Consider the following 144,179-nt stretch of genomic DNA (forward strand, 5'->3'; position numbering starts at 1 on the left):
GCCTCAAAAATGCCTTCAAACTTGTGGACACTGGCATTTTGTCCCCATAAAGGCAGTTGGTCCCCACAAGTATAGTGAAATTCCAATTTCTGGTCCCCACAAAGATAGATAAACACGGTACACACATATAAACACACAGGCTGGTGTAGAGCTATTTGGTCAAGTCTGTTGATATCCTGTTAAAGGATGATTCACTTCATATCCATTCCAAGACAGGTGAACAGAGTGGCAGAGTGGTTACAGACTAAAAGGCAAGCTGGGAAAGGATGAGACAGGAAAAGTAGCTAAACTCTGAGAAAAAGAGATTTATATATAGGATGAGGTAATAGAGAGGGTTTTGGTTTGCAGCAGCAGTGGGTGGGTTTGTGTTTGTGCTCCCGGTTAGCTCTCAGCTGGCTGATATGAAAGAGCCTTGGCAGAACAGTCAGCCAGCAGCCAGCACACCTGAGGAGTAAACATGACAGATGCTGATAGACCCTGACGCAGACTGATAAGCTCTCTCCCACAATCCCCCAGTGCTGTCCACAGTGGTGCAGAAACCTTATCGTGTATTGCGCCACGCCAAGCCTTTCCCCTCCTCATCACCACCATCGTAAGTCTGCGTGCGGCCACCCTCGATAGGCAGGCGTCGCTGCACGATCCCTCCCTGTGTACGACAGAGGTTGCACGAAGCTCAACCTGGCGGGGCTCGAAATAATACTCGACTGCAATTATTCATTTCATCTTGGCAGCCGTCGTAATTTATGAACATCCCAAGGCTTGATTGAGTACCACGTTAACTCTAAGTGTAATGATGTAGAGCAAGCTATCAAAGAAAGGGAAGATGAATGATGAGATGCCAACGTTACACTGGTAACATGCAAATTTTCAAAGGGATGCACCAAAAAAATAACTAAAAAATGTTTAACAACCAAAATAACATCAGCAGTCTAAATAATTATTTCAACATTGTATCTGCGTCAGATTTTTTATTTCCTCTTTTTGTGCCAGAGGAACATGCGACACAACAACATACACCCACTACTTATATTATCTGTTGATATATCATTGAAATGACTGGTATATGGGTGCATCCCTTAAGATGGGATAAAGCTGTTGTTCAATTCATCTCAATTCAATTTTGTTCATACAGCGCCAAATCACAGCAGCAGTGGCCTTAAGGCATTATGTAGGCTATGATAAAATAATGAAACCAGATTCTGTTTTCACTTAAGTAGCAAAAGCCACAGTTATTTGTGAATAATCACTGATGATAAACATACTTAAAAGGCTGGAATCTTTTGGCCATGCCTACACAAAATGATTTACCTCATGTCTGCTATCCAAATTGACATTATTAATAATATTTGACAGAGATAACCTGTGTAAATACATAATTTTTTAATTGATTATTTCACTTATTAAAGGAAAAAAGCTATCCAAACTACCTGGCCCAAAGCAAAAAGGTAACTGCCTCCTATAGCTAATCGATTGTGCTATCCTTGGTAGGAAGATCTGCACTCAAGTGTTTGTAATAACTGGCAAAGAGTCTTTCACATCTCTCTGAAGGAATTATAGCCCACTGTTCTTTTCAGAATTGTTTTCGTTCAGCCACACTGGGGAGTTTAAGGTCATGCAAAAGAAGCTCAATATAATTCATGTTCAGGCTTTGACTCGGCCTCTCTAAAACCTTCATTTTCTTTTCTTTTTTCTTTGTTTTAAACATTCATTGGTGTGTTTTGAATCATTGTTCTGCAGCATACCCCAAATGTGCTTTAGCTTCAGGGCACAAACTGACTGGCCAGACATTCTCCTTCAGGATTTTCTGTTAGAGAGCAGAATTCATGGTCCCATCGTTTATAGCAAGTCGTCCATGTCATGAAGCAGCAAAGCAGTCCAAGACCATCACTCTACCACCACCATGTTTGACTGTTGGTATGATGATCTTTTTATCAAATGCTCTTAGTTTTATGCCAGATGTAACAAGACTCAAACCTTCCAGAAATATTACCTGTTGTCTCATCCACAGAATATTTTTTATAGAATTTTACAGTCAGAACTGTAAGTTTCTATCCAACTTTAGATTCATGAAGGACTCGGAGTTGAGTCATTGCTCATCCAAACGAGTTGAGAATAACAGCTAAGTTGAGGTGATTCGGGCACCTGATTAGGATGCCTCCTGGGCACCTCCTAGGTGAGATATTTCTGGCATCTCTCAGTGGGAGGAGTCCCTGAGGCTGGTACAGGACAGACAGATGATCGTGTTCCTCTGCTCGCTTGGGAAGAGCTCCCAGAAGAATTAGAGGGGAGGGGGGGTATCAGACTGCAGACCGCATGACTGAGACCTGGATAAGCAGCAGAAAATGAATGGATGGATGGATGGCACTGAAAAGGCAAATGCAAATGTGTAATTATTATTTGCATTATTAACTGAAACATTGGTGACACTAGCTGTTTTTAACTGCTACTTACATAATGCTTAAGTAAGGCCACTGCATTAATCCAGTGAACCTCTTGACTCCTGGTACCGCTCACCGATGTTCATTCAGATACTTCTGATTTCTACTGACCTGTCTTCATTGATTTCTCTACCTGTTTGTAAACACACCTAATCAGCTGCAACCTGCATCTGACTGATCACCATCATTTTCAATTACTCAAACCAGAGTTCAGGCCTGCAGTACTCTCTGGCCTCTGAATATGTGGACTCTGCATCATGTTAACTAGCATCGGATCCTCTGGTGGGTGGACAGGCTGGAATCAATAAATCCTGAGAGATCCCTGCACAGCAGTAGCAGAGAGCCAAGAGTGGGCAGGTCATGCTGCTGCAGGCAAACAGACAGCGCATCCACAGGGAGGGACATATCTTAGCGCCAAACAACAATGCACTATGCTATCCTTTTCTGTGTGACTCCTTAATCCTACACTTGTCATTGCTATGGGCAAGAAAATATTTTGCTGTAACCAAGCCAGTTAACCTCTTGAGACTGCTGAAGTTACAGAGAATATGTGTACCACAGAGTGTTATGGTGTGGAATGATAATTCGAATTTACCTGGTTTATTATCTAAAGCATTTTCCTTTACAAGAATATGTCATTTCTACTGAATCCGCTCTGTTGGACAGACTGTTGCAGAGGCATCCTTTCAGTGCAAGTATCCCTAGCTTTAAATAAACATAATTAGTACCAAGTTCTGACAGGTCAAAATGGTAGTGTGATATTTCAAATTTGGTATCGATCGGATGCCAAGTAAATACAGGGCCAGTATTGCCAATACCAATATTGATACCAATACTTTTACCCCACCAAGGCACCTTATGTACTGGAGAGCAGTGTGTCATGACTTATGAAATTAATCATCACCAATTTGCAAATTCTAAACACATTTTGATGACCACTACATCATTTTGACTCCCCAAAATCATTAGCTTTTGCAACAAGCCTTTCAGTTTTTCATGGATTTTGAAACTCTTTTTTTTGTAGACCTAGAAAGTAAAGACTTTTGGTTCATTGCATGTTAAATGTGCTGTAGGCTATAAATGAAATAGATGTAGCAATCAACACAAAAATGCTCTGACATTTTTCACTGTGTATTTTTTATGTAAATTTTTCATTGCCAAAGTAACATTATAGATAGAAACAAATAATCAATCATCAACAGTATTGATCTTATGCCAAAAGAAGCGCTGGTATCGGTATTTGGATTGATCCACTCATTTCTACAGAATGGCCATTTGATGGCAGAGACAGTACAGGTTGGGCAACATCACCAAAACAAATGCTTGTTGATGTGCATTTCAAATGTAGCTTTGAGTGGCTACTGAGTCATTAAAATAATGCTTAACCACACAAAACAACAGTGATCAGCCTGATGAAAGGCTTCATCCTGCTGCATGTATGCATGAGGAAAAGCAGCAGTTTGTTGTGGTTCTCGAATGCAAATGCAGGTGGGAGCCTGTGGAAGTTATATGACTCAAACACCGCATTAGGCCTGTTTGTCGTGAAAAAAGAAAAAGAAAAAAAATCCGCTCTGCACCATCCTGCATTTCACTCAAAAGGAAAATGGCCCTCTCTGCAATGATGGTATAAGGACTGTGTGTCATATTTAATGCCAGTCATTTTCTGGCATGTTGGTCGGTCTGGGGGGATCTTGTGCGTAATAGCCAGAGGGATAATGGTTATGGTAGGAGTGGGGTTAATAAAAAAATAAGTACGAATGGCTGGAAGTGGAGTGAGCGGGGAAAGTCTGCTCTCTGTGCCTCCGTCTGAACTGCTGGGTTTTATGGCGCTTTCTCTGATTCTCCCTGGGCTGCATCATTTTTACATTCATCTTGAAAAATGGAGTTGCATCTGTCACATTGTCGCTCTGTGAATTCGGCCTCCATTTGAATTACCACTTTCAAATATTGAAAAAAAAAAGTCTTGCCTGCCCATTACTCCAAACCCAGCCGGTGGAGGTGTTGTCACGGAAACCAGCAGCCACTTTTAACAATCAAACATGTGTGACAGTTCATTTTCTCTCCTGGATTAGAAGTACTAGCGTTGACGTGTGAGCAGAGAGACAGCGAGCCTGAGCCGTAGCACAGTGTGACAATTGGGTGGCAAAGAAACAGACACTTCCCAACTAGAGGCGCAGCAGAAAGAATTAGCAGCTACTAATAAGATCAGTGGCTGGCAGCTGTTCGTCATCTTGAACATCTGCTTATCATATCAAACAAGTTGGGGAATTCACAGTAACTCTGTAGGAACAATTCAGCAGCGACCCGTGACCAGTGCTTACTTGCTGCTACTGGAAAAGAGCAGAGGGATCAATATCAATGTGAGTACTGAGATTGGATCCATACTAGCGCAATAGTTTGTTTCTATCATCTAAGTTTAGTATGTAGCCCACTGTTAAATAATTAGTATTAGGTTATATTATATTTTATATTATGTATCGACCTAAAAACTAGGGGTGCAACGATACTCGTATCGATATTGAACCGTTCGATACAGTGCTTTCGGTTCGGTACGCATATGTATCGAACAATACAAAATTTTTAATTTATTTTATCAACTTTCCTTCTGACGATGCTGTCTGTGTTGAGCGCTCAGTGAATCTGCGTTCGACTACTCCGCCTAGGCTGCACTGTCGAGCGCAGATCCACTGAGCGCTCAACACAGACAGCATCATCAGAAGGAAGAGCGCCGGGCAAGCTAGCGAGACAGAAGATAAGCTCTCCTTGCAACATTGCAAATTGAACCTCCCCCACCCTCATTCAGATCTTGCGTTTGGAATTATTTTGGTTTTCATGTGAGGTATGACCCTGAAGGTAAGCGCGTCATGGACTAAAGTAAAACAGTATGTTGGATGTGCCACGCAATGCTCAATTACATGGGTGGGAACTAGTGTGTTAGCGCAGTTAGCTCGTTAACGTGTTGGCCGTCTAGCCCCACACACGGGTAGCTCGTTAACGGAGATTTGCCGTGTTGTGGCGTTAACGTCATTTCAACGAGATTAACGCTGACAGCACTAGTGGGAACACAACGAATATGACTGCGCGTTTACGCCGACATCATCCTAGTGCAAAGACAAGTGGAAGCAGACAAAAACAACAAGCATGCATGCTACAAACTTTACTCGAGTCATTTAGACAGCCGTTAGCACATGATTCTCCTTATGGGGACCTGATATGTTTAATATTGTGGCGAGCTCAGACAAGGTGGAGACGGAGGTGTCGTTTGGTCTTGCTTCCCGTGAGCTAGCCAGGGAGCACAGCCGTTTATTGACATTTGCAGAAGAACACTGCCGCTCAGCGCGGCAACCGCACAGCAACAACAACAACAACAACACACAGGGCGCCCTCTGACCCCGGAAGGACACACCGTCGCAGCGAGAGGGCGTCACCCGTCACTATGGCAACATAAACAAAACATAACTGTACAAACAGAACCCCGAACAGCCCTGACCCGCTACATAGCCCCCACCTAAGGGGTCAGTCGTCCCCGACGACCCCATTACCCCACACAAAGTCCTGCAAATGTCCAGGTGTCTTCTTCTGGCCCACCGGCCGGTCACGACCGGCGGGGGAAAAGTCACTCGGGTCAGAACATGGGGTGCCACCATCATCCCACTTCTGACACCAATGTGGCGAGCTTAGACAAGGAGGAGACGGAGGTGTCGTCTGGTCTTGCTTCCCATGAGCTAGCCAGGGAACACAGCCGTTTATTAACATCTGCAGAAGAACACTGCCGCTAGCTAACTGCTCAGCGCGGCAACAGCACAGCAACAACAACACACAGGGCGCCCTCTGACCCCGGAAGGACACACCGTCGCAGCGAGAGGGTGTCACCCGTCACTATGGCAACATAAACAAAACATAACTGTACAAACAGAACCCCGAACAGCCCTGACCCGCTACATAGCCCCCACCTAAGGGGTCAGTCGTCCCCGACGACCCCATTACCCCACACAAAGTCCTGCAAATGTCCAGGTGCCTTCTTTTGGCGCACCGGCCGGTCACGACCCGCGGGGGAAAAGTCACTCGGGTCAGAACATGGGGTGCCACCATCATCCCACTTCTGACACCAATGTGGCGAGCTTAGACAAGGAGGAGACGGAGGTGTCGTTTGGTCTTGCTTCCCGTGAGCTAGCCAGGGAACACAGCCGTTTATTAACATCTGCAGAAGAACACTGCCGCTAGCTAACTGCTCAGCGCGGCAACAGCACAGCAACAACAACACACAGGGCGCCCTCTGACCCCGGAAGGACACACCGTCGCAGCGAGAGGGTGTCACCCGTCACTATGGCAACATAAACAAAACATAACTGTACAAACAGAACCCCGAACAGCCCTGACCCGCTACATAGCCCCCACCTAAGGGGTCAGTCGTCCCCGACGACCCCATTACCCCACACAAAGTCTTGCAAATGTCCAGGTGCCTTCTTTTGGCGCACCGGCCGGTCACGACCCGCGGGGGAAAAGTCACTCGGGTCAGAACATGGGGTGCCACCATCATCCCACTTCTGACACCAATGTGGCGAGCTTAGACAAGGAGGAGACGGAGGTATCGTTTGGTCTTGCTTCCCGTGAGCTAGCCAGGGAGCACAGCCGTTTATTGACATCTGCAGAAGAACACTGCCGCTAGCTAACTGCTCAGCGCGGCAACAGCACAGCAACAACAACAACACACAGGGCGCCCTCTGACCCCGGAAGGACACACCGTCGCAGCGAGAGGGCGTCACCCGTCACTATGGCAACATAAACAAAACATAACTGTACAAACAGAACCCCGAACAGCCCTGACCCGCTACAATATGCTGCTGAGAATATAGCCCAGAAGAAGCGTATAGTATAGCTTTTATTTTGGAAAGAGCCATTTCTCTGTAATAAACTCTCTTTTCCAAAGATGAGTGATTCCTCAATCAGATTTATTTTTATAATTACTTTTGTTTCAGCAACATTCAATTTAAAAACTGTACTTTTGAGTTAAAATATATATTTATAATTTTAATAAATGACAAATTAAAAAGGCATGAACATTTTTTGTATCGAAAAAATATCGAACCGTGACACCAAAGTATCGAACCAAACTGAACCATGAATTTTCTGTATCCTTGCACCCCTACTAAAAACCTAATATTATATGTGGTTTATATTAGGTTAAAAGTATCAGTATCTGTGTTGGTATCAGCAATACAGGTTATATAAGTATCACACAGAACTATTGCAAAAATGGACGTCGCATATGAACTTGCCCCTTTGTTTTTCTTTGTTTTTATTCTTCTCTACCTGCATGGACTGCTCCTTTAATATGCACTGCAGTGTAATTTTATATGCAAATCTTCTAAACTATTCAATTCCACGCAGTCTCTGCTGGCGATTTATAAATGTGAGGAATGAAAAATGTTAGCATTGGTCATGTTCATGCCGGGCACTGACAATTCAAAGGTTAACATCCAAACCGGTGTAAAAAAGAGATTGACAGACACGCTTATGAGTGGGTATTTCCATACTGCATAAAGGCTTGTGGTCATATCTCCTCATTTATAGGCAAAAGCTGTGAATATATTCACACCACTATGTGGGTGAATATATATGGTGCATGTGCATGGCTGTAATAGGGGGATTATAGCAGTAAAATAAAGTATTTGGAGCCACTGACCTGCGTGAGAAATATTTCAATTCTGACAGAACATCACGTCCTTCTAGCCTGAGGAGATATGACAGATGAGTCTCCTCTGTGACACCATTTCTCTGCAGACTTTCAAATGCCAATATGTGATCTTTTCCATTTATGAGTAATATTTTTTTTCCACTGCCCCTGAGCACTCCGGTCTATTGAGCTACCAATGGCAGGCCAGTCAAACACCGAAACAGCCGCTGACCTCCATCGCCGTATTATGTTTCCTGAGAGCAGAGTTTGATATCGTTTAACCTGCTTTAACACAGAGCTGTGACTAATACTTCCATCGCTATTTTGCATGCATTTTCAAATCAGGCCTGAAATGATGAGGTTAGTGACAAAGTGGCGCAGTCTCCTTCACCTTTTACTTATTCCCCAAATTACATTTGTTGAGATTTACAGCCTCTCTGCTACTGCAGGTACTAACAGCACATACGTAAAGACAGTACATGATGTTGGACACAGAGAAAAGATCTGGGCTGTCTGCTTGAACATTTCATGTGTTTACTCTTTGATTTGTCTTTTTTTGTTTGTTTGGTGAGTGCTACTCTCCCGCTGTGCCTGCCCTACTCTGGCTTCTCTTTTCTGCTCAAGCCATACTCTCCACTTCAAATGGCATGCTGTATTCAATTAGGTATAACCCAAGCTGACAGCCTGATCAAGGCTGCTTCTAAACATTCTGCATCGCTCTCTCTCTGGTTTTGATAGTTTGTTTTTTTTCCTCTGCTGTGACTGGAGAGATCTTCCCAAGAGAGATGCACAGCACCTCCTGTCACCTCACCTTTCACTGCTCTGTGCCTGCTCTGACTGGCACTTCCAGTCTCAGCTGCGGGGCAGCACTGCCCCCACAGGCATATTTAAGATGTGCAGCATCTTTTCCCTGAACTGTGGGAAGCAGACCGTGTTTTGCACATTATGTTATATCTTATTGGTTTTTAGCACAGTTTTAGAAGATTTACTCTAGAATGTAATGGTTTAGCTAACAGGATTTGGGACATTACAACAAACCCATTCACATTTGAGCCGTAGATTGTATACAACAGGTGACATCACTTACTGGCTTCAATTATAGCTGTTGTGGATTTGTTATATTAGGAGCCAGAAGTGACCATACTTGGATGGGTGTGGAGTGCTCAAGTCATCAGCTAACAGTAGCAAGCCTGGTTAACGAGGTACCACCAAAAGACCTTAGAAACACATTGCACCAGTTAGCAGGTTTATGTTTCTGTGCAAAGTGACATAGAAATAAAATAAGTGAATCTCACTTACCAAAACTGAAGAACAGACCTACTGGATAGAAAACTTGACATTTCAAGTTTTTATCAAAATGTTCCTAAGTGCTTTTTTGATAGAGCAAGGGATTTTCAGTATAACATTTCTAAACATACTAGTTTTCTTTAGAAAGCACAAATAATTTTTTTTGCACACAATAACATAATAATTTCAGTAAAACAGCCAATATTAACAGGGTGTCCGTGTGTTTATCAGTCATTATAAATACTGATACCAATAGCTAATATCGACCTACTGACAAATCAGTAGGGCTCTAACAACCATATCTGTTTGAAATTTGGCCAATCAGAGTCATCTTTTTTCATGCAGTACTGTATAGATTTCATAGATGCTAATTTTTTACATCCCTCTTTAGGTCACAGATGTTAAACTTGCATGGAAAGAAATCTGAATTGACCCTGTTTTCACTGAAACATGCTGATGTGTCTGAGGGATGATATTCATGCATACTAGCTTCAAGTGAAATTCTAGTTGAATGGTCAGCACTGTGACACACTGCCAAAACACCAGTGCAAGTGGACAGAATGGGACTTCCACACTGAAATCTAAATTTAGCAGTCATCCTGAAAGAGCTTGAGAGCTGCACGAGAGGATGACCATTCAGATAAAATCACATTGTTTTTTTATATTTATTGGTGGAAACCTAACAGTAAATTTTAAAGAATTAAAAGGAAAAAAAGGAAAAGGTTCCACATCCATATCTTCAAAAAGACAGATCCTCTTATGACCTTCACTGTGGACCGACTCTCCACAGATGTTTGATGAATCCCATGGCATGCATGTATAGTGTAATTCATTAAATGCAGCATTGTGCCAGCCAATACAGTACAGACTGAATACCAATAAACCTTTTCCAGACCGTCTTTTGTATTTGTCATATTTGGTAAGCAACACATTTTTCATGTCTGGCTCTGTATTTCAGCTCTGAAATTACAGAGTAAGTAAAAAAGTTAGTGCTGATCATACACCTACCTTTGCAGAGAGGTGACATATTTCTTGACCCTGGTTATTAATATTCAGCCAGCCTATTTTTATGTTGTTTCACATTTTCTGTAACTGGCATTACAACAACAGGCTGTTGTCCCATGACTGAATTTTGGTCTTGTTTATTATGCTCGAGATTCTACAGTGTCTTTTAACTGGACAACCCCCTTCATGTTTTCATTAGTGATTATAATTGATTACAACTGGTAGTTTCTCTTTGCTAGTCTTAAAGGATTTGTTTGATTGCTCTCATTGGACTGACCGATACTTAGAACAAAGCAAAAGGCCAAGGAACTCAGTGAATATATAAAAAATGAGAATCATAGATTTATATGATTCTCATTTTTTATATTGGAGACATTTTTAAATAACTGCATATTTCAGGATCATTACTTCAAATAACTGTAGGTAAGTGCAAGTTATTCAGATGTGTCACCACTTTGCCAATATCTGGAGAAGACCCAAACTGTCACTTAGAGGAAATTGGTTAGGATGTTCAGGAACAACCCAGGAACCATCAAACCTCCAGCCTTAGACTATTGAAAATTTGTGGACTGTGTTTAAAAGCCAAGTCTCTGCCAAGAAACTAACCAATTTAAATGAACTCTACCGATTCTGCCAAGTAGAGTGGTCCAGCTGGAATTATGCCAGAAGCTTGTTGACAGCTACCAAAAGTGTTGACATGCAACTTGCTAGGGGACATTTAACCAAATGTTCATAGGGTGTATGTATATATATCTGAGCCTGTTTGGTTAGAGCAAATCGGGTGCACCCAATTCCTCCTTCTCCAACTCTCCAACTCCTTCTTCCCCACTGTTATCAGACTCCTGAACAGCTGACCTACCTCAACTGCAATTTGCACACTAAGTTCATTTCGCACATTAAGCTCCTTTGTACATCCTTTTACATTGACAACTGCATACCTCATTTGTCTTCATTTACTTATTTTTGTGCTTATTTATTTATCTTTCATTATTTTTATCCTTATTTTTACCATATTTATCTTAATATCTTGTCTTATTTTTATCCTTATTTATCTTTGTTCCTTCAACCCTACCTAACTTGGCATTTGTGTATGGACAGCAAAGGAAGAATTTCATTGCACAGAGAAATGCTATTTCTTCTGTACACATGACAATAAACACTTTGAATCTTGAATCTTTGAGTCTTGAATTCCTTTTTAATAAAGTCATTAAAGATGTATGCTGTATAATCATTTCACCTCGAAAAAGAAATAGTTCTAAAAAAAAATTAAAAGCTCAAGATTAGGATTCATACCCATGAGTGTATATGAACTTCTGATCAGAAGTGTGCATCATTCAGCTTGGAAATATCAGTTTCCTGAAGATTTTGGATTTTCATTGTCTTTATAGAAACGCTCATGTAATTGGATTGTTTGGCTAGTTTGAGCTGCGCTCCATCGGCAAACGCAGCATTCGGTGCTCCCACTCTGACATGTCAGTGCATCTCTGCCTGCTGTTTGAACCCCTCCGCTATATCATGTTTGAAGTGAGCAGTGAGCTCAGAGGATTGTCACAAAACTTTAACAAATCAGTCGTTTCAAACACGAATTGTCTTATTTTCTCAACGTATTTCATTACAGGCCAACTTGCTCTTCTTCTCTCCTCTCAACAGCACGTTTGAGTTGTCATTGGGAAAGCGCAGGTGTTACAAATAACATTAACCATCGTTCCTTTCTATAACAGTGAGCTGTGCTGTGCACGGGCATGGCTGCAGTGTTCACTGACTTCTAATTAGGAATTTGTGTTGTCCAGTTCATAGAAATACTGAAAGCCGAAAGTGAAAAAAAATATATATATATATTATTTTAAGCACCATCTTCTTTCATGAGGTGTCGTGTGGATCTTGCCCACCTCCGGAGTCGCAATGAAAACAAAGTGAATGTCTATCAGCCTCCTCTGGCCTAGCAAAAACACCATAATTGATCTCTTTCACAGCGGCGCTCATGACGGCTTTGTTCATTTAAATGTCCCACTAAGCAACAGCTCTGAGCCAGACTGCAGCAGGATTCTGGCAATACAGCATCTAAATGGATGACGGCCATTAATAATTACACCTGCGCATTTCCTGTGGTGACTTGTCAGCCATGGGCTTAGCATGCGATTTCCATTTAGCCTTGGAGACTTTCACAGCCAGCTGATGTTACTTTTGGTTTTATTTAATATCTGCCCGACGTTATAGGCTGCACATATCTCTGTAAGTCTAATATTGGCCACACAGCTGACTTTAGGTAAACAAAGTCTGCATTGCTGAGGCAATTCCCTTGAAATTTATGGAGAAATTAATGTTTGCTGAAGTCATCTAAGCCTAAATTGGGGCTTTGCAGCACGCTTATTCCATGGAGGCTGGAGAATTAGCTTCTGTTTGACTGGAGCGATTGAGTCAGCCAGGTGCTCCGTACTGGACTGTAATAAAGCTCAGTGAAGTGCGCAGCTCACGTCTCAAGGGAGTACACTGAAACAGAAAAATATCTGAGATAATAATGTAGTCAGGTGATGTTTGTGGGTAAATATATTGCTGTTTTATAGCAACTGTGGAAAATAATAACAAATATGTTTTATCTTCAGTCCTCCAGCTTACTATAACATAAAGAAAAGGAGAATATCAGGAACAAAACATCCTGTAATTATCAGCTATTATTCTTAGGGCGTCTTACACAATAGCCTGTTAATCATTGCATAATTTCACAGGTTCTGCTTTTACTATTGCTTCTTTCTTCAATTAATCTATTTTTTTCTTTATGTCTCTGGCTGCTGCTCTTTTCTTCATATTTTTCATTTGCCATCCCTCAGTCAACATCTTTCCCAATCTGTGGAAACTGGGAGAGGGGGAGCATGAATGAGTTGCATGTTTGCCCACAGCCGTTTGGAGTAACCTTGCAGAGAGAAGTGCCTCTTGGTCTAACAATCAAAAGCAGGTAAACCCAGAGGAATGTTTCCATGTCAACAGTGTGCTGTAACGTTTTCAATTCACCTATTTTTCGCTATAATCTAGGAGATGGATGGCAGACCTCTGCAATGTATCTGGCAGTCAGTCACAGTAGCTCAGAGACTTTGGGTCCCAAGCCATCACACCAACAGCTCCCTTCTGGTTTGTTCAAACTAGTGTTCCATTCAGGTTTGCTTTCGGCGTTAAGATCTGGCTGTGACCACAAAGTGCACACAATAACATATTTATGTGTGTGTACAAGCATGGCACACATGAGCGATCACAGAGTCTTTTATAGCCACAAACAGTCGATTTTACCAGCACGTACATCACTTAGGGATAATAATATTAACTGCTACTCCCAGTAAACTGTCGACCAGCCCCTCCATGTACAGATGCAATTATCTCATCAGGTCACTAAAATAAAAGAGACTTCACAAATTTATTTGCAACATTGTTTCTAATAAAACCCATAACTCTTAACTTCATTCAGTTTAGTTGTATTAACAATATATCAAAAGAAAACGTATCCTTACCCCCTAAGTAAACAGTTAACTGACCTTATTGTCATATTTTAGTTATATTGGTTTTATAGTTGATAACTTTGCTGAGTAGATTTTTAAAATAATTTCTAAAGGGGAACCCCTAGAAAGAAGAAAAGAAGTCAGTGATTATGAGCTACTAAAGATCCAGTTAAATATGTTATCCATCCATCCATTCAGTTTCAGTGGATTCAGTTTTTCCATTTTATTTAAATCTATGTGAAAGATGATCATAGCTTTTGTGATGTTGCCAACACCACTGATTTGAGAAGTCTAAGTTTGAGCATTGGCAATAAATGAATTGGATTTATATAGCGCTTTTCAAGGCACCCAAAGCGCTTTACAATTCCATTATTCATTCACTCTCGCATTCACACACTGGTAGAGGCAAGCTACGGTTGTAGCCACAGCTGCCCTGGGGCAGACTGACAGAAGCGAGACTGCCATATCGCGCCATCGGCCCCTCTGGCCAAATGTGTGAAACAGAGGGACACTGCATCCTCATACAGTAGCAAGGTGCAAGTCCCAAGGTAGGTATGTACCCTGCTTTACCATTTATTTTGTCCAAAACGGGAGCATAATTTGCAGAGCATAACCATTGTGCTTATTCAGGATTCTCTCCCTGCCAGCTACAGGAAATAAATGCAGCTTTAAGGCACATCTGCATGGGCTTCCCTTTTCAGACCAGGGAACCAGGTCCATTTCTTAAACACTGTCTTTGTTAAATATGCCTCTGTGGTTCTCCTCCCTTTACAAAATGCAAGACTAAAGTTGAAGCAGTAGCCCAAAAGGAAAAGTGAACTACTGTATGTGCTAAACCATTACTGTTTGATAATAAATGCGTAAATTTAGATATCTACCCAGTTACTGCTACTCACTGTGTCACCAAAACTGCATATGTCTCTGGGGAAACTCCAGCTCTTCACACATTTGGACAAAGAGTTGACCAACAATAGGTTTCCACTCAGTTGGTTTGTTACAAATTTTAACAACAAAGGACTGATAGTCAAAGTTAAAATGTGGATCGTCATGTCAAAACAGCATTTCTGGTAACAATATTTCAGATTTGATAAGATTTAAGGTTTACTTCCTGAATCATTAACTTTTATAACTAAAATAAAAATGTGAAAAATAAGTAAAAACTATAATTATTTAAGGACATGGAGGCAATTTCTTAACAACTCTATTTTCACTTAAGTCAACTGCCCAAATTCTTTTGTACCTCAGAAAATGATTGTCTGATTCACAAGCCACTGTGTACTGAGGACAAAGGACTTAAACAGAGCTATTTCCCAAACACATGTGAACCTAACTATATGTAGGCTACATATATAAAAATAGCACAGTGTAAGGCAGAAAGTGGAGCTGGAGCAAACTGTGTGACCACACAAAGCCAGTGAACGGTAACAACGATGGGAGACTTTTTGAAAAAGATTCAGGTTGGATGAAACTGATTTTTCACTGAGTCAGTTGTCGTGGAAGTTGTGTACTGAGGAGACAGCACAGCGAGAACATTGATGCGGTGCAAAGAAGAAAAAAAGGCAGTTGAACTGAACATCAAAGACAACACCTTCCACCCGCCAACATGGTGCAGTGATGCAACAAGGAGCGCTTGTGTGTTCAGCTCCAAACTGGCCTGCCCGTTCCTGCACACAGGCTCCTTTTATGCATAACTTATTGGCCTACTTTTAAAATACCTACAGATCTGAGGTAGACATCAATACACCCCATAAAATACGCCTTAGCCTTGCAGAATGTTTTGCACACGCTGTGCTTCCATTTCTAAAGTTCAGTCAGACAGTTATGGCCACATTTGTTTAAAGTAGCTATATCGCATATATTTACTGCATTTGGCAGGAAGTACCTTTTATTTATTTCCTTCATTTAAAAAGTTTCACTTGTTCATTTTGTGTATGTACTGGACTTCCGAAGACTCTTTATAATGAGGGGTGCTGCTCTACTTTTAAACATCTCTACCACTATTCATTCATCCTTTTATTTCTAAGCAGTTTGTTTTGTTGCTAGAATTATAGGTTTGAGTGTTTGTGTCAATTTCATTTTTTTGTCATTTTGTTTCTTTTTTACAATTTCCCCAATGGGAGCATTAAAGTTTCATCTTATGCCTGCTGAACAAAAACAGATTTATTATTTGTGATACGCTAGCACTTCCCAACCATATTTTAGTTATTGCCTTGGATTAAACAGATTAAAATCTGAACCTCGAGCATAAAGGAGTAGATTGACTATGCTTTTTAAAAAATCTAAGTAGCTGCACAACTACAATGTATTTTTAGACTTTTCAATCTGCCACAAACATCTTTTAACTGCCCACTTTAGACCCCATGAAGCTTCTCTAGTACCTGATGGCAAAAGGTATATAATTATGATGAATGAAAGATTTTTTTTTTTTTGAGGGGGGGGGGGGCAGCAGCATAAATAGCATTACCAGCAGTCAGTGGCATCATCAACGGCACTGAGCATGATGTGCTGCTGCCATCTAGTGCCTAACACTTCACACTATTTTTTTTAAAGGTGAGAACAATAATGACAAATATTTTATAGTAAATCCTGGCAAAAAAAAAAAAAAAAAAACAAGAAACAGAAAAACAACTCAATATCAGATTGCACAGAATCCCATCTACCTGGGAACAGCCTTAAACAAATAGCTTCACTTTGGTAGCTTCAGTCACGAGGCGCTAAGCAATTAGGCACACTACAGGGGACTTATCAAATTTCATTAACTTTGAGCAAGACTATTATCTCAGCATGTTAGCAGTCCTTGGATGAGAGCTGGGGGTATGTTGTTTTACGTGAAGGCACGCTGAATTAAAAATTAATCAGCTGCACTTTACGCCGCTGCCATGATGCACAACTGTGAGGATTAATTGCACTACTTGACTTCTTGCAAAATAGCTCAGCGGATGTCCCATTAAAGGTTATTAACAAAGAAATGTGACCACTCAACCACAAAGCAACCTTAAAATTGAGTTTCCACCTGAAATATTTCACTTCCATGCTCCTGGTTTGTTTTCAAACGACAGGCACAGCCGACCTGTCTAAAAGCTTCCCCACCCCATTATCAAATTATCAAGGCTATTCCATTCCTATTGTGTTTTCTTCCCATCAGTCTTTCCCCACGCACCAGTTTCCATGGATACAAACCATTTCTCTGCAGTTATCTACCTATTACAAGGATGTCTACATTTCACCTAAATGAAAAAAAAAGCTATAAGGCTTGCAACTCAATGTTCATGGTTTACTACACAATTATAATCTAATGACATGAAGTCACTAAATGCTGCTGAGTAGCCATAACCCCAGTTAATATCAATCAAGTTTCAGTTTTACTCATATTTAAAACCTCTTGCTATATAAAACCTGTTTGCTTAACTTTTAATGAACAGCAACTCAAAGTAGGTGACCAACTAAGTTATTTTATTTAAAATGGAAACCTCTAACTGCCTGACCAACATGACTTTGCTGCTGAGCAAAACCAAAGGTCATTAATAGTGTTTGATCGCTCATCTAAAAGTCCTTTTTATCCATTGTGGAAAAAAAATATCAAATTCATGCCAATTAATAACCACGCAAAAATCAATCAAATTGGACAAAAAATTTATTTGCAATGATTAATTATCCCATCATGGCCAGACTTCTGACAACTTGACCCATCCGAGGACGTCAGCACAAGACATCTTAGTCCAGCTGTAAGAACACAAAACAGGTGTTAGTTATTGTAAAGAGACGGGCATATAGCATGCTTGTGAGGAGCAAAAAGCAAAACAGCATGAAACTCATGCAAAATTAAAACAACATTTAATTCATGGGCTTCATCCTCAAATCAGTAAAGCCAGTCCTAATGAAACTTTATACAGTGGGAAATTCAGTTGATGTTCTGTGATGTAAAGTTATGATCAATTTGAGAGGCAACAGAAAAATACAACTTACCTTAACGAAGCCGATGTCTTTAGCGTACTGCCTGAAGCACTGGCGGCACATGTTGATCCCGTATTTACGGATCAAGCCATGTCTGTTAGAGCACACTCGGCTGCAACAACATCAGAGTAGGATCAGTCAACGCATATATACGCTTTTATGTACCAGTTATACAAAACCCTGGCGCCGATTGTCGTAAACTATGAGCCGGTGTGTATTTGGTGTGCTCTTCTGAACACCGGGGCTAACTTTTAACAGTCCTGTAATAATGCTATTCTCAATAACGTTAAACATTTGTTAAATTTCTTCCGATCAAGCGACGGAAGAAATTACACGCCTAACTCATATGCATTAAGGGCTTTCGGTAACTCTAGCCGTTATAAAACCAAATCCGGTCAAAAGACACACAAGGCTGATGCTAATAGGGAAGGAGAGAGTATTTGCCTCCGCCATATTAGCTCAGGTTCAGGGCACATGCGGTGCACGTTTGGTAGCGTTTTTTTTTAAAGATGGGGAGGCCAGAAACACCTTATATCACCTCAACTTGATCACGTTAACCGATAAACAACGCAACAAAGTAGACACTGACCAGGAGCGGGATCCCTGTCCGAATTTTCTGGGGTGACTCCAGTAGAGCTGCTGATGGCCCATCTTGTCTCTTTTCGCTCGAGTGTCGGAAAGGAAGAAGAAGGGCGCGCGTGCGCAAATAGGCTTTCTGGTGCTCTATTTCCGGCGTCGGGTTGTTGTGTACCGCCTCCTAGCGCCTAACTAAATTTAAAATACTAATTTTTTTGTACATCGCCAAAACTAATCAATTTGAATTAATAAATCCCACAGCCCAATGGGTAACCGTGACATCATTTAACCCTCTTACAGCTCTAAGCCCTGCATTTAAATAAAACCATGTTATATTAAACTATTCAGTCTTCATCTCGGAAACAATTGTCTGTTGACCATAAGCACTTAAAACAGCAAAGTGCTGGCTCTTTCTGTTTAGCGTGAGCATCTGGTTGCACACATAATCCTTCAAATTAACTCGTGACATGTACAAATGTACTGCAATAAAAAATCATGCAAACCACAAATGCCTGAAATTGTTCATTGATTACCCACAAAATGCGGTCTAATCTTCATTTAAGATTATAACCAAACGCAATCAGACTAAACAAATAATGTATTTAGCTCCAGTTTCTTAAAAAGCTATTCACAAACAGATACATAGTTATTGTATATTCTAAAAAATAAAAGAAAGAAAGAAAGAAAGAAAGAAAGAAAGAAAGAAAGAAAGAAAGAAATATACAGCAAATACAAACTTTAAATAATTTCATTATATGTAAATCTTCCAAGTAATTTCGTGACATAGGTACAACGTCAGCTTTAAATTAAAATATTGATTGGTACCTGGATTTTGGACTACCTCACCGACCGACCACAGTATGTGAGGACTCAGGGCTGTGTGTCGGACAGGGTCGTCTGCAGTACGGGGGCCCCACAGGGAACGGTTCTGGCTCCGTTCCTCTTCACCATCTACACTGCAGACTTCTCCCACAATTCCACCCAGTGCTTCCTGCAGAAGTTCTCTGATGACTCTGAAATAGTCGGCCTCATCACTGATGGGGACGACAAGGAGTACAGAGGACTGACTCAAGACTTTGTGGACTGGTGCCAGCTGAACTACCTCCAGATCAACGCCAGTAAAACCAAGGAGCTGGTGGTAGACTTCCGCAGGCACAAGCATTCTCCACTGCAACCACTGAACATCCAGGGTATGGACATTGAGGCTGTGGACAGCTACAGGTACCTTGGTGTTCATCTGAACAACAGACTGGACTGGACTCATAACTCAGACGCCCTCTACAGGAAAGGGCAGAGCAGGTTGTACCTGCTGCGGAGACTCAGGTCGTTTGGGGTGGAGGGCCCACTCCTGAAGACCTTCTATGACTCTGTGGTGGCTTCTGCTATCTTTTATGGTGTGGTCTGCTGGGGCGGCAGCATCTCTGCTGGGGACAGGAAGAGACTGAACAGGGTGATCCGAAGGGCCAGCTCTGTTCTAGGATGCCCTCTGGACCCAGTGGAGGTGGTGAGTGACAGGAGAATGGCGGCTAAGCTGTCATCCCTGTTGGACAACGTCTCCCACCCCATGCAGCAGACTGTGACAGCACTGAGCAGCTCCTTCAGTGGGAGACTGCGGCACCCACGGTGTGGGACGGAGAGATTTCGCAGGTCTTTCCTCCCCACTGCTGTCAGACTCCACAACAAAGACTTTAACTGAACAAACACACACATCCATACATATGCAATAACACTAAATGCAATAATCTTTTCTGGCATCGTTGTATTTTTACTCAGTTGTATATAGCATTCGTATTCTATTTTTATCTTATTGTATATTTTTATTCTATTTTATTCTACTGTATATAGTATATTATTTTATTCTATTCTGTACAGCTGTGTACTGTATTTATTCTTATTGTATTCTAATTTTTGCGTCATAACTTTTGCACTGTCCACTTCCTGCTGTGACAAAACAAATTTCCCACGTGTGGGACTAATAAAGGTTATCTTATCTTATCTTATCTTATCTTATCTTATTGAGCTTGCACCTTGCATTTTTGCATGATTCGTTCTTTGAATAATTCAGCCTTTGATTTTATATATTTCAGTTGCATTTTACTCAGAATTATTGTGTCATTTTTATCATGGCAAAGAATCTTTTTTTTTTTTTTTGTATTTTTAATAGTATGTTTCAAATTTGCAGAAGATCCCCTGCTGTTTCATAACATCTTTGGCATCATCTTTTATTCTCAATAAAGGAGACAAACACTGAACTACTGAAGAAGAAGGAAACAAGCAGGTTTATAAGGAAAATGCACTGCATCTTAGTACCAAAACCCCATGTCCTCACTGAGGGAACAATGCATAAATCTGTCAGGAAAATTTACCAAGAGATTATTATGGCAGCTGTCCATGACCTATCTTGGGAGAGGTTAGGTGATGGGACAATAGCTACACAAAGGCCCAAAGTGCACAGGTAATTCTTCAGCAGAATAGCTGGGAAATAAGAAACTGTTTTTTGAATGGCAAAGTCAGGATATGTCTGTCAAGGGAGGCCATCTGTGGAACAGTCTTCCTCAACCCATTAGAGAATGCTCTACACTCAATTTGTTTAAGGCAAAGGTTAAAAACTGGTTATGGACAAATCAAGTGTGTGATCATGTATGAGTTGTATAGTTTTAATGTTTTATTTGGGAACAGAATGGTGTGTATGTGTAAGTTTGGTGATGGAGTTTTTATTATGAATGAATGATGAATTTTTATGAATTATTATGTCTATTTTTTATGCTTAAGGACAACAGATGGAAATTAGCCCTTGGCTATAATCTGGTATGTTTACATTCATGTAATTTTTTTTTACATTTATGTTCATTAACATGCACTGTCCTAAATAAAATAAATAAAATAAATATGTTCACCTTAAACCAATTGAGATGCTGTGGGATGACTCGAAGAGGGATGTTCAATCAAGATCAATTGTGGGAACAGTTTCTAGGGAGGATTGATCCAAAATTCCTCTTCTATGTTGTACACATCCTACATGGAGCTACATGTAGCATCTAATGGAGGTTGGTATTGCTGAAATAGGTTCCACGAGTTAACAAAATTCAACACTTCCCTTTTTTGGGTCTGCACTGTGAGTGATCAGTGAAGAAGAAAAAAACAAAAACAAAAAAGTAGCAATTAAGGCAGTCTGTGTAGATTTGCAACACATTGTATAAATAATCAAGAAATCCCAGTGTTGTGCCAAAAAGTGATTTCTGGTATTTGCCAACAAATAATTGCCAGCATTTAAAATGTCAATGAGTTGTTGGCCTGCAATCCGTCAAACATAGCTATTATTAGTAGTGATTATTAAACTTGGACCCTCTTTCACAGTGCACCTTTTGGTCTCCCTCCCCTCAACCCCAGGAGGTTGTGTCAGATGGCAGCCTCTCCCTGGTCCTACCAGAGGTTTCTTCCTGCTAAAAGGGAGTTTTTCCTTTCCACTGTTGCCAAGTGCTTGCTCATCATCTGACTGCTGGAATTCTCTCTCTATTATTGTAGGGACTTTACAATATAAAGTGCCCTGAGGACACTATTGTTAAGACTTGGTACTAAACACACTGAATTGAATTCAACTGAACTTAATTGTAAATGACATCAAGTCATTTAGAGCTAGAAAGATCATTCTAGTCTGCGACTTAAAAAAACAACAACAACTTTGATATAGCCTTTATTCATCCAGGTTAAAAATGACACTGACATTAAAATTTTTTATAAAGTCTATAAAGTCAAAAATGACTGAATATAATGTAGGTATAATAATGCAAGGTAATAAACAAAGAAACAAAAAACAAGTAATTTCTTTATTTTATATATAACCCCTTCGTAAATCTTGTTTACCACAGACTATTTACCCCCAACAAGCACAGATTTTAGACATCAAAAAAAGCAAATCACACATAAAAACATGGGAAATTACTTTTGGGGGGTCAATCACATTTCAAACAGGCCCAATAACTTTTCCTAGCCACTCAAACCTCATCAGGTCAGTTTAGAGAGCAGAGTATCTGCAGCAGCAGGAGCAGCAGCGGGGATTCAAGATATTTCGGGTATCTCTGGTGCCCCCCGCTGGCCCGTTGCATTGTGGGACAGCGACAGGCAGTGTTTTCACACAGCTAGTCGACAGTTGCGTTTGCCGTGCATTTTGCAGAACGGTATGGAGGAGAATGGGAAGCCACCGTACTGACTCTTCACAGTGAAAGCTCCGCACGGATTCTGCGGTTTTAGGTAAACTACTGTGAGCGTGGTTGTTGTGGTTCGACACGGTGTTGACGGTGGTTCGGTCCGGGCGGGTTACTTGCAAGTTGCTAGCTGACGCCGTTGCTAACTTGCTATTAGCATTTCCGTGATGCTGGCTGTCATAAAAGAGCGAAGCCGAGGCGCCCGCCGTTGTTTTCGGCTGCTTTCTGTGGGTTTTGTGTCAGTCGGCGAAATGCTAAAAACTGTATCTCGTGGTTTTAAAAAAATCGATTGAAGCCGCCGCTGGCTCGGTGTTGTCCAACGGCGGCCAATTTAGGACAGAAAAAAAAACTGATGGGGTTTGTGCTGTAGGCTCCAAGACGAAACTGCACATTTACATGATAGGCGCTTGTACTGCTAGTATAAACCGGTTTAGGTCACGATAAAAGAAATTAAGTGGATTAAAATGGGAAATACTTTAAGCTGTAGACCAAATATTTGAGTTGATTTGGCAGGAGGCGTGTGGAAAGCATTTAGCACGGAAAAGCCGAATGTGGGCATGCAAATTACAATAATTTGAAGAATGTGGGTTAGAGAGCTGTATCGTTTTACTCCTGCATTTAGCTGCTTTCCTTAAAGTACACATCACATATTAATACATTTCTGTGCACATTTACTAATAGCGTTTGGGGCTTACTTTAATGTATATGTCTGTGTGGGGCAGTTACAGGGAATGTGTTTACTTCTGTTATCACAGACTCTAGTAGGTATCAGATACCTTTCTCAGGCAGTGTCGGTGACACACTGCAGTCTGGACTGGATGCTACCATTAAGTAGAGTTTTCAGGCAACCAGAAAACAGAATAAATGGTCAGGTAGTCAGCCTGAGAGACTACTAATTTAATAACGAATAAAGTATGGAGGTTTGCTCAGCAGAAATGAGCGATCAATATTGATAATGCAGTTAAGGAGGAAAATAAATGGAGGGCAAATTAGAAGCATTGAGCTTTAACCAACATTAACGATATAAGCGAAGATGAAGTATGGGGTAAGGGTGAGGATTGGATGAAATCACAATTGTGGCGTTTGTGATACTCTTTGTAGGGGCTGGCTGGCAGCCAGTTGCATGTATATTTCTAATAAAGCTCGGTGATTATCATTTATTGAATGTCTGTGAAACCATAATATATACTTTTACATTGTCATCAGACTAAATGCATTTTATTGGATATGTTAACTGTACTCTGCAGATAAGGGAAGATAAGTAAACTGGAGGTGCTTTCAGGTATTAGCTCAATGCAAAGTACAGTAAATATACAGAAATCTGTATTTGATATGGTCAATGTTCTGCCTGTAAAACAGCAGCAGTTATGTTGACAGTTTTTGGTGGCACTTGGCAGGTAGCTTGTTTTAAGCACTTTGTAAAATCTGCTTCTTTTTCATTTGAATTTTGTCTTCCTTGATTGTAGCCCCTGTCTAATAATCTAATCTGATTAATTCTAACTAAACTGATCTCAAAGCTATATGATAAAAAACTGTCTCTGTACCAAGTACAACATTTTCAAGAAGGATAGACTCTGTTTCATTTAACTTTCTCCTGAGTGATCATTTTACTTGTAATTATAAGAAAAAAAATTCAGCTTGGTTGTTATGCGATGTGTATGTTAAATTTGTCCATTGTGATTATAGAATGAGACGCTCTTAGGGAATAGTTCCTAAACAGGAATTTTTTCCTGGCATCTCCTACCCTGATAACATTATTTTGTGAGTATTGCTTTACATTTGGTTTGGAAGTCAGATGTCAGAGCTGAGAGTGAAATCACTCCATAGTTAGTGGGTTCTGGCAGTAAAGTTGGAAAAACAAGAAAAAAACCAAGATATTTTTGGTTCACAGCCAGGTAAAGCCATTCAAGTATCACTAACAATACAGCACAATGCTTTTCTTTTATGTGCACGTCAAAACTCAGCTGCAGCACTTTAACAGATAGACTGGTCAGTGTTCTGCATGAAGTACCTAAAACTTTCATAGTACTGCACTGTATGTTTGAATAGAAGAAGTTCAAACCGATTGACATGGTAACTTAAACTGCAGGTCTGATTATTAGCCATTTACGGAGATTGATGCTGTTTCCTACAGTTATCACCATATTAGTTTTGCGCATTTGTCGTGTAGGTGGTTCAGTTGTTACCAAGTGACCTACCTTATGTGTGTGGGATGGCAAAAGCTAATGAGTGATGATTACTGCACCGAGTTTGGTCTTGCGTAATTTGCAACAGTATATGCTTAAACATCAATTGATGTCTTTTTCCATGTTCCAGCATGGCAATGTGCTTTATATACTGTGGAAACAAATTTCTGTCAAGATTTTCGTAACATTGCCTTACCCCCACCTGTCACAATGCACTTAATTTTATTTTCTGGTTTATTTTTCATTCAGGTGGTGCACGCACACTGCCACTCTGCTGCCTCTCAAAAACCGCCATGCCTTATGGAATATTCATTCAGCACCAGTGACATTCCAGTGGGATCCATGTTTACAACAACAGTTAATTTTGCCAACACTTAGCCTGATAGCACTTTCTTTTTAAATCGCTCCTGTTCTCAGTGCAAAGCGTAAGCCCCCCCATACAGCTGCATCTTGAGTCCCAATTATCAACTTCTCTCCCTTTACAAGAGGATAACCCTCTATCATGAGATTCCGAATCTACAAGAGGAAGGTGGTGTTACTGACTCTGGTGGTTGTCATATGTGGCCTGGCTTTCTGGAGCAGTGGAAGGCAGAAGAAGAACGACAGTGGATCGTTACCCAGGGAAGTGGAGGCGGTGCGGAGGAGCAACATTATCAGCAGCAGCAGCAGTAATAGCGTCAACAGTCATAACCAGGAACAAGCAACGCCAGCGGTCAGTCGGGCACCTGTCCCAGCACCTGTTATACAAGCAAATGACACACACCAAGAAAAAGAAAAGGACAAACCCAAAATATCCAAGCCAGATGTGGATAATACCACTTTAGTCTACCGTGGCATTGTCTTCCAGCTAAACTTTGATCAGACGATAAGAAATGAAGAGAAATTTAAGACGACTCGAAAGAAGGACGATTTGGTTGTAGTAGTTCAGGTCCATAACCGACCAGACTATCTAAAGCTATTGGTAGACAGTTTACGAAAGGCCAGAGGTGTGGATAGCATACTGCTGATATTCAGCCATGACTACTGGTCCCCTGAGATTAACAAAGTGGTTGCCTCTGTTGACTTCTGCCAAGTCCTCCAGATTTTCTTCCCCTTCAGCATCCAGCTGTACCCACAGGAGTTCCCTGGAAATGACCCCAGGGACTGCCCCAGAGACATCCCCAAAAAAGACGCCTTAAAACTGGGTTGCATTAACGCAGAGTACCCTGACTCGTTTGGACACTACCGGGAGGCCAAGTTTTCCCAGACCAAGCACCACTGGTGGTGGAAGCTTCACTTTGTATGGGACAGAGTTCGAGTTCTCAAAGACCATAAGGGTCTCGTTCTCCTGATCGAAGAGGACCACTACTTGTCTCCGGACTTTATCCATCTCTTAAAGCAAATGACTGCTCTGAAAAGGGAGCAGTGCACAGACTGCGATATCCTCTCACTGGGGAGCTACAGCCACATCGGCTACTCCAGCAAAGCAAATAAAGTGGAGGTGAAAGCCTGGAAGTCCACCGAGCACAACATGGGGATGGCTCTGAGTAGAGAGACGTACCAGAAACTCATCCAATGCACCGACACCTTTTGCACTTATGATGACTACAACTGGGATTGGTCTTTACAACACTTGACTGTGTCATGCCTGCCCTCCTACTGGAAGGTCATGGTGAGCGAGGCACCACGGATTTTCCATGCCGGAGACTGCGGCATGCACCACAAGAAGGCTTCTTGCATGCCCATTAACCAGAAAACCAAGATAGAAAACATCCTACAGAGCAGTGGGAACCAGCTGTTCCCAAAAAACCTCCTGATCACAAAGAGATTGCCAGCCAACGGGGCAGGAGGAGTGGCCCCACATGTGAAAAATGGGGGCTGGGGAGACATCAGGGATCATGAACTCTGCAAGAGCTATGTTCGATTACAGTGACCTTAATTGCTACTATTATATATTATTGTCTCTTTTGCATCCTATATAAAGAAAAAGTAAATCTTTATGGACTATTCTTAATATTGCCTGTTTTATTGGCTTGTTCCAAATAAAGACGAATGTTGGATTTTTGGCTTCTTTAACACAAATATGTCTTTACATTGAATTATTTAAGTAATTCCTAACAAGTCTGCAATGTTTTGTATCATTGATATACTAAACAATATATATTGCTGTGTTTTCTATAAGAAGATTTTAAGATTATTATATGCATCATTTGATATTCAAAGTCTAAAAACATACTGATGGGAAACAAATTAAAGGTAATGTCAACATAACTTAAGCCACTGGTTTCCACTGACCTGTTGCTATTGTTCAGTCTGCACACATACACTGGAAAAAAGGTCAGAACATTGCCTAAAGGTTGCCGGGAGTTTCTTATGACAGAAAGAACCACAAATTTTTCCTACGCAGCTTATCGGTCCGTTTTAAAAATGCACCAAAGCGAAACTAGGACCAGCACTACCCTGTGCTCCTTTTCCACGGATCAATGGCCAGTTTCTAACTCATAAACGTCTGTTGCTAGTGCCAAAAACTGGTGTCAGTGGGTATGGAAGGAGCTATCACAAGAAATATACCAGTGATTGGACTGAAAGGCAGCCCACGGATTCTATCCGCCCTAATTTTCCATACAAGGAAATGATCCCAACATCTTATAGTACACACTAAGAAATGATAAGTTCAAACCTATGAAAATCTGGCCTACAAAAGGCGCCAAGGCAGAACTGGGTCCAAATTAACAGTAGCTTAAAAATGTCTGAAATCTGGCTTAGGAATTTGAGTTGAAGCCTGGTGACTGCCCACCGTTATCTCTCCGGTCAAAAATTTTTTGTCAAGCCCTAAATACTCTGAAGAAACCCTAACTTCTCACATCCTGTGCTTTTGACCACTCAATTTCTGCTCATCAGGGTGGAAATGTTTGTGGAATAAAGGTGACTGCTCAGAACAACGTTTTATTGATGAGTAGGGATCTCTTCCTCTTAAGTTGACCAGTGACCCTTGCAGCATAACTGAGCTACAGCATCCCCTCACTATAGCACTTACACATTCAGGTGTTCCCGTAATTTGTCACCCATCTGTATCTCAGTAGGTGGTAAATTGGGAAGAGCAGGCAAGTGCTCACTGGTGCAGTCACGAGTTTGGCGAAACTATGGACTCGGAGGTCCCGCTGTGCTCACATAATTAGTTTGAAGGTATTTATATCTCACAAATTTGCTGAGATCAAAGTAGATCCGTTGAGACACCTCATTCTATTTAAATAATTTCCATTTAGCTTCAACAGGTTATTAGAGAACACCAGAAGACTTGATATTAAAGTGACTGCAGCAGTTCGGAATTCAATTCCATCAGTGCTTTCAGTAACGGGGGCGCGCAGAGCTACAGTTTTCATCGTGTTATATCTGACAGAAGTGATGGTGATGCACTGCAGCTAAATAAAACTGCAGGCCATTGTTTTGTTGCAATGCATCACTGCCCCTACCCAATGTAGTATAACGTTGTGCTACTGTATCTGCAGAGATTCTCACAGAGAAATAAACGCGATGCACCTGGAGAGCTCCCAAGGCTCTGACACTACTTTCTGTTTTCTGTTGTTCCTATTGAAGATGCATTTACATTTTAAGTGCTTAGGCCACAGCTCAGTATTGATAGTTTCCGCTGACGCCCGAGCTCACTGGCTTCTCTGGCTGCATTGATCCCCTACTCCCTTTCCATCACTCCATCCCTCAACCATCCTCCTGGCAGTGTTCAACAATCAGTTCTGCATACTTTTCAAAATCTGGAATAAGTTATCAGTGACTGAACTCTTCAAACAGTTCACATTTAAGGCCTCCTCTGGTAGACTCTGCCGGTGGCCTTTCAGTGACACAAGTCTCAGCATAAAGCACCACATGAATTAAAGATGAAATACTTTAATGTATGTAGAGGAAGTTGTTTCCTTAGTGTGATTTTTTTTCTATTTAGATTGACACAAAGCCTCTCAAATGTTCCTCTTCGGTACAAAAACAAAGCAATGCAATCTCTGCAGGGTAAGCAGTTCCTGTTAATTTCTTATTAGTAAACTTCAATTCATAATGCAGTGTGAAGACATGCAGTCATACTGCTGCTGCTTCTCTGAGGTCATGCAACTGGCAAATTGTGCAGCTGTTCCCATGGTGCATACTCAGAAATTGGGCCTGTACCACAAGGGAAGCATGGCTTAGAATAGAACTGAGAATAGAAGAAGTGGCACATTGTTCTTGATACGTGGTGACTAATGGTTAGCTGACATTGGAGCGTTAGAAACTGTTATGTGTTGGATTTAAGGTCTGTACAGCCCAAGACCATTATCCATACCTCTCCCCCTCCTAAAAATTCCCGATACAGAGTTATCTAAATTGCAGTTGAAAAGGCGCAGAGGAAAAAACTGCCTATCCACTCTAGAATCCAGGCCAATTGTCAATACAGCCATCCTAATGAAGCAACTTTGTATTCCATGTTGCATTTAATTTGTCACCCTCTTATCCCGACTTTGTAATATAACTCATTCTTTAATGTCTAAACTAACCACAGGTCTTAGCAGCGGGTTAAATAAACATCCCTGCAGAGCTTGAAAATGAAACTAGATTAATGTGATCCTTTCCCCAACTTGACTAGACGTGTACGTTCAAATCTATCACTGACATAAAGGCATGAATTAATTTTTTTCCCCTCCCTCCCTTCTCACAGTATCTTAAGATGTCAAGTTTCTGCATCACATGAAATGTTGCTCAGTCTGGGCTTCTAGCCCCCGAGAGGCAATATTAATCATTCATAGACGTTGCACACATTGAAGGTAAACAAAACTCTGGGTCAATATATGGAGACATGCAGACGAGGGAATTGCATCAGTGTGAAAAGATGGTCAAAGAGGGATTGTGCAGTGGGATTCGTTTTCAAGCTATTGAATACCTATCAAAGAGGGCCCATTTCCCTGAAGGTGTAAGATAAATGCAGCTCTTTTCAAGCCTGTGCTCGACGCTACTGTAGTTTGATTGCCATTCAAAGGTGATAGGGTTTGTAAACAGCACAGAAAGCACAATAATAGCACATATATTACAATCAGTGGGGTTTTTGTTTTTTAAATGTAAATATCTCACTAATTCTGATTGACACTTGCTCAAGATTGATGTTGCCAGCCCAGAAGAGATCAGTAATGCAGTCAGAGCTGTTTTAGTGACAGCCTGACAGGATGATTGTGCCAGTCTATCCTGCTGATCACACCTTTTTTCCCCTCACATAACAGCGATGCCACAGGCTGCCGGTCTAATGGCTATGAGTGCTTGTGTTTCTCCTAAAAGTAGCTCATAAATTATGGAGAAGCAGTTTTATTCTGCTCTTTGAATATAAAATATATATGAAGTGGAAGCAATACATTTGTGATGGGAGACCAAGGGAGAGACAACAGGATATAGGCTACATATCACATAGACAGCAATTTCCCCGTTTGATCAAGTGATTGTTATTGAAAAAACATTCCAAAAGCTCTCATTTGCCTGAACAAGACTGCCACCTGCTGGTTAGCTGCAATACTAATACTTCAGTGGTCAGGGAGGTAATTCTCAAAATGAAGTAAAAGGAAATTTTAGAAATCTCCTATATAAGGTGTGTCAAACTTAAGGCCCGGGGGCCAGAATTCACACGGTAAATTCGGTCCACTGGATGGTTTTGGAAAATGTGAAGGAGGGCATCAATTTTTGACTTTTAACTGTGTTTTCGTAAGTTTCACAGATTCTTCTGCTAATAAAAACCTCCCCCATGGCTGTTCATTCGTTCATGCTACACCAGAGTAATTCATTAACATTTAAATAACAGAAATCTTCCTATTTTCTCACAAATTATTTCAGAAATGTCTCTTTATTTGGTTTTGTTTTTTAGAATTGGTCCACAAAAAGGGACATTTGCAGTGAATAAACAAAAGCTTTGTTTTGCAATGACAGGACAGTCTGTGTGATGAGCAACCAGAAGTTTTCCTGCTATCTTACACATTTATTTCTCACTATTTAAGCCAGATTTCATTCATTTACCGCAGCAGGATTTCTTTGTTGTGTTGAAAAACTGAGATGTTGTTACAATTGCAAAGCTTATAAGATATCTCTGCAATTAAATCGAAAGAAAAGGGAATTTTACTCATCCAGGTTGCTTTAGATCAAAGTGGCTCACAATGTCAAATGAGTTTGCCCTAGAACCCTGCCCTGGAACCAAGCCATCATGGGAAATTATTAGTTGTGCTAGTCCTTCATTATGAAGTGAAAAAATGTAATACTTCTTTCGCTATGCGATAAAAGTAAAGGTTAACAATGTAAGAAATTCACATTGTATTGAGCCTGACCGCTTAACCAGGCAGAAGAAAGCATGGAGGTTGCATGTCCAACTAATAAGTGTTGCATGAACGCGTAGTTTCATGTGTAAATAAACAGTGAACACAAACAGAACAGGTAGTCTGTCAAAGCTGTTTTAATAGGCGTCACATGGAGGAAAAGGCTCCCACTGTTAAAATCCTTAGTTCTGTGTGGGTGCCTGAAAAAGCACCCCTCACCTCAAGCACCTAACCCCCCCCCAACACCACCAGTGCTGACGCATGTCAGCTGGTAATTCAACACAGTGTCAAGTTTGTTCACAAGTTCAGCATCAGTTACTGGCAATATAACAGAAGTCACAGATTTCAGTCCTGTGTGCAGAACAAGGTTGTCAGTCTTATTTGTTAAAGTGAGTTTCACAAGTATTATGACGGATGGGACTGCTGCCTATGGGTGAGGAGAACTATGCCAGCGTTGGTCTTCCTGTGGTTTACCTGAGCTCGAGTGATGGCTGAATTATAGACCACTGCCTCTGCGCCTACCTGTCTACGTAGTAAAAGGAATCTGCAGCGACAGGCTAGCTAGCATTCAGCACTACCTGTTAGACAAAAGGATAGACATTTCCTATACCAAACGTTTCATTAATAAAAATACACCTGAAATTTCTCTATGTACAACAGAAAAGAAACATTTTCACCTGCATATTCAAGATTTGTTTTAATATTAGGTATAGATTTTCTGTATTAGAAATATCACTATTTTCTGAAATGAGGATTTTCAATTAATGTAATATGATCATTTCACTCATAAATCACTGATGTACAATATTTACATATATTACAGAGCCCATTTCATCCGAAACAATATTAAAATAAATGCTCAATAGATACAAAGTTTGTTTTTTTAAATTCTATTTATATAACAACCTTGTCAAGGAGTCCTTACACACTCCAAAATGTAAAGCCATACTCCTCTAACTATTAAGTGCAAACAATTTTTTTTTATATAAAAAACTATGATTGCAGCATCCAGCGTTGAGACAGAACGATAACAAGCCGTTTCCCCAAGTGCTTTCAAAGCGTTTTGAAAAACTTGTTCCACCCTCATGAGTTCAAAATATACAAGGGAAGAAAAAGAATGAAAGAAAAACAAAACTGTGCAAATAAACTCCTGAGTTTGACAACTCGGACTTAAAAACGTTTCAAAAGGAAGTAAAAGGCAGTCTCTCTTGGGCAGGTGTTTGACAACCGTGACTGCACAAGGAATCACCCAGGAGGTGAAAAATAAGAGACTTCGCTTTGGGGATATGCTGCTGTCGCTCCAAAACAGTTCCTCATCTTATTCCCTTTATCTGTGAATATATTACATTTATTTTATCTCTTTCTTTTTTTTTTCTTTTTTTTTTTAAAAAAGGGATTTAATTAAACCCACACAAAAAGGTCAGGTTGAGGCATCATCACAAATGCTTACACCGTATCTAGTCTTTGAAGATTTACAGGCACAAGAGATTGGGGGATTAGTTTGTTATTGTTAGACTAGACACGTTCTGATATGAGCATAGATGCAATAATGAAGCCAGTCAAACCTTCCCATAAGCCTCCTGGATGATTTAAAACTTGCCATCTAACTTCCAATAGCACCCTTTAAACCCACTCCACCTCCCCCACACAGGCGCACGCGCACACACACACACACAAAACAAAGGGGGTCAAGTTTCTAACTCTGGCCTTGGCCAAAATTCTTAACATGAACAGTAACACAAAGAGAGCATCTGGGTGCTTGTAGTGATGAGAATGAAAGGAAACACTCGAGGTCATGTGATGTGTGACTGTGTGTGAAGAAGCGCTGCAGGGCCTCGGTCGTGGTCGTCCCCACGTCTCTGTTGCATGGAGCTGTTATTAGCAGCACCAGCATCGACTATACTACTGTTCCACTGGGGGAATTGGCTGGGTTGTTTTGAGATGATAGCAATCCCTGTGGAGAGACAGATAACACACATTGATAATAAAGGTTTTTACTCAAATGTAACACGAGAGGTAGAACAGTGAGGCCGTGAGGTTTGCTCTCTCTTTCTTTTTTTTTAAACAAACTGTCCTATTTATAATCAAAAATGATGCAGGTTATATATATATATATATATATATATATATATATATATATATATATATATATATATATATATATATATATATATATATATATATATATATATAGCGATAGATAGATAGATATAGATATATATGAGGTGTGAACTCAAACCCAAACGCTCCTGAATGCAAGAATTACTCAAAAACAAAACAACAACAACAAAACATAACTTTAAAGTGTCACAAGAGAGTATTCTCATGAGGCCCGTCACTCACCACTTTCCCAGGCCTAGCCCAGGTGCAAACGAAACCCTCCTGACAGGCTGTTACCAGACAGTCCTCCAGGAAGATTAACACAGTGAGTCTTTCGTGAGCTATCTTTTTGCACACCAGCGGTTCCAGGAGCGGCACCTCCTCCATGCGTGGGCACAGAGTAGTGCCTAAAGTCTTAGCAGCGTCAGCTTTCGCCATCTTTGACGAGCTGAGCTGGTTTAGCTTGTCGCTGCTCTTGCTGCTGATGTGACCCATGCTGTGGTTTCTCTTGTGGTCCTTCTCGTGGCGCTCCTTCCGCGAGTCGTGTAACGACAGTGTTGCAAACTTGCTGACGCTGGTGGCGATGAAAGCGCTGTCAATGATGCTGTTGGCCTTGGTTGTGGCGGTGGTGCTGCTGCTGCTGTTGCTGCTGCCTGTGTTACTGTTGGGGGTGCTGCCCCCCGCTGGATTTGAGGAGTGAGGCAAGCTATTGGACCGAGGCAAGGTGCCGGGGAGGGAGTTAGTTGGGTTGCCGCTAGTGCTACTATTGCTCAAATTGTCTTTACTGTTGGTGCCACCGGAACTGGTGGTCGTGGACAGAGTAGAAGGAGGTTGTCCTGTTGCTGGAGGGCTTGTGGCACTCATAACATTAGTGTGTGTTCGAGTGCGGGACAAAGGGAGGTGAGGGAAGAGAATGTCCTCTGTGAGATCCCACAGGCACAGCTGGGTGTCCTGTCCCACTGAGCCAAATCTGTAGGTCACACTAACCGGTCTACTGTCCGTAGAGTTTCTCTTAGAAAGCCGAGAATGAGAACTGTTTGCTCTGTCTCTGCCTGCACTGAAGTGATTCTGCTCGTGAAAGTCCTCGTCGCTGCCACTAAACTCCGCAGGCAAGTCGCCATCCTCAACACTGGTGGTACAGTGGTCAAACGCCACCACGCTCACCCATGACTTGTGGCCATGCCCTCGTGCAATGACTCTACAGTCCAAAAATGACCAAACCGTCACCAGGTCGTCCTCCCCTCCTGCCACAATATACCGTCCATCGGGGCTCCAGCACACGCACAGTAAGCCACCGAAGTAGCTCTTCATAGTTCCGTGTAGCTCTGCGGCATCAAAGCCAAAAACCCGCAGGAAGCCATCCTGGCTCGCACAAGCTAGAAACTTTCCATCTGGGGAGAAAGCAAACTCATTGAGCGCCCCTTCGCCCACTGTCCACCGCAGTAAAGGGTTACGAGCCGATTTGCTCTTGCAGGTATGCACAGCATAATTTTCACCCTGCTTAAGGAGCTGGTAGTGAGGTGCTGTGGTGCCACAGGTGTTTTCCACATTGTACAAGTACATGCTGCCACTGGAGTGAGCCACAAGAAACAGGCTCTCTGAACCAGGAACCCATCGCACACATGTTACTCTCGACTTGTCGATAAGTCTCTGGAAAGAGAAGAATAGAAAAAAGGAAAAACAAAGCAAAAAACAAGGAGACAGGTCAGCTAGTGGACTAGATCAAACATAAACACAATTTCTTTAAGGATTAATAAAGTATTCTGATTCTGATAAACATATTATTGGGAGCCTGTACAAGGAAAGTTCATCATATCCATGACACCTTTTTTCTATTTGTCACCACTTACCCCAAAATCAGCAGTCAAGCTAAGGGGTCACACAAAGGTGATTAACAACATGCTAAGTCAGGTTTCTCGATCTAGCTATGAGGATGTTCATATGAAAGAATATGACCAATCAGAAATGGGGTAAGACTAAGGGAAGCAGAGTGATATACACTATGGTATTATAAAAATAGATTTTAAAGACATAATAGAGGCTTAAAAATTAAACTAACACGTGCATGAACACACACTCGCACACACATGCGCATCAGGGCTAAAGCTATTACACCAGAGAGTTTGTGTGTTTGAGACAAAAGTACAATAAAAAAAAAAAAAAGAGTCATCTAAATATGTCTATGTAGTTATCTCAGTCAGAGAATGTCCAGGTCATGGGAGTCTGGACTGCTTGAGAAGAAGGCAACTGGTATCTTTTGTGGTTTGTGAAAATGAGCCACCATATAATTCAAATATGAAGGTTGCTACAGACTAAATATGCGCCATAGCTTCCCCAGTGTAACCAATTTTTGCATAGAGGAAGTGGAAAGTAACACTGTCTGATCGCCTTCAGAGATCAGATGGGCAGATGACACCTGTGTCACAATAGAAAACCTATAAAGCAGAAGCCTGCATAATGACTGAAACCAGCCCACTGAAGGAACAATGGGCTGGGAGGTCGTTTCAGTCATTATGCAAATGTACTGTTTATAAGATTGGGGAAACCTGCAGTCAGCTGAGACTGAAGAAGCTACTTTAATCAGTGATGAAGCGTTTCTCCCACTGAAAACGCTACGTCCAGATGAACAGAATCAACTTTTGGAGACACCTTATTAATATGAGAATAAATGCACCAGAACAAACCTCAGACATCCACCAGGGATAGAGAACAACAAAGGGAAATACACTGTTGTCCAGTATGTGGCAAGTTTTTTTAGATAAGTTCCAAAAAATGTTCTCCAACCATTAACATCCTAGTACACGTTTCACCATGGAAAACCCTCAAGACAAAAACTGGCACATTCCAAGGCTAAAATACTCTAACATAAGCTAAACAACACAGTGTAATTCAGTAAGCAGTGTTCAGATTTTTACATGGGAGGAACCAAACACTCACTCCACAAATGCATTACACAACATAACAGAGCCACCTCAACAGGAAAAGGACAGGACAACACCAAATACCTCATATTATGATAAAGTGAGGCAAAGACTCATAGAGGATTCCCACCTTGGCCCTGATTACAATAATGACCAAAGCCTTGTTTCACACCTTGGCTCATGTGACAACTCACATAATTAACAATGGCTCACAAGACCTCAGGACAACCCCCACTAGGGATTAAGTCATTGAGATTCTCCATGAGTTGTTTTAGAATTTTACGAAACCTCTTCGATGAGAGGGGAAACTCTTCATAAACCAAAAATAAAGTTCCTTTGTTTCGAAGCATTCATGATGCTGCTTGATTATGTGTGAGCTTCATCTTCTTTGGCCAGCTAGACTGAAAAAGCAATATTAATAAAGTTTAGTCTATTCAAAGTACAATAAAAGTTTTAAAATGACTTACAGATAGCTTGGACAAAAGGAAGAATTTATATTTATTACTAATGCTCACCAGAGAAAAACAAAGATTTTAGATTTTCTTTTTTCTTTTTTTTTTTAACAACCTTTAACTATCTACACACTTGGATCACAAGGATCATCCAGGAATGGTGATGCTTCATTCCAGAAAACTGAACATACCTGTTTATCTCTTACGTCAAACATAACCTGTAGAGCAGATTAGGTCTACGGTACAAATTATGTTGGCGATGTACCCTGGTAAGTAGTGGACCACATTTGGAACACTGAAAATCCAGGGTTAAACCCGAAGTTACATTACTAAGCCTCAAATCCTTCTTCATAGTACAAGGCTCAAGAGAGGCAAGTTGTCTTCAAAACAATGATAACTGCTACCCACCTCCTCATTGAAGAGTTTGCTGGTTTCCTTCTTTATTGGGTCTATGAGCTGCACCTGGCCAGCTGAGAAGCCCACCAGCAGAGAGACACTCTCTGCTGTAGCTGTGAGGGGGTTGAAGTCATGGCACGTAGGCTGCGTTCCTTTGTATATCCTCTTGTCTATGGGCTTACTAAGATCAGCAGCCTGCAATTACAAACACATTGACATGACTAAAAATAAATTAAAGAAACTGTGATATGTTGTTACATGTAGAAAGTCATTATTCCGAAATAGAAAGAAAGAGCAACAAAGCCTGACTAATGCAAATCTAACATTTGTGATAGCTTCATGTCTATCGCTTTCTTCAGGTCTATTTTGGGGCATAAAACAAGTCAGAGAGAAAGGTTAGGAGTTGCAACGCTTCTAAAGGTATCAGTGTTGTCAAAAAGGCAGCTCAAAATAAAATGAGCTAAAATAAGCATCTATGGCTGCCTGACAATACAAGTGCTACGATGATGCTGTGGCTAGACTGTCATAAATCATTTATACAAGGATGCTTCATATTCCACCTGGGTTAGACACAGAAGACATATTACCAGGGATGTTCAGCTGCTAATATTAAGTTTAAAGAGAAATAAATACCTCAAACAAAACTTGCTTGATCCCAACTGTTTGCAGTGGATCTGTCTAATCCTTGAACAATAAACTTTATGTACAACAACTCACTGTGACTTATCATCCTGACATACCCTGGTTAGGGTTTCAGGTGACAAATGTTTTACTCACTTTTGTCAACAGACAAAATGGTGATTTTGATCTATCTGTCACTAATCTGAAACTGTGCAAAATGTGTTGCTGTGCTTCAATTTCTTTTACCCACTGTCCTGTATATGGCTGAAAAACTTTGAGATGTTAAGTGGCAATCCCATTGATTGTAAGATTAGTGGTTTGACCATTAGCTCCTTCTTCATGCACATCACTGGGTCTTTGAACAAGACATTTAACCCCAAAATAATTGAGATAGTCAGGCCTTCACCTTGTAATGTGTGTGTTATCCATCTATGTTAGCTATCTTTGTGAGGACCGAAATCTGCATTCTACTATACTTGTGAGAACCAACAGTCACTTGTAAGGACACACACACTGGTCCTCACAAGTTTGAAGGCCTTTTTGAGGCTCAAAATGTGGTTTTAGTGTCAGGGTTACAATTAGGCTATGGTTAGGTTTAGGGTAAGGGTTAGAGTTAGGCATCATTTTTAATGGTTGGGGTTAGGATAAAGGGCTAGGGAAACCATTATGTCAATGAAGGTCCTCACTAAGATAGCTGAACGGGGTTTTGTGTGTGTGTGTGTGTGTGTGTGTGTGTGTGTGTGTGTGTGTGTGTGTGTGTGTGTGTGTGTGTGTGTGTGTGGCTGCACTAGTTCAGTCCGTGCTCTGGGATTCCAAAACTTGATGAGGAAGTTTTGAGAATTGCTGATGTTAAAAACCACCCGAGACGTCCCTACATCAGGAAAATGAACCTGAATACAAATGCTGTCCCTAAAGCTAATGCAGCATTTACTCTGGTTCAATTTTGTTGTATCAACAGGTTAACATTGCTGTTTACTGGCAAACAGTTATAATGGCTAATATTTACTCCCTGCAGTTTTGATTAAGTAGCAAAAGTATCAGCATTTTTATCACTATTCGAAAATTTTCTCTAGGATCTCTTTTCCATAGACAGCAGTGTTGTTAAATGTTTTGACATTGCAGTTTTACGGTTGCTCAGTCAATTTGAAGATTTTTTTAATCATAAGGAAACGTCAAACACTAGCCTCAGGGTTAAAAAAAATGTAAAATCGAACCACACAATTCTGTAGCTTAACTTGCTGTCAAATAACAGACTTCATAACTTTTCAAACCTAAAGGTTGCCCTTTGCAGGGTAGTACACCATATTAACTTAGAATTATCCAAAATAAGTGTTCCTCTTTGCACTTTACTTTTGTTAAAGACGACAGAAGAACAGCTCTAACATTAACGTCAATATGCAATGTTAGAGTTTTCGTGGAAAACCAAAACACGAACACAAGTGTGAGTCCTTATTAGGATGCTAGGCCGCTACACCCAGCTTACGGGTCAAGCACATGACCAGCATGATCACCGCTGTCACAGTCACCATCTCTGCTTAAACGTGTCTTGCTGCAATGACATCACCACTGCACGCAACCTAAACAGTGGATCACATTGCATCACAACCCAGTCCTGACAGTAGCGTGCACACATCATTACACCATGAAAAACAACACTGTTCACTTCCATGCCCACAGCTTACAAAGTCTAAAGCTTACATGCAGTCAGTGGCTTCTTTAACAGGAACAACAAAGTTGTTTCCTATCTGTATTGCCACCGACAGTGTAGAGGTGCACTTTCCACGTAAAGAAACGAGGATAAACAAACACCACATGACATGACAGAACAGGAGAAGCCTTTTCTCGTATAGCACAGTTCACTGGGTAATTTCATGTCACAGCTTTTCGCCGAATTAACTAGTGAACCTTGGAGGGCGCACAAATCTAATCGAAGCAACAACAACAACAAAAACAACTGTGGCGATGTTAGCTAAGAATGCTAATCAGTCTCTAACTTAGCTCGGTTTGCTACATGGCCTTCTCTTGATAATCTGCGCACTTAAATAACAGAAGCCGAGAGAGCTGACAGCTGGTTTGCAACGCATTTAAATATGTCAAATTAACGGACTGCTCCCGAACAGCGGTTACTTTGCCTCCTCGCTCAGTACTGTTTACCTTTCTCACGCCTTTGTAGATATAAAAGTAGAGTTCCCGGCCCACATTGAAACAGATCCTGTCGCCGTTGCCGGACTGGTCGTTTACATTGACGAAGGAGACCTTGACGGGATTGGAGCCCTGCGAGTTGAAAGGCACCCTGTTCGGGCGGCTGTATTCAGAGTGCGTGAGGAGTTTGTAGACACCTTCTCGTGTGGTGAACTGAGTTTTAATTTCGTTCATCTCCTTCCCTCCTCCCTCCGCCGCCATCTTGGAAATCGCCGTTCATCCTTGTCCTGGCCCCGGATGTCAGCGAGAGCGCATGCGTTGAACCGTTGCGGTCGCAGCCATGCGTACAGTGAATTATAGAGTCCAGCAGAAAAACAGAAGTGTATGCGCGTGTAAAACGCGATTAATTTAAACAATAAACACATCGACTTAAAATAACTCGCTGTTATTTAATATTTTTTATTGCTAAAATCAATGTTTTTTTTACAACTTTTATGGACCACCAAAGCAATAAATAAATTATATTTATTTTGAATGAATACAAATAAAAATTCTATGTAATAATAAGAAAACCTATGGTGAAAAAGCTTTCAATTGAGTATAAACAGAGTAAACAAAAATAAATATTATTAGTAAATAAAAACAAAGGGGGAAAATCTCTCTGTGCAATAAAATCTTCCATAGTCAAGGCAAAGACAGAAAGTTCTGAAACAGAAAACCAAGACTGAAACTCATGGTCACTTCTGTAATCAAAGCACCAAAGTAAGAACCATCCCAGGATGTAAAAACTACCTTCTGGCACTAAGTTCCAGAAACATTGCTATTATTCTCATTCTTCCATTTCATTAAAAAAAGGACTGACTCACTGTCTTACTCAAACAGAATAGTGGAACACCGAGAAATTTGGCTTCTCTCTTTCATCAGTTTACACTGAGGTACATGAGTATTCAGCTTCTAGTAACGTCTGCTACCAGCTGGAAACATTTAGATTATGTAACTGATCCCTAGAAAGTGCGATACACTGCCCTCCTCTGGTAAGTAAAGCCATTACCGCTCAGATCGGACCAGAGTATTCTAGTCGTCTGTCTTACACAAGTCTGACTTTAATTATTTTTTACATGTAAGTGCAGCCTATTCCAAGTGTTATGGGATGAATGGGTTTTTGCAACCTCTTGCTAAACCATCACAAGCTCTCATCAACACACTGTGTCTTTGCATACACATATTAATGTGTTATAGGGAAGCTTATGATTTCTGCGAGAATTTAAGTTTGGCCAATGGCCACAGAGCATAGTCAAAATTCAGTTTGCTTCACTATAAGTCTCTCTCTATCACCAAATACTTTGGATGGAATATTCTGTTTGCAATCCACAAATGAAAATCAGGAAATTAAATGGAAAGTTCTAGACATTCCTAGTAAGTTGGTCTGCAATATGCATTATGCAAATAAAGAAAAGGTAATCTAAACTCTGACAATATGCATATATAGATGTGTAAATAAGGCAGCATATGGGTTTCCCTCCAGAATTTCTGTTTGGTGAATGTATTAATCAATAAATTTATTAATAGCCCAGAACAAATTCAGAAGTGTATGAAGGTATGAGCTAAACCAGGCCCAGCCCAGTAAAGACACCACTCTGATTGTGAAATGTGAATGAGTACACAGATTTTGAACTTTTGACTGTATTTTCATTAGTTTTTACAACTTTTCCTATTGATAAAAATCTCCCCCATAGCCATTCATATTATACGAAAGTAGTTAAGTAATAGATAAACAATTAAATTGCAGAAAAGTTCCTGTTTCTGTGATATACTATATAAATTTGTTTTGGGTTTTTTTTTTGTTTTTTTTTGTTTTTTCTTTTATTAGTTTTCTTTTCTTTTCTTTTCTTTTCTTTTACAAGAAGTCCATTTTAAATGTGTTTGTGATGTGGAAAAATTGAGACACACTGTTAAAATTGCATTAAAGACATCTCAGGGATTAAATGTTTAGGTAAATGTCTTTCTCTGGTCCAGCCCACTGAAGATCAAAGTGGGCTGTATGTGTCCCACAATGAAATGAATTTAACATGCCTAATCTAAACTGTGAATGGACAGCAAGTTGCAAACAGCATCCCAAATGGCTTTAAATATGAGCATATGTGGGTGCAGTGGGGCACCATGGCAGCTGCTGATGGCAAAGGCAATGCACAGCTGTGGTGCTGGGTTATGCTGTCTAACAGCTATACAAGCTATCAGCGAAGCTCTCATTGTGACTGACAGGCACTCCTTGTGACTCTGCAACCCTATAAGGGCACACCAACTTTAGAGCGCCAATGTCCCAATCGCAACCCCCTTCCAGACCATTCCTCAGCACCCCCCTGACTGTAGTGAACATACAATCTGGAAGCTTCTGAATGGGAGCTTCGAGAAACCATCCCGTAAGTATAAAAACACGTTGTCATGTCGTGTGGTCTGCATAGAGTCAGAAGACGCTCACTAGAACACAACCAAGAGAGACTTACTGCACACAGGAGCAGCAGAGAAGCACACACTTGAAGTTCTCCAAGAAGAGAAATCAAGCTCAGTGATACATTTGTCTACTAAAGGTGACAGAAGACAAAGATTAAATCTAAGGTAAGAATGGAATCAATGCAACAATCATTTCAATTTTAGAGTATACTGGGTGCTTGCACGGTTTTATGTAAAGTGAGTGATTTAATTCACAAGACACTTACTGCTCACAGGAGCAGCAGCCAAGCACACACTTGAAGCTCTTGAAGAAGAGAAATCAAGCTCAGTGATTGATTTAACTATACAAAGTAACAAAAAATAAAGATTATATTCAAGGTATGAATTAGAATTCAAGGTAAGAATTAGAAAATTTAAAACAACTTTTTCTTTTTACAGTATATTGGGTGCTTTTGTGATATAATGTAATTAACTTTAACCTTTACTATCGGTTAGAATCAGAATGGTATAGTGTATGTGCTTTTCTATCAGTGTCTAAGTAGGACTGTTACAGGCATGAAGCACATGGCAAGCAAGGTGACCCAAGTATGGGACCAATGGCTTCTCAGAATCTATTCTAACAGCTGATGCAGCACATTTGCATCTTAGCTTAGTAAACTGTAAAGGAATTATTGATTCTGGATTAAAGCTTTTGTTTAATCTATGAAATGTTCTTAGAAGGCCTAAAAAATATATGCAGTAGCATTAGCCCCCCCCCCCCCCCTCCTCCCCCCCAAAAATGCCAGTTCTCTGATTGACAGAAGGAACATGTGCGTATCAGCAGGCCATGTGGCTGCCTGAGAAAAACGTAACCGAAGAAGTTCAGAGTAAATAAATTTAAACTACAGGTGAAAATATAATTATTTGAAAACACAAAAAATATAGAGGTACAATTTCAATTTTGTTTTTCTGAAAAATGTTACCCAATATGTTCTCCCCCTTTAGATGCCTGAGAGCTCTGCACACATTATGGAGGAGGAGGTGGAGACCTTTGCCTTCCAGGCTGAAATTGCTCAGCTGATGTCCCTTATTATCAACACTTTCTACTCAAATAAAGAGATCTTCCTTAGGGAGCTCATCTCCAACTCCTCAGATGTAAGGGAAATAAACACTTCCGCATCATGTTTTCCTTTTTTTTTTTTTTAATGTAAAACAAGCCCTTATATTTTTTGCCAAAAAAAAGTATTTTAATTGAGTTATCTATTCTCGGCAGGCCTTGGATAAAATCAGATATGAAAGCTTGACGGATCCCACCAAACTTGAGTCCTGCAAGGACCTGAAGATTGAAATCAGGCCTGATCTGCATGCTCGCACCCTGACCCTCCTTGACACAGGTATCGGCATGACCAAAGCTGACCTGATCAACAACCTGGGCACAATCGCAAAGTCCGGCACCAAGGCTTTCATGGAGGCTCTGCAAGCTGGGGCTGATATCTCCATGATCGGTCAGTTTGGTGTGGGTTTTTACTCTGCCTACCTGGTAGCTGAGAAGGTGACAGTCATTACCAAGCACAACGATGACGAGCAGTATGTGTGGGAGTCTGCAGCTGGAGGCTCATTCACAGTCAGGCCTGATACAGGTATGTCTTAGTCCCCTCATTTACAGAACAATTGAATCAGTCATTTTAACCCTGTCTGCCACGGTTCTAATTTTGTTGTTGATTTTAGGAGAGCCAATTGGCAGAGGCACAAAAGTGATCCTTCACCTCAAGGAAGACCAGACAGAGTACTGCGAGGAGAAACGCGTCAAAGAAGTTGTGAAGAAGCACTCACAGTTCATTGGCTATCCCATCACACTTTTTGTAAGTTTTTAATTACACAGTAAGAACAATTATTCAATCAATACTTGATAATAACCACACATTGACTGTGATAATGGCATGGCAAAGCAAAATGTAAATATGCCTTTGCATATTTAAGGTGGAGAAGACAAGAGAGAAGGAAGTAGACCTGGAGGAGGGAGAAAAGGAAGAGGAGGTTGAGAAGGAGGCTGCTGAGGACAAGGACAAACCTAAGATTGAGGACGTTGGCTCTGATGAGGATGAAGATACAAAGGATGGCAAGAACAAGAGGAAGAAGAAGGTCAAGGAGAAGTACATTGATGCCCAGGAGCTCAACAAGACCAAGCCTATCTGGACCCGTAACCCTGATGACATCACCAATGAAGAGTATGGCGAGTTCTACAAGAGTCTTACCAATGACTGGGAGGACCACCTGGCTGTGAAGGTAAGCTAAATCTTCTTGTGATGATCATATTTACCAACACCAGTTGCAATAATGTTATGCTAATTAATACATATCTACCCCCGCAGCATTTCTCAGTGGAAGGCCAGCTGGAGTTCCGCGCCTTGCTCTTTGTACCCAGAAGAGCTGCATTTGACCTCTTTGAAAACAAGAGAAAGAGAAACAACATCAAGCTTTATGTGCGCAGGGTCTTCATCATGGACAACTGTGAAGAACTGATCCCAGAATACCTCAGTAAGTAACAATGAAGTAACGCATAAATCTTGACGCATTCTCTCAAAATTCATAGTTATTAGTAATTGTTTTTGGAACTCAACTCCTGGCTTTGGGAAGCTGACCAGTTTATTTTCCCTACTCAGATTTCATCAAGGGTGTGGTGGACTCTGAGGACCTGCCACTGAACATCTCCAGAGAGATGCTGCAGCAGAGCAAGATCCTGAAGGTCATCCGCAAGAACCTGGTCAAGAAGTGCATGGAGCTTTTCTCAGAACTGGCTGAGGACAAGGACAACTACAAGAAGTTCTATGAGCAGTTCTCCAAGAACATCAAGGTAGGTTCATCCATCTGAATTTCTTCAACTCTAAAACTTCAGAAAAAATGTCTGATACCAATCATCTTGCATGGATTTTAATACCACGAAATGACACGCTGTTTTTTTATGTTTAGCTTGGAATCCATGAAGACTCCCAGAACAGGAAGAAACTGTCCGAGCTGCTCCGCTACTACACCTCAGCCTCTGGAGATGAAATGGTTTCCCTCAAGGACTATGTCTCTCGTATGAAGGATAACCAGAAGCACATCTACTACATCACTGGTAAGTTATTCAGTGTGGTTTATTTTCCTTTGTTTTCAAGTATTCCCCAGTAGTTTAAGTTCATTAAACACCATATTGAAATAACTTTAACAGGTGAGACCAAAGACCAGGTTGCCAACTCTGCCTTTGTGGAGCGTCTTCGCAAAGCTGGCCTGGAGGTCATCTACATGATTGAGCCCATCGATGAGTACTGTGTCCAGCAGCTGAAGGAGTATGATGGCAAGAACTTGGTTTCAGTAACCAAGGAAGGCCTGGAGCTGCCTGAGGATGAGGAGGAGAAGAAGAAGCAGGAAGAGCTCAAGACTAAGTTTGAGGACCTCTGCAAGATCATGAAGGACATCCTTGACAAGAAGATTGAAAAGGTAATTTTTCTCCTTCAGAAAATGATACAGTTATTTTAGTTAACATTGTTAGGGATGGGAAGTTGGCTTGACTGTGTTCAAACATACTAAAAATACTGAATTTCTATCCTGACAGGTTGTGGTTTCGAACCGTTTGGTTGCTTCCCCTTGCTGCATTGTCACCAGCACCTATGGATGGACGGCAAACATGGAGAGGATCATGAAGTCTCAGGCACTGAGAGACAACTCCACCTTGGGCTACATGACTGCAAAGAAGCACCTTGAGATTAATCCCTCGCATCCAATCATTGAGACCTTGAGGGAGAAGGCAGAGGCTGACAAGAACGACAAAGCTGTGAAGGACCTGGTCATTCTCCTGTTCGAGACCGCTCTGCTCTCCTCAGGATTCACACTGGAAGACCCACAGACACATGCTAACCGCATCTACAGAATGATCAAACTTGGTCTTGGTATGTATATCTTTTCCTTTAAACATTCAGGTAGTAGTTAGGTTATTATACATTAATTGAGGAATTTGTTTTTTAATGGCTGTATTTCTATACACAGGAATTGATGATGATGATTCTGCAGTTGAAGACATAATTCAGCCCACTGATGAAGATATGCCAGTCTTGGAAGGCGACGATGACACATCAAGAATGGAGGAAGTTGACTAAATTATTTACTAGACTTTTTCTGGCTTTCATTTTTATTTTTGTAATTTATGTTCCTAATTTAAATGTACATTATTTTTTAGCAGAATTTCTGTTAGTAAACAATGTGCTAGTCAGAAAAAGTTGATGGAATTAATACAGACCACAGTGGCTTTAGTTTATATTGTATCAGCCACTTGTAAAACTTCTGACAATCACTAAGAGTATTATTGAGTCACTGGGGGTTTGACTTGTATCTCTTTTGTAACATTTTTTATGAAAAGCAATCAAATTTGTAATAAAATATATTTTAAAAATGACACCTGTCACTTTTTATTGATCTACTGCACTTTATTTTATCACTTGTTCTTGCTTCCTGCAAACAATAATACTGAAAGGTGAAAAGTTGTATTAGAGAAGCGCATTATACAGCTGGCTTACATTTATCAATTACATCGTTTGATTTATCATGTATTCTGGAGTTTTCAGTGAATACAGCATGGTTCATTTTAGTTTCTGCTCTCACATGCCTTACTCATTAGGCTCAGCGACCCCTCCCTTAATCCCGCCTCCTTCTGCCAAGAAAGGCAGAGAGGCATGTACACGCACCATGATTGACAGGCCACCGGGCCAGTGAGTGGCCACCACCGAGCAGGAGGATTCCAGACGGTTCTGGAAGCTTGTGTCAGGAGGATTTCTCGAATGGTCATAGAGGGTATAAAAACCGCACCGTTACACCAGTTTCCGTAGGAGCATTAGCAGTCAACGAACCTGTGAATAAGGAAGGATCTCTACACATCTTCCTCAGGAGGTTTTGGCACACTGCAAACCAAGGTAAATACATTAACAGCCTTACCACAGACATTTGGGATACGAAAATATTACACTCCCTGAAATTCAGATTTAATAGTACTAAATGTTAGCTTATTTGACATTAATTTATAAACAAAGCTGACATTTTTGTCATGTCTGGATAAAAAGTGAAGCTAAAGTGAAGAAAGGGTGAAGTCTAGTTACAGCACTTGGTCTTTAAAAACTGATTTAAAAAGTATTAATATCTGCTCTGAGAATATTAATGTCAGCTTCATAAACGGTAATAAGAATTTGATTCCTATTGTGCCTCATTTCAGAATTCAAACCTGCGGGACAGTAGCCACATGGCAGGATGCTTTAGTGATGCATTTGGGAGGAAGGTGTTATGTTAAGCAGGGGTTTAACTGTTTGAACCTTAATCAAATTTCCTGTGCTAAAATTTCTGCAAGATTTTTGGGCCACCTTATCCTTGTACCAGGTTTTAATTCAGTGCAAAATCAGTAGGTACAGAGTGTGCATTCCTTTAATCTCGTCAGCTGTATGAGAGGCGGAGCTTTTGATTCCTATGGAAACTGCTAGAGAGTTCTTCTTGCCTCCTCGTACCTTCTAGAAACCTGCACTTCACCTGGGAAACCAGCAGGTGGAGTCATTTCTGCTGACACGGATATGCAATTCAAGCCACGTGTTAATCTGATTAGCCAATAACCAAGCAGAGATTAAATTCACAGTCCAAGAAGGGGAAAAAAAAGGTCCTTGTACCTTTTTAATACAAAATTATGAAAGTAAGCAAGAAAGAAACCCGGGAAAGTCACTATATACTACACATCTACAGAGAATTTGCTTTCGTTTGACTGCTGTTAATTCCTTAATGTAACATCGAGGCTACTTAATAAGGATAAGCTGTAACTGCAACATCTTACATAAGAAGGATTGGCAGTGTTTTTCAAGTGTACATTGCTGGGATGCAAACATTTAGTGTCATAAAAATAGTATTTTATATTGTGTTCCAGTCACTTTAGTCAATGTGTTTTCTAAAAAACAATATTTGTTCTCCGTCTTCACTCAGATGCCTGAAATGCATGACCAACCAATGGAGGAGGAGGCAGAGACCTTCGCATTCCAGGCTGAGATTGCTCAGCTTATGTCCCTGATCATCAACACTTTCTATTCCAACAAAGAGATCTTCCTTAGGGAACTTATTTCCAACTCCTCAGATGTAGGTTTTCAATATTAGTCTGTGTTGCTGTGTTTATTATTTTAAATAATTAATTAATTAAATTACATGCTTTTTTTCCCTTAAGAAATTTAATTATATTATTATCAATACAGAATAAATTCTGGAATTTGTTTAAACAATTAACATTTTGTTTTGCTCTGTCAGGCACTGGACAAAATCCGCTATGAGAGTCTCACAGATCCTTCCAAGCTGGAAACTGGCAAAGACCTCAAAATTGAGATCATTCCCAACAAAGAGGAGCGTACTCTAACCCTAGTTGACACAGGTATTGGCATGACCAAAGCCGACCTGATCAACAACTTGGGCACAATCGCAAAGTCCGGCACCAAAGCGTTCATGGAGGCTCTGCAGGCTGGAGCTGACATTTCCATGATCGGTCAGTTCGGTGTGGGTTTCTACTCTGCCTACCTGGTAGCCGAGAAGGTGACAGTCATTACCAAGCACAACGATGACGAGCAGTACGCCTGGGAATCATCTGCTGGTGGCTCATTCACAGTTAAAGTAGACAACTGTAAGTGATATAACCCCGAATTTGAAGTGAATTATTAATCATTTAACCCAGTGGTTATAAAGTATACTGACCTATAGTCTTCCTCTACAGCTGAACCACTGGGACGTGGAACTAAAGTGATCCTGCACCTCAAAGAAGACCAGACAGAATACCTTGAAGAGCGAAGGGTCAAAGAGATTGTTAAGAAGCACTCACAGTTCATTGGCTACCCTATTACGCTATTTGTAAGTACTTAAGTCATATTTAATGATCCCATAGAAGAATTAAATTTGTAACTATTGCAGATAGCTTCTGCACTTAAGACTTCTGAGAAAGTTGCTCAATTAATCTCGGAAACACTGATATTATAAAATAGTGACTCCCTAAGGCCAGGGCTGGATTGGGACAAAAAATTGGCCCGGGCATTTTGACTACAGACCGGCCCACCAGGTATTATAGGAAAAACCATAAAGCCTTTGAATGAAAACAAACGCTGTTGTGACAGTGATGTACACTGTCTTGTTGGTATATGTATGATTTCAATACGTTGTACATCAGATAAAAACTTTGGTTGTAAGATTCAGATAATTATTTAATAAAAGCTAGATATTTTAAATGAGAATAAGAAAGAAAAGTATTTCTTTGTGCCCCCCTCTCCCTGTTAATGCCCCACCTGGGCCCCTGGCAAAGCTTTGCTAGACCCGCCCCTGCACAGTTACCAGCTGTCAGCTACTTAGAAAAGGAACCTGGTGTTATTTGTCTCTCAGAAACAGTTCATAACTTCAACTCATTCATGTCACCTAAAAGGTAAACCTGTTTCTCCATCACCTGTTCAGCTCTGATGATTCAGTAAGGACATCTCCTGGTTTCAACTTCATGCTTCCCTCTCCCCAGATAACCAAACCGACATAATGACCAGCAGCTTTTACAGCTGTGACTCCAGCAAACATCAGCTGATACTAGAAATTAATATTAAATAAATTCTAACAACAGCTGATCAAGCTTAAACATGCTGCTGTTGCTTAGTGCGACATCTGCTGGTTTCCTCTTTCTGGCGCAAAGTGGGCGATAAACAAGCAAGAGAGCCGATCAGCTGATCATTGATCAGTTTCACGATTGAATGAGAGAAGAAGGCTACGTTCACACTGCAGGCGAAAGCGCATCAAATCCGATATTTTTTTTTTTTTTTTTTTTTTGACCCTATGCGACCCATATCCGATCATGGTATGACAGTGTGAACGGCACAAATCCGATATTTTCAAATCCGATCTGGGTCACTTTCATATGTGGTACTGAATCCGATACACATCCGATGTTTCAGAAAGCGACTGCTGTGTGAACGGTCAAGTCACATTAAATCCGTCTTTTACGTCACTGACACAAGACAGACGCCAATTATCAGTGCCGGAGAAGCGCCCGATAAGACATCGCGAACGCTTCCTGGCCATCTGGTGAAACTGCTGGGAAGACAACGTTGGAGAAACGTGAACATTTTATTTGTACTGCATAATCTTCAGATTCTGACAGAAATCTGCAACTATCCCTTGAAGCACCGCTCCTCTAAAACAGCAATAAGGATAATGATTAAGTTATTTACATTATTATGGAAATAACAAAATAACTTAAAGCAAAAATTGGGAAACATGAAGTCCGAAGTCTTTATATTAAGGGCCATCAGTCAAATGATATTGTTTGCTCTGTGTCTAAACAGAGCGCGTTGTGTGTGACATCTTCTTTTGCGCATGCGGGCCACTTTGAACGTTCACACTAGAGCGCGTTCGCTGTCGCATTTTATTTGTAGTGTGAACGAGCAGACAAAAAAAAATCGGATTTGATCAAAAAATCGGAATTGAGCATTAAGACCTGCAGTGTGAAGGTAGCTGAAGAGACAGCTGACAGCGTAAAGACAGAAAAACTCCAGCTTTGTGTCTTTTTCCATTCTAGCTGAAGTCCGGGACAAACTGTTCCTTTTCAGCTCAATACGAAACGCGTGATATTTTCTCTGAATACGGGACAATTCCATTTTTCAGGGGACGGTTGGCAACTCTACTAACTAACCTTATGAATAGAATAAAGTTCACTATCAGTAACATAGCACCCACTCAGCTGTAGAAACTCCGTCATGCTAGCTAGTACGCAGTACAAGTTATTGTAACTGACGGTAAAAACTCAGCACAACGAAAATAAACTCCACCTAAACTTGGATTATATCTGATCCAGATAGACTGCAGGTCATAACTTCTTACCTGAAGTTCAGTTCACCTGACACTCGGACGGGCGGCCGCCTCGGGTCTCTGCTCCTCCTGCCTCCCCTTTCCCTCATCCACCTGGCCTCTTGTGGCAGCTCCGCCATAGCCACCACCAAACAACTGAGTTATTTTTACACATCTGCCAGCATCTGGCCAATCCATCACCTTTCATTGTTTATACTGTTATTAAAAAAAAAAAAAAAAAAAAAAAAAAATCATCGGCCCATAAAAACGAAAAATCACCATCGGCCCACCAAGCAAATGCCCTGTATGCCTGATGGCCTGTCCAGCTATGCCTAAGGCTAAGGTGTAGGGAAATTCTTTAGTGTGTGACCAAATGTATTTTCCTTCAGGTGGAGAAAGAGAGGGACAAGGAGGTGAGTGACGACGAGGCAGAGGAGGAGAAAGAGAAGGAGGAGAAGGAGAAAGATGAGGAGAAGGATGAGGACAAACCTGAGATTGAGGATGTTGGATCAGATGAAGAACATGACCATGACAAGTCGGACAAAAAGAAGAAGAAGAAGAAGATCAAGGAAAAGTACATTGACCAGGAAGAATTGAACAAGACCAAACCCCTGTGGACCCGAAACCCAGATGACATCACGAATGAGGAATATGGAGAGTTCTACAAGAGTCTCACCAATGACTGGGAGGACCACTTGGCTGTTAAGGTTGGGCTTTTGAGATGTTATTTTAAAAATACCTAAAAATGTAGCAGTACTTTATAGGAGGAAAATTATGTCTGATATAATGTAGTCCAATATATAATCACTTTAATTTTTTATTTTTATTTTTTTGCCTAACAGCACTTCTCAGTAGAGGGTCAGCTTGAATTCCGTGCCCTGCTCTTCGTGCCTCGGCGTGCTCCTTTCGACCTCTTTGAGAACAAGAAGAAGAAGAACAACATCAAGCTGTACGTGCGCAGAGTCTTCATCATGGACAACTGCGAGGAGCTCATCCCAGAGTATCTCAGTGAGTATTAAAGTGTGGATTACAATTTCCCTAACAATAATAGAATTATCATAATGAAAATGACACAATGGAATCTTTAGAGTTTTAACAGTTTCCTTTCTGCTTCCTATCAGATTTCATCAAGGGTGTGGTGGACTCTGAGGACCTGCCACTGAACATCTCCAGAGAGATGCTGCAGCAGAGCAAGATCCTGAAGGTCATCCGCAAGAACCTGGTCAAGAAGTGCCTGGAGCTTTTCACAGAACTGGCTGAGGACAAGGACAACTACAAGAAGTACTACGAGCAGTTCTCCAAGAACATCAAGGTCAGTATCCACAGCCTTGACTGAGTGAGGTGCAAGGTTACCAGATCTTGTCTTTAATTCTTTTGCTTGAATAATTTAGCTCTAGCAGTATGAATATTATAAAGTAGCTTAACAACAATTGAATGCAGCCAGTGGTAGCGCCTGCAATTTTTTTTTTTTGCACATTCAGCTGAATAAATCTGCACTGTTGATAACAGTTGACTGTTTTCCTTATTACAGCTTGGCATCCATGAGGACTCCCAGAACAGGAAGAAGCTTTCTGAGCTTCTGCGGTACTACACATCAGCCTCTGGAGATGAGATGGTGTCCCTGAAGGACTATGTCACACGTATGAAGGACAACCAGAAACACATCTACTACATCACTGGTGAGGACACTTTTAAAACTGCCAATCAAAAGCATGCGTTCGGCAAACAAAACTTGTCTCATGTGGGCAATATGGCATGAATGAACAACATTATCATGCCTGCATTTCAGGTGAGACCAAAGACCAGGTTGCCAACTCTGCCTTTGTGGAGCGTCTTCGCAAAGCTGGCCTGGAGGTCATCTACATGATTGAGCCCATCGACGAGTACTGTGTCCAGCAGCTGAAGGAGTTTGAGGGCAAGAACTTGGTTTCAGTAACCAAGGAAGGCCTGGAGCTGCCTGAGGATGAGGAGGAGAAGAAGAAGCAGGAGGAGAAGAAATCTCAGTTTGAGAACCTATGCAAAATCATGAAGGATATCTTGGAGAAGAAGGTTGAAAAGGTAAGCTGATGAAACCAAATGACAATATAACAACGGAATTTGTTTTCTTGTTCAACTGATTGATACCGGTGGCTTTTGTTTTCCTCTGCAGGTCACAGTCTCCAACCGCCTAGTTTCTTCCCCTTGCTGCATTGTCACCAGCACATATGGATGGACGGCCAACATGGAGAGGATCATGAAGGCTCAGGCGCTGAGGGATAACTCCACCATGGGATACATGGCAGCAAAGAAGCACCTTGAGATCAATCCTGACCACCCAATCATGGAGACCTTGAGGCAGAAGGCAGAGGCCGATAAGAATGACAAGTCTGTGAAAGATCTGGTCATCCTTCTTTTCGAGACCGCCCTGCTCTCCTCAGGATTCACACTGGATGACCCACAGACCCACTCCAACCGCATCTACAGAATGATCAAACTAGGTCTTGGTGAGTATCTGTTAAATCTTGTATCTTTTGGTGGTATGTTTGCCAGTAAACGAGTTAACCCTGCTTTGCTGACTGATCTGCTCCTATTTTCCTTCCAGGTATTGATGAAGATGATGTGACATCTGACGATAACACCTCTGCACCCACTGAGGACATGCCCCCTCTTGAAGGGGAAGATGATGACACATCTAGGATGGAAGAGGTGGACTAATCAGCTTCCATTTCCTGTTTAGATTTAAAAAAAAACAAAACAAAACTAATGTTATAAAAAAAAAAATTAATGTTAAATGTTGTAAATGAGCCTGGAATGTCTGTTCCTAAACACTTTTGATGACCATCGTAACTTTATTTCCACTTGCGTTGACCACATGCAGTTCAGTCATTCCTTTAGATGTTTAGAGTTTTCAGATTGTTATTTTTGTTTTTGTATTGAGTTGTATTGATGCATTTGTTCTTTTTGTATTTGACATTCCAAAGTTTGTTCTTTATTGTAAATATAACAAAACACGATACTGTTATTTGAAACGGTGCAAAAACCATTAATAAAGGTTTACCATGTTAAGCTATTTGGTCATTGTTACTGATGAGTGAACACAAGTCTCGTGTTTTATGTATAGTATGCTGCATTTTTAGATTGGACAGGTGGGTTAACCTGTCCACTCTGTCTATCTGTCTATCTATCTTTCTATCTATCGAGAAAATCAATGAAACTTAGTGTTCACTTGTAGTCGAAGAACTGCTTTAGACTTTGTTCTCACCAAGTAGAAAGCTATGTCAAAAGGGTTTCTTAATTCAGCTCAAATGAAGTACAAACATTATTTTAGAACCTTTTTTTTTTTTTCTCACCAGGATTTTTTAAAGACATTCTTTATCCATCATTTGACAGAAATTTATATCTTGATAAATATAAAGTGATGATGTGACATTGTAATTTCCATGTTTGAAGTATACTGTTTTCATTTAAAACCAGTGAAGTCAACACTGTTTATGAATCATAAGCTACCAATGCTTGCTTAAACATAGAGTGAAAGAAAGAGAAGAACCACCCCTTTTTTTTTTTTTCTTTGCTTCATATGAATGAAGCATTGCCCTTGGGCAGATTGTTTGCTCTCCAGTTGCCTTTTTAGTTTCTCCATGGAAAAAGCAAAAAATCTTGTGTAATAAAAAGCAAAATGCTTGAGGGGAAGTCAAGATATAGCAGATAAGTCTGATAATTATGCCTTTATTGGGAACAAATTGAAAGAAAGACAAACGGGGAAAAGCCAAAAGAACTCGAGGCTTCTTTTTTTGGCTATAATTTGGGAATTTGTTCATTTTTACGTAACCTCACTGAAGTCTTTTCCACAGTACTGATATTTCTTGCCAGATTGAAGCTACAAGGATATAGATGTTTGTGTTGAAAAAGTAAAAGTGGACAGAGAAACTCCTAAAGAGGAAGGAAAGGTTTATATAATACATCATTGCTGTAGTCAGATTAATCCAAAAATAACTTCCTTTTTTTGTCTCCTCTTCTACTTTTCTGCTTATCTATCTTTAAGCTTCTTCTAAGATACAAATGATCAAATTAAGGCTTACCCATTTTGTTATTTGTGGAAAGGCACATGTTTAACTCATAAGTCTGTGAAGGTTCTCAGTCATCCAGGTCATTGTAGTCTAAGGAGCTTGGGAAGAAAAGAGTCTGGACTCTCCACCATTTTACCCTATAACTGAAGAAGCTTCTCGGATGAGTAGTGAAACGTCTTCAAGCAACCTAAAGAAGTCCAGACGCTTTTTTCCCCAAGCTCCTTAGACTTAAACTCATAAGCTTAAACATCGATTTAGATATTTTCATGCATTCCGCACTGCTTTTATCCTATATGTCCAAGTCATTTTACACGTGTGGGTTCCTGTTAACTACCAGTAGATGGCAGTCGTTGTGCATTCAAAGAAGGTTCTACCAAGCTGTTCAAATATTCTAGAAAGCTCCGGCCTAGTAGGGGTCTCAACCAGCTGAAAGAAGAAGGTAGGTGGCGGAGCCTCACCTCTGTCAGTGCGCCCCAGGGCAGCTGTGTAGCTTGCCACACACCATTGTATGAACGACTGAATGTAGTGTAAAGCGCTTTGAGGTCCGTAGGGACTAAATAAAGCGCTATACAAATACGGGCCATTTACCACTGGTTTTACAGGTGCGTGAATATATTTAGCCAAAAATATAACTATAAAGGAAAATTATTTTGACACATAACGAAGATGGTTCAGCCTGGTATAAAATGTTATAATTTGTTTTCACCATCCGAGTCTACCCAAAATTCTGCAGTATATAATACTACTACTTCTACTGCTACTACCACTATAATAATAACAACTTTATTTATATAGGATTTTTTAAACCTAGTTACAAATTGCTTCACAGTTTGGATAAAATCACTTATTAAAGATAATTCTACATATTCAAACACATTAGAAGAACAAGAGCCAAAAACACTGGGAGAAACATTAAGGAAACACAACTATGGAGACGAGTTTTTAGCAGATTCGCTCCTGAAACTATGGTATGTGCCAGGATTGGGATGCTCAAAGATTTTAGACGAAAAAATGAATGAAAAGGAATAAGTAAAATAAAAACTGTACCTGAACATGTATCTGTAATAAAAAAATATATATATATACACTGCCAACTCATTATGAGGGGGTCATGTGGGAGGCACTGATTGATTTTCCATGGAATGACCATAGGAAGTATGCTGTCGATGGCTGTAATCCAAAGTATCGGGAGCCTGTAATCCTATGTGTTGCTGTCCTGTCACCGGCAGGGTGCGCTCTCGGTGCCTTTACACTGGCCATCGTTAGCGTGACGCGCCAGAGTCAGCTGACTGAAAACAGCCAATCACAGCGTAAGGGCAGACTGAACCGCCTTGCAGTGTGCTGTCCTGAGAGTTGTCAAGGTTTTGGTTGTGGAGTATCCGTGAGGGGAGCAAGGGCGGTTACGCTTGTACAATGCCGAATAAAACGAAAAAAGATAAGGTGAGTTAGACAAAAGCTAGCAGGCCGTGTCCATAGTGAACAAACTTTGCACGAGTTACATTTCATTGAATTTATTGATAACGTGCCGGGTGTATAATACGACATTTTGCTACCAGCGCACTGTCCCATCACACAAACGTTAGCCAGCCTGCAATCATTACCTGCTAGCCCTATCCTGCCGTCATGTTAGCACTTGGCACGTTGTGCAGTGTTATGTAAATAGAGTACCCTTATCTTAAAGTGATACTTACATTGCACGTGTGTGTTATTTTGGTGTAAATTTAAGGACTTTTAGAAGCTGAAACCTCGGGTCGTGTAACGTGAGCTAGCTAACAGCAGACTTTACAGTGTGGTTAAACAGGAGTGCGAGACTGGGTGGGCAGGCGTGCTATATTTAGCTTGGATTTGTGCAAGGCGGCATTCACCAATTGCATTCACCGGATGTTGTCAACCAATATAAACTTCATTTAATTAAATCAAGTTTATAATCTTTTGATTGAAAATGTTTTTGCAGGAGTCTCCCAAGTCTGGCAAAGTGGGGAAGAGTGGAGGACAGGAGAATTCAGAACATGAGGTATGCTAACAAGGAAAACCACTCTAAGAACACATAACTTTATTTTTATTTAAAATGTATTTAACCCTCAAATTGGGACTTTTGAGATGTCAGATCTCGTTTGTGATAGTCCCCTGCCCAAGAGAACAACTCAAATAGAATGAGCATATACATTACCAAAGACCCTAAACACAGAGCGATATATAACATTAGATTAGATAGAGGAAATAGAAACTTGTAAATGATATATTAAAAGCTAAACAAGCAGTTAAAAAAAACCAACACACCCTAGACTCATCACAGATCAAACAGAGACCGCAAGGGTTGGGATAACCTTTTCAACTTGATGTAATTACCTCCAAGTCATTTAAAATTAAATGGAATTTAGTGACACCAGCTTTGCAAGAGGAGTATTACATTATAATTGGATTATTACTGCATGATAGTGGTCTCCAGTATTAGTGATTGTGGTTGCAATACAAATGAACGTACATGCTGAACTTATTTTTTCAATTTAAAAAAAATGAAGAGGGACACGATAAAGCTTAAGTTTTATTGTGTATATCTAGTTTATTGTCTTGTTATCAATTCAGTGTTTTGCAGATTACAATTTATAATGTTGCTCCTGAAGTGCCGATTCAGAATACTTAAATGCATCACAAAGGCCTCCACAAACCAGGATGCCTATGTTATATACTTGTGCAGAAATTGTATATTTTTCACTTGACAGCAAGTACTCATGCAAAAGGACAGGAAGCCTCCTGTGGAGTGGAACAAGAAAAGCTTATTCTGTTTTAGGTCTCATGATTCTTTGAACTCATCAGGGGAAAATTCTTCTTTGTGACCAAATTTGCTGTAGCGAGCTAACTAATGATGGATGTGAGTCACATGAACACCATAGTGAAATATGGGAGTATGGACTACTTGTGTTGGCCATCTCAATTTGAAAATCTCAGTCCATCACAACTGTGGACTTACTGTAATATTGGAAAAACATGAACTTTCTGTCATTTAATTGTTTATCTCTTACTTAATGGCTTTGTAGGAGTATGAATGGGAGTAGGGAGTGATTAATCAATAGGAATCTATGAACTCCTTCATATTTTCTAAAGCTGTCTGGCGTGCAGGATTGGAGTCTTTGCCATGCTCATTCTGGTCTGCTGGCCTTACATTTGACCTCCCTGTACTAATAAAACTAGTAAAATGGGATGATGATGATAATGACTGAACTTTAAAATCATAATCTCATAGCCGCATAGCCTTGGATCTTTAGTGGACCGGTGAGTGACTTCATGTGACTCGAGCTGCTCTCTTTTTGATGTTGATACCCTGTTGCTAAATGTGTCGTTAACACCAGTTTAGGGCATGTCTGAGTTCATCAATATTTCACCCATAATTACATGGTTGACCTGTCATACAGCGGCTTTAAGCAGAGAGCTTTACTTCAAAACACAAATTTTATTCAACATTCATGAAACTGCTGCCTTGTGATTTTTCTTAAGTAGGATAGCTATTGCTATTCATAAACCACTTGCTGCTAATGCATTGATCTATGATTTTCAGTAATAAAATTCCTTTGAGGAGTGATGTGTTGTGACTTGCTATAAAACCTTTTTGCTTACATCTGGATTAGGACGCATCTGGGGAAATTTATCTTTGGCCCTCATAACAAAATTGTTCAACATTGAGTTTGTCCATCTGCATTACTGGCATCTCATGTGAATCATTGCTTTGTTGTGCTGCACAGTCATACACTGCTTGTAAAAAATAAAATAAAATATGAGGAAATTCTGTGGCACCAGGAAGATAGCATAGTTTAAACAATGTTTAATGTTTCCCTATATGTGCAAAAGTTCACTTCAAGCTCAGTGTGAGAGTCATTACTTTGTTCAGTTGTCATTTATGATCTGACTACATTTTCTTTTCTGCTGTTTTATTGTGTGTTTGTGGGGAGGAGCTACCCACACTGAGCAGAGAAAAGGAAGATAAGGAAGATCTGACTTCCTTCATTCCTCAAACAACTAGAGGCTTTTTAATTTTTTTTAAAGGAAGGCAAGCATTTGAATGCAGTTATGTCGCGTGTGGAATGAGAGCTGGCAGCTGTTTGTGCTGCCTAGAAAGCAAAAGGTAGTCCTGCTCTTGCACAGATTACAATGTTCTCAACCAGGCTGTATTCCGGTGTCACCACAGATGGACTGAGTTTAGGTGGCAAGGTCTTTTGAAGTCTGCCCAAGTACACTTGACTCATTTTAACATTTACATATTTTTCTTTTCATCCTTTCAAGAGACACCCCCCCCCCCCCCCCCCCGTGTCCAATTTGCATATAAACCACAAAGGCACACATACACACAGATTATAGTCATGGCACAAATTTTGTATTGTATACAATATGCAACTTGAGTTTTTACAGTAGTCATTCACACTGGTTCAGAGTTATTGTGCCAAGAGATCAGATTCATTTTTATGAGCTTCTGGACTTAGCCCCGAAGCTGACATCCAGCATGTCACACTGACAACAAAAGCTTATCAAATGCCTATGATTATGTTTTTACCATATTATAAAAACATGAAATGAAAACTTTAGGCCATGACTGTACAAGCTAAATCTGTGGGAAACACACTATTTTATTGCCTTGTGTTATATACACAGTCCAGTTTATTGAGTTATAAAATCCACACTTGTCAGTTAGCAGATAATTTCATTAAGCTTTATATCTATTTCAGAGCTTTATGTAGTTACCAGTTTAATATAATCCCTATTATTTTCCACATTTGCGTTGTACATTTACAATTACAATAAAGGCCTTATCTGTTCTATTTTAAAACCTGTCCTTTAATAACAGCTGGCTAACAGCTGGCTAACAATTACATATATTAGTCATCCTTGCCGACCTACTGAAATATATATATATATATATATATATAATTTTTTTTTTTTTTCTTTTTTCTTTTTTTTTTTTTTCAAGCTGAAAGTTTCAGGCTCTGCCAGCATTAGACTTGCGTGTCAGCAGCCATGTATTAGATCAGCTAGTGCACCAACCTGTGTCAAATTAAAATCGCTGGGCTGCAAGCTGTTGTCACTGCCCCCACCCTTCCTTTTTTCCCATATGCTCTGTCAACCAGAAATGCATAACTGTAAAGGCTGTTATGTAATATATATGTAACTTTCATTTGGCTTTAGGGCTGCCACGATTTGTCGACTAGTCACGATTACGTCGACTATCAAAATCGTCGACGACTGATTTAATAGTCGACGCGTCGTTTGAAACTTTGTACGATCACAAAAGACGCAGGAATAAGTGGCAGGATTTAAGAGTGTAATAACGGACTGAAACAGAAGATGGCAGCATTGCATGTACAAGGATGTCAGCTACCGTTAAACCCCGAAGAAGAAGAATGGTAAATGGCCTGCATTTGTATAGCGCTTTTCTAGTCCCTAAGGACCCCAAAGCGCTTTACACTACATTCAGTCATTCACCCATTCACACACACATTCACACACTGGCGATGGCAAGCTACATTGTAGCCACAGCTGCCCTGGGGCGCACTGACAGAGGCGAGGCTGCCGGACACTGGCGCCACCGGGCCCTCTGACCACCACCAGTAGGCAAACACGGGGTTAGTATCTTGCCCAAGGATATTTGGCATGCAGCGAGGAGGCAGCCTGGGATCGAACCACCAACCTTCTGATTAGTGGCTGACCTGCTCTGCCACCTGAGCTACAGCCACCCGAAAGAAGAAGAAGCAGCTGTGTCCCAGAATTCATAGCGCGGCCCAGCGCAGTTTCCAACAATGGCGGCAGCTAGTTAGTTTTAATGTTACTCTTTTTATTCTTTCTGGGTCACAAAATAAACGTTTAACATATTTTCAGGCGAGAATGTAGCTGTGTAAACCTCAAATATCTGCTCAGTTTATCAGGACACCACATATTTTCAAAAGCGCTCCGACGTTTTCAGAGACATCTGTTACCCACTAGCTCGTTAGCGAGCCAGGGGCTAGGCTCACTAGCGCCGTGAGAACACCGGACTCCCCGCAAATCGTTTTCAAACCCACCGCCGTCTTTCGCTACTCAGGTTAAATATATATGAGTCACTTAGATAACTTAAAATGTTATTGTTTGGCTTTTTTTTTTTTTAGTATTTTATTTGTTCCTGAGTAAATCAGTTTGTCTGAGATTAAAGTTATAGTTTTTACACAGCTGAATAAACGTCAAGCAGACAGCTGATTATCAGAAGTGTGAGATGCTCCAGAATATACTCCAGTGTCCTGTTATATTTTAGATAGCAAGGAGTTTATTAAACTTCACCGAAACAATCTGCAAATTTCATTAAAATTTAATAAACTATCATCTTGTCTTTATTTTTAGTTAGCACAGACCTTAAACACTTAAAGCTGTAAGCTAATGATAGTTATATAAGAGCAGATGCTGCTGGTGCAATAAGCTGTAGTTTTACGTCTAATGGATGATGATCTGATTAGTCGACTAATCGCAAAAATAATCGGTGACTAGTCGACTATCAAAATAATCGTTTGTGGCAGCCCTATTTGGCTTGTTGTCAGCAACCATAACTGACAAATGAAAATTTGAAGCATTAAATGAGAAGAACCATAGATGACAGATGTTTCTACTTTGGCCTAATATACTTACATGAGTTAATTCAGATCTTTCCAGTACATTAATATGTAATCGAGTTCATAGCAGAAGTCAGCACAGCGGCATTTTCCACTTCACACAACAGCTTTCTAGTGGCACAGACTGATTGTCTGTCTTGTAGTGTGGCTCAGACTGTGGCCAACTTTGTCTGGGTCTTAAGCGAATTTGATAAATCTCTTGTGACTCAGACTCCACAGCTGCATCAGGTGAATTAAGCTCTGTGTCATCAGGTCCACACTGATAAATGGATCCTAGTAGGAAGGCTGGATCAGTTGAACTTGCTGCTTTCAGGTGATCCCACATCAGGATGATGCACTATTGTAAAGAGTAATTGTACATTTGGTAAACGGGTTTGTTTTTTTTAATGAGCATTTTGTCAAGTGGATGGCAACTCAGTGTATATAATTAAAAGTACCAGTTGTGCTCCTTGGCTGGTGGCTGCATGCACACATTTTTATTAGATTTCTGCAGAGGTTCATTCGCCCATATTTTATACCTGCATCTTTTTTTTTTAGTGTGTCTTTGCTCTTATGTCCGTGTAACTAATGTGTGTTTTCTCTTGTTTCAGCAGAGCTCTAACAGGAAGGCTAGCAATAGTGTTCCTCCAACAACTCAGCTACTAAAGGGGAAGCAGCCAGGTTCCCAGACACCTGTCAAAAAGGACAAGAGGCAGAGCTCCTCTCGCTTCAGCTTGAGCAACAACAGGGAACTGCAGAAACTTCCTGCTTTTAAAGGTATTCACCTGTGTGACAGTCTGAAATCCATTTTATGTAATCACATAATGAACTACAGAGTGCGCTCGATTTGGTAGAATTTGCATTTGTTATATATTCATAGAGAACGGAGTTGAGGTAATGTTTTCACGCTTCAGGGTTTTGCACAGAATTCAAAAATCAAATCAACCAAATTTGGCAGGTGGAGAAAACTACCTGGTCTGCCTGTGTATGTTTAATATGTAAGAAATGTCTCAAATGCAGATCTAGATAAGTGCACACCTCACAGAAATATGTACTAACAAGCACGTACTCAATTATTTAGTCACTCCTTCCCCACAGAAGTTCCCATGAGCATCCCTTGCTGCATCACCCCCATTTTAATACCAGGCTGAACATGACATTATGCAATATGTGGAAACAAACAGAGGACATGCATGGCATGGATTTTGCTCTGGATTTAACCCAAGCATCTATATTTAGTGATAATCCAGAGATAAAGCTTTAATTCCACGGCCCTTGTGTTTCCGAATGTTGCCAGTGAGCAGATAAGACATGTCTGCCAGCTATTACTATTCCTCCTCCTGTCTTTCCTCGTGAACTTTACAGATGTATATGGATATTTAGTGTCCAAGTTCAGTGCCAGATCCAAGAGCAACGAGCAAACACTGCTGCGACACAATAAATGCATATTGTCAGCATTGTCCTGTGTATACATGGATGACTGCACGCATAATTTCTCAGTACTTTAATTATAGTTACCTAACATAGTGGTATGCTTTACAGACAGTTATATTGACATTGTTGGCTGTTAAATAATCATGTAATTAAACTTCAAAAACAATTTTATAACTGATAGTGGCAATGGCACAACAGGAATTGGTTATACTGTTTCTGTTTCTTTCTAAATGTTCAGACTCAGGAAAAATAAGAATCTCGTAGGAAAAGGGTATTTTAGTGGTCCCCAGATGACTATTCTGTTTAGTAAGTGAAACAAAGTTGGGACATTGGAAATGTGCCCGACACTTTCAGAGTGGGTAGGGAGAATTATCCATCTCCTTTCAAGGACAGATATTTCCTGGATTGTTAGATTATTTACAGTTGATGCAACAGCAGTGTAAAGTTTATGGAACTGATGTAACCCCGAATGGTGGTGAATGCAGTCTTGTTGGGTTACTTGCTCAAAAGTTTCTGTATTTGGTAAAAGATATTGTGGACGTTCTGGCACTGATGCCGTGTGTGCAGAAAAGAGCGCTTTTGTTTTTGTTTTTCGTCATCGGTGGGAGGCTTGTAAGCTCACAGTAGAGCAAAGGCAGCGTTCTTCAAGGAGAATTTACGAATGTTATTTCTGTCTATGGAAACCTTGGCATGTAGAGCAAAGTTGGATTTCCTAAGGTGGCAACATGATAACAGGCCATTTATTGTTCATTGTGTCTTTATGCTCTGCCATAAAAAAATGATTGTCTTTATCTTAGCTAGCCGTTACCTTTGTAACGTGTGAGGAAACCAATAGGCTTAACTTCATTTCTGATACAGCCTGCTCACTTCCCACACCCCAATGAGAGCTTTGATAACATTCTGCAAAACATTATCCCACAGTGGCCAAGTAGATGTTATCACTTAGTCCTGTCCAAACAGGCTCCTCGCTTGGCCTGTTTTCATTCCAGGCATGTTCACCACCTCCTGATGGAAACACATGTCCGTGAGCCTGTCCCGCAGAGCCGCAAAGTTGAGGCGAGACTTAAAAACCCTGACCAGAAGCAGGCCTTTCCCATGAACTTCCAGATTCGTGTGTGCTTTCTTTGACTGTATGGTTCAAATTTTTGCATTTGTTTGGACGATAGTTTGGTTTCTGTTGAAACCCGATGTGGTGAGCTGCCGTTTTTTTTTGTGTGTAGATTTTATAAGACAAAATACACAAATCCAAACTTGTTTTTTTTTGTGTTTGGCATAATGTTCAGCTGGAGATCTGTCTGACTGAGGCAAGTAAACAGGAGATTAATTCCTCTTTCTTTGTCTCATTGCAAGTGTTATATACATGTGCCAAAAAGCACAGAACAACAACAGTTGCTCCCTCTGTATGGGTTCTCTTTTAAAGCAGGAGCTCTCCTTCATGGAGCCTTGGTCTCACAGGGTTTGGTGCCACCTTGTGGCTAGAGTGTCAAATATGAGAGGTGATGTTGAAGGACATGAGTATATCTACTTGTAACCAAAGTTTTAAAACAGATAATACTTTTTAATCTGATTTTTTTTTTTTTTTTAATTGAGGGTACAGTTAACATAGTGTATGAAATTTGCAGTCCTTACCTTTTTAATGAGACTATGCTTAATGGCAATGCAAAACTTTCCCATGTTCCTTTATAAGTTGAAACTGTTTTAAGGGGCACTTTAATGGATATAACTAACAGTCGGCAGACCGCAGATATGCAAACATTGTACACAATGTAAAAAAGAAAACATAAGGAAAATAAAACACTTAAACAGAAGGACACCAGGAAAAGCCTTACAAAAACAACATAATGAAATCATAATGACCGAGAATGTTTATTAGTCTGTGAACAGTAGTTCGTGCTAACTCTGAGATATGTTTTATTGAGTAAACAGTTGGATGAGAGAGAAATTGTGTAGAGTAAAATGTTACAGATAGTGACGAGGCTAAATGCCTATGTCACGGCAGATTCTGGTGGGTACTAAAATATTATTTTTATTGTCGCAGGTTAAGTTGGGACATTTCTGCTCTTTTATAAACATGTAGCTACTAGTATTCAAAGTAGTTTGGATTTAGTTTATGCGTCACAAATTGTTATGTTTCTCCCGTTGTGTTTCTCCTGTTGAATGAGCGTAGTTCATTGTAAATTATTAATTGTCTGAAATGAATCTTATCAGTGAGAACGGTACACGGGCTTCAGCACTAGTCAAAGACACAATGGACACAAATGACGAAGCACGGAGCAGGGACAGCTGGAGACAGTGGGCTGTCCCAAGTCTAATAAGCTGCAGTGCTTCTGACAGTTCTGACTATTTTTTTTTTTTTGGTGTCACACTGTGTGCCAACAGCTAGTTATGTTTGACTTCTTCAGTGTACAGTCATCTTCATTTTGAGGGATAAACAGTAAAGATGACAGAAGTTATATGGTCAGCAGTTATGTTTTTTTTTTTTTTAAGCATTTTTTCAGCCTAGCACTAGGGAGACAGGATAATGACAGCAAACGTGAAGATGTTAAAACTAAATAAGTTGTGTGTTTAGTTCTGTTATTGCTACCTGTAATACAGTTGTTTAGTAGGTGTCAATGACTGTTAGCAGAAAACACAGGTCTAAGTCAAACTACTAAAGTGTACGTCAGTCAGTTTTTATTTTTATGAATCGAAATGTTGCTTTTACTGTGGTTGTCTTTTAGTTACATTCTAAAGCTTCCAGGAAGTAATCTTAACGTTAAATCACTATTTGTCATGTCATGTCAGAGAAACGTCTTTAACTTTGAATACATGTGGGAGCAGAAAAAGGCCCCTACAACTCATGACAGAAACTTCCCGGGTCAGACATTTCATATGAATAAAAATACAAAAAAAAGTCACTGGCAGTGATCATGGTGTTAAAACTGCTCAAGCTGTGCACTGGTTTTGCACGATTGGACTTTTCAGCATTGCTTCTAGAAGGGTTTTGTAGCTAGAAGTCAGAGAATCAGACACATTGCTATATTTAAGCAGTGAATATTTCATTTATGCATCAGCAACATTCAGAAATGACAGGATCCTACTAAAAAACATGACACTGTATCTGAATTGGTGGTCTTTTGTTTGGAAGAATAGTAAATATTGAAAATGGTATTTAATTAATTCACACACGTTTACTATATCTGCAGGTCTAAAACTTGTTTTTGAACTTTGAAAAACGTTTTAAGCTTTTAAACTGTTGTACATATTATAATAACACATTCCTCAAGTTACCAGGTTTAAGCTGCAACATTAAATGCGATCTCCAAGCGTGTTTATCTTGCAGTCATCAGCCACAGGTGTTTTCCACTTGTGCAACATTTTTAGTGGCACAATGAACAAATCTGGGCTTTGTTTCTTAATATATCTGCTTCTAATGTGACTAATACAGATCAGCATGTATCATCGCTTTGTGATTCATCTTTGCGTTACGAGAAGAAGAAAAAATAGGTTGGATCTTGATAAAGATGTCCCTATCATTGGAAGGTGCCTAAGTTCAGCCACTGTTGAAAGAGCCTGTGTCCTCAGCTGCGTCGATCAGTCTGTTTCTCCAAATAGATCTGAGCCTTAAGCGTTTACAGAGGACCGTGACATTGAAGATCAGCAGACCTGTGAATGAACCACTTCGTTGTGTATTTTAGGCAGTGCTGCTGATATCAATGATACGTTTAGAAAAAGCTCTGAAACCATGCTTGTGTTATAGCAATCTCACAAGTTTCTTCGCATTTAAAAAATAGCACAGACACAGCAGAAAGCTCGAGTTTGGTGAATGCATGTGCCAAAGTAGCATTTGTAATGAGTAATCCAGTATTTTCTTCTCATGGTCATGGATGCACTATGCCTAAGGTACAAAATGGCAAGAAAGAGCCCTTTATATGCCCAGATTAGTTCCTGCTGATGAAGTGCTCCATTATCGTATATATTAGGACCAACTAAACTAGATGTTAAGTATTACATCCATTAGGGGTGTAGTTGTTCCCATTTTGTACAGTTGACTTTAGTGTAAGACTTTTTACATCCTCTAACCTGCAGACAAACACGTATACAAGCTCAAGGTTGTGTAGCAGGAGCAACAGTGGCAATACAAGAAGTGTGCAAGAACAAACAGCAGCCGGACTCGAACCACACCACACCTCCTGCACCTCCAGCGGAGAAGTGCAAACCCACAGGGAGGAACCGTGACACCATTATGTGCTTTATGAAATACCACACAAAATGCATTTTGCACAAACATTACATTAGCCTAAAACAGTGTTTTTTTGTTTTTTTGTTTGTTTGTTTGTTTTTTTGAAAGTGTGAAACTTCCAAAACACTTTATGTATTCTAGTTTTCTTTTTTGAGCTTAAATGGTAAATGGCCTCTATTTGTATAGCGCTTTACTAGTCCCTAAGGACCCCAAAGCGCTTTACATATCCAGTCATCCACCCATTCACACACACATTCACACACTGGTGATGGCAAGCTACATTTAGCCACAGCCACCCTGGGGCGCACTGACAGAGGTGAGGCTCCCGACACTGGCGCCACCGGGCCCTCTGACCACCACCAGTAGGCAACGGGTGAAGTGTCTCGCCCAAGGACACAACGACCAAGACTGTCCAACCTTCCGATTACAAGGCGAACTCCCAACTCTTGAGCCACGATCGCCCCGAGCTTAACCAAACCTCTGTATAGAGTTACATCTGCTGGACAATATTATCCACAAATAATGATTCCCCTAATTACTTTTAAGCAGTCAAGAGTATATCAATGTCTTCCTTCTTTGCACATTATGCAGAAACTGCATAGAAAAAACAACCCTGTTGCCTTGCTGTAGTTGCTCGGCCAGTTTTATGTAATCTTAGCTAACGCTGCCAATCACTGAAATGACAGCAATCATAGTGCAAAAAAATAATGTCGTTTTTTGTCCTTCACAGAAGAGAAGTAATTGCGAAGGCTAGTATGCCATACACACATTTTAATAGAAATGTTTGTGGGTTGTCACACAGCTATGGTTATGAAATGTTCATTCTAATGGGGTAAGCAAAGTCTTTTTGTGCAGTCTTTTCTCCTCGGTGGCTTTCTTATGCAGCAAAAATTATTAGATTATATGTGACTGTAGTCCAAATCTGTTTAATTCACACCCATCTACACTGTATTTGCGTGGTTATTCTTCGTGCATAGGAATGCTTATGACTTTAGCTGAATCACTGTTTCGACACCTTGTCTGTATGTGCTTACTGTACTTTCAGTATGATGACACATATGGCATGCACAAAAAAAAAAAATGTCTGTGTATGTTCTGATTGTGTTTGTCTGTGTGCAGAGTTTTACAGAGCCCTATTGTATTCTAAGGGTGCAGTGGTTACTATATTTGGGAGTGCTACGCCAGTGACTGGGAGTATGGATTTCTTGCTTTTAATTGTCTGTGTCACCAATGTGCCCGCAAAGGTTTACAGTGCAGGCTTTTGTTCCCCAGTGCTGCTGATTCAAAATGTGGCTTTCTGCATATGCACATCCTGTGTTGCTCACATTGAGACTTCCTGCCTTCCTGTTTCTCTTGTCACATACACCTGGGCTCAGGCTGTGCTGCTGAAGAGCCATCTGTCATGCAAACACAGACACACGCGCACAAAGTTGGCACGCATGCTGGAAATGGCAGCAGACATTAAAAAAAGGTCCACTAGTTGATGACCAGTGTAAGGTGACATTAAGCATTGAACACCTTGTTGTATTTTGTTTTATTTAGGTTTGCCAATATGGAAAAGATATATATAAATCTTCTAAAGTTTGTATCTGTCTTGTGTGAAACTTGTATGAAAAGCATATAAGAGTGAAAACAGATATAAGATCCCTTGAAAAATTATATAAATGAAACTTCCATGTTTTGGATACTTCCTAAAACAATATATGAAAGTAATGAGAAAGTGGCCACTTTCATGAGTATATCATATAAGCGTTATATGATTCACTATATGAAGCAAGCTAAAGCTGATGCAAGTCTTTTATAAGTTTTTCTTATTTCTTTTCCATGTGGGTGTTGTTGGGAGTTAAAGACTAAAAGAGAAATAAATGGTTTCCTTTGTCCTCTGCTTCTTACAAGCAACCTACATGTTGTACAGTTATTTGTATTCCATGGTATTATTATTCCATTTGTGGTTATTTCAGAACCGGTTAAATGGAATTCAGGCGAGTTGTTTGTGCTTTAAAAACTCCTTGACAGATGTAGGTTCTTTTGGCCCAATCACAGTAACTGGCCCACCCCTTTTCTCCCCACTCCAATAGCCAGTCTCTTTCCTCATGTTTATTTATTCTGACAGCCCGCCCATGTGATTGCAGCTAACCAACCAGGTTGCTTCTGTGTGGGATGACATCACTAACTAGCTGGTTCCCTCCAGCAGCAGGGGAGCTTCATTTTCTGCTCAGTGTTCGTGCTAAAATGGAGGCTGGCTCCTCGCCTTAGCCTGGGCTACCCTCTTCTCTCCTGTTTCCTGCCTCAGCTCACTGATGTTGGCATGTACTAGAGCTGCCGGCGGGATGGTTCTGGATGGACCGAGCGCCAATGGGCCTTTCCAGCCTGTGGCCCTCATGCATTTTAGAGGTGAGAATAGGAAATCTGCTGCTGTGTACTGGTCTGTTTAAAGAGGAGGTGGGCTTGAGTGTTAAGCAGCCACAGCTGGTGATTTAAAAAAAAAAAAGAAAAGAAAAGAAAAAAAAAAAAGCTTGATATTATATGTATCATTACTTTTGTGGAGGCGAGTTTAAGAGTTTTTTTTTAGTGTTGTTTGCACGAGGGTTTTTGAAAGAGAAAGGAGGTGATTGTGTTTGTATGTCAGCAAGGAAGGGTTCTGCTAAGACATTGCAAAGCTTAGCTTTAGTTTAGGGGGGGTGTAAGATTGGTAGTTTTGAGTCTCCCCTCCCCCATCAACACTATTGATGTCATAGAAAGTGAGGTCAAAGCTTGTTGTTAGTTTGTATATGTCTGTATTGTATTGTTGCAATGTGACTAACATAAGTAGAAAGGTTGTTTGATGTTGTTGTAGCTCCAGTGTTCTTTTTGAGTTGACGTTGATTCGGACAAACTTAAGGAAGCTGGAAGCTGTCTCTAGATGAAGTGGCAGTGTGTGTTTAACATGCAGCCAATTATTTCATATGCTTGCTGCTGTCACAGTGATGTCAGTATCATGGTGTTGCTTATGTGGCTGTTAACATGGTCTCGTGACATTTATATGCATAGTGATAATTACAGCAAGTTATGGCAGAAAGCCACCGGTCCCTCCTTCGGATATCCTGTGTCTGAAGGGACAGATGGTAAGCGCACCACATTTGCCATTAGGGACACTTTATTAATCAGTTATTTTCATATTCCGTAGTACAGAATGTCTGAGTCAAGAGTTGTGCTTAGAAGCAATTTGTGTTCGTGGCTGGCTTCCTGTATGCATGCTGGAGCTTTTAGATGAGTAAAGGTTATTCACTGATCCATGCAGAGACGCTCGTGTGTGAAGTCTGCAGTTGCACAGCAGGTCTCTTAATATTTTAGGTCTGTTCAGAAACCCTACTGCTGTTGTGTAACAGGAGCTGGTAGACCTCTCAGCACTCAGAGGCTGATGAGTCGAGGTGCTCATGAGTCGGCCTGTAACAGTAATAGGAACAAAACTTGATGCAGGTGTACCAAGCCTCAAATAACTCAGCAACCGTTTTTCTGTATTCATCTTACTCTTTTCGCTATAAACACCACATTTGACCACCTCCCCTCTACCCTTAATGACAAGTTTTGACACCTCAGTGTTTATCAGTAAAGATGTTGTTTGATGACCATTATGATAGTTTCTGGGTTTTTCAAAGGGTAGCTGAATAAGCAGAGACCACCCTCACGAATCTACACATCCAGTCATTTTGTTCTATAAGCAGCTCAATTCAGAAAAGACCTTAAAGGGTCCTTGTAGGATTTAAAGCGTTAAAGAGTTAAGGGTAAAATTTTGAGACTTCCTAGTAAAACAGATGCTACTATATTAACTTAACACTTATAAATATTTTTATTAACTTGCATGCATTTAGAGGGGATTGTTCATCATTTTGACAAGTATTTGTGCTCACTGTCCAAACAAGGCTTAATATATATATATTTTTAAACACACTGTACGCACTTAAGCAGAAGCAAGCTGAATATTAGTCATGAACACAAAAAGTGGTCGTGAGTTTTACTTTCACAGTTAGTGCACCTCACTGGAAAGGAAGACACTCTTATGTAAACTTGCTCCAGAAATACAAAATGGATGTTGTGGCAAAAGCTCAAGAGCTTGGCTGATGTTTGACCTTTTACTGTGCTCAATTGGATCCTGTTTGCGGATAGTAGTTTGAATATGGCAGTTAGTCTTCTAAATATAAATTCAAAAATCTTCCAGTTTTTTCCAAATATCTTATGGCATGTATAACTATTTGTATAAAAACAGACAAATGTAAAACAAGAGCCAACAAAGAGCTATTAGATAAGAAAGGAAGCAACAGTAAAGTAAGGAAGCTTCACCACAAAGCTTTGACACTGTAACAGTGTTGGGGAATTATAAAGCAAATACATTATTGATTCAAAAGGGTAGTCTACCTAAAAGAACTCATAGGACAGCTTTGTTTCATGCTGTTTTAAATGCTAACGTTTCCTCTGTGACTAATGTGGAGGTGTGCTGTCAGTCGCAATTTGAGGTTCTAGTCTGTGAGCATTGCCTCCATTACTGAATCTTTTAGAATTGACCTATTTTATTGGTGCCAGCTGTTAACATTTTGTCTGGTATCAACTTATGCAAAGCAGGGTCTGCACAGAAAATACTGTAGATATATAATTACAGATTACTGTGCTGTTTTAACTCTTTATTCCAAAGTGTTCAAGAAAGCCACTGGACGCTTATAAATGTATCTGTAAGATTACTGAGTGTAGCAGGGAGTGCTGACTGACTTATTTTACTCCATGATTCATGTTTTGCATGATGCCTTTGGCTGACACTTTTTTCAGCCATAGCTGATGTGATCAGCAATTCAGCGGTCTCTTGATTCCAGTGTAGAAGCAGCAGACATGCGTCTCTGATTAGCAGTGGTCACCCCCTGGTCCAAAGTCCTGTCTCTGCCTGCAGTCACCATGGTGATGTAGGGTACACATGCAGATTGTTAATGGGGAGAAAAGAAAGACTCAAGAATCACAGACTGTGATGAAGAGATTAATGCTGCCCCATAGGTAGGTTTTATAAGGTGGCATTCTGTTTTAAGACACTAATCCCCGTGTTGGATGAAAATGAATGAGCACCAATCCACTTCTCTTGGTTTCATGGTATTTTCTGGAGCTTGGGAATCGGATGAGCTCAGGCTAATTCAGAGGAGAAGCTTCCTTTCTGTGACTCGTGTCATTTATTACAGGCTGCTACTGACAGTTTTGATCATTGTAAAGAAAAGGGAAATAGCTGTGTCCTAGTGAAGGCCCCATCACAGTAGAGTGCATAATGCTGGGGTTATTTGGTGCTATATAGGCTGCTTGTAGTAATGGCGTCCTTTCTACTTTTGTCAAAAAAAGGTGAAAGTAAGTTGCACTTTATTCAGAGCTCTTCTTCCTGAGTGCTGATAAAGGGAGAGAGCACACATTATAGCTATTTCTAAAATTGCTAAAATGGTTACCTGTAGATTTAGAGTAGGTCTTGTTTATAAAAACGTCCGTACTTTCATACCTTGCACTGTTGCACACCTTATGATGTATGGAGTGTGCAAACCCTTCAAGCTCTGTTCAGGTTCCCTCTGAGCAGTCCAGAAAGTTGATTGAAATTATGATCTATTTTAATATATAATAATTCTGTTTAGAAGCTTTGTTATTGTCACTTAATTACTTAATTGCAGACAAAATGTTTTCATACTTTTCTCTAATCGTTCATATCTTTAAGGAAGCTGTCAAGTGGTTATAAATCATTTAAACTGACACTGATTGGAGGTTAGCTCATTGTGCAAAATTCATTGGCTGCAAAAACATGTAATTTTTTTTAATTGCAAGCTAATAATGATACACAGGTAGGTGTGGCCCCACATTCCCAGAGGGTGCATCATTGATGTGGCGATAACATAGCAGTCATTACCTCACTAAGTTGAATTGGTTGCTTTTTGCTTTAATAACTAGAGGAACGTGTGTATGTGTGTGCAGAGTTGAGTTTGAAATCATTTGGATGAACAGTTTTCATTTTTTACCAAAGGATTTCACAACAGTTGGCGCACGGATACGTCAGCTGCAGGGCTGCTCTACTCTGTGATTGGTTATTGCTTTAAGCAGCTGTGATTTGTTATTTGGCTGTCAGCAGGCTTTCATCACCGGGTACACTGGCAGCACAGAGAGAGCTGCTGTGCACAGTTGATGCATGGGGCACTGGTAACTTCATTATCTATCATGTGACGTGCCACCCGGATATATTCTGCTTTATCAACCAAAATGCTTATCTCCAAGCAAACAGCTGAGCTGCTGTGCACAAATTCACAGTTCCAGTGAAGTCTGTAGAAACAATGCAGTCGTGCCCAGAATAAAGCCAGCAAGTCGAAATGTTCTTTCCTCTGGAGAAGCACAAAATATGTGTATCTGGTGTTTTTATTAAAGAGTTTTCAGTAGGAAATCCAGCATTTCCTGAACTATCAAATAAATGAAAACGCACACACAAAAGCTGCAACCGTTCTGTCTCAAACAAGCACAGCACAGCTCAGTAAACCTAAAGTTATTCAGAGACATGCCTTGCAGTCTATAACATTATAAGTCCTTTGTGATGGATCACAGCAAAATAAAATATGGTTGTAAAATGAAGAGATTGCTTAGCAAAACATTTAAAAGTAAGTCAGCCTGTCGGTATCATTGCTGCTCTAATGTTAAAAATCATTGACATTTTGCTTTGTGAAGAGAATTTGAATTTAATTCCAGCCTTTCTTCTCTCTGTTTCACAGATGTTCCCCCTGCAGAGCAGGAGAAGCTGTTTATCCAGAAGTTGCGTCAGTGCTGCGTTCTCTTCGATTTTGTCTCAGACCCACTGAGTGACCTGAAATGGAAGGAGGTGAAACGAGCCGCGCTGAGCGAGATGGTGGAGTACATCACCCACAACAGGAACGTCATCACCGAACCGATCTACCCAGAAGTGGTTCACATGGTCAGTGTTACAGTAAACAGTGGAAATGAGAAGCTTGGACCAGTTGTTTTTATTTTATTTTGACCTGGCAAATGTTTAATAAGTAGAGAGTATAAGTGAACATAATTAACTAAACTTAGTTAGCCATCTTTGTACTTTGTATCACTCAACTCCTGGAAAAAAGTAAAGCCTTGCATAAAAAGCGATTTGGTTACTCATATTGCAAAAGTATGTGTGGACTTTCTGTCTCGAAAGGCTACATCTTATGTCAACTTAACTTTCAAAATAAGAGTAAGGGAATTTTCCAGTTGTAAATAGGTCACATCATTGTCGGAGATGGAGGAAAAAATTAGAAGAAAATGCAAAGTATGTTGCCAAGATACATGGGACTCCCACCCAAGTCAGGTTTAAGTGTGAGGAAACTCTGCCACCAGTGTTTCCATGAATGAAAGCTTTAAATGATTTAGAATAGAACATTAAAATCTGTAATGTCCTGTGATGTACTAGTGCTGTGGTTCTATAGCTGATGATATTTCTCATAAAGCTTTTTATCCCATAGAATGTGCAATGTGTAATATGGTTTGGGGAATGTTTTAGTAGTTTAGGTCTAAAAATATTCACTTACACAAACTCTGCATTGTTCCTTTATAATTGCTTTATTTCGTGTTAGCGAGATGTCACGTGTCACTTCTCTTACTGTAAAATTGTGTAAGTTGTAATTGTGAAAAAAGGCTCAGTGGAAGCCACATGGCCTCGGAGAGCCATCTCACCCGGTAGATTCCCTTTTCTTTCTTTTTTTCATGTTTGTGATGAAGCTGATTTGTTTTCTTCAGTTTCATTTTCGCAGCATGGAACGAACATTTTGTGGTTTTCACTTGACCCATTTTAGTTTTTATTTTGGTAGTTTTTTTTTTTTGCCACAAATCTTTTAAGATCATTTAAATAATTCGTATGCAACCAGGTGATCTGTTTGTTTTCTTCAGCATGTCTCTTGTTTGAATTCGTCTAAAGATTGTTCGTGTATTGCACACCCTAAATTGTTTGTACCCCTCAATGGTGTAGGTCTGAAAACTGCTCGTTTAATCAGGGTGTTGCCAGTGCAGCTGTGTTGGAGCTCCTGCTGTAGATTGGAGAGGTGTTCCTCTTAGGTCGTGGTCTCAGTGTGTTCCTGGTGCCAGATTTGCTTTCCCAAGCCAAATTAAAAAGCCTTTGATGTTAATCAAAGGCCGGCCTCAATGCCACATGGTAAACTGCAGATGATCAAGGTGCAAATTTCCCCCCGTCCTCCTTTGCCTGGGCTTTATTTGATCAATGCGGCAGAAAATGCAACTGAGCTGTCAAATCAGCATAAAAATATACTCTTACTCCTGGCAGCGCCTGTCCCCGTACCCCCTTAAAGACAAGGGCTCTTTGAAGTCCACTGATGGCTTTTATGATCAAAGTAAGTAAAGAGTGACACGACATTTTCCTTTATGGTAATAAAGTGTATTCTGATGCTAAAACTTTGCACATTATTTACTTCCGTAAGGTTTCTGTATTTCAGAGCATTTTTGACATCTCAGTGTTCAAGCATCATTATTTAAACAGGCATTATTTGCACTACATGGCACTGTAACAGTGGTTTCGTTGTCCTGATCTATTTGTTGAAAGTAAGGAGTGATTTCTGCTTGGAATAATAACCTGATGGTGAATGAGTGTTTTGACCTCTGATCGACTGGAATCCCAAAGGAGTTCTGAATGCGCCGTCTCAGAGGCAAAATAGATTCTTCACAGTCTGGGGTCTGTACAGTCACAGAAATAGGCCAGTATGGACAACTAGCGCAAGAGACTGTTGATATCCACTCACCTACCACCTTTTTATTAATTCTTTAATACAAACAATACCTCAAAGTTGATGTATTACACTGAACTTGTTAAAAAACAGTTTAAGTCTGATATGTTTGCACAATGTGTATTTAAAATGTAATCTCAAAATACTTCACTGGTCTTTCTTTCCACAACATTTTAACGTCTTTGCCCCTTACAGAGTCTGCTGTATTTTGCAGATATTAACTTATCCATATTGCACATTTTTGGTGATGAATCAGTTTCACAGCACTGCTCTTAATCTGAAGAAACGAATATACACCAATCCCCAAATCAACGCTCACTGCCTTGTTTTGCCTAGTATACCTAATATGTGCTGTGGATGTAGCATGAAAAATGGATACATTTCAAAGCACAGTCAGTCCACAGATACACAGATTCATCGTAGTTAAATGTATGAAATATTAAAAAGAGGAAGATACGAGCTCAGAGAACAGAGAGAAGCAAACAAATCTAAAGGCTGATTAAAAAGCAACATGAAACACAGTAACCTACACTCTGTTCTTGTTTATTGCTTTTCATAATATCTGATTTTCATTACATTACAGCATTCCAATTTTGACATAACTGTGGCTCGTAGGAGTACACTCAAACCTAAAGGTAACATTAGCCACAGCAGCTGCTCATACTGAATTTAATAAGGCAGGTCTCCTTCACAGCCGGGGGCGGTGCTTATCAGGTTTTGACGTCTCAGTTGGTTTTAACCTCGAAGGGCTCAAGAAGGAAAAGGAAGGAGAGGATGTAGTCAACTCATAATTTGTGGATCTAGACAATTTTTAAAAAATGGCAAAAAGTGGATTTTGCAACATTTAAACACGTTTATGCTGATAGAAATATTTTACTTGTCTTTTAAAGGCAGTTTGGACAGTACATGGTCCAATGGATTTGATCTATTTGTTACTACAGGTTACTGGCAGCCTACGTAAACAAAGAAATGGTGATGTTTTAAATATTGTGTTTTTATGCAAGTAAAAAGGGCAGAGGCCACCGCTTCCTTGAGCGGTTTGGATTTCTGTGGGGGAAATGTCTTTTTCAAGTTTATATTTATCTGGCATGTCCGATTGTCTGTCCTCTGTTTTTGTTTCCCAGTTTGCTGTGAATATGTTTAGGGCATTGCCGCCGTCATCCAACCCCACGGGTGCAGAGTTTGACCCAGAGGAAGATGAACCCACTCTAGAAGCTGCGTGGCCGCATCTACAGGTACATGCATCACACCCACATACATGGTTTAGTCAGAAAGAGCCTGTTCACCTATTTCTGTTGTTTTAAAGTCTTTGCCCCTCTTCCACAGCTCGTCTACGAGTTCTTCCTGCGGTTCTTAGAGTCACCGGACTTTCAACCAAACATAGCCAAAAAGTATATTGACCAGAGGTTTGTATTGCAGGTGAGCATGTTGCTAGAGCACAGCTTCTTTCTCTGTAAAGAGGAGCTATGATGCTCATTTCCACCTTGATATTTTTATTCTTAACTAGACAAGCTTTGCATGATTGATAGTTCAAAATAATCCTTGTTTATCGCATACCAGTGCTTGGTCCAGCCCCTCTGTTCGTGCACTGTCTAAAACAAGCTGTTTTAGCTCCTCTGCCTTTATGCATGTGGGTGAGGCATCTGCGTGTACAGCTTTGACTGTGCGCACAGATGCCTGGAAAGAACATATTGAGGATATCTGCTCTCCTACACGTCATTTGAGGCCAATGTTTGTCTGAAGTTTAGTGACTAAAGCAGCCTAAGGCCTGAAGTTTTGGCTTTTTCAGATTAGTTGCACATACACTGAAATCATTGTTTGAAGCTTTAGCCATGTTTAGTATGAGCATGCATTTCTGCATTTCTGTAATAGTATCAATGTGACAAAACAATAAAAACCATAACATGCCCACTTAAGAGCATTGTATGTAGTACTTGGTTACGTTTAATTTTATTGTCCCAGTAACCTTCTTTTGTGTGTGTGTGTGTGTGTGTGTGTGTGTGTGTGTGTGTGTGTGTGTGTGTGTGTGTGTGTGTGTGTGTGTGTGTGTGTGTGTGTGTGTGTGTGTGTGTGTGTGTGTGTGTGTGTGTGTGTGTGTGTGTGTGTCTTCAGCTCTTAGAACTTTTTGACAGTGAAGACCCCAGAGAAAGAGATTTTTTAAAGACCACTCTCCATCGAATCTATGGGAAGTTCCTGGGCCTTCGAGCATACATTAGAAAACAGATTAATAACATATTTTATAGGTGAGTGTGTGTCTTCTATAGCTACATTAATGGTGCTTGTTTTGTTTATGGGTTTTTTTTTTTTTTGGTTTTTTTTTTTGTTTTCTTTAACCCTCAGGGCTCTATACTGGCCACTTGTGGCCACGAACAAGCTGAAAGGGTGGTGATTTTTAACAAAGCCTGAGGGTTAAAGGAACATTATTGCTAACTTGTGTGTGTTTGCCCTTTTTCAGGTTCATTTATGAGACTGAGCATCATAATGGAATTGCAGAACTACTGGAAATACTAGGCAGGTAAGATACTTTTAGATTTGTTAAAGCAGCTGCTGTTCGCAGTATAGGGCTCAAAATATAGGTTTTGTGTGTGTGTGTGTGTGTGTGTGTGTGTGTGTGTGTGTGTGTGTGTGTGTGTGTGCGTGCGCGCACGTACACAAGTGGTCCGCAGGTGCGCATTTGCTATCAAAATAAAAGATGCGCACCAGATAAGAAGTTTCAACATGCGTTTGCATACACTGTTTTGGTCCACTAGAGTGGGATTTTCATGGCATTTTCTGCACCACATCTCTGTGCGTTCATCATTTGTTTGAAGCCAACTCACCTCCTCCAACCACTTCTCCGAGAATATGCGCTTCTTTTGCGGACTCCCTCTGACATTTCTTTGGAGGTGAAGGAACACCAAAGTAATTGCTTAAAGGAGCTTCTTCGACGTCTTTAAGAGTTCTAAACAAATGTCTGTCCTCCTCCAGAAAATCTTATGCACGCAAACGTGCGTTGCAACTTCTGATCTGGTGCGCGTCTTTTATTTTGATAGCGAGAGTGCACCTGCGGACCACTTATGTACACCCCTGTGTGTGTATATGTGTGTATATATATGTGTGTGTACGTACACACACACACACACACACACAGTATGTGCAAAAGTGTTGAGCTACCTCCTTTTTTTTCTTTGTAGTTTGCTAGGATAATGGCTAAAGGGTGCAGTGATTTATACCATTTGCAAATTTAAGTAGAAATAGAGTATATGAGGCAAAAAGTGAGTTTGCATAGTTTTAGTAAGTTTGAGAGTCAATATTTAGTAACGCCACCTTTATCCTTCAACACAGCCTGCGCTTTCTTGTGATTTCTTTGAGTTGTCTTCAGAAATAGTTCTCTGGGCTTCTTGAAGGACATTCAAAGCACTTCTCTGGATGCAATTGAAAAATGAAGCTGTTGGCAATCAGATGCTTTCCAGATGGAGTTGTATTGTGGAGGATACAGATTTCGGTGCCATCACTCCATAAGACTTGTTGCCACTGATTTTAGTCCAGTCCTTGTGTGATTTGTCATTTTCATTAGAACATTTCTAATGAGGCTTCAGTAAACAGATAATGGGTCACCTGAAAGGCCACATGGTATTTGCAAAGTTGCTATGTATGGACATATTACTGGTTCATCCCATGAGTTGAGAGATTATTTTGTGTTCGTAGGTCTGTGCTGAAAAAAAATTTCTCTGATAATGTTCAAGTACAAGGACTGAAAATGAGTGAAAGAACAGTGTCCAAAGAAAGTCTTTGAAAGAGCTTCAGAAATCCTGCAGAACTATTGTTCAAGACCATTTCAAAAATGACAGGCTGACTCCTTGGAAGAAATGTATAAGAGCATTAGTGGTGGCTCAAGACTTTTATTAATATTTAGATGCCGAATTATTGTAAACTGGAGTAATTTCTTCTCTAATAACGGTCTTTCTCACAGCATAATCAATGGATTTGCATTACCTTTGAAAGAAGAGCACAAGATATTCCTGCTGAAAGTCCTCCTGCCTTTGCACAAAGTCAAGTCCCTTAGTGTGTATCACCCACAGGTAGGAATTTTCTTATGCCTTGCTCTGCCTTCCTCTGCTATAAGCAAAACGCTGTAACAAAAGTATGTCTCGAGCAAAGTCTTTTCACTTGGCAGACATGCAGGTAATGCCTCAAAGCAGTTATTTTGTCAGTGAAGCGTGTATCCAATGATAAAAAATGTGGAGTTAGTCACAACTTTAACTCTCAATGTTCACCAGATAAAAATGCACATTTCAACTTAACAATCTGGTCCTTTTACCCCTAACTAATGTTTAAAAATAGTGTACACATGCAAAAACTGACATCTGTGCTCATGTGCCAATGCAGCAACATTTTTTTGCCTGATTAGAACATTTAGGACAGCCGCCATCTTTGATGTTACTTTATTATGTAGATTCTGTAGTTTGTTGAGTGCAATCGCTCTCCCAATAATATTTATGATACTTCTGATTTTGTCAAAATGAAAACAAATGCCGTTTCCTGTTTTTCCCTTTTATTTCCCAGCTGGCCTACTGTGTGGTACAGTTCTTAGAGAAGGATAGCACCCTTACAGAACCGGTAAGATTTATTTATTTTGATATTGATTTTTTGGCTTTTTTTTTATTTTTTATTATCGATTGACCTTCAAGCTCTTTTCAGACATACGTCATTCAAACTCCTCAAGACAGTATTCTGTTTGTTTTATGGTGGGTAAGGTCGGAGCAAACATAAACGCGCTCACAAGTCCTCTCAAACCTGCTGGAAGGTGTTTTGGATTTTGTGTGCTTGCATTAAGGCCCTGAGATCAACTAAACTACTTTATGAATATGTTGACTACTGTTTCTGCTTCTACTGATAGTTTTTGTAATGTAAGCTCATGTAATCCACCATCAGCAGATTAATAGCTGACCAAAATCGGCTGTCCAAACATTCCTGCTTCCTCTTTAATAAGCCTGGTATCCTGTCTGTGTGCGTAGACGGTAATGGCATTGTTAAAGTATTGGCCAAAGACCCACAGTCCAAAAGAAGTTATGTTCCTCAACGAACTGGAGGAGATACTGGATGTCATTGAGCCTTCGGAGTTCGTCAAAGTCATGGAACCCCTCTTCAGACAGCTGGCCAAATGTGTGTCAAGCCCGCACTTTCAGGTCTGAACCACATCCCTGTTTATTTTGATGCGTGTTTTAGTTAATCGTACAGTGTGCATTCTGTTTGTCTGTGTACGCACGTAACCCTGTGAAAAACTGTGTTGTCAGGTAGCAGAGCGAGCGCTGTACTACTGGAATAATGAGTATATCATGAGCCTGATCAGCGACAACGCTGCCAAGATCCTCCCCATCATGTTCCCGGCCCTTTACCGCAATTCCAAAACCCACTGGAACAAGTGAGGCTCCCCCCCACCCCCTCCATTTATCTGTTTATCTTTATGATGAAGTGTATGAGGATAGTACGTAAGCAAAGCAAGTGACCTGTGGTAACCTTTTTGTGTCTGTAGGACGATTCATGGGTTGATTTACAATGCTCTGAAGCTCTTTATGGAGATGAACCAGAAACTGTTTGATGACTGCACCCAGCAGTTCAGGGCAGAAAAAAGCAAGTAAGTAATGCAGGGAGACATCACATCCATTTATACAGCGCAAGCTACAGTTTCCTTGTTCTCATTACAGTGTTAGAAACGTCATGGAAAACATTGTTTAAACATCATTAGAAGTGGAAAAGATGACTAAGTAGATACAAACTAAAACCACAATCTCTTAACTTGAAAGAGTTTGGGTATATAACTTTTTTTTTTTTAACATGAGTTTATCTTTCAGCAAATCTTCTCTGTTTTGAAGAAGTCTCTTAGGACTCTGTGTGTGTTTGTGTGTGTCAGAGAGAAAGCCAAATGGAAAGAGAGAGAAGAAGCATGGGTGAAGATTGAGAATCTAGCAAAGGCAAACCCACAGGTGAGCAAATAAATAGTAACCTAGCAATTCTCACAGTGCTGCAACCCTCTCAGTGGTTTGCAGGGTATCTCAGTGCGAATCAAGCAGGGTTTGATGTTTTGGTGATGAACATCAGTTGGTGTTTTGACAAACACTCCAACTGAGGGGAAAAAAGGAAAAAGAGTTTCTAGTTTTTCTTCTCTTCTTTTTTTCTTTTGTGTATGTGTGGAAGCAACAGATGGAAAGTTACAGGATGGATTGTGGGGAAATGTATGTCCAAAAGCTGAGGATTAAAGTCATTGAGAAAAGTTCTGCTTAAAGCTAGCACCTCTCACAAACCTGTATATTGGATAATGCGATTCTTTGTGGTTAACTTTTCTTTCTCTTCCTGTGCTGCAGTTTGTCGTGTATGTGGACTCAATAGGATCAGGGAGTCCGATGGACATGGAGACAGATGGGCCACTGCTAGACGATGTCAACATGCTAAAGAAAGCAGTAGTTGAGGAAGCCACACAGGTCAGTGTGTGTAACATTTAATATGCATGCCTATATCTGAGGGGTACCACACGTTCTCACTGAAATGTGCACAAGCTTTGATGAATATCGCTTTAATATGAGACCTGTTTACATTTCAGTCTTAATGAAATCATATACGTGGTCATAAAAAGCAGAAATCTGGACACTTTAATTTATTTATTGATACTGACTTTGGCGCCAGGAATGGAGGTTTATTTTTGTTTGAAAACAAATAAATGTGGTTATGTTAAGTGGAACCACACAGCCACAGTCCAGCAGTCCGTTTTTTTTTTTCTTTCATTTTGCTTCAAAGCAGCAGAAAACTACAAGAAATGTTAATAATGAAGAAAATGTGTGAAGTGAAAAAAGCTAATAATATGAAATGAATTCCACTAATCACAGCTCATTTTGCAGGATGCTGTGGAGCCTCTCTCATTAGTTGACATAAATACAAAAGCAATTTTAGGACATTTAAAATTGTGAACTGTGCAGCTCAGGCTTAGCGACATTTTTCTCATGCCGTTTGCTAGTCACTTTGCCTAAATCGTCCAGTTTGGTGTGTCTGTACTGTTTTAGCGATAGCTGTGCTGTAAATAAAAACCACGTTCAGGCCCATAAATATCTGTGTGGCGCGTGTGAAAACAGCAGCACTATCAGGGGACTTTGTAGTGGTTACTGTGCAACTGCCGCTGCCACCAGCAGCTTTTCAGAAGCACAAAGACGAATGCGGATGTTCCAATTCTGCGCGATCGATGCAGCTCCTAATGCGTCCTGTCATCACTTTGTTTTTTTGTTAATATCTGTCAAATGCTAAAATGAAGAATGCTGTCGACCGAGCAGCACAGAACCTCTAAGCTGTCTGCACACTCCTGTTTGTGTAAAGTATGTGGGTGTAGGACTGTTGCAGACAGCATCTTCACATTTGTATTGTTTTGAAACAGTGGTCATAAAATGCACACATACAGTGAATTTGCAGGTTGTTGGTTAAAAAAATATTTCTTCAGAATCACAAATGAACTTGGTTTATGACTCAGCTGTTTGGCCCCACAAGTAATTCCTGAGCAAAGATGGTTATTCCAGCTGCTGAAACGGAGACAGATTACATAAATCACTTGAGCATCCTGTCTGCCTTCCAAACCCAAACAACAGAGACGGGATGAACAAAGAGTGTTAAAGGACAATATTGCCAGAGACTTGTCCATGCTGCACTATCACATTTTTCTTTATTATACAGTTTTGAATTGTATAGCTTATCAGTTTTGTCATGTAAGTGAGAAAAAGGTTTGAAAGGAAAGCAAATTGCAGGAATTAAAATCTTGTTCGGCCTGTAAAACGGGCCTCTGTGCAGAAGCTTAGGTTCATGAAGTGGGGCTGTAAATGCATTAGTTCTGATTTTACTGATCCCTCTTTGTGTCTGTGTCTAGATCCAAAAAGACCAGCGCAGAGAACGCCCGTTGATGCGGAGGAAATCTGAGCTCCCCAAAGACATCTCCACAGTCACAGCTTTGGAGTTGCACCGAAGAGCAGAGGAAATGTTGACGCCACACGATGGCCATTAAGAGACCATCCCAGACCTACCATAAACCAGCAGCATCCACAGTGGAATCACAAACCCACGGAGGGCCAGCACAAAACCCCCCAAAACAAAACAGAACTGTGGTATCTCAGTCCAGCCCAGTGCAACACAGAAATGAACGATCCCAGCTCCACCTGACACAGAAAATGTCTAAAGCCACACATCTAAGCCAGGTCCGGCTTTGCGAGACAAGCGGTGCTCGGTCCTTACTGATCCCCACCCCTTCACCTGGTTCTTGCTTGCGGTGCTGGGATGTCCTGCATGACCACAGCAACCCGCCGTATACTGAACTTCAAATAAGAAATTGTCATAATCTCCTTTTCTTCTGTTTTTTTTTTTTTTTTTTTTTTTTTTTTCTTTCTCCTCCCCCTGTCCGCTCAACTTGTGTTCTGGGGTGCTGTGCTGCCCCCTTCTGGTCATTTTTCTCAGGTGTTCTGTTCTGGTGTGTGTGTGTGTGTGTGTGTGTGTGTGTGTGTGTGTGTGTGTGTGTGTGTGTGTATGAGCCGTCTTCTTCTCGTCTCTTCTTTATCAACGTCAGGTGCTTGTACAAATAATAAGAGCCCCCAACTATAACTTCAATGGAGGCCATCTACAGTGGGGTGAGACTGTGTCAGTTCTTTCTGTATATTTAATATTGGCTGTTTTTTCTCATAAAATTTAAACTAGATAGCTGTTTATATTTTTCCCTTCATGCTATATTAGGAGCTCTTCTAAGATTTTTAAAAAATCACGTCCTATCTGAAGAACTGTTCTGTTTCTTGCTATTATTTTAGGATTCATTCATTCACTCCATTCATCAGGACTGGGTCACTCCTGAATTCAGCAGGGGTGTGTATTAAGGATTGGGGGGGGAGGGAAAAAAAACCCTTTTAACTCAGTGCTGTTCATCAAACACGGCCAACCCGACTGAGGTTCCAGGTTTTTCTTCTGCACATCATTATTCCCGTGTAGAAACCTAGTTCGGTGCCAACTTTCTCATTTAGTTCCTGTTTTTAAGAAAAAAAGATCTTTTAATTTTGAAGGCAGTCAGTTAGCACGGCTCCCAAAGCATCTATGGCTTAAAGTTTACCACATGTTCAGAGCATTTTTTTATCGGTCACAGCGATGAGTCCGCGGCCCAAGCATGTTTGGCTGCCCGGTTACATGAGAGCGGATTGTGTCGATTTATTTTTAGTTTCCTATTTACGTCCAGCCATTGTGTGTTTAACATGGTTATTAGCATTCAGTACAAGTCACTATCATTCATTTAAGGCTTATGAGAGGTTAAAGAGATGTACTAGGTTGTTTGGGATTAACACGATGTTACTGTGTGTTGAGAGAAGTTAAACAGGGGCAGAAACCGTGCCGATAATGAACTTTGTCTTTTTTGTTTTTCAAATCTTTTCAAGCAAGATCCTTTTATTTGTACAACAATTGGTAGAGAATAGATTGCTCCGTAGAGGAGGCATGTTTGGTTTGAAGAGGTCAAACATAAGCCTTTCTTTTCACAGTGCCTTTTGTAGTCGGAGAGGGTATTTACTCAACTGAGAACAGAGTAGCAGCATGACATAAAATGTCAGATGATTTCAAAGGTTATAACAGTAGTTTCCATAAAAAACGTATTCAGGTCCATTGTTGGACTTCTGCCTTGTTGAAGCTACGTAGTTGGATCCGTTTTGTTTTTTTGAGTTCAAGGCTAAAGAGCAGAGATGGCGTGGTTGCCCCAAACCACTTCAGCAAAGAAGCACTTCCTGATAACACTTGAAAGACACTCGCAACACAACTGAAACTAAAACAAACTAGTAAACATTTGAAATCCGTGATGCTGTCTGTCTTGGTGTGTGTGTGTGTGTGTGTGTGTGTGTCTATGTGTGTGTGTGTGCGTGCGCTTGTTTGAGTGTTTGAGTCCCCTCCCCATAGTGCCTGTTGTTAAGAGCTAGCCTATACAGGAGAGGAAAATCACCTCCCATCCCAACTTTTCTTCTTCCATCCTGTGGCCCCTCTATTCCCGTTCCACTTTTTCTGATTTGTCCCATAGTCTGATCCTCTCTCGTCCCGCCCTCCACCTGCGTGCCCACACGGTGCACGCCCTCTTCAGTTTAAAAACACGAAACAAAACCTGTAGGGCTCGTTATTTGAGCACGTGTTTGCTTCTGGATGCTTGCAAGTTCTTTTTTTAAAAATTTGTTTTGTTTTGTTATGGTTTTATTCTTCCTTTGCTCGCAGAACCTCTCTGTCAGTGTTTTCAACTGAATGTGCAAATTTGTAAATAGTACTGCAACCACACTGTTCAGTTCTCTCCATGTTTGTCTTGAAGAACAACAGTCATTCAAGGCTTTCACCGAAACCCGACAAAAAGGAAAGCGATTCCATCCCGGCTGAAGCGCAGTGCTGGCTCCCATTGGTGACTGCTGTTCTTCTTCAGATGGCTTTAATATTGGCTTCTTTGGAGCTCTCTTCATTTGACATAAGCTTTTTGTTTCTTTGAAAAGAGTTATATTTGCAAGTGTCCTTTAGTATGCGTCTGATACTAAATGGCTTTGTCTAATATTGTACATACAATGTACTTTTGTGTTATAACTATTATTAAATGGTAGATTTCATATTTTGTACAAAATATCCCGTGTACAGATTACAGAGGTTATTAGCAACTGCTGACAGTTGGTATGTGGGACAGAGTTCAACACATGTAACTATTTACAGTTAGAAACCATATAGAATTTGGGTAGTTTTTTATCTTTGTAATTTTGACATCGTTTCCATTTTTTTTTTTTTTTCACCTCCAGATGTGTTGACCCTACATACATGAGCTTTTCGTGTGTGCTTTTATCCAAATCTCCAGTGGTGTACATCTATCTATATACAGCAAATAAAGAGAACATGTGTTTTATATTTTCATCCTAAGAAAAAAAAAAAAAACAGTGTGTCATCTTTTTTCCTTGCAGTGCTCCTGATGGTCACAAGTTCATGCTTGGACTAAATAGTGTTGACATTTTGTAACTTTTTGATCCAGATGATCATCTGCTCTGTTCATCTGCTTCATCTTTTGATTGCTCTGTAAATATCTAACACTCCACAAGCTAAAATAACAAAGATTCTGTCTGAGTGGTGCCCAAAAAACGACTTGGGCTTTATAGATCATTAGGAAACCTTACGGGGGAACCCAGAAGCATCACCCTATAGCAGAAAACTCGTAAGCTGGAGAGCATCTCAGTGATTTAGAAGATCATAATTTAGCCTGAAGTTTATTTAACACAATTCAGTGGGCTACATACTGAACTTAAAAGATAGATCCAAAGAATCAATGCTATCAGCAGTGGTATCAATACTATTGATATTTAGATCAATCTTCCAAACTCTAGCTGCCAGTAATTTCTTTTAAATGTACAGCCAATCTTTGGTTTGCGTCGGGGTTAATTGTGGAACTTAATTTGATGCAGTGTGTTTAGTGTTTATAGTAAAACTAAGACAACCAGCTCGAGTGTGTTGAAATTGATGTATTTCAGTTTAGTAAAGTTTAGTAATTTTTTAAAGTTGGACAAGAACAAATTAGCTTTGAATTTGAAGTCAGAAAACCAAATAAGCCAAACTGTATGAGCTTAGATTACATGGCCTAAAAAGTCTCCAAAGACTGCCTATCCAGTATATCCATTTACACATTAGCAATGACAGGTTGTAACACACACATTTTTAACATGTCTTAATGTAACTCATCTTCTTTATTAATGATTGATTAAAAAATAATGAAAAACACTAAAAGAGGAACCCCAGATCCCCAATCCTGAAAAAAATACCCTGATGCATCCACAAGTTACTAAAGAAATAAAGTGTTTTGCTGCCACCTGCTGGAGAATATTTGAACCTCAACACGCAGATTAATTGTCTTGTCAAGAAGCTTAATCGTGAATTGATGTGGTGCTTCACTTGCTTTCACTGCACTCATTTCTCACACTTTTAAGATGCAGACTTCATGCATCTCTGCAGACTTTTTCTACCTCCAAATTAAAAGATGATTTGGCATTTCAGAAATAAGAAATAAGAGGGGTGCGCAAAGTATTACACTAATGAAATGCACATCAGCATGCCACCTTTGATGTTTTCAGCCCTTTATTTTTAACATTAAAAGCTCATTTTCAAAATAGAATCTCATTTGTTGTTGTCGTTCCCGTTAATTATTTATCATTCTGAAAAAGTATATAATCCAGTCAGTTAGGTTTCATAATTTTACGCTGGATTACAATAAGAGTAATCTATGTTGCATTTTCTGAATGTTTGACTGTTTTCATCCTTTTTTTATGGTACTTTTACCAACCAGTTCCAGCCTAAAATGTGATCATATCCTCTTTTCAGATCAGAAGCAGTGATATTCATTCGGGTATCATCTGAAGGACACTGCTTTCTTTTTCTCCTCTTGTCTTCGAGTGTTGCTAGGTGCTTCCATCGGCCATTCACAATTGCCCGAACGCTCTCTAAATTGGCTTGTCTGAGGTCACTCAAGTTTCACCTATGAGATTGACAGACCACGTGACTTTCGCGCATTGCATTGTGGGTACACGTGGCAACAACATCAAGACACTGCATCAAACACTAGCATTTCCAGCACCAGTAATCATCAATTCTGCAGTTTTAATCCCTACTTTCATTTTATTTGCCCCAAAAACAGTTATGTAAAAAACGACGGAGAACACAGCAGGTCCGTACAAAGACAGACTTAACGAAAAGCCAAAAAAAAGTACGAGGAAAAAAAAAATCAAAGGAGTGAAAGGGTGAGACCCATACGAGCATACAGAGTGGACTAAAGACGTTAGCGTGCTGCCCAACTTTCATCACGCACATATTTATTATTATATGATCCTGAGTGAAGTGTGAGTGCAACACTCACAAAATGTTTAGTAACTTCAGATCCCTGCAACAAGCCCAGGTCTAGTTTACTTTGGTCATTTCACCGCTGTTGTTACATTTTTGTTCTTTATCTCCTGTACAGGCCAACGCAATCTATTTGTTGTTTCAGGTTGTAGTATTACACAACATTTTCAGATCTAATAGAAAAAAAAGAGTGTTTTGTAATTAATTCAGTTTTTCTTTATTTATAACTGGCATTATTGTTTCATTCTATTATAGAATCTTACACGAAAGAGGCAAATTGTATTCCATCACGCTTTATTAGCTGCTTCGGTGAAAAACAAATCAACAATGAAAAAAAACAACAACATACTGGAAAACAGTTATTCATCACTTGATTCCTTCAATACAACACTTGGACACATATATGCAGACCTTTCGTGGCTGTTTTGATCTCGCTCTCTTTCAACCGATCAAATCTCGCTGTGGTAGCAGCTTTAAACTCGGTCTGACCCAGGTTGATAGAGGGGGCCCAGTCTGGATCACATTCCAGCATTTTGTAGGCTGTTTTTTTCTATAAAACACATCAAAAAATTGGCAAACATTGGCCCGCAAAGCCACAGTGAACAAAGCAGCATAGCGCAACGAATTAAATTCAAATCAATATAGACTTATTTGTAACCTACGTCAACAATTATGTTACGATAAATTACGTAACAACTACAACAGAAGACTTTCCTTTGTGGAAATGCTTGGAGCAGACTAACATGTGAGCTGGAGTGTTCTGAAACGATATATTTGGTCTTCAAATTGCAGCAATCCAGGCCATCCGTCGGCTCTTTGTTACTTCGGAAACGTGGCTTAAACAATTTCTCTTCGACGACGTAATCCGATAACAACCGATCTCTTTACCCGTCGGCTTCCCGTGGCTGTCATGCGACCGGCTATTGCAGTTAATAATACAACAGCTTCTTGCCATTTTTTTGTTTCTTTTTATCGCTATGTGACTGTTTTCATGTGAAAGCCTGCGTGCGCTAGTACCGCTTGCCACTCGTTTCCAGAATCCTTTGCGGTTTTGCCCCTGAATGACGTCACATTTCCAATCTCTATTCATTTGAAGACAACAGTGAGGTTTGGCACCCACCCTCTTGTGTCTAGCACCCCTGCTGGGATTCATCTGCTGAACCCAAATGAACCAGCTGGGATTTGGAAAACAAATAGACTTGCATATTTTTCGCTCCAAAAACACACAACTGTTGGGCTGCTGGCATGAAAGCAGAAGGGAAAGTGTGTCAATTATTTAATTTATTTATTTCTCGCTTTGTTGGCGTTTGATCTTGCGCCCTTGTTGCAGTCAGCAAACTTATTATTCACAGATTTCTATATTTACTCTGAATGGGCATAATAACCCTTGTTCCTAAAAGCTTGCCCTAATGAGGATGAAAAAACAAAAACTAGAAAAAAATCCCAGTTGGGCTCATTGTCAACACGTTGTCCTCCAATTATCTAAGGAAATATTCCTCAGGGCTGCGTGCGTCATTGAAAATCAAAATACATCAGTGGGTTTTGTGGGTGGCTAAAAGGCTCTGTGTATCTCTCTCTCCCTCATCTCAGATGAGGTCACATGGGTTCATTGTTTTTGCCTGCAGTCACACTCTTGTACCACACGTCTCGACTTCAAATATGGTGTGTTGCCCCCCCCCCTTTTTTATTTCACTCTTTTTTTATTAGGATGTTCTGACAGCGTTCCTTGACTGTCAGTGCTCAAATCTTGTTGTGCGAACCCCCCCCCCCCCCAGTCCTTGCAACCAAAAAGCATCTTGTCACGACAGGAGATGTCAGAACCTATTGCCATGGAAACAGTGCTCCAAAGTTTGGAGCGTCGACCCCCATTTTGACTATATCCAATCAGATTTTAGGAAAAGCTTTCGGCTGTGCATTACTTTAATCGGAAGTCTGTTGTGGGCACATCTGTGTGGACCAGATATTACGTCTGAGTGATGCTTGCGTGTGTCTTGTGTGTGTGTGCATATGTGCGTGCATATGTGTGTGTGTGTGTGTGTGCGTGTGATGTTTGCAAGCCAAGAAGTGACTCATCATATCACACAGGGGGTCTGGGATTTAGCTCTGTGTCCTTATATCCACTTCATCTTTTCCTCTCGTGCTGGTGCTGTGCAACACCTGAAGTCTTTTTCTGGAAAGCGACGAGTCACACCTCGCACTCCAGCCGCTCTCCCCCTGAGGATGGAGAGCTGGGGTGCAGCCCAGGCCCGCTTTCTTTGATGCTCGACACTCCGGCTTCAAAGTCATCAGCATCAAAGCCAAGGACTTGGGATCAGGCCCAGGAGCAGCCCAGTATCCTTACGTTCGCGCACACACACAGGCAGAGACAACTTCACTTCAGGTTCGTCCGGCTTGAACAAAGCAAACTTCCTTACAGGGACACCACAAAGTTTGGTAAAACAGCACTTTGCTTAAGTGTTTGAAGATATAACCCTGCCAGTGAAACTAGAAACAACCCTCATGTTCTGTAAAGACTTTTATTTATGAAGTTAGACCTCATCAGTATGACTCACAGCTCATTCTTTGGGAGAAATCCATTCATTATTTGACAGAAATGATTTCAAACTTGAACAAGAAACCTTGGAAACACAACTCTAAACTCTTACCTATGATTCTTTGACCATTTTCAGGAACTTCTGCTGCTTTTACTCACTGAAATGATGAGTTTGTCCAGACCTGTAAGGGCCAAAAACGGGATTTGTAATTTGGCCTGAAACAAATTATTTGCTCTTTTTACTTTAAACCATACTTCACCATGTAAACCCAGAAAATTTTAATTGTTTCAACAATTAAAAATGAACACATTAAATATCGATTTGCATATATATGTTTTCATTTCTATAATTTCTCCAAAAAATCCCGCATTTTTCTGCAGTTTAGGGCTCACAGTAGCACCGCATGTATCTGATTGCCTACATCAGGTTTCGTTAAGGCGGAAGAAAATCACACTGATGATGTAGAAGTCTCAAAAAAATCATGCATAAATGTTGTACACTTGGAATCAAAGCGTTCCATTTGAAAATGCAGGCTGCTGGCTTTCTTGGCTGTCAGTAATAAAAAAAGATGAAAACTTCATTTTACTGTTATTATTTTCTTTATTTTTTAAGCACAAAAGCAAACAATGTTTAGTTGATTAATGAATAAAACACAGAGGCTCGGTTCAGCTGTGGTCAAATTTAAACATATATTGATGTTATTAGTTCTGAAAAGAGGAAAAATGTCATGTTTCTATTATCTTGATTACTGACTGTGTACTCTCAGTGCTGCTTTTAAATTAGGTTTGAGAAAATGAGTCCAAAAATTGAATTAATCTTCAAAGTATTTTTGAAGGGACATTTAAAAAAATAAAATAAATAATACCAGACTAAGAGCTGTGGCCTGAGGACAGCATTCACGTGTGTGTCTTTAAAAACATGATGAGCCTGGAAAAAAACTGATGTGGAAAAAAAAAGCAAAGGTATGAAAGTCTGAATTCAGATCAATAAAACCAGAGTCGAAATCCGACCCCACATCTGCCTGATCAGAAGACTGCGGAGTCTTGACATTATTAGCCTGTTCTCTCTCCACAACTAGTTTCCTGCCTGCTCCACGTGCACGTGGATGCACGTGTATGTGCGTTTTGGAGACAAAACTGCGTTAACCTCTCCAGCAGTAATCCTGCAGCCTGCCACTCTGGGCACAACAGAGTCGTACCAGGACAGCCTTCCATGTCTGTCTGAGACACACAGAACCTTTATTATCTTGCAGGGATTCAGGGGCATCTGGGGACGACCTGATTGTCTGCTGAATCCACGCAGACGCATAAAGGGCTCGGTGGTGTACGACGAACCCACTGGTAACTGTGTGACGATGTGCTGGGGAGATGAACCAGAACGGTGTTTGGAGACGGCAGCCTCACCTGACTGTCTGGAGCCTCACTGCTCTCAGCACACAACGTCAGAGCACACTTGAGGGAGTTGAAGGGCAGAAAAGACTGTGCAGAGCACCGAGTTGTATACTTGTATTTGGAAATATGTCAAAAAGGACGAAGGAAATTGGAGGAAGGAAGAAAAAAAGCCCGAGCCAGGCACACACACACACACACACACACACACACACACACACACACACACACACACACACACACACACACACACACACACACACACAAAGCTTTTTCACACTCTTTGCTCTTTTTCCACTTGGCTGAGCAATAGCTGAAATGATGCAGGGGCAAACTTCTGCAGAGGAGGATGTTCAGATGAGAAGCGTTATCTAAACAGCACTGCTGGAGAATGATTTTTTCTCAGCATGTGCATGGCTGCATTCACGTGCTATGCATTCTTTTTTTCAGGGTTTTTTTTGCAAGAAATTCAATTTTAGGCACATCTTTCACAAACTATAACACAGGTATAGCATGTCTGCAGATGTAAATGCATGAACTATGACTTAATTGTGGAAAAGCATATTCTGCAACTTATACATGATTCTTTGCTTGAAAGTCACACAGGCTCTTCCAACTTGCAGTGCAGGGTAACAGAAGGTAAATGAATACAAGCTTCTTCTGATGGTTAACAAAAAAAAGACGTGGGAGTGTCTGTATGTTGGCATTGGGGTCAAGCTGATTTTGGGCGGCTTGGTCTCCAGAGTTTCTTATAGAAACACAAAAAGCTCTGACTTCATTGATTTTTGCTGCATGTGGCCGGGGATGGATAGCCTGCTGGAGGTCGACCCTCGGGAAGAAGGGTACACATTCATTCTAATGTTAAACCAGCTTTTTAACCTCTGAAGTTCGACCACGGCACATGGTTGTTTGCACATGCTGTGTAGACCTGAGATAGATTTTCCTTTAGAGCAACTGTAGGGCTCCTGTGAGAAGAAATATGCAGGGCTGTCAGCTAACTGCCCATTAACATCTATAAGCAATAATAAAAAAATAAATCAAATAATAATCATGCACGCATGCATCATGAAGAACCAACAACCAAACACCCTCATTGTGCATATGCGGTTTTAGCAATGCCACTGCATGTGCAAGCTGCTGTGACACAAGCAGCCTCGCACACATATTGCTGTTGCTGTTTTTGCACATCTAAAGCTCAGCCATCACCTGAACATACTTTATCAACTGTGGATTTTGCAGAGAAAACAGAAATGACAAAACTAAAAAAGGCTGTTACTATTTATGGGTAACATTAAGATGATGGCAGAAGAAAAGAAATCCTAGAAACAGTCTCAGTGATCTTTCTCTCTACAGTTGGTATTATTTATTCAGAGTCTTCTGCCAAATTTCTTATTTTCTTTGGGCGTTTTGTCTTTATTGGAGACAGAAAAGCGGAGAGAGCAGGGGGAAGATACACAGCATGGGGCTTCAGGTCAGAGTCACCTGCTCAACCCACAAATTAACCGATACTAGAGGTTGGCAGCTCAATTAAAATATCATTGGTACTGATACCAATGCTGGTATTGGTATCAGATGGATAGTAGTGCAATAAAACCAATACTTTGTTTCTGTTCCCTAAGCTCAGTATGCAGCCCACTACACTTTAGAGACAGTCACATTTAGATTCAGGGGCTCCAAAATCAAACAAACAGAAAATCACAAAAAGTAAAAATCACAATGGTCATTAAAGTTTGTTCAGAATTCGCAAATTGATGATTAAGCTCACTATATAAGTTAAAAGTATCTGTATTAGTGTTGGCCCTATATTTAGCTGACATCACTTTAATACCAAAATGTGCAGTAATGCACAGCATTTACATAAATCAGAATTTCTTATTTTCTACCTGCATTATGCACATACTTACAGAGCTGGGGCCATTTCTGATAGCATGGTTTCACTATGAGCAGGACAGCCGTTTGCACATGTCGGAATTCCCCTTGAAGAATAATCTATGCACATTAGAAACGCAGTTATCTTAATAACATCACTAACCTTTCAAAGAACTCTAGGAGGGAAAAAAAGACTGAAAATCTAATTCAGCAAAATAAGAACTTACAAAGATTCGCATTTGACTCTCTTCCTCTGCTTTGGTCTAAATATTACGTTTTTGGAAGCTTCGATTAATCCTATTAGAAGTCTGAAATCACACCAAGTGCTGAACTGTCAGTTGAGTGGAAATAAATGATTGGTATGTAGTAAACAAACAGTCAAAACAATCTTAATTCAGCTCTGTCTGTTTCATAAGAAGTTACGACATGGTAAAATTGGAATGATTAGGAAATCATTTCAAGGTGAAAATTAGAAATGATTTATTTTATATACATTTTTATATCACATTTTAAATTTGTAAGCCAACAGCCTGTTCATAAAAAAGTGGAAAGAGGGTAAACAGAAGACGAGAAAAGCTGTTGGACATCTCAAAACTAATTTGGTTAATTTGCAACAGCACAGTAACTTGATTTGGTACATAAAAAAAAAGCACCACAGAGAAGCCATTTGACCACGGTGAACTCATTGTCATGTTCAAGAATGAACAGGTCATTTGAAATTTTGGACCTGCTGTAAGCAGCCAATCACATTGTGGGTACGCTTCGGTCATTAAGGGATGGACATGGTCGGGAACAATACTGACACAATAAGCTGTGGTGTTTGGTAAATGGTAAATGGCCTGTATTTGTATAATCTTTTACTAGTCCCTAAGGACCCCAAAGCGCTTTACACATCCAGTCATCCATCCATTCACACACACTGGTGATGGCAAGCTACATTGTAGCCACAGCCACCCTGGGGCGCACTGACACTGGCGCCACCGGGCCCTCTGACCACCACCAGTAGGCAACGGCTGAAGTGTCTTGCCCAGGGACACAACGACTGAGACTGTCCAAGCCGGGGCTTGAGTTTGCAGTTTGTCTTGTAACCGGAAGGTTGCTGGTTCAAGCCCCGGCTCAGACAGTCTCAGTCATTGTGTCCTTGGGCAAGGCACTTCACCCACTGGTGATGGCCAGAGGGGCCAATGGCATGATGTGGCAGCCTCGCTTCTGTCAGTCTGCCTCAGGGCAGCTGTGGCTACAACTGTAGCTGCCTCCACCAGTGTGTGAATGTGAGAGTGAATGAATAGTGGAATTGTACAGTGCTTTGAGGGCCCTGAAAAGTGCTATCTAAATGCAATCCATTATTAATCACTGACCCAGAAACCTTTAACCAGTTCAATAATAGTAAAACAATATACTTCTTTATTATACTGGAATCTTGCTCAAGAGTACTTTAATCTGGCAGCTTAACACCATTCAATTTAATTAACTATAGGCAGTCAACAAAACTGAGTTTCTTTGTTATATTAATTAAACAACCACCAATCCTGAACAAAATAAAAGACTCAGGCATTCTTGGATGCATGCATTTAATTCCTAACAGCTGATTATGTATAGTCATTAGCTGTTTATCAAACTACTTAATGTTATTCGCTGTTAGATAAGATTAGAGTAGCTATGGTTTACCAGGCCACTTCTTAAATAGCTGTAGTTCACTGATCATTTACAGTGACACCAGGCAGTTAAACAGCTCCATAAGCCCATAGAACAGGGGTGGTAAACAGAAGGTCTGGGGACCAGAATCAGCCTGGCAAAGACTCCGGCCCTCTGGATAAAAATAGCAAGGCATTTGTAGATGAACTCTAATAGGTTTACAACTTTGGCTGATGATAAAGATCACCCCAAAGCCATTCACACTACATCAGAGTAGTAAAGTAATAGATAAACAATTCAATGACAGAAGTTCCTATTATAGACGGGACAGTCTGGGCAGTGAGCTACCAGAACTTTTTATGTAATTTTACAATTTTACACATTTATGTACAAAACATGAGATGTGCTGTTGAAATTGCATTTTTTTTTATATTATATTATGATATTTCAGGGATTAAATATGCAGTCAAATTTCTTTGAACTGGTCCGGCTCACTTAAGATCAAAGTGAACTGTATGCAGCCCTTTATATAAAATGAATTTGACATCCCTGCCATAGAACTAAGCCCATAGTCCCAAACCCTAATTCAGACATCACACAACAATATAGCTACATTTTCAAGCTAAAAGCATTGGAGTGAGAGGGTGATCTCTATTGCTTTGCTCCAAAAAAAAAGAAAAGAAAAAAAAAAAGCCTAGAATCTTCCAAAATGATATCTTCCCCTCTGAAAACAAAGAGTTCAAAGCCACACTGACCACAGCGCCACAGTAACAGGCTTCCCTAAATCTGTTCACAAGATACACGATGCTTAATGATCATCCTGCTGTGGATTGCAAGGAAAGGTGTGTGTGTGTGTGTGTGTGTGTGTGTGTGTGTGTGTGTGTGTGTGTGTGTGTGTGTGTGTGTGTGTGTGCGTGAGTGAGTGACTGGGGGGCTCCCTATTCAACGAGAACATTGATTCAAAGAGATTGAAAGACATTTTAAATCGGAACAGAAAAATGACCAGAAACGAAACACTCAGGGATTTTCATTTTCTTCTCTCCTTTCTCTCCCTAACACACTGGAGGGTCTGAGCTTGCCAGAAAATCAGCTGGAAATTTGCAATTTTACCCCTAGAGGGGCTTCACACCTCATCTCTCTTAGTTAAAAACATGTCAGGAAGCTGAGGCGAATTAAGTGCAAAACTCGCCTTAAATCCAAACATCCTTGCTTACCAAGAATAACTGTGTGCCTCTCATTTCTCCAGTAAATGATCTGGATAAGAAAAATACATTTCTCTTTTAAGAAGACTAGCTGAAAGCCTGTCATGTGAAGAAAATGGCAATCAAATAATGAAACATTACTATTATTTATCCTTACCAGGACCTTTTATTTTTTATGTTTTCTGGTGTTTTTATCCTCCTAGGACCTGGCGTCCACATATGTGGACATCACATTTTGCGTTATTTAGACCAAAATACTCAATTTTGCTCTACAAGGGCCTGATATCCACTTACGAGGACATTATACTGCTACTGTTCTATCAAAATTTAAACGAATATCTTCATATGTGGCTCTGATTTTTCATAAAAACAAAAATAAGGTAAAAAAAAAAAATCTGGTAATTCTTGGTTTTTACATTCATTGAGCCCCAATATGCCCAAATATCAAAGAGAAATTAAAAATGCATGCCGTGGAAGAGTTCGGGTCTTAGGAGGTTAAGCCATAGATCCTAGAACACCCTAACGCATCATATCAGAGATAAAGTCTTTGCCAGCACATGAATGAAATTAGTGTTAATTAAATTTCTCCCTATTCAATAAAGTTTGTAAAATCCAAAAGACATTAAAAAGAACATCATGCACAGTTTAATGTTATTCTTGTCATGTGACAGCACTGCTGTTCAGTGACCGTGAATAGTCCGGTAGTTAGGCAGTACCAGGGGCGTCACTAGGTTTTAAGGACAGGGGGGGCTTAGCCCCCAAGAGATGCACACGACATGAACGAACGTAGTGAATGAGCACAAAATTTCACAAACAGAAAACAAAGACTGAGAAATTGTTTTCCTACTTTTTTGGACAGATTAAACATCCTAGGCCACCAATAGATCTATTGTTTTATTTCAGTCTGCTTTATAATACAGTACAACAAAAAAACAGAGGAAATGTGTTTGCCGCATCAATAACAAGAAAAAAACTGAAAATAAAAAAGTACATTTTTCTGGCTGCAATCACCAGTTACTTGGTGGGTGGAAGCATCAAAGAATGACGTCTGTTTTTAAGAGTGGCAACCTCTTTTTTTTCAGGTCAAGTCTGTAGTGCTTTGCAAGTTCATTCAAGTGTGGTTCACTCAAGAAGTTCTCAGATTTAGGACTGCATGCCTGGACGCCTTTTAGCAGCCCTGCATCTACACTGCAAAATCTTTGATCAAGCTCGCCAACCATCCGATCCACACAAGGGAAAAGTAACTCTCTTTTCAATGTGTCTGAGTTGTTCAATTCAGTGCGTGAACCCACAGTTGCCTCCAGGACAAAATCCTCCATTTTCCTCTGTTTGTGCCTTGTCTTGGCACCTGGTTCAGGGATACTGTGGGTGTTACACAGGGCCTTGGTTTTCTCATACAGCTCTGTAGCAAATGCATCTGAGTGTTTGCCCTTAAGTGTGTCACACACAGCTTGTTTGCAGATAAACGCTTCTGCCAGGTCTAAAGTCTCTTTCTGCAGGAATTTGTGGAGTCCTTCGGTTACAGACAGAATCGACTGAAACATCAGTAGTGCATAGACTGCTGAGAACTTGTAGAGCTTTGCTCTGAGACCAACAGCTATGGGGGATCCAATTGCAGATAGGCACTCCAAAATGGCAGGCAATGTCTCAAGAACTGCACTGATTGATCGCAACTGACATGCCCAGCGAGTGTTTGAAAGTTGCACAAGCTCAGTTTTTGTCAATCCAAGCTTTGCCTGAGTCTCCATGAACTTATGATGATTGACTAGGGAGGTGCTGAAGAAAGAATACACACACTCCAACAAGCTGAAAAGCTCCACAGCCTCTGGGACAGCCTTGCAAGTATTGCACAAAACCAGGTTGAGTTGATGAGCATAACAATGCACATAGATAGCCTCAGGATGGAGCCTTCTAAAATGTGCTTGTACACCTCCAGTGGAGCCACTCATAACGGCTGCACCATCATATGTTTGTGCTACACACTTAAGCTCTGCAAGACCATAGTTTTGGATCTGCTGCTGAATCTCATTTGCAATGGACTGGGCATCAAATGATTTTATCTCTGCAAGTGCAAGGAAACGCTCCTTCACTGCCCCCTCTGACACGTACCTGACACAAACAGCTAACTGCTCTGCCTTTTTATCCCTTGCCTCATCCACCATGATGGAATAGACTTTAGACTTTGTCATTTCAGATACAATGACACTAGTAACTTCCTGGGCACAACAGTCAATCATGTCATTCTGGGATGTTGGTGAGATATACTGTGCATTTGATGGGGGATTATGTTTTTGAAGAAAAGGATCAAACTCTTTCAAAAGCTCCATGCACGCAAGAAAATTCCCTCTGTTTGGGCTGTCTTCACCTTCATCATGGCCACGAAAAGGGAGTCCCTGTCTCCCTAACATAGAGGTGACTGCAACAATTCGTCTGAGATACTCTCTTCTTTCGACTATCTCACTCACATTTGCAGTTGCTATCATCTGTGCAACGTTTCCCTGTTTGCTAGTTCCCTGGTAGCTTTTCCATGTAACAACACTGTCCTTATGTGTTTGTGCCATCTCATGCTTGCCAAAGATGACTAAAGCTTTCTTCCAGTTCTTGCAACCGTTACTGACCAAACTATCATGTTTGATGTTTTTGCCAAACACTCTACATGGGAAGCAGAAAGCTGCATTCTGGTTGACTGAATATTCTAACCAGTTGTGCTTTTCAAACCAGCTGTGGTTAAATGCTCGCTTCTGTGTACCAAACGTATCATGTGGATAGCTCTTCAGCTTCACCTGTCTGGGCCCTGTGTCTTTGTCACCTAAATCAAACCCTGTAGTAGAATGAGTTGCTGCAGCTGCTTCATCATTTTCCCTCTCTTGGCCTGTTTGCTCTCCTCTCTCTGTAATAACTTGATCTTCCTCTGCCTCTCGATCTATTTGCTGCAGCTCCTCTGTCTCTCCTTGCTCTCTCTGACTTGAACTTGCCTGTTGACCTTTTTCTCCCTCAGCCACTCCTTCTGCCTCACCCTTCAAGATACATTAAAACATACTGAATTGTAATGTAAATTGCTAATATCATGACTTCTGCTCCCGCTCCACAGTAATTTGTTGCTCCCAAATATTTTGAAGTTACAAACATTATATTTTGAGCACGCATGTGACTAAAATGGTTGCAATTTAAAGCCCTGAAAAATATTACTAAATTACTTGAATTGAAGTAATATTAAAATAGAACCCTCAAAAATATGTGAGTCAGGCTAATTTGACTTATATACATATCTCTCTCTTTGCTCTCTCCACTTTCTAACCTTGACTCTCCTAAATAAAAGCTAAAGTTAAACAGGTCTTATATGTTGTACCGTGACTGAAATGTTTCATATTTCATATCCATATTGAGTCCCATAAAATTCTAATCAGACTGTCTGCATCACAAATGACTCCATCCTTTGACTCACCTCTCCAGCAGACGTCTCTCCCCTCTGCCTCTCTGTGCTCCTCTGCCCTGACTCCTACAGGTTAATGGGGATGGAGTGATTATTATTATTTCCACTGATGATAACCATACCTGAATGAGCTCAGCTGGATTTTTCAGAGCTAAAACGAGTGACAGAAATGAACATTATGCTAACAATTTAACTTAGTGCGCTAGCCAGGTTTTTATTTACAAAATGGGGAGCACCTGGTTCATTATTTACATGGGATTCTCTGCTGTTAGCTGGAGCTAACTAATTGTTACTACCAGCCAGTGATGAAGACTTACTTTCTTGAAAAACTTGCGTATATCCATGATTTCTTGCCGTTTGCCACATGTACGCTAGTGTTTCTGCAGGTGTATACGAGCGGAGTGTAAAGTAGCAGTGAAAACGAGGACTGGATTTTCAGTCATGTGGATGTCCCCTGTGAACAACTGGAACGGATTGGATAACGAAGCACTGACGCTACCTTAACAATGTAAAGCGAAAGGGACCAACCGAGTTATGATCATATTTGTGTGAATAGCGACAGGTTTATATTATTATTTCTTTAAACTCATATTCCTGCATCTTTATATTGAATTTGTCTGCAAGTTCTGTAAAAAAAAAAATCGAATAAGTTAAAAAAAAAAAAAAAAAACCCCAAAAAAACCCCACCAAATTATTTAGGGGGGCTTAAGAATATTTTAGGGAGGCTTCAGCACCCCTAAAATAGGCCTAACGACGCCACTGGGCAGTACAAAATATGCTCTGTGAGAAAACAGTGAGTAAACATTTGTATCATATTCTTTATCAAATCACAACTTATTGTTTTCAAGTGACAAATGACAAAACTGCTGTTTTACAAGAAAATCAAGCCGTTTATGTAGTTTAACAGGCAGGTGGCAAATTTAAGCCCGCGAGCTAAGACATGCATTTTACAGAAAATGAAGCATTTAAGGTGAAGAACGTTTAAATTAAGTGAATCAATCTTTTATGTTGTGATCATAGTGTGTTTTTGAGGCCACAGCATCATTTAATTGCTCATTAATGGAGCTCTTTAAATGTTTTTTAACCATCATTTGAAGTGCTAGACAGTCATTCAATCAAGAAAGCTACCCAGGAGCAGAGATATTACATTCTATACTTAAGCACAGATGTTCAAACTCACCACAGTACAGCAAGCTGACATGTTTATACTGGACAAAACTACCCAGTATTTCCGTGCAAAATTGAATAACATAAAGTTAGAATACTGATTCATCAAAACATATTACATACAAATCCAGTATTTGATTAAAATGATGACATTACATGTCAGCTTTAAATTTTCAGTCTGTAAAGTACCACTGAACAGTCCTTAACTTTAAATCTGACCTCTTCTTCCTCTCTGTCCTGTCTTTTATGGCCTTCGTATATCTTTCTCCATCTGTGGGTGAAGTGAGCTCTCATTATTTTCTCTCCCTGAGAAGCAGCTGATTCTGGCAGATAGGAGAAGAAAGAACATATTTGTGTAAAAATGTAGGGAGTAAACGTAAAAAGTAAATAAAGTACAGAAAACTGAAATTCTACTTAAGTACAGTATACAAGTATTTGTACTTCATTGCTTCACATCTCTGCCCAGGAGACACAACTCAATTATCTCTTGTCCCAGAGACGGCAGCATATAGTAAATATTTGTACACCTTTGCTTGATTCATGGTAATTAAATCTAGAAAGGACATTTACAGGCAGGTTTCTCTGGCAGATTGTTTTAAATTTGTTTTAAAACTTCATGTTCTCTCGTGGTTCATTTTTCGAGTCATTGCCTGCTTGGATTTTTTTTTAAAATCACAAATCACAAGCAGTGGCTCTGACGCAGCCACTGAGAACATTTTATGACTTGTCAGATCAGTCACACCCAATAGCCCACCCTGATGTATCATCTATTTTGCTCTAAATGGGACACAAAGAAGATACTGTGGCATTCATTAAGACTTAAGCCAGACTGAAACTCATCAGGAAAGTGCTCATGGGGTCCCCTGCTGGCCATTAGAAGAATTCATGGCCCCTCTGCACTGGTTTCACTTTACGGCTACCTGAGGTTTTAGTGCAGCTCACCTCACTTTCAGCCTGCTTTGATACTAATGTACCTTCAGGCTGTAGCCCATTACTGCTTCTCTCTAACACTGTAATGAGGCTCAGCTACTGTTCACAAACAGCAGGCGATTTGCTCTTGCCTTTAACCGCTTCACATCCTTTACATTGCTGACGAACTGTGTGTGTGTGTGTGTTTTCAGAACTTTATATTAAGTTAAGTAAGCAAAGGCCGCACATTGGAAAACTACCTTCCCACTTGTGCCACATACCCCACAGAGTACATACACTGACAGAGCACATATGAAATTAAGTAAAATAATTCAGGCTCACTTAAGTAATTTGCCTCAAAATTCCTTAGCAGGAATCTATTTTGTTGTTGGTGGGGTTTTTTTTCCAGGACATTGCTGGTGAGATTGCCCAAATGTGTCCTGTAGCTGACATCCTTGTGAGGACATTGTATAGTCTTACAGTCACTCCCTCTTATCACTTGTGATAAATACAGGCTGACATAAATGAAGACATATGAGCAATAAAGCAATTTTCATATGACACTTATGGATATTAATTACTGAATGAAACTAGAGTAGGTTTGGCATCTGTGGCATTCATCTGATATATTGAACACCCGAGAGTGTGCATTCGGGTCACAGTTTTACGCAGTTACCGGAGGAGAGTGAAGTACCCAAAATGTCCCGACTACTTTATCGATGCTTTCAGTCTTTGTTAAACTCTTTTCTGTCAAAGTAAGTATCGACTGTAAACCTTAAATGTATGTAATTTAGCCAGGGCATTGTTATTAAAAGCAGCACCCAGTGACATCTGCAACCGCCAGATCTCCAGATAAATTGATCTCATAGCAACCATATTCCTATGGCAACCAGGATACAGATGCCACGCTGAGGTGATATGCAGAGTAACTGGCTGCCACAATGACATTTTTTTCCATAAGAGAAAAAAAACTTGGCTGAATGATTCATCTAGTTTCCATCCCAAAATTATTGCCTGCATCATTGGCCTCCTACGATTTCCTGCCTATTCTTCTTACTTTAATTACTTTTTACCATTTCTCCAAAGCAGCCTCCTCTCACTGTGATTGATGTACCCCCTGAATTAAGGATCAGAGACATTTGAAAAAATTGATAGTTTTTGCTATAAGTTACCCTTGGAAAAACTTTTAAAAATAATTGTAGATCCCTACTAAATCCCTACTAAACTAAGCGAGATGTATGAATATATGAAGTTTTTTGTGCACACTAAAAACACAAACAAAACCAAGCAAGTGGCCTAAAATGTCAGGAGTAAAAGTTCATTTCTCCCTCTTTACATGCTCTGAAATATAAAGAATAATAATCATTAAAATTTAGGTTTGATTATAGGTTCTGTTTGTGATGAGTTGTACTTGATGCTTTAGAAATTTAAATGCAAGACTTTTTTGAATCCATCACATTGACCATTCAGTAACTATATTCAACACCCAATCGTTCATCCTTATAAACATGCAAAGATAGGCACGAATGAGCATTGGCCCCAAAAAAGAGAGACATACAAAAGACTGATATATATATATATATATATATATATATATATATATATATATATATATATAACGGTGGTCCCCGTGGTAATCGGAGCACTAGGTGCGGTGACTCCCAAGCTAGGCGAGTGGCTCCAGCAGATCCCAGGAACAACATCGGAGATCTCTGTCCAGAAGAGCGCAGTCCTGGGAACAGCTAAGATACTGCGCAGGACCCTCAAGCTCCCAGGCCTCTGGTAGAGGACCCGAGCTTGAAGGATAAACCGCCCGCAGGGGCGTGCTGGGTGTTTTATATATATATATATATATATATATATATATATATATATTTTTTTTTTTTTCTGAGTCTTAAAACAACCAACATTTTCTTTTTTACTGAAGTCACAGAGCAGGCGCAAGGGGGGGGGGGGGGGGTTCCCCCAAAGGCTTCCATACAGCTATATTTGCAACTTGAGAAATTAGCCCCTAGTGGTCATTAAAAACAATGCAGGTTTAAAGCACTTCCATGTTAGCGTCACTTTTCACGCATCCATCTTTTATGTTGTCAATGGTCCAGATAGATTGTGGTGTAACTTAAAAACCAAAGGTGTTAACTGACAGATGCTAAAATTTATGTCATTTGGACCTGAATGGACCCTAGGGGACTCGTGGTAAAAAAGCATAAAAAATGTTTAATTAAAGTTGCCATGGCTCCCATTTTAAAATGCCAATCTTCAGTGCAAAATAACCACAATGTAAAAAGATATGGACTGTATGGTTAGTTTCCCCTTTCATGTGGAATTGCTTTAGAACTTACCTATCTACATTTTTATTTAGTAAATTTGCATTATTACAATTGCAAGTTTGCTACTTTGAATGACAGGTGAATGCTCACAGTGTCATTAACTGAACAAGAGGTCTGTAATCCAGTTTTGGGAAGTGGAATTCTAACATTTTATCTGTATGTCACTTGATATCGTATCAAGTGACATACGGTTACTAATTACTATACTAATTATAATTAGTGTCTGTGACTTTGTGATGCACCTACACGCACAATGCTATGCTGCATTAATATGAAATTTGTTGCATGAGTTGATAAAATAATTTGCCAGCATGATCATCACAGGGATTTTGGATGAATCAGCTGACATTATAAACTCGAGGCAATAATCTTCTAAGTTGAAAGCTTGAACCTCTCTGTTAGTGTTAAATTGATGAAACCAAATGATGTGAATCAAATGCCATGCTGATTACTAGTTTTGTTAGGAAGGCAATGAAGGCATGTCCCAAGTGTGGCGCACAAATATGTTCTTCTTTTCCTGGGATGTGAAGGATCCAACTGGTATATTCTTCATAACCCTCCCTATATATTGTAATATATAAATACCGGTATTGCTTTTGAGCTGTCTCACTATGTAATTGTATTTCATCCAACTGTTGAATGCTCAATTTCAGCCTATGTGCTAAGCTGTGGTTTTCCATTGTTTGAAGTCTGGGAAGCATTTCCCATCTTGATAAGGTATTTCTATCAGTAAACTAGTCATTTATGTGTCATGTGTTAGGTGTAAACTATGTGATGACACAAGCTTATATAAAAGTCTGATACCAGCATACAGCGATCTGTGGTCACCTCCTCACTGAAAATGAGTCCTCACTGCTTCTGTGATTCTTTTAATCTTATTATTGCCTCTGATGTTTGCATAGTTTATGAAACTGAGTCAAATCTCCCTAGTGTTATTGTCTAGCCATTTCTTTTTTTATTATGATGTGTTGTTTCCACAGTTTGTATTGTCTGCACAATTCTATACACTATATGAGACTTTGCCGTGTGTTACAAGGCTCAGACCTAATTATTTAAAATTATGGCTTGCTCATTGCAGGTATGTTTCCCAGCTTGAGTCTCACAGCACTAAAAGAAAAAACGTTTGGATTCTGCCTTTAATGGCAGCAAAATTTCTGATTCTAGTCTTGTACCAAATCAAAAGCTTGATAAAAGTGATAAACATGATAAAAGTTATCCAGTGGGGTCACTAAGGTAAGGTAAAAATTTGTCATAGACTATCGTTTCACATGGCTACACTGTCCCATGGTCACAAACCTTGTTTTGTACATCATATGACTTCAAGGGCTTGCAGCTAAATGGAAAGTCATGAGATTGGCAAGATGAAAAATGATAATTTCACCAACAGATTTGATGTCTTCCTATACGTCACCTCATTTCAGATAACATAATGATTCATCACATATCAGGAACTTTACATATTGTAGGTATGTAAAGCGCTATACAAATACAGGCCATTTACCATTTACAATTTACCATGTATCGGTATGTTCTGGGATTTCTTCTGTTCTTTTAATGCCAAGTCAGTGCTTCATGCAGAAGAGGTGGCCCTATGCCAAAAGATGGGTTCCTGTGGTTTCTGGAACTCACTGGAACATTAACTTAACAAAATGCTCACGGATTACATGGATATCTATTATAAAATCTTTTTAAAAAACGCTTTTGCCTCTGCTGGAAGGGATAAAATGAATACGATGATATAAAGCTTAATAATTTGTTTATTTTTTGATGAAATACTGCTTATAAAATGTGACAAGCATAAAAAAGTACTAAATCAACTTTTAAACTTAGTTAAAGTTCTTAACTAATGGATGCAACCAACTGATGCTGATCCACTATAGCAAAACATTACAGCTCACCTTAAACATAATTTCTATCAACTGGCAAGTTTACCAGTTAGTTGCTAACTTCATATTTGGTCAGTCTTAACTGCAGACCTGGGCATTCCGCTAAGGGTTTGAGTTTTTGGCATGTCTGGCTAAGGGCATGTCTGTGGTGCCACAGCAAATTTTGATCATTCGCCGTGATATTTTCATTTGCTGTCATTCACAAAAGCATAATCCAAAGTTTGATAAGGGTATACCCTTGAATATATTTCAATTGTAATATTTAACAATGGTTACAGCACCACCTAGTGGGAACAGGAAATGGCATGTTTTACACTTTGAGATACAGCTTCAAGGTGACTGACCTGAGCCACCCAAAATAACTCAAGAAGTTGGTCTTGGGTTCTGTGAATTTTTTGCCAAAGGGCGTCACCCTGGTGGCACTGCGAATTTTAATGTTTCACCATGAAGCATGAAATTGCTATAACTCAAAGACACGTGGTCCAGTCTCTCCCAAAGTTCACTGGCAAGATGAGAGTCCAGCCCTGAATAGACTGATATGATACTTGTCAACAATAGTTAGAACTACACCTAGTGAAAACAGGAAATGTAATGTTTTAATTTCATATTCTACTCCTCCTAGATTGACCACATGAATAAATATCAGACTTTGATGAAGCTACAGTGTGAAAATTGGGAGATTTCATTTAACAACAAACCCTGGTGCCATGGTGATTCGTCTTGAAACAGAAGGTAATTGTTGAGATCTTGAAAAGCCTAAAAAAATCATAAAATTCGATCAAGATGCACAAAGACTCTTGAAGCCATGGACTAAACTCCAATGGTAGTGAGCCATTTTGAATTTAATGTATAATTTTGCCAGCATTTTTGAGTTCATAGGCATCTATGTGCCAATATTATGTCACACTTATAGCACCACCTGGTGGCAACAGGAAATACCCTGCAGGTTATAATCATCAAACAATTTATATGGAATTTTAATTGGTTGTTCCAGCCATAATATACAGCAGTTGACATGTGGGTAGTCGATGTATTTAGAGGTAGTCCTCCTTATTCATTTGTCAGTTTACTCTCTACATCGTACCTCTACCACTGGGAACAAAAAAAGTTTCAGAGCATGATGATACCACCGCCATGCGTGACAGTGGTACTGTGTTCTTAGGTTTGAAAGCTTCACCTTTGCGCCTCCAAACATATCTTTTGTCATTGTGGACAGATAGCTCAATCTTTTTCTCATCTGACCATAAAACCTGTCTCCTGAAGGCATTTGGTTTCTCTAAAAAGTTCTTTTGCAACTGCAAATTTCAGTTGACCTTAAACATTTTGGAGCAGAGGCGTCTTTCTTGGATGAACCCCTTTTAGTTCCTTGGGTTGCTCATGAACATCCTAACCAAATCATCTAAGGATGACAGTTTGGGTAATCTTTCAGACCCTTGGAAAGTAGGGATGCATCAGAATAACATGTAGTAAAATACAGTTGTTTAAATTGATGAATCTGCAGCTGTTTGGAAAGGACCCATTAAGCTTCTGGAATAAACTTTCCAAAGCCCCAACTGACACCCTACTGAAAATTTGTGGACTACGCTTAAAAGCTTGTTCTGTTCCAACAAATCAACTATGTTAAATGAACTCTACCAGTTCTGTCAAGAAGAGTGGTCATATATCAGGTCAAAATTATGCGAGAAGCTTGTTGATGGCTGAAAAAAGGATCTAATCAAGGTGCGATTAGCCAAAGAACATTACCCATATATTAGCTAGGGCGTATTTTATACTCTTGACCCTGTGTGGATTAAACAAAATCCAAGTTCTTGTGTTTTCTAAAGTCAATAAAGCTGTACAATCATTCCACCCTGGAAAAAATAACAGCACAGAGGAATCATTAAAAGCCCTTCATACCCATGATGATTATATGTAAACTTCTAAACACAACTGTATCTAAAACACATGAACAGTGTCAGAAAGTCATTTGAAGAAATAAGAAAAACCCCCCAGCAAAGACCTGACACAGGACGATGAATCCAAATTTGACATTTTTGGTTCAAATTGTCTTCCATATGTAGAGAGGAGGACGGGAGAAAGTACAACCATGACAACCATCTGTAAAACATTATCAAGGCAATGTGGGATCATCTTGACAGAAAACGAAAACTAAACACAACCCACATCCAAAGAAGAGCTTTTGATGTCCTTGAAGAAGCCTGAAGACTTTGTAAAGAAATTACAAGAAAGCTTGGCTAATAGACTTCAGGTTGTGTTAAAGAATAAAGGCGGTCATACCAAATGTTAACTTTCAAGCTTTTTTTTAAATTTTACAAACTGCATTTTTTGGCCTTAGATGCTATAATAATTCTGCAATGATGCAAAATGACTGTTGTCTTAAAATTTTTGCACAGCACTATACTAGTCTGCATCAACACTGGGATGGGTGATGCCTGCAGAGATTATTAATGGCATTCACTTCAGAGGGGGGCTTTAATGTTCTGGTTCACTAGCATATGAAATTATACCAGTGAACCTTCTTGCTATAAAAAAAACACAATTTGTTTGGGCAAATTATAATGTATATATTTAAAGCTGTGCAACATGGTGAAATCCACATCGGTGTCATTACCTTTAAACCGGTAGAACTAAACACTGATACCACCTCTTATTACTCATGACCTCTTTCACAACATGATTGGGGATAAAATTTATTTATTGTCTAATTAATGTTTTTGAATATTATTGAGACTTTGAGTGATAGGTGGATCTCAACATAGGCAGTTGGCTAAATGATGTAACCTCAACAAATATGAGTCACCTGTCTTTGTGGTCTTGGTGGCTCCGGGAACTTTTAAATGCAGCTGTCAGACAAATAATATTCCTTTCTCTGTGATCAACTGAACATGTCATTTACAAGTCAATGAAATTAATAACAGTAGCAGGAAACAAGTATCTGTCTCTGTGAAATGTACTCATACAGTCTATTGATCCACCTTGCTAACTAAACTGGCAATCTGCTGACAACAAAACTTAAAAGTGGTCGGACCTGAACTTTCGTGTCCTGCCTAAAAGATGGGTGTGTACCTCCCTCTGCAGACTTCACTGTCACTTCCTTTTAAGTTGAAATGCCTTATTTTATTTTAAATGTCAAGAAGAAACAAAGGACACATTTGTTTAGCTGCAGGACTTATAGAAAAGTACTAATCACTGCGGCTTGGGGTAAAGAGAGTTGGGGTGGAGGATGCAATAAGAGTTCAGATGAAAAGGTACTGCACTCGCAGAGCTTAACAAATGAACACCTACGTGACCAGAAGATCTTATCTCTGGCTTTTTGTTATAATTGATAGTTCCACATTGCCCCTCCTTGGAATTTCCCAACATTATACAGGAGGGATTATGAGTTTAGACTGTTTTGTGTGTTATTTGATTGTTATTGTTAATAGCTTTATTTAACCAGGATACGTAATGCCGAGATTAAAAACCTTTTGTGCGCTGACCAAGACGGAAAAGAAATTGACAACTTGAAACAAAATCACATTTAATAATACTCGCAAATGTCTAAACAAGGATATTCTCGCAACCTTGACTTGGTGCTCGTTCGTCTGGGAGATAGACGCAGAAATGAAGCCACACAATTAGCCACATCTAACAAAAGAAAAGGAAAGAGAAGGCAACTACTTCTATAGATCATGTACATGTACTTATGCTAACCTAACCGTCGCCATTTTTGTTTTTGCCAACTTCAACTGATCTGTTTAGATTTGTTTCCCTGAATTTGACTCAACAGCAAAACCCAAGACTTTGCACAGAGTTTTAGACAATTGTTGCCGACACGTACTGTAATTCAAACCTTCACGCTATCTCGAGTAAAATGTCAACATTTAAGAACTTTCATACTGGTAAAGGTTTTTGGCCTATAGGAATATAAACATTTACAGTCTTTGCTACATCACCTTTACATTCCCAGTTTTGTAATTTATAGTTGTTTAAAATATCAGATTAATTAAAGAAGGAAATGGGCAGTCAAAGAAAGGGAAAGTAAACGAGGAAATTATGAATGAATACTTATGGTGAAAATGAATTATTCGTGGTTCATTTTTTCCAAAAGCAGGATGAGCTTTCTGAAAGGCAAAGCGCCACAAACCACAGTCTGAAGGAAGCAAACACATGCAAGTCACACTGTGTGACTCACGTATTACTGTTAAAATACAGTCAGTGCACTACTGCTTACAAGGAGAATAACTATTTCTCAAGCTTCCTGCTAAACACACAGTTTCATTTTTCACCACTGTGATTAAAAATGAGCTAAAAAAAAAAGCCTCCTATCAGCAAGGAGGGAATCAGCTTAGACCATGTTGGTCACACACAGACTCTGTAAGCCTGTTATACTAACAGGGATTGAAATGGTCTGCATCCATTATGCACTTAATACCTCAGTGTTATGCACACGGATCTCTGTATGTTTCGAGAGACCACTTAAACCGAGATCATCCTCTGACTGTCACTGAGCATCACTTGGTCCCATAGAAATAAGATTCCCTGGAAGACCGAGTCGTCTGACGCAAACAGTGGTGTGATCTGATAAAACTGAAAGATGTGTCATCGGTGTTTGAACCCTCGGTCTGATGGGCCCTTAAGCAGTCTGCTTGCCTCTCTATTCATTAGTCAGTTTGCCAGATAAGATGAAACTAATATCTGTATGGCACACGGTAGCCAAGCAAGTAATTCAACAAGAGATCAGTGGTTTTTTGTTTTTTTTTAAGTCTTGTCTGATCATGTTGTTTGCATTATATTCAGAACCCAAAAGAAAAAAAAGAGGACTGGGACACTAATGAAAATGTCATTTTAAAAAACAAACAAACTGAATGCTAGAGTCAGTGCTCGACAGTGACGGCCCGTTTGGTAGTTTTGACTCGTGAATCTCTCTCAGGTGACCAGTGACGTTTTTAAAAAGCTCTGTGGTCAGACATTTCTAATTGACCGACCTTTTTTTCCCCCTCTGTTTTTCCTGAAAGACCTGGAATGAATCAGAAAGGGGAAGTTTAAACGAACACTGACTTTGTTCCCCACATTTAGCACTGAAGTGAAAGCAAGAACACATCAGTTCCCCTGCTGCTGTACACTACATTAATGCCTAAGGACATACAACATTGTATAGCACATACATGAGAATCAACCTGAATACATTAAAACTACAGAGAAGTAACATTAGCCACAACTGACCTACAGTATTACACAGAACTCCCTAATCCTGATTATGTGGCAGTGTGTAAATGTATATGGGGGAGACTTATTAAGAACTAAAGATGCATCTTAGCTATCTCAGTTTCTTTAGAATAACTAATATTCCATTTTTTAAAATTTTTTTTTTTAATATGCAGCTTCCATATTGAGAGTATAAAGTTTGCTTTTCTGTGCATTAGTTGATCTGGTGAAGTCAAGACAATCTCTGATGAGCGATTTTTCTGCCAAAATGCAGATTACATGAATTCAACAAAGAGAATAATTTATGTTCATGACTTCCATTAATGTGTAATATTAGACAAATTCGGTTAAATTCAGATTTGTTTGGGGTTTTTTGTTTGCTTTTTTTTTTTAATCTTTTCCTCATTGCTTGATCATCATATCAGTTTCTCTTCACTGTCATTTCTCATTAACCGTCTTACACAACATGAAACAGGCCTCTTCTTTTGAACTGTCTAAATAAAACTGAGTAGCCTTTTGTTTCCTCCTTTTCCCTCTCACTGACACACAAAAAGTTCCTTTCTTGAACTGGTGAATGGTTTACAGATTAGCCACAAGGACAGATTATGTACCAAATTAAAAGAGAATAAACAACGTCATAACAGAGAGATAAGCAATCATATGAAGCTCAGTTCTAAATCTGTTCTTTAAAACTACACAGCAAGAAAATGTGACGACTTACTTTTTCCTTTCTTTCCTTTCTCTCTGTCTCTCTTTTTAGAAGTAAACAGAAGCAGTAAAATAAAAATGGATGCACCAGGATGACCAAAGGAAGAGCTTTAAGGCGTTTTCAACACTCAAAAGTGCGTCATCAGTGTGTAATCTGACATTTATTAAAAACATTTGTTCAGTTACAATTGCTTCAACGTTACACCGTTAGGCAGTCGGTCACCGAGTGAGGCGTCCCGCTAATATGGACCCGCTACCAGTGTCGGAAACATCAGTGTCGGTTTTCTGGATGAGCCTTTTAAAAACCGAACTTCACAGAGACACCAGAAGGCGATATTAGCGCGCGCACGCACACACACACACACACACACACACACACACACACACACACACACACACACACACACACACACACACACACACAGTAGAAAAATAGAGTGATTACCAATTGAATCCAATTGAGACTTTTTCATACAAAAAGAAGAAATAAAGAGAATCGCTATGCGCAATCAATGAAAGTCGAGACAAGCACAAAATTACAGCCTACGGTCTATGCTTCAACATGACTTTAGGCTATTTTGACAAAGAGTCCTGAAAAAAAATTCTTCATGTTTTTTGCAAGAAAAACAACAATGTGCCATGGGTGAACATCTGATAGCAGCATCTGGATATTTTGCACTGTGGGTTGGATACTTATTAAGCAGAGTGGGCAGAGCAGCGGGCAGTTCAGCATCTACACATGGAGTATCGCTGTTTGGGAATTCAGCAGATCGTTCCTGTATTGTTCCAGCCAGTTTCTAAGCTCGGAAATCCGGTATCCCTCTGGACCCCTGCCCCCCTGGTACACCACTTTTTCATCGCTCACGATGTAAAGTCTCTCAAAGTAGGCTCCATACGCGGCGTTACATGAGTTGTCCATATTATCCACCACCACGTTGGTCTCCGGCACCTCAGTGAGCATCAGCTGAGCGGCTCTCAGTCTGTCCTCCAAACAGCGATGCTTGGGGATCTGATACGGCGCGTCCGAGCTCACCCAGCCGTCCGAGGGATGCGCCTCTTCGATATATACAACTAAAAAGTCCGCAATGTCTGCGTACTGACTCACGACGCGCTGAAACGCCGTCAGACGCGTCATGAATGGCGGTCAGGAGCAGCTGCCAAAGTTAAGAATGAGCGGTCTCTTCCCTTTCACGCAGTCCAGGATTCGCACCTGCTTCCGCTCCTGGACGAGCACCACCTCGGTGTTGGGCGCAGGGCGCCCAAGGTGCGCAGATTTGAGAAAGTCCAATTTCTGACCATGCCACACGGCCCTCAGGGACTCCAAGGTGAACATCTTGTTAGAGTCAGAGACGCACACCGGCGGGTCGTCAGGGCTCTCCTGCCTCTCTCCCATTTTCAGCAGCACTTGTTTCCTAATGCACAAGAAATCCAGGAGCCACAGCATAACTGCGGCCAGAAGGAACCGGGGCAGCAGCATCAGGCAGAGGGCTGCATGCTTCAGCGCCTTCGCCATTTGGACACCGCCGGAGTCGTCCATCATCTCTCCCCCAGCTGATAGGATGAGACTGTGCCGGCAAACGAGACAACTGGTATTTAGTCACCTTTACCCATTGGAGAAAACTATCTGACGCACGCAGGCACTCTTTTTATAGGTACAGCAGCGTTTGAATAATGAGGAGGGGGGGACACGCCTCCGGTACCCGCACCGCCCACTCACATGGTGGGGATTACCTCCCGTCAACTCTGGGCTTCAAAGATCCACAAAGACATGGGAAGCGCGAGAGGAAGATATATTGAGAGGTTGAATGTTGATAACACATAACAGTTCTCTATCTTTTGGGGTTTGTTTTGTTTATTTATTTATTTTTTCTTTTTTGTACTTTATTGGGCATGTAGACTTCGTACGGTTAGTTCAGAAAGTAGGCAAAACATTTGATTCACTTCATGCTTCAGCGGCCTCTACGGCCACTAGACGGCGCTGGATTCATACAGACCATCTAGGCTGGATGAGTCATTCGCTTCGTCTAGGGCCCCTCAACATATTGTTAGGAAAAGGAGGCAGCATAAACCTGCCATCACCAGTTTCAAAATTGAAGTGCGTGTGTCTGTGCCCGTGATCATGGCAAAACATGATCCCAAAGACAAACTGAAGGAGGAAATAATCACTGTGCTGTTTTGAGCAACATTTGGGCAGTGCTGTGTAGGTGAGATTAAAATGAAGGTTCATCTATGGGAGCTATGAACAGTGAGTAGGCCATGCTGAGCTGGGCTTTGGGGCTATTGTAAGATAAAATTCTGTTATTTTGTCAGCAACTTTTTGTTCCTGACTGTCTGGTCTAGTAAAAGATGATTAAACTAGAAAATGAAACGTGGAATTTACTGTATTGTCATTCTTAAGTTCCTCCTATTTACGATGATTACACAGAAAAAAGAAATGTGGAATTACTGTATTCTCATGCTTAAGTTTCTCCTATTCCGTATGATACAAAAAGGCCAAAGCAAATCATGTTGCCTCACCATGAAATTTCCTCCTCATCTCGGGCGTTGATGACATGGCATCCATGTGACTGCTTGGATCGGTTTCTCTGATGCCATAACACTCCCAGCATGTGTCCAACCTTCTTTCCCACCCCTGAGTCTGTCCCCTGAGTCTTTCTTTCCTCCTCCTACCTTTTTCATTCTACCCCATGGCTTGTTTCACTGTGTTGGCTGTGTCATACACCGGCTGTAAAAACAGATAGGAATATACAGTTTCTTGTCACCTACAGAAATTCTACTATGCTGTTCACTATTTATCATCACCCATATACAGTTACAATGTTGGATGATCATTTTAAACATAATATGACCATTTCTCCCCCCCCAACATTGGCTTCTTTTTACTGGCTCCCTGTTAAATCCAGAATAGAAATCAAAATCATTCTCTTCAAATATGGGTATCAAATAACCAGGCTGCATCTTATCTTAAAGATCTAATAGTACCGTGTCACCCTGTGAGGTAGCTTGACCAAAGTGGCTGAAGAAGGGCAGGAGACAAATGCTGTCCAGTGCAGCAAGTGATTTATTCACCATCTTGGTGACAATTTTTATTTTTATTTTTTTTAACCCCCCCCCCCAAAACCCCCCCCCAACTCAACTCCAAAGTTAACCCAGTTGTTACGTTCCCCCCGAAGGGGTCTAGGCATATGAGTGAGGGGACCAGTAACAAATGAGTCCGGAATCAGAATGAAAAGGAAAACAGACAGAGTTGTTCTGTATTAATAGAACTTTATTACGAAATGGTACAGGTGGATTACAAACGACATTAACATTAACTTAAAGGGCCGGCAACGCCGTCTTACCAACAACGCCAAAGAAACAAAGAAAACGCTCGCAGCCACGAAAGGCAGGAAGACTACCAAACAAACACAATAAAAAAGGCGGCACTTCCCACACTTCCTACCCTACTCCCCACCACGGGGAGACACTCTCAGGGCCCACAAGCCCGTCTGCTCACTGGTCAGAAAGAGGCTGTCTGTCCAACATCTAGCACCGAACCGCGTAGAGCCACCGAGGAAAAAAGCCACCCTGCTCACAGCTCATCCCCAGTTTAAATAGCCTCAGAGGATGATTGCTGACTGGAGTCAGGTGGCAAACGAGGCTAATCAGCAGCAGCTGTGTCCTGGGGAGAGAGGAGAGTGAGAGAGACAGAGAGGGGTAGGAGTGGCAAGAGGGGTGGAGGCGGGGAGAGTGGGCAAACACCCCACCCACACACTCCCACAGCCTCACAGAACGTAACATTCCCCCCCCCCCCCCCCCCCCTTACATTGAAGCCCTACCACAACAACAACAACAACAACAACAACAACAACAACAACAACAACACCCTATTGCGAGCTGCGTGAGAGTGCATCAGCCACTATATTGTCAGTACCTTTCTTGTGTATGATCATCAGATTGTAATCCTGGGCCAGGAGTGCCCAGCGCATCAGTCGCTGGTTGTGATTGTACATCCGGTTCAGAAAAACAAGGGGGTTGTGGTCTGTGAACACGGTCACCGGGGAAGCGCTGGAGCCCACATACACTTCAAAGTGCTGCAGAGCTAGAAGCAGAGCTAAGGCTTCCTTCTCTATGGTAGAGTAGTTCAGTTGATGGGGTTTGAACTTTGCAGAGAAATAACAGACCGGATGGCACACACCTTCCTCATCATCCTGCAGCAGGACTGCCCCGGCTCCGGTGGCACTGGCATCGACCTCTAGCTTAAAGGGGCGAGAGAAGTTTGGAGCTGCCAATACAGGGGTGCTGCACAGAAGAGATTTTGCCGACTCAAAGGCATGCTGGCATTCAACTGACCATTCAAAAGGCACCTTTGGGCTACACAGTTTGGTTAGCGGGGTCACGACCACAGAAAAGTTCTTACAGAAACACCGGTAATATCCGGTCATCCCTAGGAACCGCCTTAGTTCCCGTCTGGTGGCTGGACTCGGGTAGTCCAGGATTGCAGCAACCTTCGCCTCCACTGGGCGGACCTGCCCAAACCCCACCTGCTTACCTAGGTAAGTGACGGTTGCCTTACCAAACTCACACTTAGCGAGATTGAGGGTCAACGAGGCCTCGGCTAGCCGCTGAAACACTGTCCTCAGAAGGGACATATGATCTGCCCATGTGTCTGTGTATAGCACCACGTCATCTAGATACACATTGCACTGGGGCACATCTCCCAACACCAACTGCATCAGTCGTTGAAAAGTAGCTGGGGCATTTTTCATGCCAAAGGCCATTACTGTGTATTGCATGAAGTGGTCAGGGGTGACAAATGCAGAAATCTCTGAAGCTCTGGGAGTGAGAGGCACCTGCCAGTAGCCTTTAAGGAGATCGAGTTTGGTGATGAATTTGGCAGGGCCGATGCTGTCAATGCAGTCTTCCATACGAGGAAGCGGAAAAGAGTCAGAGACCGTTACAGCGGTTACCTTCCGATAATCTGTGCAGAAACGGGGTGTGCCATCAGACTTAGGTGTTAGTAGACATGGGGAGCTCCAGGGGCTACAACTAGGTTGTGCCAAGCCGTTTTCTACTAAGTACTCAACTTCTTCTTTCATGACCTCACGTTTGGCGAAGGGGCAACGATATGCATGCTGCTTGATTGGGACTGCGTCTCCAACGTCAATGTCATGCTCACAAACGTGGGTACGCGAGGGTACGTCACTAAAAAGAGACAGGTAGGAGTGCAGCAAGTCAAGTACCTCTTTACACTGGGACGGAGGAAGGTGAGATAGGTTGGCCTCGGCCTTAGCTAAAAAAAACAGAATTTGACAACCGCCCACATTGCTGTCCCTCAGAAAGGGTACCCAGATCATCATCACCCTTAACTTCAACACTTAGCAGGGCAACAGGGACTGAACCGGGGACAGCCGTCCCAGCAGTGTCTGATGATTCTGTCATGCTGGTGTCTCTGGTATGGTTTCAACATGTTGACATGGCATAGGCGAGTCTTCCTTCTGCGTTCTGGGGTGTTGAGAATATAGTTGGTGTCAGACACTTTTTTCACTATCACATAGGGGCCTGAGAAACGAGCCATGAGGGCAGAACTGGGCACGGGCAACAACACAAGAACTTTGTCCCCAGGCTGGAACTGTCTTTCCACTGCTTTTTGATCACATCGTTTTTTCATGTTTGCCTGGGATACACAGAGAGCCTCTTTTGCTAACAAAGTAGCCCGTTGCCACCTGTCCTTGCATGTTTTTACAAACTCCACCACAGTAGTTTTAGGCACACAACCACTGAGAAAACTCTCCTTCAGCACCTTTAGCGGACCCCGCACGTCATGTCCAAACACCAGGGTAGCTGGGCTGAACCCCAAAGACTCCTGCTTCGCATCACGTATAGCGAACAATACAAAAGGGACCCCTTCATCCCAGCTTTTTCCGGTGTCGTGGCAATACTTACTCAACATCGCCTTGAGAGGTTGATGCCACCACTCCAGTGCACCTTGTGACTCTGGGTGATAAGCACTAGACACAGAATGAGAAACTCCAAAGGACCGTGGAGTCCGATTAAAATCCCTGGACATGAAATTGGTACCCTGATCTGTCTGCACGGTTTTCGGGAGGCCAAAGGTGGTAAAGAATTTGACTAGTGCTTTGGTAATGCTTGCTGTCGTGATTTTCCGCAGAGGAATCGCCTCTGGGTATCGAGTGGACACACACATTATGGTTAACAAGAACTGATTCCCTGCCCGCGTCTTTGGTAAGGGGCCAACACAGTCTACCAGGATATGCTCAAAAGGTTCACCGACAGCAGGGATAGGACGTAGGGGGGCGGGGGGCACCGCCTGGTTCGGTTTACCCACAAGCTGGCAAGTGTGACAGGTGTTACAAAACTGCACTACATCTGCTTTCATTGCCGGCCAAAAGAAATGCTGCAGTATACGGTCATATGTTTTAGTGACACCCAAATGACCTGACCATGCGTGATCATGTGCTAACTGCAGCACATGCCACCGCAGACTGGTCGGAACCACCAACTGCCGCACTACGCTCCAGTCTTCTCCAGGCCTTGGGGTCCACTTGCGCATCAATAAACCTTCCCAAACGAAAAATGTCTGCCTCTTGCTCCCCTCACCTCCCTTATCCTGAGCTGCTGCGGTAAAACACTGAACTAATGAAGGGTCTTCTTTCTGAGCCTTCACAAGTGCTTCCCGGGTGAGCAGAAAAGGAGCTCCAGACACAGGAGCTGGCTCAACCACACTGTGAGCTAACTCTAAGGCTCCATTATCTCCCTCATCGGTGCAGGGCATCACATCCTTCTCTAGAATAGAGCCGATCACTGATTCTGACAAATCAACCCCCCCACCTTGTTGCTGGGCATGTGAACGAGTCAGAACGCTCACCGGGAACACATCCGGGTGCTGCAGGCTGAGGGCATCTAACACAGGCTCTATAACAGGATTGTTGGTCACCTCAGGGGTAGGGTAAACTTTCCCACCCGCGATATCATTTCCCATTATAAAATCCACCCCATTAATCGGGAGAGAAGGCTGCACACCCACTGAGAAGAAACCACTCACCAGCTCACTCTGTACCCAGATACGATGGAGGGGAGCAGGCACAAAACTCATCCCAACACCTCTTACAATGATGCTAGAGTCACAGTCAGACTTCTCATTAAATTCAAGCACACTAGCTAGTATGAGGGACTGTGAGCCACCAGTATCACGCAGAATGGTCACTTCACGCTTATCCTCGGTCTTACCAGAAAGCGAAACTATCCCCTTAAAAATGAAGGGCTTAAAACACTCATCCGGGGTCTCAGGGGAAGGGGGCCTACTGACAGGAGGCATGGTTTTAATCAGCCCAACCCCTTTTGGTTTACGTGAAGACGAGACTGTTTCCGTCTGTAAGCTTCACAATCTGCGATCAGGTGGCCAGACTTAAAACAGAAAAAACACTTTCGGTCTGCCTTGGGACGAAACACAAGTACCTCACTCTTTGGGTGCTGTGCAACTGGCACCTCGCTAGCCTTCACTGGGGCATCGCGCCGGTCATACCTACTGACACTGGTTTTATGGACGAGCGCGAACTCATCAGCCAGCGTCGCAGCCTGCTGTAGCGAGGAAACCTTCTGTTCATTAATATATACCGCGATGCGCTCAGCAATGCAGTTCTTAAATTCCTCTATGAGCATTAGTTCCCGGATCGAAGCCAGGTCAGTGGCTTTGCAGGCCGCACACCACCGATCGAAAAGAACACCTTTTTCCCTGGCAAAATCAAGATAGGACTGACCCTGATCTCTTCTCAACCCCCGGAAACGCTGCCTATAGGCTTCTGGGACCAGCTCATAGGCCAGCAGGATAGCCCTTTTCAGCTTGTCATAGTCCAAGCTGTCCTCAGCTGACAACGTGGAACAAACTTCTTGAGCCTTACCCGCCAGCTTACATTGGAGCAAAATGGCCCATGAATCCCGTGGCCAGTGCAAGGCCGTGGCTATTCGTTCAAACGACTCGAAGTAGCTGTCGACCTCAGTGTCACGGAACATCGGAACCAGACGACTGTTTTTCCCTACGTCAAACGGGGTGTCCGCCTGACGAATGGAGGCGGTCGGAGGAAGGGAAACCTGCCGGAGTTCCAGCTGTCGCAACCTCACAGCTGTCTCTGCCTCCACCTCCACCTTCCTCAATTCAACCTCTCTGGCTCTAGCAAGCTCTGCGTCTAAACGCCTAAGCTCCAGCTCTTTCTTTAGCTGGAACTCCCTCTCACGGTCCTCCTTTTCTAACTGGAGACGAGCCAGGCGTACACGGAGCTTAGCATCCTGCTTCGAGCCTTCACTTGATTCAATGGAGAGGGGTTCGAAGCGAGGCAATGTCATGGGTTTGTCCTCAGGCAGCCCCTGATCAACAGGTGTCGACACCAATGGACCTACAGCTTGAGCTGACGCCTGCGGAACAGGCTGAGACGCTGCCCCATGCTCAAGTGGACTGGCAGATACTGGCAAGGCCACTATCCCTTTCTCCACCAAGCCAGACACAAGAGCAGCTTTCAGCTCAGCCTTACGCAGAGCTGTGGAAACAGAAATGCTATAACCTGATGCCACCTCATGCAAATCCCTCTTCCTACAGGCGTCCAGTTGGACAAGCGAGGGGTTTTTCTTAAACACGGCAATATCAAAGGTAGCCATCAACTCTAAAAACAAAAAACTACCTGAGGCTAACAATAACAACAAAGAAGCACCACCTCCAATACACAAATGAGAAAACAGGCGGGAAAAGTGTGGCCAGAGGTTAACCAATAAATAAAAGTACCGCCGACCCTCTCCCCAGACCTGCCTACTAAAATCTTAGCCTAGTTAGCTTCTGGAGTGTACCAGGCTCGAGGCAACTTTAAAGGCTAAGCATCAAGTGCACAAAGCACCGACAAGCCTACCCCCGACAGGGAACTAATCCCCACCCGGGATTACTCCGAAAATAATAAAGGAAAAATAAAAAATGAGTGCCTGAAGGAGGAGCTTACGCTCAGCTAGACACTCCCCTTTTGCTAACTGGAGAGGGAGCGCAGCCGATACCATACAACTAACCAGGCCACCGGCAAACAACTCACAAAAACTCTATTTTCCTTCCATTCATATCCCGGACGAGCCCCCACATTGTTACGTTCCCCCCGAAGGGGTCTAGGCATATGAGTGAGGGGACCAGTAACAAATGAGTCCGGAATCAGAATGAAAAGGAAAACAGACAGAGTTGTTCTGTATTAATAGAACTTTATTACGAAATGGTACAGGTGGATTACAAACGACATTAACATTAACTTAAAGGGCCGGCAACGCCGTCTTACCAACAACGCCAAAGAAACAAAGAAAACGCTCGCAGCCACGAAAGGCAGGAAGACTACCAAACAAACACAATAAAAAAGGCGGCACTTCCCACACTTCCCACACTTCCCGCACTTCCCACACTTCCCACACTACTCCCCACCACGGGGAGACACTCTCAGGGCCCACAAGCCCGTCTGCTCACTGGTCAGAAAGAGGCTGTCTGTCCAACATCTAGCACCGAACCGCGTAGCGCCACCAAGGAAAAAAAGCCACCCTGCTCACAGCTCATCCCCAGTTTAAATAGCCTCAGAGGATGATTGCTGACTGGAGTCAGGTGGCAAACGAGGCTAATCAGCAGCAGCTGTGTCCTGGGGAGAGAGGAGAGTGAGAGAGACAGAGAGGGGTAGGAGTGGCAAGAGGGGTGGAGGCGGGGAGAGTGGGCAAACACCCCACCCACACACTCCCACAGCCTCACAGAACGTAACACCAGTACAAATAAACATAACTGAACTTAGACCAACAAAAATTAAGGTCACGTGCACTCAGCTACACTGACCTGGTCCTTTCCACTTGAACACTTGAGTTCTTCTGCTTAAATAGTCAGCTATCCAAACAATTTCTCCTCTGGACTATTCCATTCAGTAGGTAAGACAAACATTCCCATACTCATAAACTTATGATACTACTCTTTACTAGCAATAAAAACACTCTAAGGTGTAACCAATACATATTACATCAATGCATCCATTTGTCAACAAACAACATAAACTTGACTTTATTAAATTACACCAATTCTCCCCCTTCTTCACCTGGTCCCTTTCTGTGACCTCAGACTAAACAGGAAGCTATAAATACAGGAAGTGAAGCAGCACTTCCTCCTTCTACTCCTGGAACATAGGTAAGTAAGGTGAGTTCGACAAACTAGACAAGCTGGAATAAATAATACGTTAACTTAACAAACATGTCAGAGTTGATTTAAACCAAGATGTTACATTACATAATCTGTGAAACAACAACAACAAACTTTATTTATATAGCACATTTAAAAACCAGTGGTGTACCAAAATGCTTAACATGCAAGAGAGTAGGATGAAGTAACAGGGAAGGATGAGGGCTATGGCAAGGTACCAAAACATGCTAGCAGGTTGAATGTCATTAAAACACAAAAGCAAAAGAATTTCATATAAAAGCATAAAAGAAAACTAAGTGTAAAGGATAAAACAGTCAAAAAATTGAAAATGATTAAAAGTAATTAAGAATAAGCCGAAGATAAGAATAAGCATTAAGCTAACTAACAAGCAACTGGTAGAAAAGGCAAGGCTAAATAAGTGTTTTTGTTTTTTGTTTTTGTTTTTTTTAACCGCGATTTGAAGGAATGGAGGAATGGTGAAAGTGCAAAACAAAAACAAACCCGGTATAGTAAATGTTTGCCCACAACAGAATAAAAAAAATAATGTATGGCTAAATCAAACCAAGAATGCTAACTAAGAATAACAAGCTTCAAATATGGACAAATGGTATTCTCACCCACTTTGTCACACACCCCAATAGAGTACTTCACTCACAGACTGCAGGGTTACTTGTGTTTCCTAGGCTATATAAAAGGGAGGCAAAGCCTTCAGCTTTCTGACCCCTCTTCTTTAGAACCAGCTGCTAGTTTTGACATGGGAGACAGACACAATCTTTGATTTTAGCATTAGTTTTAAAACTTCACTTTTTAATAATAGTTAGGGTTGGATCAGGTATATATTTTGCATTGTCTCTCTCTCATCACCGGTTGATTATGGCAGGTGGCTGCCCCGCCCTGAACTTGGTTCTGCTGGAGGTTTCTTCCTGTTGAAACAGAGGTGTTCTGTCCCATTGTCGCCAAGTGCTTGCTCATAGGGGATTGTCTGATTGTTGGTGTTTTCTCTGTATTATTGTAGTTAGGGTCTTTACCTTACAATATAAAGTACATTGACGTGACTATTGTTGTGATTAAGTGTTGTATGTGCAAATAATCCCTGTGCATCAAATGGTCTCCACACTGCTGTAAGCGTTCCATTTCACACTCTCCTCTCAGAGCTACATGATGTCAACAAGAGAGGATATATTTAATATGGTCATCTGTACCATACAGCCCTTACTGTGAGCAGAAAAGACCCAATGACCTGCTGTTCAAACTAGGGACAGGATCGATCCAATATATAGTATCGGTCCAATCCTGACCTAGGACATAAAAAAGGACACCGGATTAAATATCAAAGGCACCTTACAAAACTTGTGACATGGCGTAATCCAGGTATTGCCCTTAGCATATTGGAGCAGTATGCGTCACGTGATAGAGCGGCTGTTGCGTGCGAGACCTGTCAGTGGTACTTTACACTGAAAGCATCTAGAGCCTCGTTACGTGCTACCAAACCAGCATTTCATCTCTGAGCAAGCTATCCCAGAGAAGTAAAGCAAGTGTAAGTTAATCTCTGAATGTTTGTAAAGCATTCGATGTTAAGCTTAACATCGCTAAGTATGACTGTACAATGGATGGACTCAAGTTTTACTTTGAAAAAAAACTGTGTTGCAGGTTAAACAGTTCTGTGGTTTCAAGAAAAAAACTATGAAAACCACCTATTTTCATACTTGTCTTAAGTTTTGTATAGAAATTACACAAAATTCAGTCTCAGGTTAAACATCACAGAAACGGCTTACACTGACCTCAATCTTGATAAAAGATGAGTGTCATGAAGCCATGTCTGATTTATTTGCACTGCTTTCCACTCTGGATGTCTATTTATGTTAAACTTGAAAAAAGGGTCCATTCTACAACAATTTTTTTTTCTTTTTGAAGATTGATTCAATTTTATTTTGTGCAGATTGTGCTTTTTTCAGAACCAAAGTTTTTGAAATCTGCGTGAAACGGCATTTTAAATTTTTTTAATATTACTTTAAATAAGATTTAAAGCTCCGCTAAATGGTTAAATAAAAAGTTAGTTTTGCTGAACTGCGAAATATTTTGGGTGCAGCATATCTTTTTGTAATAGAATAGCTTTAGTGTTTTGTCTTTTCAAATTTGAGTATGAACTTATACGAACGGCAGCAAGATATAAAAGAAAACAGTTTTATTGACTATAAAATAGACTATCGGATTCACATTGGTATCGGCATATCCAAATTTATGATATCAGTATCGGACAAAAAAAAAGTGGTATCTCTAGTTCAAACCTGTTCTACAGTAGAGTAACCATAGCCCACCTTTATATCAATTGATTCATTTATTAAAGATTTGGTGTATTCTTTCAATAGGCTTTATATTTTATTTTTTGTTACCAGATGGCCACAGAATGTCCCTATCAAATACACTACCAGTAAAAAGTTTGGACACCTTCTCATTTAATGGCTTTTCTTTATTTTCACGACTATTTACATTGTAGATTTTCAATGTAGGCATCAAAACTATGAATGAACTTAAGATTCTTAAGCTCCTTAAGCATCTTTAAGATTCTTCAAAATAACCACCCTTTGCTTTGACACTTAGCACTTGTTGGCTTTTTTGCCTTCACTCTGCGGTCCACCTCATTCCAAACCATCTCAATTGGGTGTAGGTCGGGTGACTCTGGAGGCCAGGCCATCTGACGCAGCACTCTATCACTGTCCTTCTTGGTCAAATAGCCCTTACACAGCCTGGAGGTGTGTTTGGGGTCATTGTCCTGTTAAAAAAAATAAATGATCCAACTAAACACAAACCAGATGGGATGCCGTGTCGCTGCAGGATGCTGTGGTAGCCATGTTGGTTCAGTGTGACTTCAATTCTGAATAAATTCCCAACAGTTTCACCAGCAAAACACCCCCATACCATCAAACTTCTTCCTTGCTTCACAGTTGGAACCATGCATGCAGAGATCATCCGTTTCTGCATCACACAAAGACACGGCAAGTGGAACCAAAGATCTAAAATTTGGACCAAAGCACAGATTTCAACTGGTCTAATGTCCATTCCTTGTGTTTCTTGGCACAAACAAATCTTTCCTGCTTGTTGCTTTTCCTTAGTAGTCGTTTCTTGTTTGACCATAAAGACTTGATTCGCGCAGTCTCCCCTGAACAGCTGCTGCTGGAACTTTGTGTGGCATTTATCTGGGCTCTAATCTCAGGTGCTGTTAACTTGTGATTTCTGAGGCCGGTGACTCCTCAGCAGGAGAGGTGACTCTTGGTCTTCATTTCTTGAGGCGGTCCTCATGTGAAATGTTCAAATAATTATAGAAAGGACTTTACGCCAAAGCAGAGTGTAAAGTTTTTTATGAGCCAGCCGCTGCGCTTCCTGGTTTTTGCAACTGCACCTGGGGACACATTCAAAGTTTTAGCAATTTTCCAGACTGACAGAACTTCAGTCCTTAAACTAATGATGGGCTGTTGTTTCTCTTTACTTAGCTGATTTTGGTTCTTTCCATAATATGAATTCTAACAGTTATCAGATAAGACTGTCAGTTGCGTACCAGCCTGACTTCTGCACAACACAACTGATGTACCAACCCTATTAAGAAGGTAAGAAATTCCACAAATGAATGCTGACAAGACACACCTGTGTAGTGAAAACCATTTCAGGTGACTACATCATAAAGCTTATTGAGAGAAGGCCGAGGGTTTGCAGCGCTGTCAACAAAGCAAAGGGTGGTTAATTTCAGGAACCTAAAATATAAGACATATTTAGAGTTATTTATCATTTTGTTCTTCCTACAAAAATCCATATATATTGCTTCATATATTTCATGTGTTCAGTATGTATCTGCAATGTAGAAAGTAGTAAAAATAAAGAAAAACCATTTAGAGAAGGTGTATCCATACTTTTGACTGGTAGTGTACAAAGGCCCATTTTAAATTAACAAATGCATGTTCATGGCACTGTATGTGCATATGTAAGCTATGCGTCTGTTTCAGGATGTGCACTATATCAAGCTTATAATGGGTTATCATACTGCCTAATGACTGCACCCCATTAGACTACTGGGGCTCCTTAGCACAATAGGTTTAGCGTGGGATTTATTATAGTCAGGTCATGAGTGTGTGCGAATCTAATTATACAAATTTAACGTGAATTTATTTATTTATTAAAATATGGCCATTCAAATAATATCTAGTATGAATTGGACATTCAACAGACTCTGTTTTAAGCCAGTTTTGCCTGATTTTAGTTTGGACAGCTCCAAACTATTTAAATCTATTCAATAAGAAGCTGCTCAGTGAGTTTATACATCTTTTTCTACGCATTCTTTCAAGACTCCAAACCTTTCATGTTTTGTTAGTAGTTAAGTCAACTTTTCCACATCTCTTAACATCTTTTTGGTGTGTAATTTTACAATTTGCTGCTTCTGCGATCCAGTCCAGTTTTCAGTGAATATTATAAGAATAGATCTCAGCAGGTTGTGGACCGGCCTCCCCAGAGCTTTGAATGTCCTCTAAAAAGCCTGGAGAACTCTTCCTGAATGTAATGTATTATTACTGGACATGACACACTACATGTATTAAAGGTTATTTACACCATGGAGCCTTACGCTAAAAGGAGTCTCAGATTTAACACTATTGGTGAAGCTGGATTCTTAGAATCAGTGTTACGATAGCTGGGATAGAATACAGCCCCCCCACGACTCTGATAAGGACAAGTGGAAGAGATTGGCTGGATGGACTGATGGCAGCATCTTGTCCGATTGAAAAACGGGATGTCAATGGGAAGGTTGATTGGTTTGTTGCTGACAAAGAAAGGTAACTAGAAAGGTTGACTAAGAGAGTTCAGGTTGTGTCGATATGCTGTATTTCCACAATGCTTGCTCTTGTTTCAGTAAATCATTGCATGTATTTCCCACTTTCCTAGGAAAATTGAGCTGGCGTCCACATATGTGGTCATCACATTTTGGGTTGGCTAGACCAAAATACTAAATTTTGCTCTACAAGGGCCTGATATCCGCTTACAAGGACATTATACTGCCAGTGTGCTATCGAAATTTAAAGCGAATGTCCTCATAAGTGGATCTCATTTTTCTCAGAAACAAAAATCAGGTAAAAAAAAAAAAAAAAACCAAACAAAACACGTAATCACGTAATTCTTTGGGACCTGATGAATGTAAAAACAATCAGCCCAAATAGCACTTAAAAATGCATGCCATGACAGAGTTCGGGTCTTAGGAGGTTAAAGCCTGAACCATGAAAAAATTACTAGAAAATTTGACCTTTACGATTTATGTTTATTGAACCTTTTCATGTTTAAAGTGCAACTCAAAATCATAAAATACATTTTACTCACGTCTGACGTCAGTTTGCTTCCTTCATTAAATCAAGTTATTTATAAACAACATCAGCACATTCCCCCCCACCAATGGCCTTCACCCAGGAGACTGGGTTTCGTGCCACTGTGGAACCATTATTTTTACACTCAATTTCATATCATTATCAATCTTTTGTTACAAGTCATTGCTTAGTTTAATTCTCAGCCACTACCTGTTCACAGCCCGTTGAATCTGTCATCAGACGTTATTAGTCCGAGACACATTTCCCGTAGGTAGTCTTCTCAGCTTTAGTTAGCAAATCGTCCTTTAGTGGTTCCTCTACCCTCCTGAACGGAAGCAATGGGTCATCTCTTTTTAACTGTGTGCTGCCAAATTATTTTTGTGGTTTTGTTTGTACTCACAGCTTTTTTTAAAACCCTCTGCAAGGATTGGAAAAAGAAAGGAAATGATTCAATTTCATTTAATTTAATAAAAGTTTCCTTTCTTTCCTGCTTGTACTTGTTATTTCTAAGTTTCATTGCTTGAAATATAAGGCAGCACCTGCTTGAAATTAACTGCCAATTTTTCTAATGCATTTTAATTTTTTATGCAACATATAGCAACATTCAGTACAGTGCAAAAAGATGCAACAGTCAAAGCTGATCCAGGAAGCTAGCTTGCTAACTTTGCAACACTGTTTCTTTATTCATTTTCTCTTTGGGTGTGTTCATACATAATTTAAACTTTTGCAGAATTATAATCACCTTATGATGCTGTTGTTTTGTTGTTGTCCTGTCAATCTCACTTGCTCTAATTTTCTTTAGCACAGAAAGATGGATACAAAATCTAGACAGTTCGAATTGCTTTCCTATTTTGTATTTGATTTGTTTTTTTTTGTTTGTTTGTTTTGTTATCAGTGTGCTTTTTGTTAGTTTCGCCAGACTGCCACCTACATCAAACGGAGCTCTGTATGTATGCTACAACAGAACTGGAAATGGTTTTAGTTTTGCATCAGTGCATTTACCTCCTTGAAGCAGCTGTCAGAAAATTTGTTCACTGTGGTCGTAAAGGGACGGACATGGTCAACAATAATACTCAGGTAGGCTATTGCATTTCAATGATGCTCAGCTAAGAGGCTCAAAGTGTGCCAGGTGTATTCACCCTACACGTTACATCACCAATAGCAGTCCGAATTGTTGATACAAGGCAGGATACATCCACGCGTTCATGCTGTTTATGCCAAATTCTGACCATACCCTCCAAGTGATTTAACATGGGGGTTTTCTGCTGCTATGGTCCACTCTTTGAAGGTTTCACATTGAGATGTGCATTCAGAGATGCTCTACTCTATACCTTGGTTGTAATGAGTAGAAATTTGAATTAACTGTTTCTATTCTCCTCTGACCAATACTAGATACTAGAAAACTTGTTTGTTAGCAAGCTCTTGCCAGCTGACACGGATGTACAGTTGGTGAATTGTAGTGTAGTGCCTCAGGGATGAGTGAGCACTCACAAAAAACAAAAAACATGAAAACCTTGTGACCACCCTTTGATAATGGTATTTATGTCACTAGGATCCCATGCTAGTGAATACAGAAACCACAACACTGATTAAACATCATATTTGCTTTCTTTCTACATTTGTTGCATGTTGAACAACTAGAACTCCACCAATTCTTCGTTCTGGGGTTGCACCTATCCAATAACAAGCATAAAGATTTGTCTACTATGGCCATAATTTCTGTTGTGAATATAAGAGAAAAACACAATCCAGTATTCCAGCAGTACATAACTGCTTCTGTTTATGAGGGCCAACCAATCAAAAGGAATTTATCTTAAACCAAAGATAATTTTAAAGCAAGTGGAGGTCAAACAGCTTGTTTCAGAGAGTGGATGACCTGAGAAGAAGGCCAAATATAAGAAAGTAAAGCTTATTTTTAACCACAAAACCACATTCAGACTCCAAGAATAAAAATATGCAGCTGGAAAGTTGCTGTTAGCAGCTGAGTATACACCTGCAAATACAGCCCAGACGCCCTGGCTGTCTGAAAGCACCTGTAACTGTTTAGCAGCTGTTGCACTGGAGGCCTCTGATGATGTTTTGCAAAATCTCTAAAACGAACAGAAGACAACCTGCTGAGAAATGGCTGTAATAAACCAGATGTTCCCAAAGCCAGATGTGTGTTTGTTTAGAAAAAAGAGGGGTGGAAAGAGATGCCAGGTGCCACACACTGCGGAAGACCATAAACCTGCAGTGTTTACTCAAACAGACATGTTATCAATAAGTTAGGCACATGCTTTCCATCCAGTAACTCACCTTTAAAACAGTGTTTATTCTAATTGCAAGTATATTAAATATTATAATTAAACATGAAAGCGAACCTTCTTTGTTTTAAATAGCAATTTGGAAAATGAATAAGAATGAACACAATAAGCGCGATATTAAAAGTAGTTTATAGCATTATTAAAAAAATCAAAAACAATTCCGGCACCTCTCTTTATCTAAATCTAAGCATTAAAAAGAGTAAAAGCATTAGAGTAGACTTCAGTAAATTGATGTAATTGATTGAATGTTATGCTGGTGAATTCAAATACATTCAACTTTCAAAATCACCATAAAAAATACTTCTGGGAATAACATTTGTGCTTGAACTTGCAAAACGCATTTTCCTGCAAGTCCAATTTCACCATTTGTAATTCAAAGAAGGCTGACTGGAAGTGGAAAAAAAAGACATAGTTAAAGGGAAGTGACTCAGATGCTGCTACTAACATAATAGCTGCTGACATGTTGACACTCTTGTGTCTTTATTCTTTACCGACACTTGATTAGTTTAAACACTTACATAATCGGCTAACTGATCTAACTGCCATTCAATTCATGTCAGTCTAGTAATGAGCTTTGGCCAGTGAATAGCCTGAAAAGGGCACGATGTAAAAATATGCTTTTTGAGAAATTATGCAATGTGCACATGTGGACTTTTAACAAGAAGTTGCAAATCATTAAAAAACAATACCTGAGATGATCAAATGTTATATCATACGATATTGTTTAAATGCTTCTAAAAAGGTGTTCGCCATTAATAAAGGAAACAGCACCAAGCAGAAGGATTTCTTAACCGCTTCTGTAAGAGAGAAGCAATTGAAACACCGAGAAGATCAGGAGTTACTGTGAATTTGGCTTCTCCACATCACTCTGGGAAACTGCCACTGTGATCTGGATTACTCGATTGGACTAAGTCTTTTGCTTGTTTACATCAAGGCTAAAGAAGGAAAAGAGCATGTGTGCTGGCTTGCAAGGAGCCCTCGGCCAGTGTCTTTGGCTGAATCAGATTTTCATGGAATAATTAGGACTTCTAAGACAGGGTTTACCCTTGTGTGACTCCACAGCCCAGGAGGTCATCAGAAATACTGTTGCATTTAAGCTTATTAACTCTAGCGACGATTGTCAACTTAAAACCACTCAACATGGGTCGCTCAAATCACGGGCCTTACACATACACACATACTGTGACCTCTGAAAACCCTAAGCACCTGATTACAAATGCAATAGGATGAGCAGGACAAGAGCTTACCTTCACTTTCACTTCCTAGATTACACTAGCTCTTCTGGATGGTTCTCTCTCCCGATGTTTTGCTGGTCTGTGTTTAGAAAGTCCACGTTTGATTTTGGTGCAATGACTCTGTAGTAAGGGTAGAAAAACCCTATATAAATACCAGTCCATGTTATTGCAGCTTAACAAACAAGAAGAATACTCCAATAAATTATACCCAAAAAAATGGAGGTAAAATTGTAATTTTTCCTTTATGTCTTTAGGGTTTTTCTGATTCACTTCACCTTTTCTTCTTCATTTTCTTTAGATTGCAACAATTTATAACCTACTCTAAGCAATCTGAAGCCACTTTACATTTCACTGCGAAAACTTTACAATATTCAATGCTAACCAGAAAAAATTTTCTGCTTCGCTTAATAATAATAATTTAGAGAACAAAATGGTTCCCCTTACACTGTGAAAATATTTCTTTTCCTTTAAACCTTCCAGTCTGTTATCACATTCCCACATCTACTTTTCAAATTCTCAACTACTGGCTTGACAAGTATTGCTAATGAAACACTGTTGTCCTGAGCTTTGATTCTTTTTTTTTCTTCCCTTTTTTTTTTCTGAAATAAACTGCTGGAACCCTACTTTCATTAGACACCGCCTGGATCTTGGCATGGGAGTATGGGTCATACAAGGACATCCCAGAATAGGAAAAACAGCCTGGACAGAGCCTGAAGCAAAGCACTAAAGGTGGCAGAGATCCAGCTGAAACCACTATAGTACACCGGCCACTGGAAAGTTATTGAATACACATGCCGCAGGTACGTATGTACACCGATTATTGCAACAGAAGTTTCAGGGCTGTGAGGTGATTCTCTTGGCACATATGTTTACATCATGCTGTGTGGAGTTCAAGGTGAGGTAAGGCTGGAACATAAAGCACCTTTGACTATTCATTATTCATGGTCAAAATGCAGCCCTGCCCATAATGTTCGCCAAGCATTTGAGTAGGTTTGTAGTTACTAAGCAACCATCATGTAGTCCCTCTCAGGCTAATCCGTCTAGGCCACTTTGGCTGCATGGAGTCTTCGATGCATAATGGTACATCACCTTGGATCACCGGCATCCTTTGTCCGCAGCATCCTTTGATACACCTGCTGAGGTCTTTAGAGAGGGTGACTTCTTTTCTTTATCGCAACACATATCTGGTCATTTGGTCGTGAAGAATAACTAATCTGTTGTATTGATAAAGAGTCAGCAGCGAGAAGATAGGTCTGTTTTACAGTGTGCCGCCGTTTATCAGCGTGCTCTGAAATGAGTCGTGCTGCCTCTTTTGACTTTTCAGCTTGAAGCTACACCAAAAGTTAAAAGAGATAAAGCCAGAACAAAGTACGTCAGCGACACTGGTGTGAAAATGAAAGACTTATTTTGAAATGTCAAAGGACAGATTTATTATCCAGAAGAGATTTCCAGCTGGCCTACTAATGTGATTTTGATTTAGACAGGAATGTCACTCATATTTTGTTCATTTCACCCGGTTCACCCAAGACAGTCTTTAGTGTGTTTCAGAGATTCCTGCGATTAAGGCATGATAAGAGAGGACTTCTTGGGATAAGTCTTACTGGAATTGAACGTTTATTTAACCAACATGGAACATAAAATGCCATTAACAGAATTCCCACATTGCCTGCACGTTTCACCAGAAACAAACAGCATTGGCTTGTGAAGCTCACATCTTTAGAGAGTATATAGGACAGCTATAGGTCGCTGCATGCCTATGCAGGCTCTCTCTCCATAAAGTGCACATAAAGCGAGACTATACCATTTGGAAAGAATGCAGCAGCATTAATCTGATTTATGGTTTGTTTTTGATTTTTTGTTATGACTTCTGACAAAGGCCATGCAGGCAGCACCTCTAAAGCTCATTTACTAATTCACTAATTCAATTTATAGCATGTGAACACAGACTGTGAGTATTTCGCAGAGTTTGTATTCTTGTGAACATTATTCGTGTACAGATTACAGTGCAGATAATCTGAGCACATTTCTGCCCAGTAGGTGTGTTGTGATACCGCCCCCTTGTTTTCAGTCTTTGTGCTAATCTCAGTCTGCTCGTTGTAACTGTATAGGGGCATGAGTGGTATTATTTAACTCTTGGAAAGAATGAATGTTTCCACAAATATTTCCTGTGTATACTTAACTGTGCATTAAAGGTCACTTCACTTATAGGTAGTGCTGGGAAGTAATGGAATACTGTACCGGCATTACATTTTTAAAATACAATCATATGAGTAACTGTATTCAGTTACAGTTACCGTTTAAAAAGCTGGTATTCAGAATACAGTTACTTATTTGAAATAAAGGCGGTGGTCTTTTCCTGTTTCATATGTTGTCCCCTCTCTATTTCTGGTAATTCCACGCCGGTGGAAACCCAAACAAAACACGCATTAAGAGGCTCTAATGTTCAAAAAATTATTTAATATGAAGGCAATAGGCAGAGTGTTACAGACATAGTCTTATGGGCAGTGTAGCCCAGTTAAAAGTAAGCTATCTCTCTCTGTCTCTCGCTAGTAAAGTTGACCCAGACAGCAAAGTAAAACTAGTTTTCGGCTACACGACATATTATGCAATGCAGCCTTATCTAATGTTCACCCTACTGTTACTCGTTTTATATTAAGATTTAAAAATCTAGTTGGTATTGGTATGCCAAATAACCTTCAGTAATAGTAAGAAATCACACAGCAATAGTACATTCATGTAGTTGTAAAAAACTTGATAATATATTAAATAATCCAAAGTATTCAGAATATGTTACTCTCATTGAGTAACGTAACGGAATACGTTACAAAATACATTTTGGGGCATGTATTCTGTAATGGAATACATTTTAAAAGTAACCTTCCCAACACTGCTTACAGGTTCTTTTGATAAAGTAAATGCCACTGTGTGATTTCAGATAATGGTTGGAATTTTTTTTTAGAAATGTTAAAAGTAGTTAACAAAATGGAATACTTTAAAGTGAGCCTTTATTGTGCTAAAATAAAGAGGAAGTGTTACTGTGCTCCACTGTTTTTGCATTTTCAGAATTATTTTATTTTGAATAAGTGACTTTGTGACTTTATTGTAATACTTAATCTATTTTTTATTCAATGCTATTAGTAACAAAGTTTCAACTATCACTTATTTGGCTTTAAATTTTTTGTTTGAATGATTACATATGTACAAATAGTTCTTTTAATGTTGAATAGATTATATTATTACTTCATATCGTGTGTCATAGATTTACTTTGACTCAGTCTTCAACCTGATACAGTTACACACTTAATGTATCTGACTCTGCTGAGTGTTTCTGTGTATTTGCGATAAAACAAAATGTTGAAAAATGGTTTCTCCTTACACTTTCCCCCCCCTTTTTTGGATTCATGCTTTAAGTTTAAGCCATTGCCTCAGAATGCCTGAGCAAATATTTGCCAATGTATGTCCAACCCCCTCACCAGTATCAGCTCAACCTATGCACTGCTTGTCTGAAAAGTTACAAGGACCGTAATGGAGCATGTTGGAATGCTAACCTGTCAATAAACAACAAGATACGTATACGGCTCCCAGAAACCTTTGCACTTTAAATGCTGATATGATGTGGAAAGAGTTGAGCTGACCAAAGTTTTGCATTATTCAGAGTGCACTTTCCTGTTCCCCTATGAACAGTTTTCACCTCATATGACCTGCAAACCGGTTTATTTGGCTGGTAGATCACAGACTCAGAGTCGAGTTGTTAAACTGTCCTGCCTACAGAGAATTCCTTTCCGTGCTTGCAAGTTCTCAGAAGCAGTTTATGTTTCGGTTCTATATTTATAAGGCCCAGCTAGTTAAGTGTTAAATATTAATAGTAAAATGGTAGTATTTTATATACCGTATGCTTTTCTCTCCTAAGCATGACTTTATTTAATCAAGAGATCAATAAAGATCCTTATGAAAATGCACACACACCTCTATACGAAAGCACTTTGAATGAACACACATGAATGAACCTTAATCATATCTTATATATCTTCTGGTCTAAATATAAAGTGTTTATTTAACACATAAAAGGAAGGCAGTATTGTACTTTCACTAAAAGTGTAACTTAATTGGATATCTTCTGGTTTTCATAGACTATTTATGTCTTTTTTTTCTCTCTTTTTAACAAAAGTGGTATCAAGCCATGACTAGGTGTTGTTTAAGACCAAATAAAACCACTACGGGACTTTCCCTCAGTTAATACGGACTTAATACCAAGCCACCAAAACGTGGGGGTTTCCAGTGACTCAGACAAGACTGCAAGGAGATTATTACTTTTTTAAAATAGAATTAAAATATCACAATGTTTTGTTGTAGTTGACTGCAAAGAATATACTAAAAGGGCGGCAAGCTGATTATTGACAAAGCTATGTCTGTGCTACCTGTTCTCAAGTGTCTAGAGCAGGGGTGTCAAACTCAAATACACAGTGGGCCAAAATTCAAAACTGGAACAAAGTCGCGGGCTAACATTAATATTTATTGAAAAAAAAAAATCTTCCTCCAGATATAAGAATGAATCTTTTCTTATGGACTCAAATAAGTTTTGCTGGAAAACTGAATATGGAACAAACAAAGCTTAATACTAAACAATATAAATATTAGCTGTATAATACCAGTAGGCCAGCTCTAATAGTAATTTGGTGTGGCTTCGCGGGCCAAATGTAATTAGGCTGCGGGCCAGAGTTTGACACCTATGGTCTAGAGCATAAATTGTATATAAAAGGTAGACATAGCGACATGAGAGCCTTGGTTTTTAAAGCTCAGTTTCAAAATTTCAACGTTAGGCCGTGGCCATGCATTTTTTTTCTGGATCCAGAAGAGAAGTGACCATATTTTGATGAGAGGAAACAATTAAGTGCTAAAGCTTGAGCTAACACTATTAACAGGACACCACAGAGTCACATATACGTGCTTATTATTGCAAATTAACATATTAATAAAATATGTGAATTTAATTCAACAAAACTGGAGAAAATAAACTTAAATAGGCTGCACCACCCTTGTGATTAAGAAGCTTCCTCTACATTTAATATATACTCTATATGTACTGCATCCTGTACCTTATTATTTATTCATAATGTAAAGTTGGGCATTTCAATATGGGACTTTGTGAATGCTTTTTGGAGAAAGAAAAAAAAATTACAATTTTTTAACAGTACAGTGGGTAAAATCTCATCATTAGAGGTCAGTAGATTAGATAACAGTCAACTGATTTCTGTGTTCTTACCCCTCTCAGTTCAAGTGCACAATCCTAGCTACAGTGGCTCCCATTCATCTGTGGTGACTGCAGGCTGCCAGTCTGTAAATATGTGTCATCATCTGGAAAGGCGGTAACATTTTGTCTGATACAAGTCAATAAGTAAATTAAGCTAATTTCTGTCCCATAACTTTGATACTGAGGTGATTTGTTGAGGGTATTCTGGACTTCTGCTGGTAAGGACTGCTATTTTTGCAGCTATTAGCTAGCTGCTGTTAGCTTGGCTTATCTGCTGTGAGCCTTTGTTAGCTAACGTTAACCACCATTACTGAAACTATCCTTAAAGTAGAAAATAAAATTGTTTAACATTTAGCAAATAAACTCTCAGACAATGTATGAATGTAATTTTTTTTTTATTAGAAAGTGTAATTTTGTTGGACAATTGAGCCCAACATTAGCCGGCATAGTTTTAGCCGAAAAACAGCTATTATTGTTTGACTGGCTTGTCGTCAGCTATCAAGAGATGGGAGACTTAGTAATTGTTACCATATTGGGAATAAATAAAAATGTTTATACGTAGTTTCATTTGTTATAACCTTAATTTCAGTGAAAGAGATGAGGCTAGGGGTTAAGAAAACAGACATTTTATCCAGATGCCGATTCTGTTCTCTCTTTCCTTCATGTTTTTCCTTCTTTGATAAAAGGGGCCCCTTTTCAGATAATAAAACTGCAACAAATTTCTCCATCTAAATTAAAACAACTAAACACTCAATAAAAATAAATAAATTAAATTTGACTGACTGCATCTTTAAGAACATTTGTGCTTCTGGACAGAAACATGCACAAACATTATTGAGAAATTCAGTGATGGGTTTGAGCTTGATTACATGGAAAATATAGGAAATGAACTGTCTTACTCATTAAGACAACTGTTACGTTTCGGTGTTGTCAGTGTGTTGTTTTTGGCGTGACTGTTATGTGTTTCCTGTTTTACTTTGAAAGTCTGTGTTATCTTAGTCTTTTCAGTTTACGTTTCCCTGTCTCGTCAGTTCTGAGTTGCCCCAGCTGTGTTTCCCTCTTGTTGTCCATTTTCCTGATTGCTCCCTCTAGGTATTTAAACCCTGTGTTTCAGTGTGTCATGGTCGCGATCTCCCCCGTGTTGTAAATAGTTTGGTGTTTTGTTGTAAATAAATAGTTTGTTGTAAATAGATTTGTCGATACTTTCGTTTTGGGATTTTGGTGGTGAGCTTTAGTGGGGTTTTTTTGTGTGTGTTTTTTTTTCTTTATTTTTACTTTTTTCGTGTTGCACTCCGGTTGCCTAGGCCGGGGTGTAACAACAACACTACAGCAAATGGGTACAATGTGGAACAAGTACTGACATGTGGACTTGTTTGTCTTAAGAAGAATGCAGCAGGAGACCAGCACATGAGAAGTGAAGTGATAAAGTCTTGGTGACAGGTTATTATTTGTGCATGCACACAGCTCCTTGTATGAATGATTGACATACTTCACATACAGAAGCAAAAAAGGAAGTTAGCACTTCCTGGTCTACCAGTTACTCTTCACTGGGGTTTTGCAATACAAAACTAAGTAAATAATTTAAAAAAATAGATTACTGCTTTCTAATTTATGATCTGCTGCATAGGGTTTTGTATAACAGTGTTGTTTTTGTTTATTTGTTACCTGACAACTGCTAACAGCAATTGGAAGCCTTTGGCATCTTTGACAAGCCCATTTTTTTCTTACATCAGTGGTCAGTGTCAGCAATAAAAACATGGACTTAAACTTGCATTTTTTTCTACTGGCTAGAAGTAGACCTCCGCCTCACTTTATCTGAAAACTGAGTAATGAGTTCATAGTCTAAACCTGGTATTTTTTTTTGTTAATTGTGTAAAGAAAAATAGAGTGGAAAAGAAGAGGAAGCTTTAGGGTTGGCCAAGTCTCTACTATACAAGAATAAGGATCATCAATCAGATCAACCTTGCATTCACAATGGATGCTTCAAAACACCAAGATGGCAATCATCTCCATTTTATGTTTGAAAAAAAAAATCTCAAAGACTGTTAAAGATAAAAGCTTGAAAATTTCACTGGTCTTTCTCACCATCAAAATGAAACAGGATCTGCAATTTAGGGATACATACAGTACATTCAAAAATGTATGATTAGTGGTTAGTTATTTTATAGATTTAATTTTTGCCAAAGTAACAAACATGAACTCAGTAATGCGTAGCTCCGTTATTGTTGATCACTTCAAAAACTTCTTGCGGCATACTTGATGCAAGCATTTCTGAAGGACATCTATTGTCCATTTTTGTAAACTTCAGTGGCCATCCCCCCAAAGGTTCTCTGGATTTAGATCACGGGAACACCATTTTGTTCTCCTGGAAGATGTCCCTTGTCCTGCGGGCATTGTGTACTGTAGCATTGTCCTGCTGAAAAACCCAGTCGCTACCACGCAGACGAGGGCCCTCAGTCATGATGCTCTTGGCAACATCTGGATATAGCCAGCAGCTGCACCTCCTGGAGCGCCATTGTTCCACTGAAGGAAAAAGCATCCGAGACCAGACGCGCCCACTCCAATGTGGTGCGTAGAAAACATCTCAGGTGGGATCTGCTTGTCATAGCAGTAATGTTGGAAACCATCAAGACCATGAAGGTTAAATTTTTTCTCATCAGAGAACAAAACTTTATTCCACCTTTCTACCTTGTCCCATGTTTGATGCTCTCTTGCAAAGTCCAAACAGTTAATTCGGTGACGTTTAATGAGTCAAGGAATTTTTTGATTTTGAAGCCCTTCAGTCTCAGGTGCTAGCTGATGGTTATGGGGCTGCAGTCGGCACCAGTAACAGCCTTAATTTGGGTTGAGGATCGTCCAGTGCCTTGATGGACAGCCAATTGGATCCTCTGGCTCAGTGCTAGTTAAATTTTTTGGGGTCTTCCACTTGACCTTTTTGTTCCATAACCCTCAGGATTATTAAAAAAATTCCAAATTACTGTCTTACTGCGTCCCGCCTCCAGAGCAATGTTGCACTGCGAAAAACTCTGCTTATGTAGTTCAACAACCCGACCACTTTCAAAAAGGGAACTTTTTTTTGCCTTTGCCATCAGAACATCATGACAGTGTGGCTACCTGACAGAAAATGACAGTGAATCCACATTTTTGCACAGATTTGGCCTTTTAAAGGCATGTGGTCCTAAACTTTTGATCAGCTGTAAAACAGCCTGTTTTTATTTTAAGCATTGTTTTCAATGCTTGTCTCACTCCCAGTTCTTGCATGTTGAAGCTCTACTTAGAAACTTGTTCAGATCCAACCATGAAAAAAAACAGGATTTTTTTTCTTTTTTAACCATTTTTCATCAGCTGATCTACACTATAGCAGCATTGACAGATGAGATGCTTAGCCACAAATTAAACAGCCACAAGGAGCATAGCTGCAGAAAGGTCTGATAAAGAAGGTGCCCAAGAAGTACAGGAAGCTGTCCATCCTAAGAAGTACAGGAAGCTGTCCATACCTGAGGCCTTGGAAATTGCCAAGCAAAGACTCACAGCCTTGGCCAACCGCTTGAAAAATCAGAGAGACAGAAGGCAGGAGAATAAACCAGATGTTCTCCAAAGAACCAGCCAAGGTTTACTCTCAGTGGCAGGGGAACAATATGAGAACCGCACCACCAAGTCTGGAAATGGAGCAACACTGGAAGAGCATATGGGAGAAGGACGCAGCACATAACGGCAATGCTCGTGGCTAATGGATCTAAGAGCAGACCACAGCGACCTCCCTGAATAGAGTCCAGTAACCATCACAATGGCAGATATCCAAGAAAAGGTCTCAAGTATGAAGAGTTGGACAGCACTAGGCCCCGAGATGATTCCCACCTACTGGCTGAAGAAGCTGACTGTAGCTACTGTATATATCCAGCCCTTCTGGTCCAGCATTTCTGCAAAGTCCCATATTTGAGCACACATTGATAAAAGAATGCAAATTTCAAAAAACAATTAGTGACAATTTCTGAATGGCATATAGTTGGTAAAACAACTGGTATGCAGTTCAACAATAGTTGAAAATGGGGGTTTGCAAATCAAGGGGTGGCAAACATGGTGGCATGTTTTGCAAGAAGTCGGCAGAGCCAAATCAGGTTTTAATGTTGGGGCTCATTGGTGTATATTTCAATATGTTAATTCAGTAATATATTTATGCCCTGTAAAGAAGTCTGCAGTGATATTTGATGAATAGGTAAGATTTATAAATGTAAGAACAATATGTGTCCCAGCCGAAATAAAAGGACAGTTGATGTTTTGAACACCACTATATCTCATCAGCCAAGTCTTCAAAACCATGGTGGACGTTGGATGACAATCTCAGGTCGAACCATAATAACATACATGATTTACAACATCTTGCAGAAAACCTGACACAAAGTGCACATAATTCTTCTGAGAATTTTAATTGCAATATATAACATTTAAAACTGCTAAAAATCATACATCACTTGTGATAGAGCCTTTATTTTATCTGAGGAAAAGCAGTGATGGTTGATGTGTCATTTTGTTTTGGGTGCAATAGTTGAATAAAATTAGAGGCTAGCAAATGCAAGCCATTCACGCCTTAAAAAAATTAAAGCTGTGATCTATATAATAATCTATTTGTGTATGTGGATCTTCCATTTTGTTACTTTAGTTTCATTACCTTTATTGTATTTGTGTTTTTGTCTGAAAACAAGTTGGACTTCTCTATGGTCTATTTTTAAGGGCATACCTTTGAAGATGTCCTGGGGTTTCTCTCCCTTTGAAGTTGCAAAAATATGTATTACATTTCTTCAGACAATCCACTTTGCTTTTTTTAAATTTTTTTATTCAGGAGCTTGTTAAATTGTGCTTCTAGACCCATACTGTACTTATACTGGCACATATTATGGTAAATCTGAGAGAGAGTTGCTTAAGGTTCTTAGTCAGTCTGCCCCAGGGCAGCTGTGGCTACAACTGTAGCTTGCCTCCACCAGTGTGTGAATGTGAGAGTGAATGAATAGTGGAACTGTAAAGCTCTTTGAGGGCCCCGAAAAGTGGTATATAAATGCAATCCATTATTAAGGTTCTTAGTGATGTACAGCAGTGTCATCCTCTCTGTTTGATTTCAATTCCTTTCATCAGAAAACCTCTGACAAAACTTTAACTTGCATTTCTTACGATCACCCTTTGTTTCAGACCCTCAGGCTTCTGCATCTTTAGATCAGTGCCTCTATAAAATCAGGGGGGCGGGGGGCGGGGTTGAATGCAAACAGCTTCAGTTACCACAACACCAAGCTACAGAGTGTTTAAACAACTATTACTATGGAGATATGCCTTTCCACTCTCTGTTATATAATAAAGTTTAAAATTCATCCTTCTGAGGATAAAAGAGAAGTGTGCTTTAACCACCTAGAGCGTGTCGGTGTGTGTTGTCTCGTAGCCTTCGATGTTCTGAATAGTCCTGTGGAGTTTATCTGGATATATAGTTTCAGGTTTATTCAAGATTATGTAATGATCGGCACATACTATACAATATTTTGGTAATTTTATATTTAATAAAATAACTGCTATGCCATGATTTTTTTCTGATGCTGCTCAAAACATATACACTTACCTATTTGTTGTTTGCTCATATGTTCTTAGTTTATCTTGGTGACGAAAAATTATCTGACAGGCCCCTGCTCAGTAATGTCATGAAGATTGTTTTCTTTTCTAGCACGAGCTACCCAGTGGAGTTACTACATATCACAATCACTGCAAACCAGTAATCATATGTGCTAACCCTAACCCTTATCCCACCCGCACTTTGGGAGAGCTGCACCAACCATTGTTAGCAAATGGTGCTTTTCAGTATCAAACTAAAACAAATACCTAAATCCCAAATGTCTACTGAAACAATTTAAAATATAAAATTAAATGTGATTCAGAACATGTTTGCTTTTCTTTTCTTTTCTATAGTTTAACAATATCATTATCATATCATAAAAGGTTTGAAAGTCTTCCTTTTTATTTATAGTAAGATGTGTCCACAGCATAAAAAGCATAACCATGGCTTCAGTCATTTATATGGTGTAGGACTTATATACATCAAACTGTCAATAAAATCTGCATAACTGCACTGTTTGGATTTGGCTGCTAGACCATGTTAAATTGATGATGTGATTTTAGTGCACTGCTCTGTTGACTCCAGAGGATTGAATTGCTGCCATCCTGTCACTACAATTGGCTATTGTCTCTGGAAGCAGGCTTAATATTGCTATCCACCATTTATTTTTTTGCTTCTTGACCTAATGGGCAACTGTGTCGACTTGAGCTTGTCAAGCTGAGCGATCAGGAGCTTGTTCTGGTTGTGTTTGCAAGTGCATCATGGATAAATCTCTGGTCTTTTACTGAAAAATGGTGGGACCAGTGCCAACTTGTGCTAGAAAAGCTGGCGCTGGATTAGCTCACCCTTTACTGTTTTGAAATCATTTGCCTGTATGGAAACAGAGCTATAATTAGCAAGTAAATGACCACTCTGATTTATCATTTATCAACAGCTTTGTCTCACTAATCACCAACATATAAGATCTGCAGGAGTTAGAATGTAATGTGAAGAACTTTTTAATAATTCCTTTA

General features: G+C 40.3%; 8 protein-coding genes across 12 annotated transcripts; 4 read left to right on the forward strand and 4 right to left on the reverse strand.

The window, feature by feature from the left end:
- Positions 1-17,511: 17,511 nt before the first annotated feature.
- On the reverse strand, positions 17,512-18,597 carry rps29 (ribosomal protein S29). Its single transcript, XM_004542094.4, has 3 exons — positions 18,439-18,597; positions 17,862-17,961; positions 17,512-17,618 (listed from the first exon to the last, which is right to left on the reverse strand). The coding sequence occupies exons 1-3, from the start codon at positions 18,498-18,500 to the stop codon at positions 17,610-17,612; spliced, it is 171 nt and encodes a 56-aa protein (XP_004542151.1). The 5' UTR covers positions 18,501-18,597; the 3' UTR covers positions 17,512-17,609.
- A 3,873-nt stretch (positions 18,598-22,470) lies between these two features.
- On the forward strand, positions 22,471-27,071 carry mgat2 (alpha-1,6-mannosyl-glycoprotein 2-beta-N-acetylglucosaminyltransferase). The gene is made up of 2 exons (XM_004542093.5): positions 22,471-22,676; positions 25,066-27,071. Exon 2 carries the CDS (start codon positions 25,319-25,321, stop codon positions 26,726-26,728), a length of 1,410 nt encoding a protein of 469 aa, XP_004542150.1. The 5' UTR covers positions 22,471-22,676; positions 25,066-25,318; the 3' UTR covers positions 26,729-27,071.
- Positions 27,072-31,243: 4,172 nt separating this feature from the next.
- wdr20b (WD repeat domain 20b) lies at positions 31,244-40,065 on the reverse strand. The gene is made up of 4 exons (XM_004542092.4): positions 39,769-40,065; positions 37,006-37,188; positions 33,468-34,874; positions 31,244-33,078 (listed from the first exon to the last, which is right to left on the reverse strand). Exons 1-4 carry the CDS (start codon positions 40,015-40,017, stop codon positions 33,022-33,024), a joined length of 1,896 nt encoding a protein of 631 aa, XP_004542149.1. The 5' UTR covers positions 40,018-40,065; the 3' UTR covers positions 31,244-33,021.
- A 2,062-nt stretch (positions 40,066-42,127) lies between these two features.
- hsp90aa1.1 (heat shock protein 90, alpha (cytosolic), class A member 1, tandem duplicate 1) lies at positions 42,128-46,618 on the forward strand. Its single transcript, XM_004542091.3, has 11 exons — positions 42,128-42,372; positions 43,192-43,341; positions 43,460-43,826; positions 43,915-44,048; positions 44,167-44,472; positions 44,559-44,724; positions 44,850-45,040; positions 45,157-45,304; positions 45,398-45,666; positions 45,782-46,115; positions 46,213-46,618. Exons 2-11 carry the CDS (start codon positions 43,192-43,194, stop codon positions 46,320-46,322), a joined length of 2,175 nt encoding a protein of 724 aa, XP_004542148.1. The 5' UTR covers positions 42,128-42,372; the 3' UTR covers positions 46,323-46,618.
- Positions 46,619-46,968: 350 nt separating this feature from the next.
- On the forward strand, positions 46,969-54,096 carry hsp90aa1.2 (heat shock protein 90, alpha (cytosolic), class A member 1, tandem duplicate 2). Its single transcript, XM_004542090.4, has 11 exons — positions 46,969-47,132; positions 48,178-48,327; positions 48,493-48,859; positions 48,950-49,083; positions 51,441-51,758; positions 51,894-52,059; positions 52,173-52,363; positions 52,583-52,730; positions 52,841-53,109; positions 53,201-53,534; positions 53,633-54,096. The coding sequence occupies exons 2-11, from the start codon at positions 48,178-48,180 to the stop codon at positions 53,743-53,745; spliced, it is 2,190 nt and encodes a 729-aa protein (XP_004542147.1). The 5' UTR covers positions 46,969-47,132; the 3' UTR covers positions 53,746-54,096.
- A 2,335-nt stretch (positions 54,097-56,431) lies between these two features.
- On the forward strand, positions 56,432-85,002 carry ppp2r5cb (protein phosphatase 2, regulatory subunit B', gamma b). Of its 3 annotated transcripts, none has more exons than XM_004542085.6 (16): positions 56,432-56,537; positions 57,052-57,111; positions 62,314-62,479; positions 74,108-74,307; positions 77,242-77,352; positions 77,444-77,536; positions 78,230-78,360; positions 78,573-78,632; positions 80,070-80,178; positions 80,663-80,716; positions 81,115-81,285; positions 81,394-81,521; positions 81,633-81,734; positions 82,011-82,083; positions 82,462-82,578; positions 84,003-85,002. In XM_004542085.6, exons 1-16 carry the CDS (start codon positions 56,511-56,513, stop codon positions 84,135-84,137), a joined length of 1,737 nt encoding a protein of 578 aa, XP_004542142.1. In that variant the 5' UTR covers positions 56,432-56,510; the 3' UTR covers positions 84,138-85,002. The 3 variants fall into 3 exon arrangements, with proteins under 3 accessions (XP_004542142.1, XP_004542143.1, XP_004542144.1); XM_004542086.6 differs by having other exon boundaries at positions 62,317-62,479; XM_004542087.3 differs by lacking the exons at positions 56,432-56,537; positions 57,052-57,111; positions 62,314-62,479 and adding an exon at positions 69,530-69,752.
- A 6,344-nt stretch (positions 85,003-91,346) lies between these two features.
- LOC143412581 (zinc finger MYM-type protein 1-like) lies at positions 91,347-101,688 on the reverse strand. Of its 3 annotated transcripts, none has more exons than XR_013093097.1 (3): positions 101,378-101,688; positions 101,073-101,126; positions 91,347-91,714 (listed from the first exon to the last, which is right to left on the reverse strand). XR_013093097.1 is itself a non-coding variant. In XM_076873744.1 (3 exons), the coding sequence occupies exons 1-3, from the start codon at positions 101,402-101,404 to the stop codon at positions 98,662-98,664; spliced, it is 2,064 nt and encodes a 687-aa protein (XP_076729859.1). In that variant the 5' UTR covers positions 101,405-101,688; the 3' UTR covers positions 98,659-98,661. The 3 variants fall into 3 exon arrangements, 1 of the variants encoding a protein (XP_076729859.1); XR_013093096.1 differs by lacking the exon at positions 101,378-101,688 and adding an exon at positions 94,826-94,910 and having other exon boundaries at positions 101,073-101,201; XM_076873744.1 differs by lacking the exon at positions 91,347-91,714 and adding an exon at positions 98,659-100,644.
- Positions 101,689-113,389: 11,701 nt separating this feature from the next.
- On the reverse strand, positions 113,390-114,877 carry dio3b (iodothyronine deiodinase 3b). The gene has a single exon (XM_012916530.5). It carries the CDS (start codon positions 114,785-114,787, stop codon positions 113,981-113,983), a length of 807 nt encoding a protein of 268 aa, XP_012771984.1. The 5' UTR covers positions 114,788-114,877; the 3' UTR covers positions 113,390-113,980.
- Positions 114,878-144,179: the final 29,302 nt, after the last annotated feature.

Source organism: Maylandia zebra, linkage group LG15, assembly GCF_041146795.1.
Source record: "Maylandia zebra isolate NMK-2024a linkage group LG15, Mzebra_GT3a, whole genome shotgun sequence".
NCBI classification, from domain to species: domain Eukaryota; kingdom Metazoa; phylum Chordata; class Actinopteri; order Cichliformes; family Cichlidae; genus Maylandia; species Maylandia zebra.

Excerpts from the sequence above, each read along its gene's own strand:
- rps29 (XM_004542094.4), bottom strand. The coding sequence starts at position 18,500 with ATGGGCCATCAGCAGCTCTACTGGAGTCACCCCAGAAAATTCGGACAG. Across the intron at positions 17,962-18,438 it reads GGACAGGGATCCCGCTCCTG|CCGAGTGTGCTCTAACAGAC; the intron begins GTCAGTGTCTAC and ends ATGTTGTTGCAG.
- LOC143412581 (XM_076873744.1), bottom strand. The coding sequence starts at position 101,404 with ATGGATATACGCAAGTTTTTCAAGAAA. Across the intron at positions 101,127-101,377 it reads TACGCAAGTTTTTCAAGAAA|GAGTCAGGGCAGAGGAGCAC; the intron begins GTAAGTCTTCAT and ends ATTAACCTGTAG. Across the intron at positions 100,645-101,072 it reads GAGAGACGTCTGCTGGAGAG|GGTGAGGCAGAAGGAGTGGC; the intron begins GTGAGTCAAAGG and ends TGTATCTTGAAG.
- hsp90aa1.1 (XM_004542091.3), top strand. The coding sequence starts at position 43,192 with ATGCCTGAGAGCTCTGCACACATTATGGAGGAGGAGGTGGAGACCTTT. Across the intron at positions 45,305-45,397 it reads GCACATCTACTACATCACTG|GTGAGACCAAAGACCAGGTT; the intron begins GTAAGTTATTCA and ends TAACTTTAACAG. Across the intron at positions 45,667-45,781 it reads TTGACAAGAAGATTGAAAAG|GTTGTGGTTTCGAACCGTTT; the intron begins GTAATTTTTCTC and ends CTATCCTGACAG.
- mgat2 (XM_004542093.5), top strand. The coding sequence starts at position 25,319 with ATGAGATTCCGAATCTACAAGAGGAAGGTGGTGTTACTGACTCTGGTG.
- ppp2r5cb (XM_004542085.6), top strand. The coding sequence starts at position 56,511 with ATGCCGAATAAAACGAAAAAAGATAAG. Across the intron at positions 57,112-62,313 it reads AGGAGAATTCAGAACATGAG|CAGAGCTCTAACAGGAAGGC; the intron begins GTATGCTAACAA and ends CTCTTGTTTCAG. Across the intron at positions 74,308-77,241 it reads ACCCAGAAGTGGTTCACATG|TTTGCTGTGAATATGTTTAG; the intron begins GTCAGTGTTACA and ends TTTGTTTCCCAG.
- hsp90aa1.2 (XM_004542090.4), top strand. The coding sequence starts at position 48,178 with ATGCCTGAAATGCATGACCAACCAATGGAGGAGGAGGCAGAGACCTTC. Across the intron at positions 48,860-48,949 it reads CACAGTTAAAGTAGACAACT|CTGAACCACTGGGACGTGGA; the intron begins GTAAGTGATATA and ends CTTCCTCTACAG. Across the intron at positions 53,110-53,200 it reads TGGAGAAGAAGGTTGAAAAG|GTCACAGTCTCCAACCGCCT; the intron begins GTAAGCTGATGA and ends TTTCCTCTGCAG.
- wdr20b (XM_004542092.4), bottom strand. The coding sequence starts at position 40,017 with ATGGCGGCGGAGGGAGGAGGGAAGGAGATGAACGAAATTAAAACTCAG. Across the intron at positions 37,189-39,768 it reads TCTACAAAGGCGTGAGAAAG|GCTGCTGATCTTAGTAAGCC; the intron begins GTAAACAGTACT and ends TTGTAATTGCAG. Across the intron at positions 33,079-33,467 it reads GGGCTAGGCCTGGGAAAGTG|GGATTGCTATCATCTCAAAA; the intron begins GTGAGTGACGGG and ends GTCTCTCCACAG.